The sequence below is a fragment of the Eptatretus burgeri genome, chromosome 12 (genome assembly GCF_056783735.1).
Source record: "Eptatretus burgeri isolate ZD-2024b chromosome 12, Ebu_testis_v1, whole genome shotgun sequence".
NCBI lineage: Eukaryota > Metazoa > Chordata > Myxini > Myxiniformes > Myxinidae > Eptatretus > Eptatretus burgeri.
In genome coordinates this window covers 87,580,821-87,724,999 of record NC_140972.1, presented here as the reverse complement: position 1 = coordinate 87,724,999, position 144,179 = coordinate 87,580,821, and the positions used below count along the sequence as shown (strand labels likewise).

The window sequence follows — 144,179 nt, the reverse complement described above, 5'->3', positions numbered from 1 at the left end:
GTGCCAATTACCAGGCTGCCATTTGGAGAAGATGTCTCGAGAACTGCCCACATGTACTCACTCCACATGGTCATGGCTGGGATGTAGCCGGGAACGAGATCACCATCAAATGGTTAGATGTTTCTCCTGCCCCGACGTCTGTCATGGAATGTGTTAGCTGCCGGTGTCTGTGTTGTGCTGACCGGAGGTGCTCCTGTAGACAGAATCAACTAAGTTGCACCAGAGCATGCAGATGCAAGCCTGACCAGTGTGGGAATTCCAAAGAAACTATCATTGATCCACTGGAATCCGACGATGAGACAGATGACGAATAGGACATTGAACAATTCATATCAATCCAGTTTTTTTATCAGGTAAGTAAGATTTTGCTTAGTCTGTAGGTCTTTTAACCTTATTTTACACGGGGTCTGAAATGACATGGGAACGTGCAGGAAACCTGAAACTTGGCCAGTTGCTACTGCCACATGCTTATTTTATAAAAATGAACTCATTTTAATTTTTGCCTCAACAATGAGCTAATTCTGACGTCCAGAATAATTAATTTTGGCGAAATTCCGTGTTTTTAGTAGGTAAGTTTTAAAGTAAGAACCCCCTCCCCCCTCGACAAATTGCTCCCAAACTTGGTACACGTTTTTAGAAATGACATAGGATAAACGTCACCAAGTTTCAAAGTCATACCTCTAACCGTCGTGATGGTATAGGTAGAAAACAAATATGCCCCCCCCCCCATGTAAAATAGTGTTAATATGTGTATTATTCAGTAATAAACATGTTTTTCAGGTTTTTGATAAACGTCCATGCAGGTTTAGTAAAGCTACAATGCCTCAGCACAATACAAAATGCTTCCTGAAGCCAACAATATTGTCCTATACGAATGCTACAATACTCAATACTGCAAAAAATGTGAGGTTTTGCCAAAACGTATCACTATATGAAATGGCTTGCAATGGGTCATTTGGACACTTTTTAAAAGGGGTAATGTTTTGAAATCAGATGTCTATAGATGATATAACATGTAAAAACCATCAAACCTATGTTGGCAGGGGGGTGCAGCAAAACTCAAAATTTTGGAATCAGCCCCATGACTATAATAGCCTATGCCACGTGATCGTCGGCGATACGTGCAGCGTGCTATGCATAAGTTAGACTATCGTTGGGCATAGGTTGTGAACACCAACAACAGGCTCAGCATTCATTGGTATAAGTTATCTATATGTTATTAAAACGTTCTGTGTATGTTACGAATACATTATGCATCTGTCCAACACGTTATTATACGCCCAAAACTTAAAAAAAACATCAATAGTTCAGCGTACGCCAGCGTTTTACATACATTTTGAGACCTTGCCATACGCTGGCTAAAACATCAAGGTGTGACAGCCCCTTTAGATAAATACCAGGAAACTGTCAACATTACTGTTACATATTATGTTGATATCTAGTCTGCATCTGAGTCTGAATTATCACTCTAAAATGCAGAGAGAGTAAAGGGATTTGAACATGATTTGTCCCCTCCATCCACCAAGGCTTCACAGGTGCATGCTGCTGTGCATGGTTGGTCACTCTCCAAGCAAGAACACTCCACTGCACAGTATCGGGTTGACAGTCACACACAAGGTCATTTAACAACTCTGGTGCAGCTGGCGATTGACTCATCATTTGAGACTGGGGACCAGTGCCACCTGGGCTGTGTTCGAAGCCATATGCTGTTGCATCAGGTAAGGTTGGAGAAGGGTAAGCAGCTTGTCTCCATATTAAGAGCTGATAAGCAGAGCGAAGTAGATGCAGACTGAAAGCGTCTTCTGTTGGTGGTAGTTTCTTTCCCTGGATGTTCCTCTGTCCAGTCTTCTGACACCTCAGGCCATTCAATGACATGCAGTCTGTCTTGCTATACATGTAGCCAAAAAACCTTGTGGCTGCCATTTCTATCTCCTTTGAAATGTTTTGCTCATCAGATCCTAGCAGACCAAGAGGCTGGAATTGGTCGGCTTTCTGCATCATTATCCTAAAGGCAGTGCACTTTCTATGGCGGAAAAAAGAGCTTACCGTATCACAACCAGTCACGCAGTAGACTGACAGAAGAATTGTCTGCTGTTCAGTGGTGAGTGTATCATAGATGGTGTGCACAGGTATATAACAGGTAAGCTGTGTGTGCCTGCCATCACGACCAGTCAAAAAGAAGATCTCTTTGGTCTTGATTGCTTGGCGATGGTGAACGAAGAGGACAAGAACATCAGTATCAGGGCTGCACACCACAATAGTCTGTGCCCCATCATCTGCTGCAGCTACAGCATGGAGGATGATTCTTGTGTCTGCTTCTTCTTGGTTGGAGCACAAGGAACTAACTTCTTTTTCTCCTTCACATGTAATGGAAGATGCTTGATCTTCTTGACCACCACTGACAAAAATGGTTTGTCCTTCCTTCAATAGCTCTGGTGCATTTTCTGTGATATACTGTGTGTAGTACCGTGCCAAGTTTGCCTTGTTCTCTCCATGGGTCAAAAACTGCTTCCAGTTCTGAGGGATGAGTGCATCTCCTTTCACGTGGTAGATGTGACCTTGTCCTTCACCTCTCCTTGCACGGGTTTGAGCTTTGATGCTATCCTTGGTGTATTTGTCAAAAGCAATGTGCACTTGCTGGACTAGGGTATTGCAGGCTGTAATGGTGCTGCTGGTGTGCAGAATATAGGCAAGGAACCTTTGTGGGATGTTCTTGAAAGTCACCTTCTCTACAGTATTTGGAACTCTACAGAACTTCTCTACAGTAAATTTGGAACATGCATCTGGATGGATGCATGTCCATCGAAGATAATAACATCACTCCTCCGTGTTGTTGTAATTTTCTCTCCAGGTACCAGCTCTTCAAGGTTGTGCATGAAGTCTGACTTAGCACAGGTTGTCATGTTGCCATCATCTGTGAAAAGGCTCAGGGGCACTGGAGAGTTCTCGAATGATAAGACTCACTTCAGTGGCACCTTCTTGTTAGCATTGACAGCAAGAAGCCTCAAATACATCACCTCACCATCAATGGTCACATCCTTGTGTTTCACTTTTACTTTCTGGTGCATGTTCGCCATAGTCTTGATTGTTGATCTTGGGATGGTATCATAAAGACTCTTCTTGGGAATATCTTCTCCTTCAGGTACTATGAAGCGCTCAGCAATAAACGCTTTTGCCATTGTTGCTCCCTTGGACAAGGCTTTTGTCATGCTCTCCTGAATCGGTGGTGGTGCAACTGCTCCAGTAGCAAAGTTGACCAAGTATCCTGAAGAGTCTGTAGGCAGCTCAAATGGATCAACGTAAGCCCCATCAAACATATCTGTCATCTTCTTGACATCTGCATTCCACCTCTTTTGGGCAGCATTCCCTGCTGCATGGTGCTGGTGAGGCTGCTTGTTCTTGCTTTTCTGACCCATAAAACGAATGGCTTCCTGGAACTTCATGGAATACTGTGCTGTCACAGGACGAGCAAAAAACCATCTTGCTAGAGCGGGTCCTCGCAGTGTCAGACCAATAATTCCTCCAGTCCCTTTCAGGGATTTATTTTCAGTTGCTTCCAGAGTGTAATCCATCCAGACAGCATTAAACCTTCCCTGGGAAAGCTTTGCAACAAACTCTCCCTGTTCAAATGCTGCCTGCACATCATCAGTAGTGACACAGGGAGGTACCGAGAGTAGTTCGTACGATTTGTTGCAAACAAGAGAGGTAGAAACTCGGCTTTTATGATTTGGTTCTCATGCCAGAGCCCATTTCTGGTTGTACTGAGGAACACCTTAAGTGGGCACATCACTTTCATCAGAAAGTCATCCCAAAACTGGAAAGTTGGGGAGCAAGATCTTCCATACTCCCGAAAGAGCTCAATTAGTTCTCCAAGCCTCCCTGTGATGACTTTTGTGAGCTGTGTTACAACATCAGACATTGGGATGTCTTCTGAATAGGCTGAGAGCACTTCGTTGACTTCATGTGGGAACAGGTAGTCTGGTTATCATGCCTTCATTTTGCTCAGCCTGTGCAGCTTGAAGAACTCAGGTGTACATGTTGGGATGCTCAGGGTCATCTTTCACAGATGACTCTACCATGGACCAAGATAATCGTTGCTTTGAGCTGCAAGGATCACTGCAGATGAAACAGCGAGATTTCCAGTCAAACTTCACAACTGATGCCTTGGATCTTGTAAAGCGGTTGGCACACCCACCACTTGCACCATCACCATTACCACTACTAGAATTACCACCATCATCCAAAACTACATCAGAGTTATCAACTGTTTTAATAGCTCTTCTGATGTGATGTTGGCTTACATATGTTGATCTGCATTGTCTGTGATACCTGAACACCACTGTTCCAGAAATTATATCAGATTCATGGGCCAAAAGTTTCTTACTAACTGAGTCATTCCGTTGTCTGCATGCTGAGAATAAGGACCGTAGTTTGTTAAGAACTGGAGTGACTGGCTGTTCCTTTGATGAAAAGGATTTTGTGCAGAAAAGACACTTATCAATGTCAATGGTATCTTCTCCCTTAGCTTTCTTGGCAATGGGAGTAGTGTCAAATTCTGCATCCATATTGTAATAATAGACTGTTCAGTGCTGTTGAAGTAATATTGAGTACACTAAGACAAATGTGGATCTGCCTGCAAGCGTAAAAAATATTGGTCACCAATAGTTTGGCAGAATAAGTCTATTTAATCCATTAATTGAAAATAATTCAATGTAAATTCATAAGTATTTTAGACCTCGGGATAAACCCTATTCGTAGGAGTTTATTGTTTTAGGGGGGTTATTTTTCACAACACCATGTACCTTACATTAAATGTATGCAGTAATGACTTCCATTTTAGACACATTCTCATGACAGTACCATTTAACCCCAGCTCAACAGCCTGTAGGCAAAACATTCAGTATACCACATGTTTTTCCATCAGAAACTTTGCTACATGGTAATATATCTTCATCACAAGACTATTCATAATAAAAAAAAATAGAAACAAATATTTTCATTCTTACATTTTAACAGAGAAGAGGGTGTCACATAAAACATGCTGCAGTATGTGTAGTCTATCGCATCTGTTCAAGTGTGACTGACCTAATTTCATATACATTGTAAATGCATGGCTGATGAGAGTGCTATTTATAGCAGTGCCACATCTGAGGACCATCTCAGGAATGTGGGGGTCATCTCAGGATTATTGTGGCATATGGGATCATCTTATATAATCCAATATTCTTTGTCAGGGGCATTATTTTAGGGTTGGTTCAGGGTTTAGGGGTGGCCCTTTTTTGTGCATATGTATTTAGTGATATTGAGGAAGGAGGAGGGGGTGTTGGTACATAGGTATTTGTAACCCCCCTCCCCTACCCCTTCCAAAAATTCTGTATCTATCCCTGTGTGTTATTGATATACTCATCAACAATTATAATTCCTTACAACAATATATTATTTCAAAGACATTTCATATGAATTTGTTTTCTTGTTTACCTTGTCGAGGCTCGTATGAGAGCTAACACACAACGCACAGCAAGGGACATGAGACAAGACGGGCGGTAGTGGGAGGGACAAAACAGTGGGGAACAGACACATGGGGAGATCTGTGGAAGGGAGAGGGATGGGACGGGGAACATGGGGAAGAGAAGATGGATATTACAGGGATTTTCAGGAAGGAAAGCAGGGGAATTGAAGGAAGTGGGCTTGGGTGGATTCAAATTATCGGGGGTAGAAAAGATCGAGGATTTGAATGGGGGATGATAAGAGGTGGTGGTGAACAGCTGTTTTGAAAGCCTGGAGGGAAGAATGGGAAAGAATAGAGTGAGGGAGTTTATTCCAAAGGCGGGAAAAAAGAGGAATGAAAGAGTGAAGGTGAACAGTGATTCGTGATTTTGGTAGTTTTACCAGAAGAGGGTTGTTGGCAGACCTTGAGCGCCCTGTGGAAATGTGGTGGGGACAAATCGCAGAGAGAGCAGGGGGGCAAGGCTGGAGAGGAGACGGTAGAAGACAGAACGACCACCGACCAACGTGCGGTGATTGAGTGAGAGGCCCAAAGACTCATCTTCACTGCCGGAGATGATCCTAAATGCCCTGGTTTCGACAGCATGAAGCTGAGAAAGGAGGGAGGCAGGAGCACCATCCCAGAGGGGAGAGCAGTACTCCATCAGGCTATGGACAAAAGCTTTGTAAGTGGTCAGGAGCTCAAGAGGGCCGAGGAAGGACTTTGCACGATGGAGGATTCCCAGTCGGCAACTGGCTTTGGAGGCGATATTGGAAATGTGACTTTCCCAGGAAAGATCATGGCAGACAGTAAGACCCAGAAGCTTGAAAGAAAAGATTTCTTCCAGATGATTGTTGAGAAAGTGGATGGGGGGGGGGGTTTCTAAATGGTCCTTTCGAAGAGACTTTGTGAGAGTGTGAGATTTGTCTGGATTGAAAGACATGTTCCACGTGTTGGACCAGTTTGTGATTTTATCCAGATCTGTAGTGAGCGAAGAAGCTGCTGCTTGCCGGTCTGAGGGATGACAGATGGTACGGCAGAGGGTGGAGTCATCAGCAAAGAGATATAGAGGATTTTCCAGAGAGTCGGAGAGATCATTGCTGAAAACCAGAAAAAGAACAGGGCCCAGAACGCTACCTTGAGGGTCTCCAGCCTGGACAGTAAGAGGGGATGAAAGAACTCCATTTAGGGCCACACATTGACTGCGACAGGAGAGGAAGTCTGCGAGCCATGAGTGGAGCTGGCCTTATATACCATGGGAAGAGTTTGGTGAGTCTGGCAGGGTGCCAGACTGTGTCAAAAGCACGTGATGTGTCCACGGATACGGCTTGGATTTCCTGTCTGGCATTGAGGACCTCTATGCATTGATGGGAGAGCAGAAGCAGCATATCCAGGGTAGAGTGACCTGGTCTGAAACCAAATTGATGATCAAAAATCAAGCCATTCGAGAAGAGGAAGGATTTAATGTCTGAAGCGATGATGGATTCCATAACCTTGCTGATGATTGGGAGAAGGCTGATTGGTCTGTAGTTGCAGGGATCTGTTTTTGCACCTTTTTATGCAGGGTAATGATGCTTGCAGATTTTCAAGCAGATGGCCTTGAGCAAATGAGAGGGTGAATAGAACAGAGAGAGGGTGAGCAAGAACAGAAGAGCAGGCTTTGAGGACATGTGGGCTGATGCCATCTGGACCGGTTGCAGAATCTGAGTAGAGGTTTGACACCAAGCTCTCGACCTTGTCAGGAGAATAGCACACAGAGTCCAGGGACAGTTGGGTGTGACTGGGTAAGGTGGGTAGAGAAAGTGATGGGATTCGGACACAAGAATTAGCTGCAATCACCGAGTTTAGGCATTCAGCTTTTTCACGTGCGGTATCAGCAGTGCGGCGACTTGAGGTAAGGGAGGGGATGGAGGGGGAACATACACTAGAAACAGATTTAATTAAACGCCACCAGGATTTTGAGGAGGGAGAGAGGTTTGAGAGTTCAGACTTAAGATGAGAAAGATCTTGTTTTCTGGCTCTCCAGAGGGTAGATACACACTTGTTCCGAGCTTTGTGGAAGGAACTGAGATTGCCGTCAGTTGGGTTTGCTTTCCATGAGGCAAAGGCAAGTTGTTTCAGGACAACTGCCTCACCACAAGCTTCAGTGAACCAAGGGCGGGAGGAAGGGTAGGACAACTGAACACGAGAGGGGATAAATCTGTGCATGAGGGAGAGCAAGTTTCTTTGAAAGAATTCCCAGGATGAGTTGATGTTTGAGAAAGTAGTGATAGGAGACCAGTCTATAAGTAGGATGGCTGCTTGGAGCCCCTGCCAGTCGGCTTGAGTGAAATGTCAGACTCGACTGCGGTGAGGTGGTTCTCTGATAACAGCCAGAGAGATGTCCACTTTGACAAGGACGTGGTCAGAAGAACCGATTGGAGCGGAGGAAGAGCAGCAGATATTGTCAGGGAAATTTGTCAAAATCAGATCCAGAAGAGATGGAGTACCATTGGTTGAGATCCGGGTCGGGAAGTTGACCGATTGAGTCAGTCCCAATGAGTCGCAGAAATTCTGTCTTTTAAATTCTGTCTTCTTCCAATTCTGTCTTTTACAGCTTTTCGGTTTGATGATGTTGAAAGGGGGAGTAAGAACTTTCCTGCACTTTCTTCCCAGAACTTTCTTGATTTTGCTCTCATCAAGCACCATCCAACAAAGAACTACATCGATAGGTTTAGATCCCAAAGAGTGGTGGCATTTCAAGTCTCCAAAATAAACCCAACTTTCCAAGTCTCCAAGGTATAACCACATTCCTGTTGAGTTTCCAAGATATGTTTCACATTGTGAGTTATCAAGCCAGAACCCACATTTCAAGTCTCCAAAAATATAACCATCTATCCAAGACTCCAAGGTGGAATCACAATTTCCAGAAATATTGTGGGTTTCGGTGATAGATCTCACATAGTATAACTGTGGATCATTAAGGAAAACTCCATTTTTCCAATTTTTATGTTGTTCAGTGATTGAACTCACAGAGTATAACTCTGGATCATCAAGGAAAACTCCATTTTTCCAATTTTTATGGGTTTCAGTGATAGATCTCACATAGTATAACTGTGGCTCATCAAGTAAAACTTCATTTTTCAAAATGCCTGAAATTTGTGAATCTCCAAGGTAAAACTTGTATTCTGGCTCATCAAAGTATAACTTGTTCGTTGGGCATTGTCTTGATAACTCACAATGAGTACTATTGCTGTAAAACTCTTTTTCAGGATTTTGCTGGTCTCCAAGGTATAACTCTGGTTGGACCCTCAAGGTCTAGCTCGTTCTGTGGGTTTAGGAAAAGTGGGCGTGGTTTATGAAAATACCCCATGGTAAGTGGGTGGGGCTTATGAAAAGTGGGCGGGGCTAATGAAAAGTGGCTTAGCAAAAAATAATCTGTGGCTCAGGAGGTGGTCAAACAAGAGCATTAAGAGAAGTTTATCATTTCGTAATGGCACAAAAGGGGTATCTTAAAAAATATAAAGATTCACATGTTTTATTTTTAAATATTTTAGATGGGGATTATTGTGCTAAGAAAATTAAACTGTTGAAGGAATTTGAGAATGAACAAATCTTTATAGGTTCAATGAGTGAGCTAAACAATATGCATTGGTTATTTGAAAAAGTGTCCCGAGGCTTACATGTTTCAGATATTTCTTTAGAATCACCTTTAACAAATCACATTACTACTTTACTACTTGAACAAATCTTTATCTTATTGCATTGGTTAATTGAAAAGAGTGCCCCCAGGTTAAAAGGGGAGACAAATAAATATACCTTGGGATAAAAAGGGGGTTTATTTTTAGGGGAAAAAAAAATGAATCGCTGAAAATCCCCCATTCACTAACATGGGGAAAAGTGAGCCAGAATCAGTATATTCACCCTACTTATCTTTATCTCTATCTCGATCTCTATCTCTCTCGTCTGTCTTTCTCTCTGTATCTCTCTGTTCTGTCTGCTCTCTGGTCTGTCTGTCTGTCTTTACCTCTGCTCTGTCTCTGTATCTCTATGTTCTGCCTGTCTGTCTTTCTCTCTGCTCTGTCTCTGTATCTCCTGTTCTGTTTCTGTATCTGTCTCTGTCTCTCTCTGTCTGTCTCTGTCTCTCTCTGTCTGTCTCTGTCTCTGTCTCTGTCTGTCTGTCTGTCTGTCTCTCTCTCTCTCTCTCTCTCTCTCTCTCTCTCTCTCTCTCTCTCTCTCTCTCTCTCTCTCTCTCTCTCTCTCTCTCTCTCTCTCTCTCTCTCTATCCCCCTGCTGGTTGTTGGTGAGTTGTGCGTGGGTGTGGCATCATGGCGGCTCTGTGAGTGAAGCTGTGAGTACTGTCGTGTTGGTGTTTTTCCTATCCCCTTTTTTGCTCCCCTTGTATCCTTGTTTGTGTGTGTGTGAAGTTTTCCCCTGTGTTTCCTTTCTTTGTAGAGAGAGAGAATGAGAGAACGAGAGAACGAGAGAACGAGAGAACGAGAGCGCACAGTAAGTGTTTCACAGGCCTGTTCAGGTCTTGCTGTGTTTCTCTGTTTCGCCTTTTTCTTTGCTAAAAACTTCGTTCATATTAATATTTTGTTTCCCTCCACTTGCTAGCTTTGCTTGTGGCAGGTTTGCTTTTGGTTTCTTGATCCTTCAATTTACTTTGTATTGTTTTACATTATGGCGAATGTACGTTTGCATCATCGTGTGTATGAGGAACTCACTCCAAAGAACGGGGTCATCGTTTTTCCACCGGACAGAGTCAGTGTTGTTGATGTCATAATGGGTTTCGTTGAGCTCATTGGATTCGAAAACATCCTCGCAGCATCGAGGATGAATCAACATGTTGTGCTATGTTTGTCTGAAGAGCGATACTTTTCTCAGACGGTCGAAACCGGCTTGTCTATCCCGCTGGATCTTTTTGTTTTTGTGAGTCCTTTGGACAAACCTGCTGTTAAAATTATTATATCAAATATTCCACCTTTCTTTCAAAGTGAGGATATTATCTCTGCTTTCAGTTATTTTGGGACGGTTGTGTCGCGGATTTCCATAATCCCATTACGTTTGCATTCTGGCGTTTCGGTTCGACACATTATGTCGTTCCGCCGCCACTGTTACATTGTTTTGAAGAATGGTGCACGGTCATTTAGTACTGCTGTGACTCTTAAATATAAAGATCGTAGCTACCGACTTTATATTGCCACTGACGTGACGACATGCTTTATTTGTGGCGAGCATAGATATTTAAAGAATGCGTGTCCGAAACCTAATATTCCTCGTGGTGAGTCTCAACGTGTGGAACCTAATGAGGACTCTCAATGTCAGGAGCCCAGAACAAGCACTAATGATGTACCTGGAGCTGCAGAACCCAAGCTAAGCACCAGTGGTACATCTAGAGTGGTGGAACGTGCAGACACCTCCCATAATCAGCCCTGGAAAACAAATGCAGAAGTTAAAGAATCTCAAGTAGACGACGAGGGTTTTGTCACCATTCACCCCCGAACGTTTTTTTGAACGTTCACCCCCGAACGTTCACGTTTTGTCACCGTTCACGTCAGGTCAGGTTCGATCTGTGACCTGCTACAGGTACCATGTAAACCTGTACTAACCTGTTCCATGGTCGGGTTGTCTGCGACTAAACCGTCTCCCCCACCAGGTTTTCTGATGAGGAGGGTGTTTGGATATGGACACCCAGCAGGATTAAAAACAAAACCTGTCAAAGGGCGGAGGAGCTCCTTGTGAGCCAATGGCCATCCATATCTAGTGCCCAACTGTGTCTGTGGACGTCCTCCTGCAGTTGGGTTACTTCTTATTAGGAGGTTGGTGGCAGGATTTGCACTCCGGCCACCGTAAAACCCTTCATTCCGCAAAACGCAAAAACGCAAAAAAATTTGAAAACCCACTCCGTGGGAGTACCTCCTGTGCAGCTTCCCTTCGCAGGGCAGCTCACCGGATGACGGGATTGGGGCAAAGCCTTCGGGACCCCCAATCTTTGAAAGGAGGGAAACCACGGGGTAACATCCCTGGGTCAGATTGCGGGAGAGTGTGTCGGAGTGGTGCTGAGGTGTCGTCCACCAGACGGCGGTCTCCTTGGGTTAACCTGAGGCGGTCCCTTCGTGTGGGTGCCTGGAATGTCCTATCCCTAAGAGAGGATGATCACCTGTCTCTGTTATCATCTGAGCTCAAGCGTTTGGACATCGGGATTGCAGCTCTCTCTGAGGTTCGGAGACCGGATTGCGGCGAGATAATGGTGGGTGGTTACACCTACTATTGGTCTGGTCGCTCTGATGGTTACCATACCCAAGGAGTTGCTGTAGCTGTGTCCAATAAGCTGACCCCAATGATAATTGAGGTAACACCGGTCAACGAGCGTATTATGAGATTAAGGATTCGCCACTCCTTGGGTGTCATTTCCCTAGTCTCTATTTATGCTCCGACTGAGGCGAGTGATCTCACCGTGAAGGACACATTCTACGCCACACTCGAGTCTGTGGTTGATCAGTGCCCCAGACGAGATACACTTCTAGTCTTGGGGGATTTCAATGCATCGACTGGAACTGATAGGGATGGTTATGAGGTGTGTGTTGGTCCCCATGGGTCAGGAACTATGAACCAGAATAGCACTAAGTTCCTTGACTTTGCAAGAAGTCATGGACTTAGGGTGGCTGGTTCATGGTTTCAGCGCCCGCAAGCTCATCGCTGGACTTGGTATTCCAACGCTGGCGGTGTGGCAAAGGAGATTGACCATGTCCTCATTGACGGTCGTTGGAGGATGATCCAGAACTGCAGGGTCTACCGGAGTGCTCAGTTCCTCAATACTGACCACAGGCTTGTTGTAGCAACTCTAAAGCTGCACCTTAAATCCTGGAGAATGGTACCATCCCAGCCTAGGCTGGATGTTGCCAAGCTCAGGGATGAGAGAGTAGCTGAGGAGTTTGCGAACAGGCTGAGTGGACACTTGGGGGGTCTGGGTGCTTTGGGGGTCCTGAAGAGTTGTGGAGCACCTTCAAGACCACCGTCCTTGATGTTGCCGGTGGATGCCTTGGAGTTCACCGCAGGGCAAAGAAGAATTTTGTCTCTCAAGGGACACTGGATACCATTGACCAGAGTCGCAGGGCCAGGCTGAATGGCAGAGCTGAGCTGTTCAGGGAGCTGAGGCGTAAAACTGTACGTGCACTGAGGGTGGACAAGGAGGCCTATGTGCGAGGAATCTGTGAGGGGTAGAGCATCACCTGTGGACAGGTGATTCTCGTCCCGCTTACAGGGGAATTCGCACATTACGTTCATCCAAGCCCATCCCTCGGAGCACTGCAGTTCGAGCAGAGAGTGGTAGGCTCTTGACAGAGGAGTCTGAAGTGAAGGCCCGCTGGGCCGGTTACTTTGAGCGGTTGTACCAGGCTGATCCCCCAGCTGTCGAGTTGGACATCAAGGGTGTTACAATCCCTGTTGCTGACCCTCGAATCAACTGTGGTCCACCATCGCTTGTGGAAACACGGGCTGCGGTGAACCAGTTGAAACGGGGCAAAGCTCCAGGGATCTGTGGCATCCATGCTGAACTTCTCAAGGCTGGTGGAAATGCTGCACTCGTGTCGTTGCATGCAGTTTTGTGCTCTGCCTGGAACACAGGCATCATCCCAACTGACTGGAAGAGGGGCCTTGTTGTCCCTCTCTGGAAAGGGAAGGGTGATCGCCAAGACTGCAACAACTACCAAGGGGTGACGCTGCTCTCAGTGCCGGGCAAGGTCTTTGCTCGGATAATTCTAAATAGGGTTCGCCACCATCTGCTTGAGCACCAGCGTCCAGAGCAGTCAGGCTTTACACCAAAGAGGTCAACGATTGACCGTATCCTTGCACTTCGTGTCCTCACCGAACGCAGACGAGAGTTTCGGCAGGGGCTGCTTGCAGCCTATGTTGATCTCTGTAAAGCGTTCGATTCAGTGAATCAGGATGTCCTCTGGAGGATTCTTGGTCTTCGTGGGGTGCCACCGAAACTGATCGATCTGATGTCTGAACTCTACTCTGGTACTGAGAGTGCTGTGAAGTGTGGTGGTGCCATCTCTGACTTATTTTTAGTTGTTACTGGAGTTCGTCAGGGATGTGTACTTGCCCCCACACTTTTCAGCGCTTGTATGGACTGGATTTTTGGGAGGATGTCGGAGCGATCAAGTTGTGGTGCATCGTTTGGCAATGTCAAGATCTCGGACCTTGACTTTGCAGATGATGCAGTCATCTTTGCGGAGACTTTAGACATCCTCTTGGGGGCCCTCAAGGTGCTGAATGAGGAGTCGGAGCCGTTGGGATTACGGATTTCTTGGGTCAAAACTAAGATCCAGGCTTTCGGTGACATCTTGAATGCTGCTGTCTTGTCTGTGTCTGTTTGTGGTGAGGATGTTGAGGTCGTGGATAGATTCACTTACCTTGGCAGTGATATTCATGTCTCTGCAGGTTGTGAGCCGGAGGTCAATAGACGTCTGGGTCGGGCCTGGGGAGTCATGGATTCACTGGATCATGGGGTGTGGCGCTGCCGGTACCTGTGCGGGAGGACGAAAGTCCGAGTCTTCAGGTCCTTGGTACTTCCAGTCTTGCTCTATGGGTGCGAGACTTGGACTTTGACCAAGGATCTGAGACGGAGACTTAATTCCTTTGGTACCAGGTCTCTACGGAGAATCCTTGGCTATCGCTAGTCGGATTTTGTGTCCAACGAGCGGTTGCTGAGAGAGACTCGGATGAGATTTGTTACCTGCATATTCCGTGAGCGTCAGCTGCGGCTGTATGGACATGTGGCTCGTTTTCCTGACGCTGATCCTGCTCACCAGATTCTCTCAGCGAGGGAGTCTCATGAGTGGAGGAGGCCAGTGGGCCGACCACGTGCCTCATGGTTGCAGCAGGTTGACCATCATCTCAAGGAGATGGGGATGGGCCTGGCATCTGCCTGGGGGATGGCCAGACGGAGGCCCCTGGAGTACCGGCGGAAAGTGGACGCAGCGACGCGCTGTTCTGGCACATGCTCCCATACCTGACCTGACCTGACCCCCGAAGAAACAACCGTCCTAACATCAACGGTCATGATGTAATGGTGAGCGTTCCTAAAAAGCTAGCGCCATTGAGCAAACTACACGGCTCTCATGTAGACACAGCCAGCTCGCTCGCTGTTTTGGAAACGGAAAACAAATTTGCTGTTCTAGCTCCGGTGGATGTTGACAGTGCTCCTGATCATGTACAGGATCAGCACGAGTATGAACAAGAGGGCAGTGTTGTGCCCCAAGAGGTAGATGTGGCCACCTCAGTGGTTGCTGATATCATCGACATTGAAAGCGAGCCTATGTTGGTCCCTCTCTCTCTACCAAAAGCGTAATGGCTGAGACATCTGCGTTCCAGACAACTCCGGACGTTACAGATGTGGAGCGTGCGTGTTCTGCTTCGGTCACGGCTTTCTCCCTCCCAGCAGAAATGGAAATGCCTGCTCCACCTGTGGTCCATGGTTCAAGTATGCATCACCAATCAGACTATGATTCTGATGGGGCCTCGTCGATTGCCTCTGGTGATAGTACTGAAGTCTGGAACGATACAGGCTTATTTCAGGAACCGGAGGGTGTTCCGACTGTGCCCCCCCCCCCCAGGAGATCATAAAATTTCTACAGCACATCTTCCATAAGAGACATGTTCAAATTCAAGACTCCTTTCCAGACATGCACAGTTTTATTTCCTCTGCAAAGTGGCTGCTCCTTCAGTCTGAGCAGTTTGGCATGATTGAGCCACAAATGTTTCGTCTGAGGATGTGGGTTTTGAAAGCAAGGAAACTACTGCATCCATAAGCTGGCCAATTGACTGATGTCTTTCTCAAAATTCCACACTATGGCTTTCTCGATCGCTACTTTAAACATTAATGGAGGATGCTTGAACTTATGCAAACCTGAAGCTAAGGAGCTTGTATTGAAGAACCACATTGATTTTTTTACTCTTACAGGAAACCAGATGTAGCTCCACCTGTATGAGCGAATGGGGAGAGAATGATGAAAGGAAGGTGGTTCTTCAGCAGCTTAGAGTGTCCCAGAGCTGGGGTAGCCATCTTTGTACATCCCTCTCTCTGTAATCTCATTGTTGATTTTAATGAAATTATTAAAGGATATTTAATCTCACTCACCTTTACTCTTAATGGTGTTAAACACACAATACTCAATGTCTATGCACCTATAGTGGGGCAACTTAGCTAAATATAGCATGACATTTGTGCATTTTGTGAAGAAAGCACCAAATTTGGCACACTCGTAGCCTATCATATTATGAACAGATTTGGATATTGGGCCATCTCAAATTCAGCCGCTGATGGCTGTGGCAGCCATTTTTTCAAAATGGCCACCAGTGGTTACTGTTATGACACATATCTGCTTTACTGGCGAGGAATGCAGGTTGATAGTGAAAGTTTATTTACTAATAAAGGTCCAATAACGGTCAAAGAAAGTAACAATTTGATTTGGTTGAGAAAAAAAGTTAAAGTGGACTAATTAGTCTTATTTAGACACAGATTCTGAATGAAAACCAATGATAAACATTCATAGCACTATTGGCTTGGCACATGGTAGTAGAAGTGGTGTGCGTGCATATTGACCCTGGAATCGCGCACGGTTGAGTTGCCAGCTTACACTTGTTGACTCCATTCATTGTTATTTTGTTCTGTGCCCATAGAGTTCTCTATGCTATCCCATTGTTAACCATAGTTCATCAAGTTGAGTTGGGTTTGCGGGGTGCAGTTTGGTCATCGGATTATCTGAGTCACGGATTACCGGGTTACGAGGTTCTGCATGTATTTCCGTTCTGCCTTCACGGCGCCAGTTCCAGTTTGCTACTGAGTGAGGAAGTTCTCTCTTCGTACCGGTGTGTTGGCGAGATATCTTTACCATGATAACTCGTTAGTTTTTGGGTTATCTTCGTTCGATTGACGGCAATGCCAAACCATTTGTAAGTAGTTTTCCATTCTAGTTTCCATTTTCATGGCTAAGCTAATTTGTTTTGCTCAGTTTGTTGAGTAACCCTTCCGTTTTCTGAAACTGCGTTTTTATTGACTCTTGCAGTCAATCGCAACACATCTCAGCACATCGGCTCGAAGTAACCTAAATATGGATGTATTCGGTCGTATTGGGAATGAAGCCATGTAACTCAGATGATGGGTCTGAATTGTCTATGTGCCATCACCAGCGGCTGTAGAAGATTTTACAAGTGGCAATAGTATTTATGACTATGGGTTAGGAGAAAACCGGTTTAATTCATAACTAATTTATCCTACATGGTATCATTGTAGATCCTGATGTTGGTGGTTGCTGGTGAACAGAAGATACCTAGTGTAGCATTGAACAACTTGACCATGTCCAAGAGCTTCCAATTGGTTGGCCTTGAGCGTCCTGTCCCATCAACATCAACGCGCCCAACTCAGACTAACTGGACGCTGTGTATCATTTGCCATGAGAACAAAGCAGAGTCTCGGACATGTCCTTCACAGTCCAAGCGAAAAGACTCTGGGAGTGGGTACAGTTCACTCACAGCCAATTTGATCAGATTCAGTGAGCTTGGACAACTTCCAGGAACACTTCAGTTGGAAAGACTCAACGAAGGGTATGGCATTGAAGCGGCCATGGTTGCAAACAATGCTTTGTACCATCAAACATGCAAGCTCAAATATAACAATACAAAATTGCAAAGGGCAGAAAAGCAAACACTCATGACAGAAGGAGATCCATGACGTACCAGATGCGTGCAAACGCACCAGATTTCATTCAAGATCATCCAGTACAGAGAAGGCCCAATAAGCCCAGTGTTTCTTCTGCAGACAACCTGCAGGAACCGATGGTGTTCACGAAGTTGCAACATTTCAAATGGACAGTAAAGTTCGAGACTGGGCAGCCATTATTGAAGACACAGAACTGCTCGGCCGACTCGGTGCCGGAAACATGGTCGCCCAGGATGCCAAGTACCATAAGAAGTGCTTATCAGTGCTGCACAACCGTGTTAGAAAGGCCCAGTCTGAGGGACCCAAGTACAAAGACGAGGAGCGAGAAGTATCACGTATTGTCTTCGCCGAACTGGTCCTCTACATAGAAGAGGCGAGACTAGATGAGGAGACGGCACCGGTGTTCAATTTAGCTAATCTCGTAGAGCTCTATCAGTCCAGAATGGAACAGCTAGGGGTTAAGCTCGACACAAGGGTCCACTCCACACGACTGAAGCAGAGACTCCTTACCCAGTTCTCTGACATGCGTGCACACACAAAGGGGAGAGACGTCCTGCTGGTATTTGAAGAAGACGTTGGGGCTGCTCTCATCAAAGCCTGTGATCTGGACAGTGATGATGATGTGGGCCATTTTGCACGTGCTGCACAGACCGTGCGCCGCCACATGTTTGAAGAAGCTGAGTCCTTCAATGGATTCCCTGAAGGATGCCAACGAGAATCTGTGCCATCACTGCTGCTTGCCCTGGTGAGCATGGTCCTAGAGGATCCAAGCATTAAGCATCAGATGGCAGACACAACCCCTGCAGCACTTGCCATTTCCCAGATGCTGAAGTTGAACTGCATCAAGCACAACCAGGCACATCGCACCACAGGACCCGTAACTGCCAGGCACAGTACTGCACAGGAGACCCCAGTTCCCACATATGTAGGGATGATGTTGCATGCTCACACACGAAAGAGGGAGTTAGTAGACAGGTTGTCACACCTGGGCATGAGCATCTCATATGCCCATGTTCTCGAGCTCTCGGCTCAGATGGGGAACAGTGCCTGCCAACAGTTTCACAGAGAACAAGTGGTCTTCCCCCCAAAGATGCACAGCAATGTCTTCACAACATCAGCCATAGACAATATCAACCACAATCCCAGTTCAATGACAGCGAAAGAGTCCTTCCATGGTACAGCCATCTCCCTCCTCCAGCACCCCTCTTTCACTGGCGAAGGAGTGGACCAAAGCATTGCAATCGTTGGTGGATCTAGAGATGCTAGCTCAAAGATGGTCAGCCACTTGCCACACTACTATACTGATGTGCCCCCAGTCACTACCAGCATGAAAAACCTGTCTGTTCCAGCTACTAGAGTGGTGTCCTTGACCAGAGATTACTTCAAGGAGCAGACTGAGGAGAATACCTGTGGCTAGAGCATGCAAGGCGGCTCCTAGAGGACAACACTGGGACATACAAGAACATATCGTGGTCAGTGTTTCATGCCAGCCGACGTTACCTCGAACCATCAGCCCCACCGCCCTGATTCCACTGTTCCTTGACAGTGCCCACACAGTGGCCATGATCCTGCACTCCATGGATGTGGTGAAGAATGCTGTAGAACATGTGCATCCTGGCCAGACACCTGTCATCACCTTGGACCAGCCACTGTTTGCCTTGGCAAAGCAGATTCAGTGGAAGTGGCCAGAGAAGTATGGTGAAGAAAAGATGGTAGTGTTGTTTGGTGGGCTCCACATCGAGATGGCCAACCTGAAGATGCTGGGCAACTGGCTGCGAGGAAGTGGCTGGATACAAGCCTTGGTGCAAGCTGAGATTGCAACGCCAGGGACAGCCAACTCCTTCCTGCGAGCTGCCCATGTCACCCGCACAAGAAGAGCTCATCAAATCACTGCAGCGGCACTGCACATCCTGCAACACCGTGCGTATGAACGCCACTGTACGACGTATTTTGATCATGCAGAAGACCTGCCTGAGTTCGAAGAATGGTGTCACCAGAGAGCAGAAGACATTCCCAACTTTCAGTACTGGGCAACTGTGCTGGAACTAGAGATGTTGGTACTGGTCTACGTGCGTTCTCTGCAGCAGGCTTCATTCACGATGTACCTTGATGCCGTGATGGAACTTGTCCCATGGTTCCATGCCTTAGACCACACACACTATGCCAGGTGGGTCCCTGTTCACCTGAGGGACATGATTGTACTCCCGATTGAAGCACCCATATGTAGCTAGAGAATTTATGGCTGGCAACTTCACTGTACAGAAAAGGAAGAACGTGTTCTCTTCGATCCCAATCAACCAGGCACATGAACAGAACAACCCATGCATCAAAGGAGATGGTGGAGCAGTCGGCCTCAGTGATAACCCAAGTGCCCTGCAGCATTGGATGATTGCTGGGCCAGAAGTTGCCAGGGCCATAGAAGAGTTCCAAGATGGCCGTCAACACTGGGGGAGGCGAGAGGACACACGTCATCACGACCAGACACCAAGTGTGCAAACCTCTTTCGCCAAGCATGTCCGTGCCCTTCTCAGCGTCATAGAAGAACTTGGCAACCCCTTTGAGGAAGAGAGCATGGATCTAGTTGTCCTTGACACAAAAGAAATTGCGGGTCCTGCTGCAGTTGAGAATGTCAGGAAAGTGAAGAAGATTGGCCAAGAGCAGTTCCAGGCTTTCACCAGAGAATGCCTGGTGGAAAGGACCAAGCCAATTGATGATGCAATTCGTCGGAACAAGCTGAAGTTGTTTAGCACTTCCACCCCGAGAAGTGTGAGCAAAGGGAAACAGCAGCTGTCCTCTCTCAGGAATGACGTGGCACTTTTATCATGGCTCTACATCGGTTGCCAGATGAGGGATGGAAACCTTGAAGAGTTCTTTTGTCATGAGAATCAAGTGTGTCCTCCAGCTCTCTCCGATGGAGAAAATCTCCGTCAAGGTACGAAGAGTGATCTCCTCAAATGCTTTGAAGAGTTCTCCAATGCCCAATCAGAGGCTCCTGATACCACCAGCTTAGTTCTTGATGGGGCAGTCATTGTCCAGATGCTGAAGCCTGCGGTAGCCAAGAACTTTGATGACTATGCCCAGGATGTCTTCATACCGTACCTGTGAACAAAGCCTCAGACTGTGTCACGCCTGGACCTGGTCTGGGACCGCTACGTTGCTGATTCACTGAAAGGCAGTGCAAGATCAAAGCATGGAAAAGGATTGCATAGACGCGTGGTCGGAGCAGCAGTTATACCTGGAAACTGGCAGAACTTCCTCCGAGTGGACACCAACAAGACCGAGCTGTTCAAGTTCCTATCAGAAGCTATCTTAAGGTGGTTTGACCAGGATGACAAGCAGCTTGTTATCACTGATGGAGAGGCAGTCCTGAGCAAGCCACCGCTGCTAGACCTGGCCTTGCTCGCCCCATGCAGCCACGAAGAAGATGACAGTCGAATGTTGTTGCATGCATCCCATGCAGCCAACCATGGTCACCACAAGATACTGATCAAGACAGTTGACACCGATGTTGTGGTGTTGGCTGTCAGTGGCCCAGGGTCTGCAACCAGAAGATAAACTGTGGCTAGCATTTGGCACTGGGAAGAGTTTTCGGTACCTGGCAGCCCACGAAATAGCAGCTGGCCTCGGACCAGAGAAGGCACAGGCACTCCCAATGTTTCACGCTCTGACTCGGTGTGACACTGTATCTAGCTTTGCTGGTATTGGTAAGAAGACTGCTTGGACAATCTGGACCGTTCTGCCAGAACTTACAGATGCACTGCTGAAGCTATCCTCTGCACCAAGTGGCATACCAGACGATGTCATGCACACCATCGAGAGGTTCGTCATATTGCTCTATGACAGAACCATCACGTGCAATGACATTGACAAGGCCCGGAAGAAACTTCGCGAAGAAGAACAACGTGCAGCTGATCCCGCCAACCAAGGCAGCTCTGGAGGAGCATGTGAAGAGGGTGGCCTACCAAGGAGGCGATGTGTGGGGTCAAACACTGCTACCAATGCCAGAGCTGCCTCCTCCATCCAGCTGGGGCTGGGTCAAGAATGACGAGGGGGTGTACGAGCCACACTGGATGAAGCTACCCAAAGCAGACCACACCTGCTATGAGCAAGTATCGTGCAAGTTCAAGAATAGCTGTCTGAAGCGTTGCAGGTGCAAAAAGGCCGCACTTGAATGCACAGGTGTGTGTGTGTGTGTGTGTGTGTGTGTGTGTGTGTGTGTGTGTGTGTGTGTGTGTGTGTGTGTGTGTGTGTGTGTGTGTGTGTGTGTGTGTGTGTGTGTGTGTGTGTGTGTGTGTGTGTGTGTGTGTGTGTGTGAGAGAGTGCTCACAAAATTGAGAGAATATTAACAGAGCAGACTGTGTCACTGATTCAGAACATTTAAATCAGACATCTCTCGATCAATTTCTATGAGTGACATATCTGTATTCATATGAATGAGACGCAGCCCATGATTTGTTTGCCACCATGCTCAACAACCACTGACTTTACATAAGCGATGTTGGTATTCAAATCAATCAGACGCAGCCCGCGATTCGTTTGCAACCATTCTCAACAACCAATTTCTATGAGTGAGATAATCGTCCGGTACAACAAATAATTAGCAGTCATCTTGCAAAATGGCGGCTGTCTTTAAACTTGAGGTGGCTACAGGTTATGTTTTTCTTAATTCAGCTTTTAATAAATGTTCAAACCAATGTTAGAGTGAAATTATAGTAACCACTGGCGGCCATTTTCTAAAATGGCTGCCACAGCCATCAGCGGCTGAATTTGAGATGGCCCAATATCCAAATCTGTTCATAATATGTTGGGGTACTAGTGTGCCAAATTTGGTGCTTTCCTCACAAAATGCACAATTGTTATGCTAAGTTGCCCCACTACTAGTGACAGTACGGATCGAACTTGTTTTTTTTACGCAGTTAGAAACATCCCTCACACACTTAGATTTTAATGGATTTGTTTTTTTAGGAGGGGATTTTAACTGCAAGATGGATTCTTCCATTGATTGCAATGGGAAAGAGCCTCACCCAGGGATCATTAAGCCCCTGGCTCAGACTGTGACAACCTTCTCCCTTATTGACATTTAGAGGACTTGAATTCCATCAACATGACAATATATGCGGTGTCGGTGTTTAGATGGCTGTCTGTCCCTCGCAAGGTTAGACCGTTTTTATATTAATAATGATTTTTTAAACATTGTAACCCACACTGGTATCGTCCCCAGTGGCTTCTCAGACCATCATATGGTCATACTCCGCATTCACCTACCAATTCGTAACCGAGGTGCTGCCTACTGGACTTTTAATGTAAGCCTCCTCGAGGATCATTTGTTCCTTGATGCCTTTCATGTCTTTTGGAGAACCTTACTACAACGTAAACCCTCCTTTCCCCGTCTTGTGCAATGGTGGGACAATGCCAAAGCACAGATAAGATCCTTCTGCTAGTAATACGGAGCTTATCAAAGTCGACATGATTCTGCCCTTCAGCCCTGGTTGCCAGAGAAATATTATCTTTTCAATCCAACCACTCAGCCTCTAATACTGAAAGGACCAACTTTTTGCTTGCAAAGGAAAAAGCCCTTCTTGCTGGACTCTGTGCAAAGCAGGCCAGGGGAGCTCTGATCCGTCTCCGAATGGAAAATCTGTATCAGTTGGATACTTCCTCCAAGTTCTTCTTCAGACTGGAAGTTGGGAAAAAAACAAGTCAGCAGATAACCTCACTAAAGATGAAGGAAGGAAGACTTACGCACTGCCAAAAAGACATCAGAGTTTCACTGAAGGATTATTTCTCTGAACTCTACCAATCCAAGAGCACTGATAATGAGATTGTGGAATCCCTGATTTCTTCCCTACCCACATTATCAGAATCTGCACGTTTACAACCAGACAAGGAAATAACATTGGAGGAACTTCAGACTGCCCTACATACTCTTCCAACAGGCAAAGCCTCTGGACGAGATGGAATGCCTGTAGAACTTTATAAGACCTTCTGGGACCAGAGTTACATGAAGTTCTGAATGACTATCTACAATTGAATCTGTTGCCATTAAGCTGTCGCAGGGCTGTACTTGCCCTTGTTCTAAAAAAGGTGACCTTCAGCAACCGTGCAACTGGCGTCCTATATCATTGCTTTGCACGGATTATAAAATTTTCTCAATGGCTCTTACCAACCGGCACAGACCCGTGATTGGGGAAATTATACACCCTGATCAATCCTATTGTGTTCCAAAAAGAACAATACACGACAGTAATTTTATTGTGTGAGACATGATTGATATCTGCGTTCTTGAGGAAAAAAATGTTGGTTTGGTTTTTCTAGACCAGGAAAAAGCCTTTGACACTGTTGATCACTTTTATCTTTTTTCTGTTTTACGAGGGTTTTGGTTTTGGGGCAACATTTATCTCTTACATTCAGCTCCTGTATAACAACATTTTTTAGTTTACTCAAAGTTAATAATATTTATGTCAGCCTTTCCCAGCGGGTAGAGGCATTCGTCAAGGCTGTCCTTTGTCCGGCCTTCTCTATTCCCTAGTAATCGAGCCTTTGCTCATTCGGTTGTGGGAACATCTTCATGGTTTTCTTCCCCCAACCAATGGCGAACCCAGTTAAATTAATTGCCTATGTGGATGATCTTTGTGCAGCTATCCATTCAGATGAGCATGTCTCTGCATTGGTCCACTGTGTCCATGAATTCAGTTTGGCAAGCTCCACCAAAGTAAACTGGAAAAAGAGCAAAGCTCTCTATCTTGGTCCACAAAACGGCGCCACTCCTCCTACCCTGCCTGAGCAACTTGAATGGGCATGGGATGGAATTTTTTTTTTATCTCGGTGTCTTCCTTGGCACTCAAAATTTCATTTAAAAAAAAAACTGGGAATTTTTAATAAATAAAACTGAGAGGCGGTTACTAAAATGGAAGGAACAACTTAGCCAAATCTCATATCGGGGGCAAACCCTTGTTATTAATAACCTTGCGGCGTCAATGCTTTGGCATATTTTTATGGCACTACAACCCCAGATTTCTATCTTAAACTACAATCCATTTTTATTGACTTATTTGGGGGGGGGGAAGCACTGGCTCTGGCCTGGTGTGCTAAGCCTGCCTATTGCCAAAGGAGGACAGGAGCTGGTTGCCGTTACCAGCAAAGTGATGGCTTTTCACCTCCTTTCATTGCGCGGGTTGTTATACACGGATGTCTCTTGGAAAGCCTTCGCTCACTGCCTGCTTCGGCAGGCAGGGAAACTTGGTTATGATCAGGAACTCTTTCTCATGGACACCAAGAAAATTGACATCACATCAGTGCCCCTGTTCTATTAAAGTATGCAGGAGGCATGGCAGGCAGTCACCATCTGCCATGATGACAGTAGCTACTCTCAAAATGTTTTTAAACGAGTCCATTTTTCTAAACCCTCTTTTTAATGGGGTTTGTGGTGATCGCAATTTTATGCAAAATTTTATTGATGCTGGATACACCAAGCTTAAACATTTTAGAACTCTTTTTCCTTATAAATGGAAGCCAGCTGCTGAGGTCGCTGTGGCCACTGGAATTTGGTCCATTCGAGTTATAGGGAGAATTTTCTCTGTAATTCTACACTTTTTTAAGCAGTCCAAGTTAAAATGGACTCCACAGCTGGACTCCACACCTTCGCTCCAACACCCCTTCCCATCACTTTCACTTCACTTTCATGGTTTTATCCCTTTTAACTCAATGGAAAAACGTACTGTTTATTTTTTGTGTGTTAAAGCCTTTGTTCCCAAGAGACCCGCAGAACCACAAGTGCACTGGAAGAGGATGCTCCGGGTTACTCCATCCACTGCAATCCGATGGCTTGTTATGTACAAGACGCCCATTGCCGAGCGCTCTGGAGACTTACAGTGGCAGCTGGTGCACTACATTTTATCCTCGAATGTTTTGTCTCATCACATATGTTCGAGTAACACAGAATTGTGTCCTTTCTGTGGTGTTACTGAAAATATTTTCCACATTTTTATTGAGTGCCCAAGGCTGGCCCCCCTTTTTATGATCTTATCACATGTTCTCCGAGGGCTTGGCCTTGTCTTTACACATTGAGTTTTTATCTTTGGTTTTAGTATCTCTGACAGATGCAAAAATGAGTCTGAGCAAATTATTTGTTTTCCGAGGCTAAACTCGCTATATACCTGTCAAGGAAACATAGAATACAAAATACCGACAATCCTGATAATGATGGAGTTCATCTTTTTAAAGCCTTTGTCACATCACGTTTGCACTTTGAATTTCAACTCAGTGATTTTACGTTGTTTTCGCAGAAGTGGTGTGTGAAGGAATCATTATGTGAACTAGTTGGTGTCCTTACAGTTAATTCATGATTTCCTTGTGCACAATGATTCCTGTAATAATAATTTAAATCTCTCTCTCCCTCTCTCTCTCTCTCTCTCTCTCTCTCTCTCTCTCTCTCTCTCTCTCTCTCTCTCTCTCTCTCTCTCTCTCTCTCTCTCTCTCTCTCTCTCTCTCTCTCTCTCTCTCTCTCTCTCTCTCTCTCTCTCTCTCTCTCTCTCTCTCTCTCTCTCTCTCTCTCTCTCTCTCTCTCTCTCTCTCTCTCTCTCTCTCTCTCTCTCTCTCTCTCTCTCTCTCTCTCTCTCTCTCTCTCTCTCTCTCTCTCTCTCTCTCTCTCTCTCTCTCTCTCTCTCTCTCTCTCTCTCTCTCTCTCTCTCTCTCTCTCTCTCTCTCTCTTTCTCTCTTTCTCTCTTTCTCTCTTTCTCTCTTTCTCTCTTTCTCTCTTTCTCTCTTTCTCTCTTTCTCTCTTTCTCTCTTTCTCTCTTTCTCTCTTTCTCTCTTTCTCTCTTTCTCTCTTTCTCTCTTTCTCTCTTTCTCTCTTTCTCTCTTTCTCTCTTTCTCTCTTTCTCTCTTTCTCTCTTTCTCTCTTTCTCTCTTTCTCTCTTTCTCTCTTTCTCTCTTTCTCTCTTTCTCTCTTTCTCTCTTTCTCTCTTTCTCTCTTTCTCTCTTTCTCTCTTTCTCTCTTTCTCTCTTTCTCTCTTTCTCTCTTTCTCTCTTTCTCTCTTTCTCTCTTTCTCTCTTTCTCTCTTTCTCTCTTTCTCTCTTTCTCTCTTTCTCTCTTTCTCTCTTTCTCTCTTTCTCTCTTTCTCTCTTTTTTCTCTTTTTCTCTTTTTCTCTTTTTTCTCTCTCTCTTTTTTCTCTCTCTCTTTTTTTTTCTCTCTCTCTTTTTTCTCTCTCTCTTTTTTTTCTCTCTCTCTTTTTTTCTCTCTCTCTTTTTTTCTCTCTCTCTTTTTTTCTCTCTCTCTTTTTTTCTCTCTCTCTTTTTTTTCTCTCTCTCTTTTTTTTCTCTCTCTCTTTTTTTTCTCTCTCTCTTTTTTTTCTCTCTCTCTTTTTTTTCTCTCTCTCTTTTTCATCAAGCCAGACCTCTACCTCACTGTATCCTCATTACAAACGCCGACGATGAAAATCAATATCACCAATGTCCCGCCATTCATCAAGAACGAGGAGCTATGTGCTCAGTTAAGAAGGTTCGGTACAGTAGTATCAAAAATTACCATGGTGCCGCTATACTCGAGCAGTGGAAAGTTTAAGCACATAATGACATTCAAAAGAGTTGTGTACATGATACTGCCTGAAAATGTGAAGCAGTTAAATGTGTTTTTTAGTGCGAAAATTGACGACCATGTTTCTAAAATGTATGCCTCCACGGACGTAATGACGTGTCATATCTGCGGGGCGTACGGGCACATGAAAAATTCCTGTCCCAACGTGGCTACATCATCAGAAAGGCAACAACAGGAGATAAGAGATCCTCCCCCTCCCACCTACTGTAGAACGAGAAATGATCGATCCTTCCCGCCCCCCTCCTGTTGGTGGGTAGGAAGAGAATGACCCCTCTCCCCTATTCTGGGGAATGAGAGGTGGTAGACCCCTCCCCCTGACCTATCGGTGGGAGAGAAAAAGACCCTCCCCCCCCCACCTATGGTTGCATGCGAAGAAGACCCCTCCCCCCCACCTGTGGGGGGGGGGAGAGAAGAAGACTCATTTCCCCATACAGTACAGGACAGTACAGATGAAAACATGGAGGTTTTCGAAACAGTTGCCCGGAAAAAAGGTCAAAAACGTTCATGTCCAGGAGTGACTGAGGGAAAATAATTGCATAATAAGATCCAGGCTGTGTCGGTCTCATCAGACCTTCAGGATGAGTCAAACATAGACAATCTTGTGGTAGCGGAAAGGACACGAGGACCGGTGCTAACAGTGAGTAACCCGTTTGCACCACTCGCTGATATCGACATCGACAGTGAGGTTCGTACAACTCAAGTTGACACGAGTGGATGTATTGACAGGCAGATTCTCTCCAATCAGTTTGCAGAGGGGCATGCCAATAGGAAAGAATCAGATAAGATGGGACCCCCCCTTGGAGGAAACTGCTAATCCGTCCAAGGCTGAACAGATCAAGGGGGAATCTTTCCATGGAAAAGATGCTGAGAGAGATGCTACATGTAAAAATGTAGTCAGAAGTGTCTATAAATAATACAGATCTCGTTGACCCTATTGATATCGATGGGTTTGAATGAAATAATGAACAACAAAGATGAAGAGGTTAGCCCGAACAAAACCTCTTCCACCCCATCAGTCAGCACTTCATGTTCTCAAAATTGTGAAGATGGGGGGAATACCATAGAGGTTTCCCAAGAAGATGTCATTCAGTTCCTTGATGAAACTTTGAGGAAAAGACATGTTAAAATCAAGGATTTTTCCCCAGATTTACATGCTTTTCTTAAAACTGCTAAGGATATGGTCCATGAACCCCAAAAAAATGTCAGAACCCCAATTTCAACGGTAAAAGAAGTGCACCACTAAGGCTGGAAAGGAACTCCTGGAGTAAAAGAAAACTTTGAATAAGCACAGTATGGAGATGAAGGTAGCATCTTTAAACATCAATGGAGGTCGCAGCTGTGTGCGTCGCCTGCAGGTGATTCAACTTTTTGTGAACGGTAAAATTGATGTTTAAATGCTACAAGAAACACATGCCAATCAATCCTCTGAGGCTGAGTGGCGCAGAATATTTAAAGGTTGCCACCTTTTCTCGAGTGCTCTGGAAGAGGCTAAAGCAGGTGTGGCAGTTGTCTTGCATCCTAGACTCCAACCCTTGGAGATTGTTTATAGAGAGGTTTGTTAGGGTTTTTTGATTTCTGTTGACTATATTAGCAGTAATCAAAATATCAGTATAATTAATGTATAGTGCCACAGTGCAAGCTCTGAAAGAACTTCCTTCCTTTACAAGTTGTCAGATTTTCAAGTTCTATTGACTTTACTAGTTTAGTGTTAATGGGAGGAGATTACAACTGTACCCTTAACCCTGGGCTTGACAGAAACACTCCTGAACCCTCCCCCCCCCCAGTGCAAGACCATTGGCACAGCTTATACTGAAATATAAACTTGTAGATATTTGGCGATCACAGAACCCTAATACCCGTCAATATACATGGGTTTGTGCTTCAAAAAATCAAATCACCATGGGCCGTCGAGACAGACTGTATGTGAACCAAGGAATGGTAAATCTCGCTAAGAGAACATGTATAAGTCCATCGGGGTTCTCTGACCATCACATGGTTGTAATGGCTTGTGCATTACCGGTTCACTCTTGTGGAAGTGCATACTGGACTTTTAATGTCAAACTTTTACAAGACGTACTTTTTAAAGATGCTTTTCGATTAGTATGGGGAAAATTAGAAATGGAAAAACATTCATATTTAAACATTAGACAATGGTGGGACTGCAAAAAATCCCAAATTCGGGTTTTTTGTCAGAAATATTGCTTGTACACCACTTGTAATGCATCCGGTTTGATATCTGTGTTAAAATCTGAAATACTTGACCATGAACAAAAAGCTGGAACATCTGTTAAAAATGACCAGCAATTGACAGAAAAAAAGACCCTACTGGCCGAACTGGTGAAAGAGCGTGCAGCCGGAGCACTTGTCCACCTCAGGATGAGCAAAATACGGCTGGACATACCAAACAAGGATTTCTTCAACTTGGAGAAGGCTACCAAAACTTCCCAACAGATCCACAGCCTTCGCTGTCCTGAAGGTGTTCTCATGACTCGCCAGAGTGATATCAAGAACTCACTGCAAAACTTCAACTCAAAACTTTTTTCAACTAGAATGATAGATAAGGCTTTGGCAAACGGAATGATTGACTTTCTTCCATCCCTTTCAGAAGAGCAGCGACACTATCTCGAGGGCGACATCTCTCTTGAGGAACTCAGTGTGGTGCTAAAACAAATTGAGGATGGAAAAGCCCCTGGACTGGATGGGCTACCGGTTGAATTGTATAAAGTTTTCTGGGACATTTTAGGCCCTACTCTACATGAGATTCTCCTTGAATGCCTTGATCATGGTGAACTACCATTAAGCTGCAGGAGAGCAATCTTATGCCTCCTTCCCAAAAAAGGTGACCTGCAGCAAATTACGAATTGGCAGCCTGTATCATTGCTCAATACGGATTATAAGATCATGTCAAAAGTGTTTGCAACTCGTTTAAGACAAGTCATCTCTTTCCTGATTGGCGAAGACCAATCGTATTGTGTCCCTGAGCGTTCCATATATGATAATGTATTCCTGGTGAGAGACTTGATTAGCATGGGGCAAAATACTTCTCATGGTTGGTTAACTACTCCTGGATCAGGAAAAAGCGTTTGATAGTGTAGATCATGATTTTTTGTTTGCAGTTCTCACTTAAGTGGGTTTAGGGGAAAATTTCATTTCTGGTATAAAATTATTGTATAGCAATGCATCATGTTTACTAAAAGTTAACAATAGCTTGTGTCATTCCTTCCCCTTTCAGCGAGGCATCCGTCAGGGCTGTCCACTGTCAGGCATGCTGTATACTCTCTCTGTTGAACCCTTACTGACTCTGCTCCGGGCTTCCATGTCAGGGGTGTCCTTAGCGGACAACTCTAAATTTGTTATTTCAGCTTATGCTGATGACTTGTGTGTTGCAGTTTCAAACCAGCAGGATGTGACTGAAGTATCTCGTTGCTTTTCCAATTTTGAGCTCGCCTCATGCGCGAGGGTAAATTGGAAAAAAAGGGTCGCGCTTAGGTTGTCCTCTAATCCCCTCTCTCAATCACTGTCTTCACCTTCTCCTCTGCCAACACTTCCAAAAGGAATGCAATGGGAAAGAGAAGGGTTCAAATACCTCGGTATTTTTTTGGGAACTAAAAATTATGAAAAGAAAAATTGGGATGGCTTCCTAGTTAATATCAAACAGAAACTGACAAGGTGGAAAGGAATGCTCCATGTCCTGTCATTAAAATCACGGGTGACTATCATAAATAACCTGGTGGTTCCAACTATATGGCACAAAGTTATTGCACTCCAACCTCCTAGAGATTTAGTTGCCAACATTCAGAAAGTTCTGATCAATTTTTTCTGGGGAGGTCATCATTGGCTCAAGCCAGATGTGCTGTGCAAGCCCTGACACGAAGGTGGTCAAAGTGTGGCGCACATCCAAAGTCGAATAATGACTTTTCGACTGATGACAATAAAGTGTCAACTGTATAGTGAGGTTGCACCATGGCATCCTCTCACTAACGCCCTGCTCAGACGAACAGATGGATTGAACTACGACTGGGAACTCTTCCTCAAAAATCGAAAGCAGGTCGAGAGGACTCAGCTCCCCGATTTTCATCAGAGCCTTTTGAATGTGTGGCAATGCCTAGGAGTACAGCGATTGGAGGTCTCATATGATGCTAAAAAGTTTATACATGAGCCACTCTTCCAAAATCCATTGTTCTCTGAAATATCCACCAGCAGGACATTCATGAAAGTCTTTACCAACAGGAAAATTAACAAGGTACGGGACTTAATGGAGCCTTCCCTGAAACAATGGCTACCTGCCAGTTCTGTGTCATCTCTAGTTGGGTTGCGATCAGTTTGAATAGTGAACAAAGTGATAAAAACAGTAATCCAGACGTTTGAAAAACAAAACATTGGATGGAACGGAGTTGATGAGGAAGCAGACCCTCGTCTATTCTTCCCAGAGCTCCTAATCACCTCGGAAAAGCAACTTGGGGTGTTCTCCACAAGCAGTGAAGAAACCGGGGTGTTCCACATAATGGGAAGGAAAACAATTTATCAAACTTGTCTGGAAACAGTTTTACCCAGTTCTAAAGAACCCGTAAAGAATAAATGGAAGGATTGCTTACCTGCAGGAGCCTTCCTCACTCCAGTCTGGAATGCAATGTACAAATTTCCGACAGTCGGTAGAACAGGAGATCTAAACTGGAGACTAGCCCATCAGGCCCTAGCAACACAAACACTGCTTCATAAGTTTAATTCTCTCGTGTTTAATGTATGTCCTTTCTGTAATAATGTAGAAACTATGCACCATGCATTCATTGAATGTAAGAGATTAACACCTCTCTTTCTGTTCCTTCAACAATTTTTTTGCAAATTTGAAGATGTTTTTTCTTTCTCAGTTTTTGTGTATGGCATTGCATGTACCACTGTTGAAAAAACGGGTGATGCTGGTTCTTAATTTCCTACTGGGTATTGCAAAGCTTGCTATTTACAAAACCAGGAAAGGGGAATTAGCAAGTGAAAGCAATGGGAATGTACTTTGTTGCATCAAAGGAATGATTTCTGCACGGATACAACTGGAGCACGCTTTTCATTTGAATATGAGCAGCCTCCATGTATTTGAAGAATTATGGTGCATGGACGGTGTTTGTGTGAATGTAAAGAGAACAAACTGTGCATATACTTATAAATTTAATCTCTTTCATTTGAGTATGGCTTGCGCATGTGCAGCCAGGTACAAATGTAGACAATGTTATATGGACAATGTTATATGGGTTAGGGATTCACATGGTTTGGTGGTGTTTTTCTCGTCTCTCGTCTCTCTCTCTCTCTCTCTCTCTCTCTCTCTCTCTCTCTCTCTCTCTCTCTCTCTCTCTCTCTCTCTCTCTCTCTCTCTCTCTCTCTCTCTCTCTCTCTCTCTCTCTCTCTCTCTCTCTCTCTCTCTCTCTCTCTCTCTCTCTCTCTCTCTCTCTCTCTCTCGACCTCTCTCTACCTCTCTCTACCTCTCTCTACCTCTCGACCTCTCTCTCTCTCTACCTCTCTCTACCTCTCTCTACCTCTCTCTACCTCTCTCTACCTCTCTCTACCTCTCTCTACCTCTCTCTACCTCTCTCTACCTCTCTCTACCTCTCTCTCTCTCTCTCTACCTCTCTCTACCTCTCTCTACCTCTCTCTCTCTCTCTACCTCTCTCTACCTCTCTCTACCTCTCTCTACCTCTCTCTACCTCTCTCTACCTCTCTCTACCTCTCTCTACCTCTCTCTCGACCTCTCTCTCTGTCTCGCCCTCTCTCTCTCTCTCTCGACCTCTCTCTCTCTCTCTCGGCCCCTCTCTCTCACTCGACCTCTCTCTCTCTCTCGACCTCTCTCTCTCTCTCGACCTCTCTCTCTCTCTCCAGACCTCTCTCTCTCTCTCCAGACCTCTCTCTCTCTCTCCAGACCTCTCTCTCTCTCTCCAGACCTCTCTCTCTCTCTCTCCAGACCTCTCTCTCTCTCTCTCCAGACCTCTCTCTCTCTCTCGACCTCTCTCTCTCTCTCGACCTCTCTCTCTCTCTCGACCTCTCTCTCTCTCGACCTCTCTCTCTCTCTCTCCAGATCTCTCTCTCTCTCTCTCTCTCTCTCTCTCTCTCTCTCTCTCTCTCCAGATCTCTCTCGACCTCTCTCTCTCCAGATCTCTCTCTCTCTCTCTCTCGCTCTCTCTCTCTCCAGATCTCTCTCTCGACCTCTCTCTCTCTCTCCAGATCTCTCTCTCGACCTCTCTCTCTCTCTCTCCAGATCTCTCTCTCGACCTCTCTCTCTCTCCAGATCTCTCTCTCGACCTCTCTCTCTCTCTCCAGATCTCTCTCTCGACCTCTCTCTCTCTCCAGATCTCTCTCTCGACCTCTCTCTCTCCAGATCTCTCTCTCTCTCTCTCCAGACCTCTCTCTCTCTCTCTCCAGCCCTCTCTCTCTCTCTCTCTCCAGACCTCTCTCTCTCTCTCTCTCTCCAGACCTCTCTCTCTCTCTCTCTCTCCAGACCTCTCTCTCTCTCTCTCTCTCTCCAGACCTCTCTCTCTCTCTCTCCAGACCTCTCTCTCTATCTCTCTCTCTCTCTCTCGACCTCTCTCTCTCTCTCTCTCTCTCTCTCTCTCCAGACCTCTCTCTCTCTCTCTCTCTCTCTCTCTCTCTCTCTCTCTCTCTCTCTCTCTCAGACCTCTCTCTCTCTCTCTCTCTCTCCAGACCTCTCTCTCTCTCTCTCTCTCTCTCTCTCTCTCCAGACCTCTCTCTCTCCCTCTCTCTCTCTCCAGACCTCTCTCTCTCTCTCTCTCTCTCTCCAGACCTCTCTCTCTCTCTCTCTCCAGACCTCTCTCTCTCTCTCTCTCTCCAGACCTCTCTCTCTCTCTCTCTCTCGACCTCTCTCTCCAGACCTCTCTCTCTCTCTCTCTCTCTCTCTCTCTCTCACTCCAGACCACTCTCTCTCTCTCTCTCTCTCCAGACCTCTCTCTCTCTCTCTCTCTCCAGACCTCTCTCTCTCTCCAGACCCTCTCTCTCTCTCTCCAGACCCTCTCTCTCTCTCTCCAGACCCTCCCTCTCTCTCTCCAGACCCTCTCTACCTCTCTCTTTCTCTCCAGACCTCTCTCTCTCTCGACCTCCAGACCTCTCTCTCTCTCTCTCCAGACCTCTCTCTCTCTCTCTCTCTCCAGACCTCTCTCTCTCTCTCTCTCTCCAGACCTCTCTCTCTCTCTCTCCAGACCTCTCTCTCTCTCTCTCTCTCTCTCTCTCTCTCTCCAGACCTCTCTCTCTCTCTCTCCAGCCCTCTCTCTCTCTCTCTCTCCAGACCTCTCTCTCTCTCTCTCTCCAGACCTCTCTCTCTCTCTCTCTCTCCACACCTCTCTCTCTCTCTCGACCTCCAGACCTCTCTCTCTCTCGACCTCCAGACCTCTCTCTCTCTCGACCTCCAGACCTCTCTCTCTCTCGACCTCCAGACCTCTCTCTCTCTCGACCTCCAGACCTCTCTCTCTCTCGACCTCCAGACCTCTCTCTCTCTCTCTCTCTCTCTCTCTCTCTCTCTCTCTCTCTCTCTCTCAGACCTCTCTCTCTCTCTCTCTCTCTCTCTCTCTCTCTCTCTCTCCCTCTCTCTCTCTCTCTCTCCAGACCCTCTCTCTCTCTCTCCAGACCCTCTCTCTCTCTCTCCAGACCCTCTCTCTCTCTCTCCAGACCCTCTCTCTCTCTCTCTCTCCAGACCCTCTCTCTCTCTCTCCAGACCCTCTCTCTCTCTCTCCAGACCCTCCCTCTCTCTCTCCAGACCCTCTCTACCTCTCTCTTTCTCTCCAGACCTCTCTCTCTCTCTCTCTCTCTCCAGACCTCTCTCCCTCTCTCTCTCTCTCTCTCTCTCTCTCTCTCCAGACCTCTCTCTCTCTCTCTCTCTCTCTCTCTCTCTCTCTCTCTCTCTCTCTCTCTCTCCAGACCTCTCTCTCTCTCTCTCTCTCTCTCTCTCTCTCTCTCTCTCTCTCTCTCCAGACCCTCTCTCTCTCTGTCCAGACCCTCTCTCTCTCTCTCCAGACCTCTCTCTCTCTCTCTCCAGACCTCTCTCTCTCTCTCTCTCCAGACCTCTTGTCTCTCTCTCTCCAGACCCTCTCTCTCTCTCTCTCCAGGCCTCTCTCTCTCTCTCTCTCTCTCGACCTCTCTCTCCAGACCTCTCTCTCTCTCTCTCTCTCTCTCCAGGCCTCTCTCTCTCTCTCTCTCTCGACCTCTCTCTCTCTCTCTCTCCAGACCTCTCTCTCTCTCTCTCTCCAGACCTCTCTCTCTCTCTCTCTCTCTCCAGCCCTCTCTCTCTCTCTCTCTCCCCAGACCTCTCTCTCTCTCTCTCTCTCCAGACCTCTCTCTCTCTCTCTCTCTCTCTCCAGACCTCTCTCTCTCTCGACCTCTCTCTCTCCAGACCTCTCTCTCTCTCTCTCTCTCTCTCTCTCTCCAAACCTCTGTCTCTCTCTCTCTCCAGACCTCTCTCTGTCTCTCTCTCTCTCCAGACCTCTCTGTCTCTCTCTCTGCCCAGACCTCTCTGTCTCTCTCTCTCTCTCTCTCCAGACCTCTCTCTCTCTCTCTCTCTCTCTCTCTCTCTCAGACCTCTCTCTCTCTCTCTCTCTCTCTCTCTCTCTCTCTCTCTCTCTCTCTCCAGACCTCTCTCTCTCTCTCTCTCTCTCCAGACCTCTCTCTCTCTCTCTCTCTCTCTCTCCAGACCTCTCTCTCTCTCTCTCTCTCCAGACCTCTCTCTCTCTCTCTCTCTCTCTCCAGACCTCTCTCTCTCTCTCTCTCTCCAGACCTCTCTCTCTCTCTCTCTCTCTCCAGACCTCTCTCTCTCTCTCTCTCTCCAGACCTCTCTCTCTCTCTCTCTCCAGACCTCTCTCTCTCTCTCTCTCTCTCTCTCTCTCTCTCTCTCTCTCTCTCTCTCTCTCCAGACCTCTCTCTCTCTCTCTCTCTCTCTCTCCAGACCTCTCTCTCTCTCTCTCTCTCTCTCTCCAGACCTCTCTCTCTCTCTCTCCAGACCTCTCTCTCTCTCTCTCTCTCTGCCTCTCTCTCTCTCTCCAGACCTCTCTCTCTCTCTCTCTCTCCAGACCTCTCTCTCTCTCTCTCTCCAGACCTCTCTCTCTCTCTCTCCAGACCTCTCTCTCTCTCTCTCTCAGACTCTCTCTCTCTCTCTCTCTCTCTCTCTCTCCAGACCTCTCTCTCTCTCTCTCTCTCTCTCTCTCTCTCCAGACCTCTCTCTCTCTCTCTCTCTCCAGACCTCTCTCTCTCTCTCTCTCTCTCTCTCTCTCTCTCTCTCTCTCCAGACCTCTCTCTCTCTCTCTCTCTCTCTCTCCAGACCTCTCTCTCTCTCTCTCTCTCTCTCTCTCTCTCTCTCTCTCTCTCTCTCTCTCTCTCTCCAGTCCTCTCTCTCTCTCTCTCTCTCTCTCTCTCTCTCCTGCTCTCTCTCTCTCTCTCTCTCTCTCTCTCTCTCTCCAGTCCTCTCTCTCTCTCTCTCTCTATCTCTCTCTCTCTCTCTCTCTCTTTCTCCAGACCTCTCTCTGTCTCTCTCTCTCTCTCCAGTTCTCTCTCTCTCTCCAGACCTCTCTCTCTCTCTCTCTCCAGACCTCTTTCTCTCTCTCTCTCTCTCTCCAGACCTCTCTCTCTCTCTCTCCAGACCTCTCTCTCTCTCTCTCCAGACCTCTCTCTCTCTCTCCCCAGATCTCTCTCTCTCTCTCTCTCTCTCTCTCTCTCTCTCTCTCTCTCTCTCTCTCTCTCTCTCTCTCTCCAAACCTCTCTCTCTCCAGACCTCTCTCTCTCTCCAGACCTCTCTCTCTCTCTCTCTCCAGACCTCTCTCTCTCTCTCTCTCTCTCTCTCTCTCTCTCTCCAGACCTCTCTCTCTCTCTCTCTCTCTCCTGTCCTCTCTCTCTCTCTCTCTCTCTCTCTCTCTCTCTCTCTCTCTCTCTCTCTCCAGCCCTCTCTCTCTCTCTCTCTCTCCAGACCTCTCTCTCTCTCTCTCTCCAGACCTCTCTCTCTCTCTCTCTCTCCAGACCTCTCTCTCTCTCTCTCCAGACCTCTCTCTCTCTCTCTCTCCAGCCCCCTCTCTCTCTCTCCCTCCAGACCTCTCTCTCTCTCTCTCTCTCTCTCTCTCTCTCTCTCCAGACCTCTCTCTCTCTCTCTCTCTCTCCAGACCTCTCTCTCTCTCTCTCTCTCTCTCTCCAGACCTCTCTCTCTCTCTCTCTCTCTCTCTCTCTCTCTCTCTCTCTCTCTCTCTCTCTCTCTCTCTCTCTCTCTCTCCAGACCTCTCTCTCTCTCTCTCTCTCTCTCTCTCTCTCTCTCTCTCTCTCTCTCTCTCTCTCTCTCTCTCCAGACCTCTCTCTCTCTTCCCTATACATCACTTGGGGTCATGCTAATCCTGGATAGCAAGTATGGATTTAATCTGCCCAGAACTGCAGGAGGAGGAGCGCGGCAAACACACAAACACTCGTCCATGGATTACACTCAGTATTACTATAATCCTATAGTCAGGATTAGAGATCCTCCACGAGGATCCAAGAAAACAAACAAATTATCCTGAGATGTCATATTGTCAGTTTGTGTTAGTCCCACACTGCATCTTATTAAACTGTGAAAATGAAAACAAGTTTAACAACTCTGTGTTTTGATTTTTGCTTCCTACAATTGTTACCAACTCTGATAACAATTGTATTGGTAACAATATAACCCACATAGCACGTGGAACCGGCATTTTTCTGTGCCATGCCCACATAGAGAGTGCGAACGCACTCTCTGATTTAAACAACTTGTGTGACTTATAATGATATTTGGATCAATACTGGTGGCTTTAATGATTTAATGAATGTCGTTTGTATAAATTATTTATTAGTGAAATGGGCGACCTGACGGGTGTTGGAAATGGCTCTTCATGGGGTCAGGAATGAAACCTCCCTTTTCCAGTTGAATAAATTATCTGCACATTTTAGCTCACCTGGACTCTAGTCAGGTGAGCTTATGCGATTGAGCAGTGTCCGTAGGTGAGTAAGTAAGTCAGTCAGTCAATGAGTCTGTAAAAACTGCAATCATCATCGCATGAACTAAACATGTTTTTGATGAAACTTGCCCATAAACTTCAAATCTACATGGTAAGATCCCAACCAAGCCTTCATGGTAAGAAATTTACCTTGGACACATCTTTCATTATGCTGCTATAACTCAATGTCCAATGTCTCTGTTCCCTGCTGTTTTGTCCTTCCCACTTCGCCCCTCTTGTCTCATGCCCCCCTTGTTGTGCGTTGTGTGTGAGCTCTCATACGAGTCTTGACAAGGTACACACACACAAAAAAAAAAATCTGATGTCTCACGAAGGTTTATTGACTGCTTCAAAATCTACCTTTATTAAATGAGCTATGGGGTGGGGTGTGGTTTGATCCCACCAAAAATAGGTATTTGTCCTTTTCTTCATAACTACACACACAATTTCCACGAAACGTTACCTATGACGTACCAAAATTTGTTTACTGCTAAAATAAATGCTCAATGGCAATAAGTTAAATAAGGGATATGCCCAGTGACAATTCAGGGGTGTGGCACAGATATGTGCCCCCAAACAGTCTGATATATAATTACACCCATGGGGTGCAGAACTCATTTTACTTCTTTTCAGATACAGTTACAACCTTCAATTCAAACCAAGCCTTCATGGTAAGAAATTTACCTTGGACACATCTTTCATTATGCTGTTATAACTCCATGTCTAAATGAGCCATGCGCACCTCATAATATGTAACCTGTGCATGCATGCTTAACCAATCTTTATATGGGTGCTTATACATTCTCATGTGCTATTTCAAGGTTAGTACATTTACAGGAAAATAGCAACTGGATGGTTTGAAATCTCAATGCATTTGCTGTTTCTATAGTTCACGAAGTCATGCAAGCAATTAAGAGAGTCTTATTATGCTCTTCGGAAAATGTATGCTGACATTAAAATATTTGTGGTTCTTCGATGCAATTAAATTAGATGCAAATTAAAAAAATACACACAAGAAGTCAGGAAGGTTATATCATAAAAGTCTTGCATCCTGTCTTGATCTCCAAACTGTCGGCCTATTGAATCCAAGGCCAACTCCACTCTTGGTTTATCGACTTCCTCCACTCTCAAAGTCAACATGTGGCTCTTAACAGAACCTTTTTTTTTCTCTCCTTGTCAAGGCTGGAGGACCCCAAGGCAGTCTTCTCGACCCCATATTATTCCTAATCTTCTTCAATAATCTCATTGACTCTCTGGAAAATTTTCTTTACCTCTTTGCTGATCACTGCACTCTCAGGTGTGACACCTCTCAACCAACTGGCAGACACGCAGCAGTCTCTTCCGTCTCCTCAGACCTTGATAAAATCACAAATTGGTCAAACTCTTGTAATATGTCTTTCAATCATGAGAAATCCCCCACATTCATTCTCATTCTCTCATTCTCTCTCTCTCTCTCTCTCTCTCTCTCTCTCTCTCTCTCTCTCTCTCTCTCTCTCTCTCTCTCTCTCTCTCTCTCTCTCTCTCGTTTTTTTTTTTGAAAACTGAAGATATTGCTGCGGTAATCGGCACATGCACCAGGCTCAATTGTAGCATACTCGAAGCTGCCTCCCCAAAGCCACTAGCCATAGATAACTCCGTGGCCCGATGGGCTGTCAAGCAACTGTGGATGTTGACCACATCAAAATCTGTGCTCATTTGCAAGTTGAAATCAGGCCTAAAAAGCTGATTGGTTGTGTGAGGCTATATGCAATTTGATTGGCTCCTGGCAAGATTGAATAATGTATCATGTCGGGCTATTGGCTTACTAAAAGCTTATATTTGAAATCTGATTCCATATTTGACGATCAGAACTCATGGCTTAAATAATTGTTTCGAAATCGGAAAAAAATTATGGAAAGATCGATTTTTTTCAAACTAATTTAATTGAATTATAGCCTCTATATAATAGTCGATCAGATACTATTTAATTTGATAATATCATTTTTGAAACCCAATTTAATGAAATAATTGGGTTGTCAGTGGATCATTGTATCCAGATATTTCAGTCTTTGTCAGCATGTCAGATGAGTGTCATCAGAAGATTTAGTAAATTTCTTAAGACAATAATTTACTTGGCCAAGAAAGGCAAAACACTGATGCCTAAACATACTGCTCTGGCAACTGCAGCTCATCACCTGACAGAGATTTACTCATTCATGTCATTACACTTCATATTTCAATGTCATGAATGTGTGCTGCACTTGTGTCTTTGCCTGATAACTGTATGTGAACATTGCACATGAACATCAGAGAAAAACGAGTCAATCCAGTTTCAAGACAAGACTTGGTATTTTAATATGTAACGACTTTGGCATTCATAGTTTTATTACAATGCAAACCTTCAGAAGCAGTCAGATATAATGCTAATCCTGGGTAGCAAGTTCTGTAACAGAGCAGTTACAAGAATGAGTTCTGTCACCAATTAGATGCAGGTCGGTAAACTTTGGTGGCATATGTTCCAGGTAATTGTGAGCATTGGATCATTTTGCAATTTACCTTTGGATAACTTGATATTCAACACACTGACATAGATCTGCGAGCATTGAGACTGTTACAAATTTACACCTATGGTTATGGTTACCTAAATATTGTTTTGCATTCAGATACTGTATAAGTAGATATTTTGTGAGTTTTTATTTTTTATCTTCTATTTTTTTACGAATTAAGTCACAACTGCAAATTCAAAGAAAAAATAAGTTTATTAGTGACGCGTCTGTGGAAAGCTCCACCGATGCGCTGCCCCAACACATGCTCCCATACTTCACCTGACCTATACGTGGGGAGGAATATGTGAACTACAAATTTTAAAAAACCTGCCAAATATCCCTCCGACTCTAAATCGCAAAAATACAGGTGTGAAAAAATATTGACCCAATTAAAAAAGTCTTAATAATTGAATTTAAAGTCAAACCTATCAATTCGTTTCTCACACTTTATCAAATGAAATGTTTTCTTATTCATCACATTTTCAACAAAAACATGAACTATTTTTGTCACTCTAAATTAATTTGGTTGAATTTTCGCCAGGTTATCTCATAAATAAAGTGCAAAAGTACTTCCAACCACTTACATAGCAATTAAACTCTTCAAATATGACATATTGTAACAAATATGGTTTCCATATAGGACATTCACTACTTGTTGCTTTGTGTTTTCATCAACTGTAGGTTAAACAAGATATCTGCGATCACAAAGCGATCACTAAGGGTAAGCCTCCCCCAGCTTACCCTTGGTGATTGCCTGGGACTTACCCCTGGCCCGTGATCCAATGATTGCCATATTTTTTTTATCGGACCACCACACGACCTTGATCTTCAATATTTATGGAAAAAGTGTAAATTAAGAAAATGTGTCTCCATATGCAATCTATCTGAAAAACTGAACATCATGAAAAGCGAAGAAAAATTGTTCAAGTTTTGATCAAAAATATGTTTTTTGTTAATTAGATCACACTGAAAAAAGTTGGTCAAGGACACAAATCAAATATCAGGTGCACAACTTCAGTGCAGGTAAACTATTATGATGCAAGAACATCTTCGAGGGCAAAGCGGTCTTTGAGATTCCGCATTGGTAAAAAACACATTTATTTTCAGACTGACATTTGACCTTGACTTTTACCCTGGAGGGATATGATGTAAAATTAGTGTAAATGCACATTATATAGCCAAAAGTATATGAACACTTCTCATGAGTGGATTCAGCTATTTCAGCCACACCCATTGTTGACAGGTGTATAAAATCAAGCAAACAGCCATGCAATCTCCATATACAGTGGGGAGAACAAGTATTTGATACATTGCCGATTTTGCAGGTTTTCTTACTTACAAAGCACGTAGAGGTCTGTAATTTTTATCATAGGTACACTTCAACTGTGAAAGACGGAATCTAAAACCAAAATCCTGAAAATCACATTGTATGATTTTTAAATAATTAATTTGCATTTTATTGCATGAAATAAGTATTTGATGCATCAGAAAAACAGAACTTAATATTTGGTACAGAAACTTTTGTTTGCAATTACAGAGATCAGACGTTTCCTATAGTTCTTAACCAGGTTTGTACAGACTGCAGCAGGGATTTTGGCCCACTCCTAAATACAGATCTTCTCCAGATCCTTCAGGTTTCGGGGCTGTCGCTGGGCAACACAGACTTTCAGCTCCCTCCAAAGATTTTCCATTGGGTTCAGGTCTGGAGACTGGCGAGGCCACTCCAGGACCTTGAGATGCTTTTTACGGAGCCACTCCTTAGTTGCCCTGGCTGTGTGTTTCGGGTCGTTGTCATGTGGAAGACCCAGCCACGCCCCATCTTCAATGCTCTTGTTGAGGGAAGGAGGTTGTTGGCCAAGATCTCACGATACATGGCTCCATCCATCCTCCCCTCAATACGGTGCAGTCGTTCTGTTCCCTTTGCAGAAAAGCATCCCCAAAGAATGATGTTTCCACCTCCATGCTTCATGGTTGGGATGGTGTTCTTGGGGTTGTACTCATCATGTAATACCTCTTTCTCGGGATTTTAGAGTGCAAGGAGTCCATTTCTGGAGATATATTTTGGATATGGGCTAAAAGTCAAGGTCAAAATGAAGGTCAAAGGTCAAACTAAGAAACTTTAATGTATTGTAATTGTTCATAAGACATGATGACGGAGCAAGAGACATCTGACGCACAGTACCATGACCTCTATAGAGACATTGAGCACAATATTACCAGCCATCAGTGGTCACAATCCTCTACTACTCTTCATTATATTCATCTATACCGATCTTCCCTTCGTCGTCTTCGATGTCCATCTGCTTGCTGGTGAAACGACTACAGCAGGCGACTCCTCCCTCGCACTTGCAGTAGTCAGTGCATGAAAGGCCTGCGCTGTTGCAGATGCAGCTTGCCCTGCTGCATGCCTTACCCTCTGTGGTGCAGCTGTAGCTCACTACATTCTGGAGCTCTTGGGGAGCAACTGGCCCTGTTGAGATGGCCGGTGTGATGGTGGAGCCTTCGATGCTCCAGTCAAAGTTGGCAATATCTCGAGCTTCTTCAGGTGGGTCACGTTGGTCCGCTGCCTTCCACAGTAGCATCTGAAGGTGAGCTCGGAGCACGTACATTTGCAGGTTGACATCAGTCGGCGGCAGTTTCTTCATTGGCGGAGGCTTCTTACAGCTGCTGTAGAAGTGAGCACATGCGTCATTCATTGTCGTACAGCGATTCTGTCTGTAGAGGGGTAAGAAGAAGCTGTCTGCTGTCACCTTGAGTTGAGCGTGGGTAGCGCCAGGCTGTCCGAGCACTTGATCGAGACATGGGATGTCTATCTCTCGGAGTTTGAGCGCAGACTTCTTTCCTTTTCCACAGGGCTATGACACCGTATCGCAGCCTGACAGTGCGTGGACCCCAAGAAGCTGGCTGCACTTTCTGGGGCCCAACTGCTTGACGGTTTCGTTGACATCCAGGACATCGCCATTTCACTTTTCCTTTTGAATCTTGGCGACGACCCGCATCCTCGATGTCCAATACACCAGGAGTATGAAGACGTTGGTGTCATCACTAAGGATGCGGATGGTCTGGGCACCGTCTGCCGCCGCCTTCAGCATGTAACCGCAGAGGGTCATGTCTGCCTCAGCATGGGTGATGATACAGTCCAGCTTGTTGATAAGCTGGATGTTGTGTGGAAGGGGGAATCCACATAGGATGTTGTTAAGCAGACTATAGTTCGTGGCATTATGAAGAATAGCTTTTCGGCATGGAAGAAGGCTGTTTGGGGTCAGCCGGACTTCCTTGGCTCTTCCTCTTCTTGTCTGCTTGTGGTCCTTTGCGCTAGGAGCTTCTTGGAAATACCTGTCAAACAGAACGATTTTCTTGGAACCAGGAGGGTAGTGGGCCAGTCGAGCACCGAAGCTTGCAGCCAGATCTCCTGCAGTCCCGATGACTGGCCAGACGACGTGGTACAGCAGCTGGTCGGCGTCAATCAGCACCATGTCTGGAGAAGGTGGAGTCGTGACAGAGACACCGAGACATTTGACGAGCACAGCCTTGTTGCCCTTCCTCAAGCAGCCATACTCGATCAGGGCTGGAGGGACTGGACTCAGCTCAAACTGGAAGATGTCAGCTACCTCCATGCTGTGCTGCTGCCCCAGGACCAACAGCTGACTGAACAATGTATCGATGTCGTAGATGGCCTTCTCCTTGACAGTGACTGCCTTCTTGAGCACCTCCATTGATTTGATCTTCTTCTTTATGTTTGTGTGGAAGTTACTGCTTAGCGAAGAGGAGAACTGCTTGCTCTGCTCACCCCTAATGGCCAGTGCATCCCGATTGTTCACTGTGTCAGGTGCCACTTGGCCATTGCAGATGTTATAGACACCTGGATGCTGCTCATTGAGGGGGTGAGTGTACTTCTCCAGCTCCGCCACGATCTTCTTCCGATAAGCTTCGTCCAGTCTCATTCTTCCCTCTCCTTCCTCCTTGTGATTGTTCTTCTCCTCCCCGTCTGTTCCACCATGCGGCTTCTCCTCGTTCCCAGCTTCACTGTACATATCTTCCATGGCGATGTCAAGGTTGGCGCACACACTAACACCGTTGGCCCACAGCCACTTGCTCGGTGCTCGTCGAAATGCCCTTCATACCTTCAGCGCCCTTCCCTCCCTTGATGTACGACTGCTCACCAAACTGATCTGCTGGCACTGCAGTCCCGCGATCCGAGTGCCGACAGACGTGCGTGCCTGCCAGTAGGTCCTCCTTGGCACGCTGGGGAAGGTGCTCCATCTGTCGCACATACCAACTCAGGTAGCGGGCATAATTGTGGTGACCTGCCGCAAATAAATACAGCAGCATCGCCTTGAGACAGTGCTGCTGGAGGAGGAAGTCACCGTTCCACTCTCCACGCAGGAACATCAGCACCAGCAGTGTAGACTTGACGAGGCAGTCCACCCATAGCCTCTTGGTTGGGTGCTCTGGCTGTCTCCATGTAATGGCTCAGCTCCTGGTATGTATTGGCACCGTTCGAGTAGAAGCTCTGCAGCAGCAAGGTGATGATGAAACAGAATGCCCATAGAGCGTTGGTCCAGGCCTTCCCGTTGACGATGCTGGTGATAAGTCTGGGATCCAAGGGCCAAAAATGTGCAAAATAACACTTTGATGGGACACCCTTGCTGTAAAAAATTTTGCACTTGAATCGTGTTTGTGGGAGTGTAGGACACCAGAAAAGTGACTTTGGCAAGTTGGATCGGATTGCGCTACTTCTCCAGGGACGATTTTTTTACTTCAGCTGGCAAATCCCAATATCGAAAAAACTAGGGGTAGGGGAAATGCAAATCCCTGTATCTCTTGAACCCTGCATCTCACAGTAAAAAAGTACTACTCATTCTTTTTGGTAGACTGTCGGGTTTCCAATGATGTATAACAAAATTTGATTGGATGAACTCTGGGGTCAGGGAGGTCAAAAGGTCACAGAAAGTAGGTCATGATGAAAATCTAGGCCTTACATTAAACAAATTGTAATTTTGCTGCTATGAGAATTTTATTATGTAAACCCTTGGCATAATTGTGTCCTATACATGCCTCTGATGTTTTTGAAAAAGGAAGGTTAGGATTAAATAGCATCTTGCCACTCTATTTAGTGCTATTTCTTAAGCTATTTGTGGAAAAAACGGCAACGGAAAACCCAAAATCTTGGTTTTGGATACCATGAGGTTTTTTCACAGTAATTGATAATGTGACCTAAAAGTTTGTACAACACAATATCTAAACATATGAATGCATTGTTAAAACAATGTTACAGTCATTGTCTATTCCATACAACATGAGCCCCAACCAACTTCGGGGGGGGGGTGGAGGGGGGCATGTAAATGTCCAGCAATTACTGTGTTGTAACTGTGATACAGTTGTGGCAGAAGTGTGATTGCTTTTTGCATCCATGTATTCCCTGCAAATTTGTGAGATAGTCATGGACTCCTGACCATAGGGAATAGACACTAACTCTTATACTAACCATTGAATGGATTTTATAAAGTCTGGGCTATAGTAGCTGGAAATTCTGTACGTCATACATGTACTTGCAATGTCTGATTCACTCTCAGCCACGAAAAAGTCCTATGTTATGGAGTACGACACATGGTAAACTGAGGATGTATAGTTTATTCATCACCATCACTGTCTTCACTCATTAACCGTCCACACTTATCTTGGTCCCCATTGCAGGTGCATGCTATGATGCATGGCACACCCGCTTTTTCACATGGGCAGTTCCTCAGGCAGCTCCGCGTTTTCTTGCATTTGCAGAAAGACAATTTTGCAATGGCAGGTTTTGATGACTTTTTCTTCACGATTGGAAGCAACCTGTCATCTTCCACATACCAACCATATTTATCAGGTGGAAGAAGGACTGGGTTGGCAAGTGTGACCTGTTTGCACAGGCTGATCTGGCAAAGAGACCTTGGAATGTGACAGTGAAACGCGTCTTGGAAGCAACCTGTCCTCTTCCACATACCAACCATATTTATCAGGTGGAAGAAGGACTGGGTTGGCAAGTGTGGCCTGTTTGTACAGGTTGATCTGGCAAAGAGACCTTGGAATGTGACAGTGAAACTCGTCTTAGAAGCAACCTGTCCTCTTCCACATACCAACCATATTTATCAGGTGGAAGAAGGACTGGGTTGGCAAGTGTGACCTGTTTGCACAGGCTGATCTGGCAAAGAGACCTTGGAATGTGACAGTGAAACGCGTCTTGGAAGCAACCTGTCCTCTTCCACATACCAACCATATTTATCAGGTGGAAGAAGGACTGGGTTGGCAAGTGTGGCCTGTTTGTACAGGCTGATCTGGCAAAGAGACCTTGGAATGTGACAGTGAAACTCGTCTTAGAAGCAACCTGTCCTCTTCCACATACCAACCATATTTATCAGGTGGAAGAAGGACTGGGTTGGCAAGTGTGACCTGTTTGCACAGGCTGATCTGGCAAAGAGACCTTGGAATGTGACAGTGAAACGCGTCTTGGAAGCAACCTGTCCTCTTCCACATACCAACCATATTTATCAGGTGGAAGAAGGACTGGGTTGGCAAGTGTGGCCTGTTTGTACAGGCTGATCTGGCAAAGAGACCTTGGAATGTGACAGTGAAACTCGTCTTAGAAGCAACCTGTCCTCTTCCACATACCAACCATATTTATCAGGTGGAAGAAGGACTGGGTTGGCAAGTGTGGCCTGTTTGTACAGGCTGATCTGGCAAAGAGACCTTGGAATGTGACAGTGAAACTCGTCTTAGAAGCAACCTGTCCTCTTCCACATACCAACCATATTTATCAGGTGGAAGAAGGACTGGGTTGGCAAGTGTGGCCTGTTTGTACAGGCTGATCTGGCAAAGAGACCTGAGAATGTGACAGTGAAACGTGTCTTCAGTTGGAGGCAGAGATCGTAGATCCCTTTTGCGAGAAGCAAATAAATGAGCACGGAGTTTATCTAAGGACGTATTAGTCTGCTCTGCCATAAAGATCACAAAAAAAAGCTGCGAGCTTCATTGGTCAACTCATCATTCTGGCCTGAATCGGTGAGGACAAAACTCGAAAATGCTGGCATTTTGCCTTACTGTTGTAGTGCAACTGTTGCTGCCCTCTTTTTGCTCTGTCTGAATGGATAGCTGACTGAATCGCAGCCTGACAAGACATAACAAGTAAGCAAGGTGTCAGTTAACTGCAAAGGGTCCTTATCCACAGCTTCACCCAGTGACTTCACCAAGTCATGAACAGGGAGGAAGAGGTCATTTTTTTTCCACCCATAGCTGTTTGATATTCATTAGCCTGGGAAAATGGTACAATGATAGCAGTGTAATGTGCGTGTCAGTCGCCTGAATGATCACAACACTTTCATCTGGACAGTTCGCTATATGTGCAAAAATTCTCGTGTCTGCCTCCTCATGGGAAGGACAGTGCAGCTCACGAATGGCAGTTGCTCCATTCTTTGTGACACGTATCGCATCTGGCGAAATTCCTAGTACCAGACTGAAGCCATCAGGCGAAGAGGCAATTGACCAACATGATGAGATTTGACAGTATATTTGCCTTGTTAGATGGGTTTGACAGGAATCCTTTACATGCAGGAATGGCCAGAGTGTCTGCCGGAACATACTCGGGTGAGCTCACATCCATTTACCGTCTGCGGCGTTCGTCCCCCTTTAGCCTCTGCAGGCCAAAGTCGTACCTATCACCAATGGAGTGTACCTCCTGACAGTTTACAGGTTTCATCCTCATGATTTTACTCTTGTACCTCTCTTGAAGTTACCCGAATGTACTCACACCTAGAGTCTAAAAACGTTGGATGAATGCCATCGCATCAATAAGATGATCTAACTGTGATGAACAACCGATGGGTAATTCCTTCAAAGGCACCCATGAATCAGAAACGTTATCCTGTAGTGGCACTATAAAGTCTGATTTGGTTCCTTTCCGCATGGTATATTCATCCCTGTCTGGTTCAAACAGATGGCGGGTATTCCAGCCATTCATAACTGAACGCATCAATCCTTGCTTCATCACTTAGATCCTGTGTGAAACAAAGGGCCCTTGTAACTCCACTTTCCTCAGATTGTACTTGTTTGACCTTGTCTTGCTTCTTCTTTCCTTTTTTTCTGCTGTGTTGCAAATGTTGTTATCTTGGGCACACTGATTTTGTCAGCATTGGTAGAACTGGCAAGTTTTATTGACTCTACCCCACGTTGCTTTGCTTCTAACAGTTCCGGTGAGCTAAGTGTTTCTCCTGTAGAAATATTGATGAGCTTGTCAGTCCCAACAGCATCTGAAAATGGGTTTCTCATTTTTTTCTGTTTCCGTCAACTTGATTTTCATCATTTTGTCTATGTCATCTTTGGTCATTTTGTCATGATGGTCTGACTGTGGGCAGTCCATGTGGATCATTTCTTTGACATACTCTGATACAGAAGTCAAATATGGCAATGTTTTGATGTACTTCTCACGGGTAGCCTCATCCTGGGTTATTCCTTTGAACAGACTTGTCTTGCCCTCTTTATTGTATGTTTGTTCCAATGCTAAATCAGTCCAAACTCCATTGAAACCTCCCTCTGTTACATGGACACTAAAGTTCCCTGCCTCAAATGCCTGGTGCACTTCTGGCACTGACTGAGGGAGGTTATTCATCTCATTCAAATAAATTGGCAGGCAAGACATGTATTTACTGTGACCTGAGGATACAGTGTATGGCAATATGTTTTGGGCCTCTTGTGAATGCTGCTTCCACAAGCCAACCCTCTCGGCATGGATGTATCGCTTGATTATGAGAACCATTTCGATGTACATGTTCCAAAATCTAGCTGTCATGCCCAGTGTGTGCTCAAAGTCCCTCCAAAGGTTTTCTAGTGTTGCCAGATGTCTCAAGACCTCATCCACAAATTCCGAAACTTTCTGCTTGTCCTTCATATCAAACGCATTTCTCAGATTTTCCAGCGCTGACGACACGACAGAAAGGGCTTCAACATCATTTTCTTTGGCCAGCCATCTCTCAAAGGACTCCCACTTGAGTATGAACATTGCTTCACAGACCCATGAATGGTACCGCACCATCTTGTAATAGTCCTTTCCACCTATTACTTTGTTAGCTGTGCCTCTCCTGCAGGTGTCACTTGAAACCAGTAGGTCTTCGATGCCACTCTCCTTCCTGAAAAAGCCGATGGAGCCCAGGAAGTTTTGTGCAATGTGGAAACCTCCTAAGCGTACTATGACATCCTTGTATTTCTCCGGTTCTTTTACTACCAAGCCCTTTATTATATCATAGATTGCTTGGTCACAAGTGATGACCGTTTTTGGCTGCCCAAGCTTCAGGCTCACTGACATGAAGTAATCCAATGAGGTTTTGACAACATCAGGACTTGTCGGAGTTTTGGGATACAGTGGGCCATAACCAATTGTTGTTTTTGGCGCTTCTTGCCCAGCACTAAGTTCGAAGAAACTGTTCCAAGTTGGAGAAGAAATAGACACGCTATCTTCTACAATGGTCATCATTCGGGTTGGAAACATCCGTAAAAGAAACCAAACGATGTTTTCATCAGCTAGAGTGCCACTTTCTTTGTCATCACCCTGACAGATTTCAATACCATGCGATGATCTGGCTTGTTTTCTGTCCTTCAACGCAAGATTACTGTCCACAGGTACAAACTTTTCTGGTGCATTGATAGTTAATTGCTTTGTTTTTTTTGACTAGAACCATTCCAGCCTGCTCAACGTCAGGTCTTTCTCAGTACTGGTAAATGATATTGGTAGTGGCATCAAGGCTGCCACCATCCTCTGTGTGAGAATGGAAATTTAAGTTGTCTAGTGCAGACTGTGTAAAATCCCCAGGAATAACATTAGTTGGGTTGAATATTCCTTCCCTCTCTTCTGTCTCAGAAATATCATTTGCCATTGTTGTGAGGTATCGCTGAGTGGCGGCATAACTAATGCCATTTCCAAATCTGTTCATCATTGTTATTAGGTTTTTGCTCTGCACTTGTTTAAGAATATGAAGACCAACCCCAATGTGTTTTGGGAGTGGCTGGTTGCTTAATTATCCCATAACATCCTGCGCTAAGTTCAGAACTTTCTCATTTTCGTCTTCAGGAATCTGAACCTTTCCCCCTTCATCTGTAGTTTCATTACAGTTTGTTATCAACCATGCCAAATTATATACAAATCTACAGGAACTTGATTAGATGCTTCTTTGTAAGAAATCTCAATTGCAGTCCCCTGAACTTGAGGCAAACCTTTTTGCAGCCTGTTTTATTTCCATAGCTGCAAGTGCTTTGCAGAGGATATGAACTACCTGATACATTTGTAATAAAATTGTCACCATCATAATCATCATCTGGCAAAAGTTGACATTCGTCAACTTCAGCCTTGAGCCCCACAACCTCATCACAAAGTTCCTTGGTGGTCAAAGAAGAGGAACAAATTAGAGTTCCATTGTTCAAAGTAATGAGCTGAATGTCGGCGCAAAAATTATCCAAAAATCGTTTTGTCAACCTATCAGTTCTATGAGGCCGCTGTGCAGTATTACCATGCTGTTTCGAGATTTCATCATACCGTTTTGAAAGCTGGCGAATGTAATAGACATGCCTGTCAATCATAAGTCCTGATGTAACCTCAGACAGAAGTGTTTGAAACACCTGGTCATGCAAACTTGGGTCTCAACTTTTATTTTCACTTTTGCTACGTTCACTCATAAACTTGTTCATACACCTCACATGATAGTGGAAATCATTTGCAATTAAGTCGAGGCACTGGTCACCAAAACCATCAATTTTGAATCGAATATCCTTGTTAGTAAGTTCCTTTGAGTTTTTATGAATAGATTTCTGTCTCTCTATTGTACTAACTATTATCAATGTTCTGTCCCCTTTTGAATCACGTTCCTTTTCACACAGAAAACACACAGTTTTTAAAGTCTTTTTGAAATCCATGGAACTTGTTCTGTCTCCTTTACTGGCTCCCTCTGAAGTTTCCCCACAACCTTGCTCATCCTTTGCCCGTTTCGCAGAAATTACATCATCGAGGGACCTTTTCTGTGTTGCAAATTGTTGCACTGCGACACTTTACGTGGCACAGGGGATTGTTTGACAGGAAATCATCTGCGTCCTGAAGGTCACCCCACAGTCTTTGATGCACCTCGTCTTTCCTGATTTCAACAGCATTCTTAAATGTTTGCAGACCTCTTTTGGTTAGCTTGTGCAGAGACCCCTTGTCATCACATACTGTTTGGCAGACCAAACATTTTGAATCGTCATTTTCGATCAGAAAAGTCCTTTTTCCTTTACCTTTCACTGTTATTACAGGCTCCATTCTTTAATATGAGGGCTGTACCTGAGTGAAAAAAGGAGAAAACATCATTAGGTTATGGTAGATATAGGGGGAAGCATGAATGATACTAGCATATTAATTTTATGCGAATATAATTAATTAAGAAAATACAGAATTTTATGGATTTCTGAAAAAAATGACCCCCCAAATAAACTCAAAATAAAGAGGCAAAATGTTTCTCAATCCTAACCTTCCTTTCCCAAAAACATCAGGGGGATGTAAAGAACACAGTAATATCAAGGATTGCTTTATCATAGCACTATGAGGCAGAAAAATTACAATTTGTTTAATGTAAGGCCTAGATTTTCAGCATGACCTACTTTCTGTGACCTTTTGACCTCCCTGACCCCAGAGGTCATCCAATCAAATTTTGTTATACATCATTCGAAAGCTGGCATTCTACCAAAAAGAATGAGTAGTACTTTGTTACTGTGAGATGCAGGGTTCAAGAGATACAGGGATTTGCATTTCCCCTACCCCTAGTTTTTTCGATATTGGGATTTGCCGCCTGAAGTGAAAAAATCGTCCCTGGAGAAGTAGCGCAATCCGATCCAACTTGCCAAAGTCACTTTTCTGGTGTCCTACACCCCCACAAACATTATTCAAGTGCCAAAAATTTCACAGCAGGGGTGTCACATCAAAGTTGGATTTATGGGCCTTGGATCCCAGACTGGATGCCACCAAACGCTGTGCTCATGAGAACGTCCATTCCAGATGCCTTCATCAGTGTCCCTATACAGCCCAGGAAACTCATGAGAGTGTGCATCATGCCCGGGTGAAGTATAAGGTTGGTCCAGCGCTGAGGGTCGTTCCATTGGACGATGCATGCAGTCTGATACAGTTGGAGGTCGACTGAGAGGTGGGTGTTGTGCATCCCGAAAGTATTGTCCTTTCGAGATATACAAGCGAAGTCAGAACAGTGTCAGGGTTAGCAGGCGGCGAGTCGATCATCGGTCCGAACACCACCAGTGTCTTGGGCTTCTGGGCAGAGCCCGCTTCCAGGTCTTGCTGAGCATTGAAGCCTGCCCACTCGACCGGCTTGTCGATCTTGTGGACTTGTGACAGCCACACAGCGTCTCGCTGCTGACTGAACCTGACTGCAGCGGACTGAAGCTGCGACTCTTCAGTGCGACTCTTCGTCGGAAGCAGAGGTGGGTTCAGCTTGGAAGGCCCTGTGTAGTGCTCCAGTGTCTAGCCTGGTGGGTGAGTCGCAGAGAGGACGCCTCGTGTTTCTTGGGTCGAGGGATCTTGAGCTGCATCACGCCAATGTTTCCTGTCTCGATGATGCCAGCAGGATGCTAGGTGAGCTCCATGACCATGGCATGGGTGTTCTTCATCCCATTGGGGCTCACGATGTACAAGTCATAGTTGTCAGCCTAGCTGAAGATAGGGCCGAACTCCATGCTCAAGCCAAGTTTCTTGTGGTAATCTGACTGGTTGTCCAACACGAACTTGGTCACTGACTTGCGGAAGCGCAGCACTTCGTCGTAGGTGCTTGTGATGCTGTGCTCATTGAGAGTCTTGATGAGCTCTGAACTGCCATGCTTGTGGTGTAGTTTCACAGCCAGCCCGAGTGTGGTGTGGTTTCTGCCAGCACTGCCAACGTGCTGCTGAATTCACTGAGCCAAGATCAGTGACGGCTTGGTGATGGCGCCCCTGATACGAGGCTAGAGACTTGTGTAAGAAGAGTCACAGTGGTGCTCTTGATGACCTTGTGACAAGCATAGTTACTGAGGTTGTAGTCTCCAGGTCAAGGTGTCGCCGTGACCTCGCTCCGGATCTTCCTCACCAGCTTCTCCAACTCGTCGTCGTCGCCCTTGCTCTTGCTTATCTTGACAATTTTGAAAAACTTTCCGAGGCTGGCTTTAAATCCAACTATGCTGTCGCAGCCCTTGATGTGGAGCATGAGCAGCTCGTCGCCGAAATGGGCCGTGACGCTGGACATGAACTGTCTTCTTGACACAGTGCCCGAGGCAGAGAGGTACATGGAGTACAGCTCCGATGTCGTCCACATCTCTGTTGCGTTCTCAGCCATCATCGAGACTACGGACCTCAGCGCCTCCTCCACAGGTGCCATGATGGAGGGACGGTGCAAGGGAACAACACAGAAATTATTGTAACAGGGGACATGCTTATGTACGCCAGCAGCAAGCAGATCAATGACCCAACTGAGTCTAGATACGACCTTTTTAGCCCACTGGTCCTGTCTCTCATCACACAGGTTCTCTAGCTGTTGCTTGAACATGATAGCACTACCCCTATTTACAGTTGTACACTGTCTGACCACCACCCACCTGTGTGGGTTCTTACTGTCTTTCAGCTTACACTCATTCCCATACAACAGACAGTTTCTGTCTGTTGTATCGGAATGAGTGTAATGATGTTGGGCGTAATACGACGATGTTGGGCGTAATACGACGATGTTTGGCGTATTACACGACCTTCAAGGTCATCAAGATCAAAAGTTGAAAATTGGCCAACATCTAAGATGGGGGTGGCCGCCATCTTGAATTCTGAGAAATGCTCAACATTGCATAAGCAGCAACCAAGCTAATTTGGCTCTCCTAACTATATAGAACACATTTCCATGAAAAAAAAGTTCGCAATAATTAACATTGCAGGGTCTCATAAAGGACATATTGTTGTGCGCCGGGATTCGATGGCGATAAATGACCACTGGGGGGGGGGGGGGGCAGTAGAGTCGTCTCCCACCAAACACCTGGAATTTTGGTCGTGACTCTCGGACAACTCCGAAAGTTCATGGGTCACTTAGAGGACCGTGGTCGCCAATATTTTGACGGCGTGAGGTAGGGTTCACTTGTCTAATTCCAATTTACCTCAGTATTCACGCCGTCCAACTACCGGGGAAACCACACCCTCGGCCAACTTTGTCCGAATCGAGTCGCTATCACCGACTCGGATCCCGCGTAACCGAGGGGAAGTTACCAAAGCCGTGCTGGACCAAATGAACATTTTTACGGCATGAACGGCTTTATTATTTCTCAATACGCACCTTGCTAGGCCAATGAAGGAAAGCACAGAGAACGAGCTGGTACATTTAACAGGGGTTTATTTTACAAAGAATAATCGGGGAGGGGAACACGAAAAGAGCAGAGATATCACGAATAAAATGCAGGCAATGTACAAGCAAACGAAAGCACTTACACAATTTCTACTTGCAGACGGGGCCCACGGACACACACACACACACACACACACACACACACACACACACACACACACACACACACACACACACACACACACACACACACACACACACACACACACACACACACACACACACACAAGAAACTGGACCCCATGGGTTTATTCGGTAGGGCCGGGCTGGGGTACCTGTCCCGCCTCGTGCGGTCACACCGACTCGAACCACCACAGTGGGACTCGAACCCACGACCCGAAGTCCATGGCCCATGACCCTGGCTGCTCGAGCACCACCACACTGTTCGGTCACCACCACCACGGTGAGCCACTGCAAAGGACCGCAGACCGCTCGAACCACAATCCTGCAGAACACCAATCGAGACCAAGACCGCCGACCACTATTGCCACGATCCCTCTCAGCCGAAAAGCTGGTCCAGACAACCACTCTACCCTTCTGAGGTGGGAGGGTCTCTTCCCCTCACCACTTGCCTCCTGATTGGATGAGGGGTTGTCGGACGACTCATGGTCACCTCCCGATTGGCTGGGGCACGTGTGTCATGCTCGCCCTTCACTCATTGGCTGGAGGAAACGGTCCATGCCCTTCCTTGGGGCGGAGCCTCGATCCGAAGGGACGGAGGCTCCACCCATGCCTTCAGCCAAAAACACGTGGGCAATGGCGACCAGGTTAAGTGAGGGTGGTGTCGTTGTTGTTGTTGTTGTTGATGAGGATGTAATAAACCGACTATAAAATAACTCGTAGCGCACACATGTAATTCCTATTAGACAGAAGGAGGGATTCTAACTAATAACACATACTTATCGAAATAACTGAACTGCGGGGACTCTGGCTGTCTGTGTGCACAAGGTTTCCAAATCCGTAACAATATTAGGGTGGCAACTGGACTATAAAGGATTATTCGAAACATTTATTACAGAAATAACTACACTGAAGGACCTACGCACGTGTCGTGAGTGCACATTTGCTATAGCAGTTTTTCAAAACGGCAACAATATTTTGTGGGTTATCCATGCCTATGAGTGGTTCCCTGGTTACCTTATCCAGCCGCAATGAGGTGAGTGCCCAGGGGTATTGCCCCTATGTTTTTTTTTTCAGGTTCTGCTCATCTTGGTTGGTGGCTTAGGGAAAAGTCCCACATGGCAAAGAGAAAAGTCCCACATGTCAAAGAGATAACGAAGTGAGTGAAAGGACAGAACGGAAGATTCAGAAACAAGAGGAGAGAAACGAAAAAAAATAAAAATCACGAGCTGGTCAAACACATGGAATGTCTTTCTATCCTGGCAAATCTCACAATCGGGCAAATCTCTGAAATGATTGTATGGAAAACTCTCCCATCTACTTTCTTAACAATCCTCTTGGAAATGTTCAGTCACTCAAAGTTTTGGGCCTCACTATCAGCTACAATCTTTCTTTAGCAAACTACACTTCAAAGTTGGCCTACAAAACCAGACGTAGAATGGGCACCCTCAACTTAACCAAGTCTTTCCTTGGAAAATCAGAGCTACTCAGAGCCTATAAAGCCTTCATCATTGGTCAATGGTATTGTTCTCTCGACTATGGGCTGGTGCCTTCGCCTCACACATTGGTCAGCTTGATGCCATGGAAACCAATTCCTTCAAGATAATTCGAATCTCTTGCAATGACGCTGAGACTTGGTCGAGAGACAAAATATAAGGAGACTTGGAGAAATAAGGGATATGGATAAGAATTGGGGCGAGGAGAGGATACAGAGGGTGAAAAAGATAGTTACAGCTGCAAACTCTTAGGAGGGAAAAACTGGAAACTAAATGAGGTTGTTTGGGGAGGGTGAACAGGGGTAGAAAAGATGGTTTTTGATGGGGGATGATATGAGATGGTGGTGAACAGCTGCCTTGAAGAATTGAAAGGACGAATGAGATGGAAGAGATTGTGAAAGTTGCTTTCACAGGTGGGGAAAAAAAGAGGAAGGAATGAGTGGAGATGAGCAGTGATTCTGGATTTTGGGTGTTTCACCAGAAAGGGGTTGTGAGAAGATCGGCACTGTACAGAAGCCTGAGGGACAGAATATGGAGAGAATAGAAGGTGTAAAACCAGAAAGGAGACAGTCGATGACCGAAAGACCACCGACATGTCTGTGATGGGACAGTGATAGGCCAAACGACCTTGTTGCTGGTGTGCACCCCCTCCCTCCCTCTTTCTCCTGTCCTTTTGCTCTGTTACATCATGATCCGTTCTATGTTCTAGCTCCTCTCCTTGCCTTGCCTTTGTATATAAAAACATAGGGGCAATACCCGTGGACGCTCACCTGGTAGCGGCTGGATAAGGTAACCAGGGAACCACTTGGTAGGCATGGATGACCGACAAAATATGTAACGGTGAAGAAAGTACATACCTGTGGAATTTTTTTTTAATGCCATTAACAAACTTTGGTGCATCACAGGTGATAAAGGTTGTGGTAAAGTTTCATCGCAATTGTGTATGTAGTTTCAGAGAAGAAGTTGCAAGTATGAGGGCCAGTCAATAGGTAACCTTAAAATGGTGAGATAAATTCGAGAATGTAATGGGTGTAGTTATAGATGACATGTTATATCTATGGGTAAGAGTCATGTTTTGCTTGTTTTACATCTGGCAACATTGAGTGTATGACGTCGGTCAAGCAGTTCCAAAATGGCGGCTCCCTTAGAAGCATACATCAGGAAGGAACAACGTTCTGTCATCCATTTCTTGGGAAGTGAGGGTGTGAATCCCAGTGAAATCCATCACAGAATGAAGATGCAATATGGTGACGCATGTTTATCACTGCAGCAGGTGTATGACTGGGACAGGAAGTTTAAAAGTGGAGTGTTCAGTGTGGCAGACGCTGCTCGCTCGGGCCAGTCTCACACAGCCGACACACCAGAAATTATTACAGGAGTTCAGCGTGTGTTAAGGGAAAACCGTCACATTACGCTGAATGAAGTGGTCTCCAAATTGAACATGAGCCATGGTTCAGCACACCATATCATTCACAATGTGCTGGGGTTCCACAAAGTGTGTGCAAAGTGGGTGCCGAGACAACTCATCAGATCAAAACGTCGTGGACTCCTCACTGCTAGTGTTTTGCTGCAGCATGACAATGCTCAGCCCACACTGCCCGCGCTCCAGCTGCAACAATCGAGAACGGACATTTTGAGTGTCTTCCTCATCCTCCCGACATGTCGGACCTCGCCCCATTCGGATTATCATCTATTTGGGCCACTTTGAAGAGGTGCTTTGTGGAAACACTTTCTGATCCGATGAGGAGGGTCAAGAGGCGGTGCACGAATTCCTACACAAACAGCCAAAATATTTATTTTCTCGAAGACTCCAGGCCTTGGTAAAGCACTGCAAAAAAAATAAATAAATGCATTGAACGCAATGCAGATGATGTTGAAAAATAAGTTGTTACACACGTACATGCAATAAACAATTTGTGAAAAATATTTCAAGGTTACTTATTGACTGGCCCTCGTATTTGCAATTTGACGGATGGACGGACGCACTCACAGTCAGACGATGCACCATTACATCGGCTCCCTGGAACTACGTACCAGGTGAACTAAAAAGAGTAACTGATTTTTCAAGGAAAGACTCAAGTTTGAAATTTTTGGGAATATTCCTATCTGAAAGGTGTCTCCTCTCTGAAAAGCAATTGATAGATACATGGAGGGAAATAGAGGAACTTAGTGAATCACATTAATTTAGTGAGAGACTAGACGACCCGTGAACCCGTTGGGTTCCCGTTGTGACAGAGGTTGATGAAAAAAAACATCATTTCAAGGGAATAAAAAAAAGATAACTCCAGCGAACTGTACCGCTGAGGTTGTTTGAATCGATCAAAAATACTCCCGAAGGGTACTTGACTGAATGGGGAATTGATTTTTTAAATAATTTTTTCTTTGCCCGATTTTAACGAAACTTGATACTGCACACCGCAGGAGAATGGTAAGACGGCCCTAAAATTTTTGCGCTATCGTGTACGGTTTTGGCTGTATTTCGGGAACATACATACATACAAGATGAGAGTTTTAGTAATACATAGATATAGATGATGTCATTGCCACACATCATGTAATAAAATGTGCAATATTGAGCTCATTTTTTTCGTTTGATGCTCTTGTTTTAGATGTCCAAGAATCCAGACAAGTTGGATGTGATGGCCTATCTGGAACGCATAAACTACAAGGGTCGTTGTGAGCCAAATATTGATTGTCTGCATCAGCTACATGCTGCTCACCTGACCTCGGTACCTTTCGAGAACCTGAGCATTCACTGTGGAGAGGATATTGTGCTGGATCTACCCCTGGTTTATGACAAGGTAAAAAGTTATTCAATTCCAAATATTGACCAACATTTCGAATAAGATAGTTTGGTGGCTTAGTGAAATTATCGTTACATGCCGGCTAAAAGTGTCATTTTTTTTCACTGAAGGATCGCGTGCAGCCATAATGTCGGAAAATCCATGGCTGCAAAAAAAAAAAAATTAAAGTATGACGTGAATATGACGTCATAATTACGTCATTTTCACAAATGCATTTCATAAAGCATGCAGTTTAGGTCAAAGGTCGTTATATAGATGGGAAATGTGCCATTTGATAACTGGAAACTCCCACTGGATCATACTTTCAGAAAATATACGCCTCTGGGGAAGAAAACGTACGTTAAACGTCAAAATGACGTCATAACGATATCCTCTTGACGTTATTTTCACATATTCATAAATAAAAGCTGAAAATCTTAAAGGTTACTCCCAACAAATGAACTAATTATTTTTGTGCTGTTCAAATTATATGTTGAGCTGCTGTGTGGTTATTATGTAATCACTGGAATCATGGTAATTACCTAATTTGAGTTGATAATAGTCATTATTATCACGTGTATGTGTTTCTCGACGCTTTATGCTTAGCTCCTGTGTGTTCCCACTGATCAAACGCCACCGTTGATCGGTTCGTTGCATCATCGATCAGACGAAGACTTCTGAAGACCTGCGTTGTCCAATGAAAAATCGTTGAGACGTACATACAAGTGAATTTTTTTGGAGAATGTTGAATAATTCCAAGCTCTTGATTCAGATCCCATGGAATGTGCAAGGGCAAAGAGGCGGAAGAATCGACGGACTGTCTGCATGGTCAACGTGGTGTTCTTATCCAGCGGTGACGTAAGCCTTCTTGCACTTTGCCGAGAACCCCTTTAAGATGATCACTTCCTCGTCACCTCATTTCCTCACCTTGGAAAGATTTACAGTGCTGCTGTATGATAAGACCAGCATCATGGGTTTTGTTAATGAAGCGTGCCGTGAACTGTTCAGCAAGAAAGGAAGAAGTCTGGAGACCATTCCCCCACTCAGGTATCTTTATGTGGAAACAAGACCGACCATCCACGTAAACAAATCTTGTTGTTGCTATGATATGATGTGATTTGATTGTATAATAACTATGTCTTTTCGGTAATCATTGAGTTGCCTTTTCCTTCAGGATGCCCTACTTCAACACACAAAGCGAGTTGTGTATCGGAGTGGTATCTGGATGAAAAGTCAAGCAGCTGTTCAATTTATTCCGAAGCGAGAGGGATGAGGATGGATGAAAGACGTGACGACATGGACACATGTCTGGATGACTATTGATGAAGCAGCTAGGGCTGCAAGCTCAGTGAGCTGATCAATGTGGATGCAAGTCAAAGAGAGGATGCATTAACTGCAAATGCTCGAAGGCAGGACTTCCATGTACAGATCTATGTTCCTGTAAATGTGAAATCTGAAATTCAAACACAATATCAAATCTTAATCCAGGTTGTGTGTAGGAATGTTGTGATCCTGGTTTTTGACTTTTTGACAAACAGTATGGCTTTGACTTTTGCTTCGTTAAGATCACATGCCAGGACAATGAACAAATGATTGATATAGCATTGACGAGAATCTTCTTTGAACACTGATATTTCTAAGCAAGCGATGAATTGGACAGTTACTTTAAGGAGTTGGCTCTTTACGCACGATCAAAATACAATTTGAATTTGGAGACAGAGAGGAGAAATGTTCTCACTGGAATTTAATTGGCTTTTACTGAGAACTAAAGCACCAAAATACTAAATTAATCTCATTGTTTGCCTGTAAGTCACTTTGTTTTACACTGAACATTCTCCATATATCCTGAATTATTTCACTGAATAACTTGGAACATAAATGTACAATCAATGACCAACACATTGCACAATTACAGCCATTACACAAACAATGAGCCAACTCACACTCGGCGTAGATTTGTAAAACAAATGTAACAAGAAGGGCAATCGGTAGAGCACATACCTCCAGCACATAATGCCGAATCCACGAGAACATATCGGGCCCATATCATTTTTGGCCCTGTCTCTCAACGGTGAAGAATCATTTAAAAAATTCTGTTATTTGGATCCAGATCTGGATGTTCACCAAAATCTAATCAGTTCATCCTTGTCACACACCCAACCTGCCCACCAAACTTCATCCGGATCTGTCCCCAACTTTTTGAGATATCCTGCACACAGACAGACAAACAGACAAACAAACAAGAAGACGTAATGCAAAGCACGATACTTGCAAAATCCAAAAAACAAGTTCGACCTCAAAAATAATTGGTGGTTGAATTCAATGACCAAATATGCAACTCCTCTTCAAATTTCAAGTCAATGGGATGAAAATTGAGGATTTTAGAAATCCCACCGAAGTTGCTGACCTTTGGCCTATGTTGACCTTTTGACCTTAAAAACAATAGACTTCTTCCATTTGACAAACTCTACCACGTGGTGAAGTTTCGTGAAGGTCGGTTTAAAAAACGTGACCTGTAGGAAACAGACAGACAGCCAAACAGACAGACAGACAGACAAACAGACAGAATAACAAAATCGACTAACCAATATACTTGAAAAATCTTCGATTTTGCAAGTAACAAGAAAGATGTCATACAAAGGACGATACTTGTGAAATCAACAAGCTCAAATGAGCTAAGATACTCGTCCTCTTAATGATGACGTCATAAAACCGAATATGACGTCATTGTGATGTATCAGGTTTGCGATAAATTATCTGTGCTAATGCCTGGCTTGATTCCCGCAAACAAAATTCAAACAGCTTGCCTAGTTTCGGAGATAATGGTATAGGCGATTTCCATTAGAGGCGATATTATGACGTCAACTTTTTTCTTGGAAGAATTTCCAAAATCGGAGATGGTTACTGCCTGCACGTGGGCTTTCTGCATATACGTGGCAAGTTTCACGAAGATCCGATGAAAACTCTGCGTTGTGAAACAAAAAATATGAATGACGTCATAAAAATTGATATGACGTCATAGTGATGTATCATATGTGTGGTAATTCATCTCTGCTAATGACTGTTCGATTCCCACAAACAGAATTCAAAAAGCTTGCCTAGTTTCAAAGATAATTTTTTAGGCGATTTCCATTAGAGGAGATATTTTGACGTCATAACTTTTTTTCAAGTAGGAATTTTCAAAATCGGAGATGGTTACTGTCTGCGCAGGGTATTTTTACATATATATGCCAAGTTTCAGGAAGTTTCAATGAAAACTGTAGGCTGTGAAACAAAAAAGTCCATAAGAAGAAGATGAAGAACAACAACGTGAGTAAGACTTAGGCCTAAGTCACATTTGCTCTACGGCGAGGATACGGCGGCCATACGCCCTCTGAATTGACAGAAACGTGCGGCGGCCGCAGAGTATCTGAGGTGGCCTCAGCGTGGCCCTACGCCATATTATAACGCGGAGTTATAACTTTTTTCATTTCTACGTTCGCCGTAGCAATTCGACAAGACGAAACAAAAGAAATGGTAAAAAAAAAATAAACATTAACCCATTCGTTACCGTCCATCTGGCCACACGTTCGCCTTAGGGCCCCCTGCGGTCGCCTTGCGGGCACCTTGAGGCTACCTTGCGTCTGCCTTGAAAATTCTATGGCCACCGCAGGGCCCCCTTGAGGTCACCGTGCGACATCAAATCAAAGACCGTACGGCAACCCCACGTTTTCGGTTTCCACAATTTCTAAGACCTAAGGCCTAAGTCACATTTGCTCTACGGCGAGGATACGGCGGCCCTATGCCCTCTGAATTGACAGAAACGTGCGGCGGCCGCAGAGTATCTGAGGTGGCCTCAGCGTGGCCCTACGCCATATGACTATATTTTACAGGCCGTAAGGTCGCCGTGGAATTATAACGCGGAGTTATAACTTTTTTTCATTTCTACGTTCGCCGTAGCAATTCGACAAGCCGAAAAAAAAAAAACTGGTAAAAAAAAAAAAATTACTCATTCGTTACCGTCCGTCTGGCCGCACGTACGTCTTAGGGCCCCCCTGCGGTCGCCGTGCGGGCACCTTGCGTCTGCCTTGAAAATTCTATGGCCGCCGCAGGAATGCCCTAAGGTCACCGTGCGACTTCAAATCAAAGACCATACCGCAACCCCACGTTTTCGGTCTCCACAATTTATAAATACGCCGTGCGGCTCCCGGAAAAATAAAAACATATGTGACTGCTACATTGTGTGACCGTGGAAATACTGCGGCCGCCGTATAATTGCTCATGGCCGTAGATTTTGGAGACCCCACGGCCGCCGTGGAAAATGTGACCTTGACATTAGAGATCCTCCACGAGGATCTAAAAATAAACAATCGTTGCCCTGGAAACAGCAATTTGGTAATTTGGAAAATTTAATCCATCAAGTGTTTTACACGATGGAATGTTGTGCAAAACAAATTTGGTTGATACATTTCATAATTGATGCCTAATCAATGTTTTACATGTTTTGGATGGCATCAACCTTGACCTTTGACTTATTTTGACCACATTCTTGACTCATACACTAAACATACATACAAATAAGCAGGGTAAGTTTCAATCTGATATCTTGAAAACTTCATGATGTTTGGCAATAATAAAATAACAAAAAAAATCTCATTTCATTATAATGGGGTGAAATTGTAGTCATGGACACCATTTTCTCGTTGCCATGTGGGACTTTTCTCTTTGCCAAATGGGGCTTTTCTCGTCGCCATGTGGGACCTTTCTCTTTGCCATGTGGGACTTTTCTCTTCGCCACGTGGGGCTTTTCTCTTCATCACGTGGGACCTTTCTCTTTGCCATGTGGGACTTTTCTCTTTGCCATGTGGGACCTTTCTCTTTGCCATGTGGGACCTTTCTCTTTGCCACGTGGGACCTTTCTCTTTGCCATGTGGGACTTTTCTCTTCGCCATGTGGGACCTTTCTCTTTACCATGTGGGACTTTTCTCTTCGCTACGTGGGACCTTTCTCTTTGCCATGCAGAGTTTTTCTCTTCGCCATGTGGGCGAGGGCAGGACCGGATTTACTTTCTTGTGGGCCTAGGCCAAACCTTATCAGTGCCCCCCCCCAATAATATATATATATATATATATATATATATATATATATATATATATATATATATATATATATATATATATATATATATATATATATATATATATATATATATATATATATATATATATATATATATACTAGCGATACCCGGGCACATGCACGGGATAGCAGTACAACAAAGCTGGATAGCAGTACAACAAAGCTGGTAGCAGACGACAGACCGTACACGGGAAATGACAAAAACACGCATTGTGCAAAATGCATGTGGAACTATGGAACGCCAATACTTCCCAAACATTGTCGGCATGTCCGCTAAGAACCACAGCAATTTCATAGGGATCGTGTGACGGCGAGCCGAGTTTTTAGTGTGCAAGCTTGGTCTTATAATAGGTATATATATATATATATATATATATATATATATATATATATATATATATATATATATATATATATATATATATATATATATATATATCATAATATTGTAATGAAAAAAAAGAATTACAACATAATGTAACACATCAATCATTTTTACTCAAATTAGTTCCATACCAAGTACATCAAAGTAAATCAACTTCCATATCATGTACATCTCACACATAGGAATAATGGGAAATACAATGAAACTGAAGCATAATAAATTACAATGAAATACAATGCATACAATGCATAATAAAAAGTATACAATGAAACCGATCAGAGAACCCACAAGTCCCCGGTGGGGGCCCCCAGTGACTGGTGGGCCCTAGGCCAATGGCCTATGTTGCCTATTGGAAAATCCGGCCCTGGGCGAGGGCGCCACCTTCTACCAGGTAGAGCCTTAAGTTTCGTGAAAATCAGAGTAAAAATGTGACTTGTAGGTGATTGACATTCAGACAAACAGAAAAACAGAAAAACAGAATAACAAACCAGTCCAACCAATATATTTGTTAATCTTTGATTTCGCAAGTAACAACCAAACAAACAGGTGAAAACATAACATCCATCCACCTTGGGTGTCAGAGGAAACCGTCTTCCACCAGATTTGAGGAAAAATGTCCAACCAGCCACACCCAGTTAAAGAAAAACAGTTGTTGTTTCATATATAGCCTTGGGCTGCTGGTTGCATCATTTTCTGGAATCTCAATATTCGTTTGTGCTGTGACTAGCTCTGTCAGTGCGAGCGGCAAATTTGATTGGTTGACATGGTGTAAAATAGTGTCCAAGTACTGCTAAACTGGAGGTTTTTGGAAGTGTCAACAAGGTGATTTGTGATATCAGTGTTCAATTATATAATTCAATCAAAATAAAATAAAGGTTTTAAAGACTGTAGAAAAAAACAACTTTTTTCAGAAGCTTACCCCTATGGACACACCTTCTTTTACACCACCTTATTAAACACATTAAATTTGTTCATCGTGCTTGTTTGTGTCCTTTATGGAATCCCTAGAAACAGTTAGGTTCCTGTTTGGAATGATTTTCAATTCGATTTGATTGCCAGGCAGGCAGACAGAAACAATCACCTTACTTCTCTGTGTGTGTGCACCCTTGGGACAAAATTCCATCCAATTTACCAAATTTGGAGGCAAAGTACTGTTAAACTGCAGGTTCGTGTTCCAATTAATGTTCTGATTTGTGTTCAACAGTATTCAAAACATAACATTAAATTGAAATTAAGTAGTTCCTCAATCATAGACTGACGTATGCAGACAGACAGACAGAGTGAACTAATTGCGTAACCATTGGTCGATGCATTTGGTTGTTCGCTTACGCTTTGTAAGCAGGGTAATTATGACTACAGAAGAGTCTGTGGCCAAGAGCATTAATCGCTGCATAAAAATGGTGAAGGGGGGGAGTTTGTGCATAGCGCAAAGCCAATACTGGTGGGGTCCGCAGCCCTTAGGCAGGCCCAGGAGCACTTTTTGGACGAATGTGCCATTTTTTCTGGAAAATTATTGGATGGCGATGGGGTGGTTGGGGGGGGGGTTTGGGGGTGGGTTGGGGTCAATTTAATTTTGTGTACCATACAGTCCAAAAAATATCGAAATAGGCAAAAAAGGAGTCGGAACAACAGTCAAATGATCTAAAATCAAATTAAGTGAGCTAGTGATGTGAACAGTACCTGCATGTCGAAATCGACACTCCAAGCTGCTAACGTTTTTCCAAGACGGGAAAAAGCCAAATAAAACATCGGAATTCCTCCGGATCTTTTGCAGTCGAGTGAAAGCAACATAATAGACTGAAACTACACATAATTTGAGGTCGCGACGTCAACCAATATGCCTCTGCCCACATGAAATCTTTGCTAACTCTAACTTTGATCTAAAACCTCAAGATCATTTGACCTCAATGTCTAATCTGTACATATGTACAAATCTGTACATATCTGTACATATCTGTACATATCTGTACATATGCTACATGTACTGAGTTTAGTTCAAATCACTACCTCGATAACATTTTTACCTGGCATGACCTCTGACCTTTGACCTCATGATGCGAAAATTTCATCAGTTTATCTTTGCATCATAATATATCCTCGTATCAAGTTTGGTCAAAATCCCATCACTGGTTCACAAGATATCGCGGTAACGGAATTCTTACCGAATTGGATATCTGACGTTTGGTTGAAATTGGAGTTGAAATTGGATACCTTAGGTTGAAAACGACCAAAATGCATCGACCAAAGACTTTTCATAAAATGAATGAAATCAATTGCAAGGAAAGCTGCTTTGTAATCCTTTGTTAGTAGACATAATTTTTTTTTTCAACCAAAAAAGTGTGGGGTGTGGGGGTTGGCGAGAGAGACAATAGATATGTTGTCTCTTCTCCTCCAAAAATTAGTGGGGTCCTTCTCCCCCCCCCCATCCCCCAAGGATCGGCAACCAAGTTTGTGAGTGCAGGATAACCCGTAACGACCTGTTTGCTGTGCCAACAGGTAGTGCGGTGACACCGAGGTGGATTCTGCTACGAGTTGAATAAGCTGTTTGCCTGGCTTCTTGAGCAGCTGGGGTTTAGTGTGATTCTAATATCAGCCAGTGTGTTTCACTTGCGCACACGTCGGTATGCAAACGTCTTTTGACCTCACATCTTCGGTTACTTCATCATGAAGTAATTATAATGTTCCTCTTTTATAAATGTGGGCTGGGTAATAAGATCCCTCATAATGTGCTCCTGTCAGGTATGGCCCACCTGGACACCACATGTTGCTTTTGGTGACCTTATCATCTGGGCGTCGCGTCTTGGTTGATGTTGGAATTGGCTGCGGTTTCCGGCTACCAATATTCCTGGAGAACGGAATAACTGATGCTCAAGTCAATGGGACATTTCGACTTCGTTTAGATTCTGGAAAGTGGGTGATGGAGCAGCTCAACTTCATCGGCCTGGATTCTGACTATGTATGTTCACAATGCTTTCACAAGATGTGAATGGGCAACTATATTTCCACATGGAAATTATATTTTGTGTTAATATTGTAGATCGATTCAAATAAGTGTGTGTGTGTGTGTGTGTGCGTGTGCGTGTGTGTGTGTGTGTGTGTGTGTGTGTGTGTGTGTGTGTGTGTGTGTGTGTGTGTGTGTGTGTGTGTCCTGCAAATGTCCAAAACCATGAAATCTAACAGCCTGAAACTTTGCATGCATACGATGGGAACTCCGAGGGAGCGCAAGAGTGAAAATTGGTGTGTGGATGATTTTAAACACCCCCCCTTTTGAATATAATTAATGGCCTTATTTAAATATCCTTTATCAAGACTCATCCTTGGTCACCTCACTCAAATTTGGTAACATTCTGACTGGTGGGGCAGGAGAAGAAGATTTTTCAAGGAATTTATACGACGGTCATTTTGACACACCTCCGGTCATGTGATTGGCATGACCTCTGCAATTTAACATCCCTACCCAGGCCTAATGTTTTAATCCAAATTTGGTATCATTCTGACTGGTGGGTCTGGAGAAGAAGATTTTTGAAGAAATTTACGGAGCCGGCGATTTTTACATACTTAGCATCACGTGACTGGAATGAGCTTTGCAATCCCTGTCACCAGTAAGGAGCAGAATGTTGTTGCCGAATTCCAGCTGGATCGACCCAGCGGTTTGGCCAGAGAAGTCGAAGGAGGAGCCAGACGGATGGACGATGCATGATGACAATAACTTATCTGGAATTTCAATTCCAGATAAATAAAAAATTGACCCCAGATAAAACCAGATAATTGGCCGTCAGGCCTTGATGAGGTATTGTGCTTATATACTGCCTGGGGTTTTTTTTTCCAGGAAGCGATCGAGTAATATGTATAATGAAGATCGTATGTTGAGGTTGTAGCGATTTGTTGTAAACAACACAAATTTAATTAATATAGTGTTAACACGTGTGCCTGTTGTTAAAAAGAATGTTTGTCAGAGGTTTATAAAACACATCCATGATCAGGCCTTGAGTGAGTACGTTGCTTATACCTGGGTTTTTCCGGGGAGCGATCCACTAACATGTTGCAACGTCCAAGGTTGGTAATTACCAATTATAATTATATAATTGAATTATATAATTGAATTATAATTCACACGAAACCATAAGGCCAACATTACCCAATTTGTCATGCAGGAAATATTTAAATACATATTCCATTGAATTTCCCAGGCAACGTGGGGTTTAAATGAGCCAAGCGTGCATGAATATAATGAGCCATGCTTCAGCTCGTCGATATATAAAATGAGCCATGCATGCATGAACGCATGTGTTTGCATCCATCCCAAGCCGCCATCCTAACCACTAAGCCAACACCAGGCTTGTATATACATTGTATGTGTGTATGTGTATGTGTCGATATATATATATATATATATATATATATATATATATATATATGTATATATATATATATATATATATATATATATATATATATATGTATATATACATATTGTTGTGGGTCGGGGTCCAGTGGCGAGAACGACCGCCAGGTGGGGGAAGTTACGTCGTCTCCTACCAGACTCCCGGAATTGTAGGCCGTCGCTCACGGATAATTCCATGAGGCAGCGGGTCGCTTAACTGAACGTGGATGTCAATACCTCTACCGCGTAGCGTAGGGTCTTTTGCCTAGAACCAATTTACCTAATTAACCACGCGATGTCATCTACCAGGGAACCACGCCCTCGGTACACCTTGCCCGAACTGGATCACTCTTCCAACTACCAACTACCTTTCCGGTTTGGATGCAGCCAAGCCGACCTGACAAGAACGTACTGGCTAGGATCAACAGAATATCGGGTATAAAAACCTGGCTAAACTTGTGGTATAGCCTGCAGGCATGCAGGGCGGGGCATGATGATGGGAGGAGTGGTCGTGGTGGTCATCGTGTCTGCCAGAGGTATAAGGAGTGCGCGCCGCCTGAGGCGTTGTAGGGATGCCGTAGTCGCCCGGCTTGTGAGTGTGCTGAGTACGTAATAAAGGAGAGCCGCGGGCAAAGTACGCCCGCGCTCGCGCTTGTGCAACACAGCCCGGCTCGACTGTTCCCCCACTCGTGTCTGCCTGCTAAGCATCTTCTACACGACACTACAAAACTCAGATCCTAACCATGCTGGACCAATGAAGGAAAAGACGAAAACGAACTGGGAACATTTCTAATAATAATTTATTTACAATAAGCGAGGAAAGTTATGTGGTACAGGTAACAGGTTTATTGCGGATGTTATGCAGGGGAAGATGAGAGAAAGATGTAGTGCGACAATTTTACAGCAACTTATAAAGCAGACACAGAGCAGACTTGTCGTGAGAATAATTCAGGCAAGATTTACAAGGTTCGAATAACTTATACTGTTCTACTTAATGAATGGCGCCACACACTCAGACACACACTCGGACAAAATAAACCCAGTTGAAGGCAAAGGACTTTTGTAGCCAGGGATGGATGGAGTTGAGGTCGCAGTTCTCGGTACCAGCTCGGCCCACAGCCACACGTGTTGAGTTCGTGTGTGTGTGTGGAATCCAAGGCAGCCAGGATCATTGGGTATCTCCCGCGATGAGGCTGTCTTTGGGTCTCTCACTCTCTCACTCTCAACGAATGACCCCAAAAGAACTGCTTGGTTCTTCACAGATGTTTCTTCAAACGATCCTGGTCTGGGACAGGATCCGGGCTTCCAAGCGTCTGTTGCAGTTTCGCTTCCTTTCCAGACCCCCAAAGAACTCAAGACTCCAGCACAGAACGAACTGTCTCAGCACTTCACGAACTCTCCGAACTCCAAGCACACGACCCTGAGGATGGTGTCGTAATTTATCCATCTCCCTCAGCGGGGAGGGGCCTCGGTGAAGCTGACGTCACTGTCCACCTTGATTGGACGGGACTTCCATGGGTCCGCCCGTTCTGGGCAGGGTTTCGGCCAGACCGGGAAGCCCGCCCCCTCCACATGTGCGGACTCGCCAAAAAAGAACTACTGTAAGAGGATTTTGCCTCGGACAGCGAGTCGACGGTTAAGCGAGTAGGTGAACACGCGGTTGTTCAGCCCACACACGAGTAGCAAGCGAGAGGAGGGGCAAGCAGGCAGAGGGTACCATGGGTTGTCGTGGATTTGTCTTTGCAATGAAATGGAGTGGGGATATAAAGATTTATTAATCTAACTAAAAAAAGCAAACATCGCAATGCAACCCTTTAATATCCCACGAAACACAAGGAATGGATCTGTCTACACATAAACTTAATGGAATAACTGACTTGGGACACCTGTATGTTGTATGCATATGGTTCCGAGTATTGTAACAATATATATATATATATATATATATATATATATATATATATATATATATATATATATATATATATATATATATATATATACAGATATAGATATATACTGTATCTCACAAAAGCGAGTACACCCCTCATAAATATGTAAATAATTCAGTGTAACTTTTTAAGCAGCTGTGCTTGAAGCAAAACCTTACAGTTGATGACAGAGTAGACATTCTGCAATATGTCTGCAGGCACAAAACTGCCATTCCATAAAAACAATGTGGCATATTACGAATATTTCCGAAAGAGGAGGCAACAAAAGTGAGTGCACTCCTGCTATTGTCTGCACAAGAAGTAAGTCAAGCATGGTAAAATAGCTTCCATTTTCATCATTTTCTGCATATTTAAGTCAAAGAGTGTTAAAAGTACAAATATGCACCAAACAATACACACAATGTCCATAGAGCTGCAACCTCCCTGGTATGTTAAAAGTGAAGAAGTGTACTCAATGCAGTAATTGTCTATCTGCTGGCTGAAGAAATAATTGCATAGAAAATACTGTACCAATCGCCATTGAGAAAGCAGCATGGCTCCTCATGGTAAAGAGCTCTCGAAAGATGTCAAAGATCGAATCATTGCCCCACATAAAGATGGCCAAGGATTCAAGAAGATCAGTGCTTCTTTGAAAGTAAGCCTCAACACCGTGGCCAAGGTCATCCAGAGGTTCTCCAAGAAGCGTACAACAATGAGTTGCGCTCGCCAGGGCAGACCAGCAAAGATGACTGCATGTACTGTTCGTCAAGGTCAGAATCTAGTCCTCCAAGACAGACGACAAAGTGCCGCCAAGATTGCTGAAGAGATTTCTACAGCTTCTGGCCAGTCTGTTAGTGCGCAAATCTGAAGCAGAGCCACAAGAAAGCTCGCCAACAGTTTGCTGAAGCACATCAATCCAAGCCCCTGAACTACTGGCAACATGTCCTCTGGTCTGATGAAACGAAGATCAATTTGTTTGGATCTGATGGAGTGCAGCGTATCTGGCGGCGACCTGGGGAACAGTACCAAGACAAGTGTGTTATCCCTACTGTCAAGCATGGTGTTGGTAGTGTCATGGTTTGGGGATGCATGAGTGCTGCCGGTACTGGAGAGCTCAAGTTCATCGAGGGAAACATGGATTCTACGATGTACTGTGACATACTGAAGGAGAAGATGTTACCCTCCCTGCGAAAACTTGGTGGAGGAGCTGTATTTCAGCACGATAATGATCGGAAGCATTGTTCCAAGCAGACAACTGCCTTTCTGAAGAAGTCGAAGGTCAATGTGTTGGAGTGGCCAAGCATGTGCTCGAAGTCACCTGATCTAAACCCAACAGAATACCTGTGGGGGCATCCTGAAATGTAAGGTTGAGGGACGAAAGGTGTCCAACATCACGCAACTTCGAGAAGTCATTGTAGAGGAGTGGAACAGGATCCCAGCAAAGACATGTGGAACACTGGCCAACTCCATACCGAGTAGAATAGCTGCTGTGCTCAAAAACAAAGGTGGACAAACAAAATACTGAAAACAATAACGCTTCAATATGAGAAAGTACAGAGGGTGTCCTCACTTTTGTTGCTATAGCTATGTATATATATATATATATATATATATATATATATATATATATATATATATGTATATGTATATATATATATGTATATATATATATATGTATATGTATATGTATATGTATATGTATATGTATATGTATATGTATATATATATATATGTATATGTATATATATATATATATATATATATATATATATATATATGTATATGTATATGTATATATATATGTATATGTATATATATATGTATATATATATGTATATATATATATATATATATATATATATATATATGTATGTATATATATATGTATGTATATATATATATATATATATATATATATATATATATATATATATATATATATATATATATATATATATATATATATATATGTATATATATATATATATATATATATGTATATATATATATATATATATGTATATATATATATATATATATATATATATATATATATATATGTATGTATATATATATATATGTATATATATATATATATATATATATATGTATATATATATATATATATATATATATATGTATATATATATATATATATATATATATATATATATATATATATATATGTATGTATATATATATGTATGTATATATATATATATATATGTATGTATATGTATGTATATATATATATATATATGTATGTATATATATATATATATATATATATATATATATATATATATATATATATATATATATATATATATATATATATACATAGCCATATTTAATATGGCCACAGGTTCCTAGTATATTATGAGGGGGTTAATCCCCGTTTCTCCTCAGAAGAACCGGACCTGGAGCCACTGTTCACAATTCACTTTGTGGTGGGGTGGGTTGCTGAACAACCACAAACGCCAATCAGTGAACCACGAGTTCCAGTGTCCACCATCTAATTTGCCATTTAACTCGAGGTCACGTGGCCTCCTGACCGGGTAACATGCCCTCGGCAATGCACCAATCTTATATTGATTAGATCTTAAGTAATGTGGCCGAGCGATTACCGCTGGTGCATGCCAACTATGACAGGTTAATTAGTTTGGAAATTATAATCTCCCAGTTTATCTTGGTTTGGACAATGCTGGATCAATGAAAAGAAATGACAATCACGGACAGGTTGAAACGTCAACAAGGAATTTATTATTAACACGAAAAATAAATAAAGTGAAGGACTTTATAATTCCTTGTCGATTCAATAGGTGAATTCAAATCAAATGTTCAATCAACAAAATAATCTCAATCAAATATGAATTCAACAAGCATTTATAGAAAATGGACAAGAAGCAGATGCTTATCACTCACTATGCCTTACTTAACAATTGAACACGAGACATGGGTACCCATCAGACCATTCGGGGAAAAATAAATCCGGCCTTGGCTTACCAGAGCAGAAGTCGTCATGGGTCTATTAAAATAACTCAAAATGTGTAAGCGTGGCTTGGTCTACCTCTTTAAATGAACTCTCCACAGCTTGGCTCATTCTGTTGTCCGTGCTTTGCCTCGCCTTGCACCCACCTGCAAACAGATTTTAATACCAGTCGATGTCACGTCGTCATTCCCAGGAACCAGGAATGCCAAGAACCAGGAATGCCAAGAACCAGTTGGACCGAGCAGAACCAGCAGGAACAGTCCAACTGTCACCAACCGCCATTGCTGTTGTCATCAGGATCTCTCACGAACTCTCATCAGAGTGGTCCTGCTGTCTTTTTATAGGAGACCACTGTGGGTGGAGTCTCAAGCACGACTTCAGCCAAATCCAGCTTGCTTATTAGTGCATTCTTGCAGGAGTACTCCCACCCTCCATTCTTGTGCTCATTCTCTCCCGACCATCGAACGAGATGCCATTCCCAATTAACATAAGCCTGGCTTACGACGCTGTGTTCCGAGCACTGGATGAAGACCAGAAAGTGGCCATTTTCCGGAACAAATGAGCGGAAACATGAAGCGCTCACAGAAGGTTAACGAGCAATCATCACCTCTTTGTTTAGCCCAATACGAAGAAGAACCGGTCAGCATCCATGGAGCTGCTGAACGGGGTGTTGATCGCCAATGGAAAAAGGTGGGTTGTTGATCGTTGATGAAAAAAAGGTGGTTGCCTGAGGTAAATGATCTGAGACCACGGCCATGTTTGATCGTCAGAATGAACTGTTCGGGAAAAGCTTGCCGTGTGATTAATGACTGAAAGTCCTCTCTCTCTCTCTCTCTCTCTCTCTCTCTCTCTCTCTCTCTCTCTCTCTCTCTCTCTCTCTCTCTCTCTCTCTCTCTCTCTCTCTCTCTCTCTCTCTCTCTCTCTCTCTCTCTCTCTCTCTCTCTCTCTCTCTCTCTCTCTCTCTCTCTCTCTCTCTCTCTCTCTCTCTGTGTGTCTCTCTCTCTCTCTCTCTCTCTCTCTCTCTCTCTTTCTCTCTCTCTCTCTTTCTCTCTCTCTCTCTCTCTCTCTCTCTCTCTCTCTCTCTCTCTCTCTCTCTCTCTCTCTCTCTCTCTCTCTCTCTCTCTCTCTCTCTCTCTCTTTCTTTCTTTCTCTCTTTCTTTCTTTCTTTCTTTCTTTCTTTCTTTCCCCCCCCCCCCCTGGTTGCATCATTGGTTGGGACGCGGCTATGCCGCAGATGCAGTGTCCCCCTTACCATTATACTGGTGCTCATTTTGCGACCTCAGAAGGATGACAGGCTGAGTCAACCTCCTGGTGTATTTTAATTCAGCGGCCAACAGGGCTTGAACTCAGGACCCTGGGATCCCAAGCCACCACCCTAACCACTAAGCTAACACCAGGCTTGTAAGTCCAATGTGAAAATGAAAATTAAATGTGTAAATATATCATGTATTTCCAAGCCAATGTGTCTTCATGGAAAGGGAATAGAACGAGTATCCGTTGGGTTAACGGCTATCTTATCGCATGCACGAATGGTGACTATCGCTCATGCAGATATTAAAACTGCTGGAAAATCATACAGCATGAACATGTCATAAGGAGGAAAAGGTCATCCCTGAGGAAAGGAAGGGAATCTGTTCTCTACCCTTCTTCAATGCATCAAAGAGATAGAATCCCACCAGACAAGGGGATGGGTCGATTCTGAATATGCATTTCTGGAAATAACTGTCTGAGGACCTGGATATTGTCTGCAGTACTGCATTACTCGGATCCGATTCTGAAATCCACAACTGTATATATATATATATATATGTATATATATATATATATATATATATATATATATATATATATATATATATATATATATATATATATATATATATATATATATATAGTTACGGCCACACATACCAAAACACCAGTTTGTCACCCAAGGGGATTAATCCCTGGTTGTCCTCGGTAGAGCCGGACCTGGGGCCACCGCTCACAATTAACGTTGTGATACGGTGGGTTGTTTTAGAACCACAAACGCCACCCAGTCAACCCCAAGTTCCAGTGTCCACCGTCAAATTATGCCATTTAACTGGAGGTCACCTGGTTTCCTGAACGGGGAGCACGCCCTCGGCAAAGCACCAATCTTCTCTTGACTAGATCTTAATTAGGGCGGCCGAGCGTTTTAACCGCTGGTGCGTGCCAACGATTTTTGGTCAAATCTGTGGTAATTACCTCCCAGTCTATCTAGGTTCAGACAATGCTAGACCAATGGAAGGAAAGGACAAACACGGACAGGATGGAAGTAAACAAATGATTTATTAATAATAAAATAAATAAATAAAAAGAACTTTTTATTTCCTGAGGTAAATAAGTGAATATATTCCAAAGCAATCGAAATGAATAATTTAAATAATTAATCAGGCAAAATCAATCAAAATGACAGGAAAAATACAGAGAGCAGATGCATATCGGGGGTTGACTTACTCACAACTAAACAAAGAGAAGGGTACCCAGCAGATCATTTGGGGGGGGGGTGGGGAAGAGTCGTCTCACTCACCAGAGAGAAGTCATCCATGAAGTGAAAATGTCCTGAAATGGGTGTGTGCGTGTCTTGTCCATCGCCAGCACCCAGCCCTGTCGTGTACCCACTCACGAACAACCTTGAATGCCAGTCGATGTCTGGGGGGGGGGGGGGGCGGGGCGAGATCGTCTGTCACGTGTTTTGACCCTGGTGCTATGACACAGACAGCTCCTCACACTTCACGAAACTGGCAGCGTCCAGCGACCCACATGTCCGTTGGTGATAGACCCGCGCCTCACTCATTGTGACCCACTCGCACCTCACTCGTTGGTGACCGACCCGCTCCTCACTCATTGTGACCCACTCGCACCTCACTCATTGTGACCGACCCCTATCTCACTCGTTGGTGACCAACCCGTGCCTCACTCGTTGGTGACTGAACCGTTCCTCACTAGTTGGTGACTGAACCGTGCCTCATTCGTTGTCGGCGCTGCTCACACCCACATGTGCACCACACACTCGCTTCCTCATTTGCATGCTTCCCAGTTTACTCGCTTGATTCTTCCCTCGCACGCTTGCCCACTTTTTGCTTGCTCGTGCTTCCTTTCTGGCTCGCTTGTCTGCTTCTTGCTCGTTTCTCTCTTCCCGCTCCCATGCTCCCTGTCTGGCTCGCTTCCTCGCTTGCATGCTTGCACGCTGGATCGCTTGCCCGCTTCTTCGCTTGCGTGCTAACACACAAGCAAGTAATCATTTAAAAGCAAGTATTTATAAGCAAGAAAGCAAAAAAGGTGACCGACCCGTGCTCTGAAATGAGCAGATTTAAGCATAACACGTATTCTTCCTCAATCTTACTTACACAAATAACTCGGCCATCATTCACTCAAGGGCGAAGAATAAAGCAAGAAGGACTTGAAAATAAAAGTAATGAATGGAGAAAAGGAAAGCAGTCTTTCCATCTCTCCCTCACCTCACACAAATATACAGGAGAATGTGAAGAAAACTGTATGGGGAAGATGGGCAGTGGTGACGTGAAGCGATGGGGACATGCAGCCACGTCCCTGAGGTGCCCAGACTGAGTAGGTGAGTCCTCTCCAGCTTCCCAGATATGCAACTTGCCTTTCTCTGCCTCTGATTCTTCCTCAGGCCCCAGTTGATGAGGAGCTGCCACTTACGATCCTTGTCCATCGTGCCTGACAGTATCGAGATGGCAGGATGACGCTCGTAGAAGGAGCGTTCTTTTCAAACAGAAGCTCGACACCAACTGCTCGTGAAACCTTCCTTTCTTTACCTCCTCCCACAAGCCTTCTCCCCCTCCCATTCGTCCACAGCCGATGGGAGTGGGTCCACAACGTTACTTGTGGAAATTGCCATGCCATTCTGAGAGAACATTCAACGAAGTCCCCATCCCACCCTCTACTTGCCCAAAGCTGCAACGAGAGCCCCCAGCCCCATCCCCACGTGCGCTAAATGTCCACTCGCACTGCCCTGCACTGGACCACGCCCGCGAGAAATGCTGCACCCTGCAGGCCACGACGAGCACCAAGCACCACGAACATGCAGGTGAGACGCGACATGAACATGCATGCGAGAGCACCCGATGGGTTACCAAGCAATGCGTGGATGGAGGAAACATGGAAAGGAATGCCGCACTGCCGAGGGATGACCGAACGGCCGTGGGATTGAAGGTCAGACCATTGGGGTGAAGGAGGGACTGTTGAAAGGATGTTTGATGGAGGGGAGATTATTGGTGGACCGTTGAAACAAGCCGATGCGGTAATGGAGGGATGATGGAAAGTAACAGAGGGATTGAACAGAATGATGGCGTGAAGGAAGAAAGACTGAAAGTAACAGAGCGGGAGGGTGGAGACATTACACTGGAAAAATACAGCCTCACCAACACGTGTGTGTGTGTGTGTGTGTGTGTGTGTGTGTGTGTGTGTGTGTGTGTGTGTGTGTGTGTGTGTGTGTGTGTGTGTGTGCGCGCGCGCGCGTGTGCGGTTGTTATCTCTATATGCGGGTTTCAGAATGTGGAATGGAGTCCTCCCAGGGTAGGCTCAAAGTATCCACTTCATTTCAGGAAGGGCTCACGATTCATGGACCAAGCTGTAAAGTTTTCTGTTCTGAGAGTTTTGTGCCGAGGGCTCTCTTCAGGATCGTTACTGAGCCCCAGAGAGCTTCCAACTGTAGTTTGTTTGTTATCATATCCCAGGGATGGTTTTTAGCTCACCTGTAAAGTAGTTCTGGTGAGCTTAAGCAATGGTGCATCTTCAGTCTGCCCGTCAGGCCGTCCACAAACAAACACTTCCAACTAATTCTCTGAAAATGCACATACGATTTTGAGGAAAGTTGACTGCAACCTTCATCACCAAATATGTATCAAGGTTTGATCATGGCATGAAAAAAAAATCAGGCCCTAAAGGGGGTCAATAGCGGGGTTTTTTAATATACTTTTTTGTGTACACTGTCGAGGCTTGAATGAGAGCTAACATACAGAAAAGCACAAGGGGAGACAAGAGGGGTGGGAAAGGGAAGGAAAAAACTGTGGCGAACTAAGGCATGAGGAGATCTGTGGAAGGGAGAGGGATAGGGCAGGGTACATAGGGTAAACAAGATGGACACTACGGGGACTTTCAGGTCCTTACACAACAGGGTCTTTCAGAAAGGAAAGCAGGGAATTTGAAGGAGTTGGGTTTGGGGTGGATTAGCGGGATTATAAAAGATCGTAGATTTGGATGGGGGAAGAAAAGAGATGGTGGTGAACAACTGTTTTGAAGACTAGGAAGGAAGAGTGGGATTGAAGAGAGTGTGGGAGTTTGTTCCACAGGTGGGAAAAAAAGAGGAATGAAAGAGTGAAGGTGAGCAGTGATTCTTGATTTTGATAGTTTTACCAGAAGGAGGTGATCTGAGGGATGACAGATGGTACGGCAGAGGGTAGAGCCATCAGCAGAGAGATAAAGACGATTTTCCATAGTCAGAGATATCATTGATGAAAACCAGGAAAAAATTTTTTGGGGTTGCCACCCAAAATATGTATTTGCTTTCTTCTCAAAAACTACACACACAATTTAGATGAAACTTGACCACAACCTTCATCGCCCATGCGATTCCAAAGTTTGTACATGCTATTGTAAAAAATTCGGGGTCTAATTGGGTTTTCAGGGAGGGGGTTGCTCCCCAAAATAGGCATTTGCTCTAACGGTGGTTCATCCCATGTTGTCGTCCTCCTCAGTAGCATTATTCTACCAGGTGAGCAGCCAGGAGTATTGCCCCCATTATTAATATCTCTGTGAGGTTCTTGGTCATCATTCAAGTAGCTCCAACTATCACTGGTACAATTTTGGCATTCTTCAGCTTCCAGGATCTTTTCACTTCATTCTTGAGGTCATTTGGTGATTTTCTTGATTTCTGCAATTTTTAGTCCAAAATCCATTCATCCATTCATTACTCTGTACAGAGCATCTGTACTGTACAGGGACCATACTCTGTACAGAGCATTGGTGCTGCCTGAGCAGTCTCCTTGGCTGTTGGGAACAATCCTGGACGGGTCGCCACTCAGACACAGTATACCAGCAAGCTGGCACTCATTTTGCCAACCTCGGAAGGATGACAGGCAGAGTTAACCCCACCTGGTATCAATTCAACAGCCAAGGGGGATTTGAACTCAGGATCCGAGGTCCAAAATCGCTGGTATTAACGCTTCAATTAGCAATGCTTTCTTCTCTTTTTTTGTATCTAAGTATGATATCTGGTTGCAATGCTTTGTTTTCGATGTTCACTCTCAATGGGATCATTAGGTTGTACATGAGCGGAACTTGCATATTTTCAGTGATTTATTTTGATTCATGTTCCCACAAATTCTCTGGAACTGGGATATCAAAGTTTTTGCAGATGTGTCAGCGGATTACTTCACAAACTCTGTTGTGTCATCGTGTGTATAGCTGTACTGACATGAGTTTCTTTTTTTTGTGTATATTCTGTCATTAAGCATAACATATTGTCGCTGTGGTGACCACCCCAGGTTAACCCACCCGACCCAAATTGTGGTGATGGGCAGTTAACACCGCCAGCCCCCGGATGGTTGAGCGGTATTTTCCTTATTAATAGGAGGCGGACACGTTGATCCTTGGAGATTATCACACATGCTTAAAGGGCATAGGGCGCAATGGCGGACAGGCGAAGGAGTACAGCACGGTGGGGGGGGGGGTGTTGCACCAGGACATCACAAGGGGTTTATACTCCAACCCCAACACAAATACATGGATACTGCTTCTGAAAAGGAATACATTTAATGAAAATAAACAAATATTTATGAAGGACAATAATTCAAAAGGTAATGATAATAATAATGAAATAAATAAATCTTAAATTTGAGGTGCCTCTTCACATGGACTCAAATACAGACAAAGAGAAAATAAAATGAAAGGAAAACCCTTCCTTTCAACTATTCTTGTACTTAGTTTGGCCCAGAGCTAGTCTTGCTGGAACTTGGAATTGAGGCGCTTCAATTCGCACGTGCAGATGTGTGCAAATGGTGCCGTCACTACTCTCATAGCAGGACAAACAAGCTAGGCACTCCGCGAGCGGTACTCAACACCAAAGCTCAGACGGGTAGCTGCTTCATGCGTCGATCGTCCTCACCGACCCGCTGTGATATACATGAGGTTCGGGGTCCATTTATCACGACTCAACCAAGAGCTAAAGGCCAGCGTCTTGCTTCATGCATGCGCTAACCCTGAACTCCCACCTCTGACTCTGCCTCTGCCTCATGCGTGCGCTCTGCCGATCTCTCGTCCGATTTGGTCTTCTGATTATGCCCCACATGCCCTCTCAAAATGCACCCCCTGACCTTTCTCTCGATGACGCCTATATTCTCCGCCTCCGGGACGTAGCCTATTCGCACGAAACCCTGGAAGGCAGGGGTTCTGCCTGCTCAGCTACTTTCTGACGTCACGCCCATCAATCATCCCTCGGGGGTGTGACTTTGCCTGTTGTCGCCCTTTGAAGGCAGGGCTTTCTGCTTGCTTGGCACATTTGCTTTGAGGACGTGTTCTCCACCTTTATTGCTGATCTTGAAATATAAAAACATAGGGAAAAATCACAGAGGGGTGATTACATACTGGGGAAGCTTATTCTTAAACCCTAGCTAATTAACACGACACCACCCCCACGTGTGGTGACATGTAACACTTAAGCTCACAGGCTCCCTACTTAGTTACATCGAGATGTCTCCTACATGTCCACAGACCAAGCAACTCTACACAATGCTATATTCCCGATGAAATTCTTCCATCTACCCCACAACCACAACAATATCATTCTTTTTCCTAATCCCACCTCTCCGTCTCTCTCTCTCTCTCTCTCTCTCTCTCTCTCTCTCTCTCTCTCTCTCTCTCTCTCTCTCTCTCTCTCTCTCTCTCTCTTTCTCTCTCTCTCTCTCTCTCTCTCTCTCTCTCTCTCAGTGCATAGCAACATTTGGTGAGGAATCACTCTCTCAACTTCCCCCTCCCTTCCTTTCTCTTCCCTACTTCCTAGCTTCCCTTCGTCCCCTTCCCTCATTCCCTCCATCCTCTCCCCTCCCCTCCCTTCGAATTACCTTCTGGGACATAAATCCATCTGATCAAATTTCTATGAATCATGGTAGAACAGAGCCATGTCGTACCCCGATGCAACATTTCTTGACAAGTTTAACATCAACTTAGAGTGGATATCATGTACATTATCTGCAGCATGCAGTCATTCCTGATGTAGACATTCCAGTCAAATCTTTAGTTCAACAAGAGCGGTGACCCATCTGGATGGAATGATTGAAAATTTTGGATTTGAACAACGCATCTGATCAACCCATGATGCACATGTACATTGTGTATCAACTACAGGAAACAATATTGGTTCAACCAGTTTACCTGCATGAAACTTGATGTATAACCAGGGCCTGTAACCTGAGGATTGAATGATTGATGAATCATGTTTCACCTGATTTGAACTAACAATTTATTCAAATGCTCTGTTTGAAACATTATGGTCCAAATGCACTTAACTGAGCGTAAAGGCCCAGTCACACCTTGACGTTTTAGCCAGCAATGGCAACGTATCAAAATGTATGTAAAACGCTGGCTTACGCTGAACTTTTGCTGTTGTTTTTTAAAGATTCGGACGTATTCATAACGAGTTGGTCGTATGCATAACATATTAGTAACAGACACAGAACGTTTCGTTGTCTTATAGATAACTTATACCAATGAATGCTTAGCCTGTTGTTGGCGTTCACAACCTATGCCCAATGATAGTCTAACTTATGTATAGCGTGCTGCACGTATCGCCGACGATCACGTGGCGTAACCAATTAAAAGGCTGCCACACAATGATTCAAATCATAACCGCCGGAGAAATGGAAGTGTCAACATCGCAGTCAGACCTTAGCGATCTTGCCAGCGTATGCCGACCTCTGAAAAATGCGTCTAAAACGCTGGCGCACGTCGAATACGGTATGGGTAAGTTTGGTATACGTGAATAGAACGCTAAAGTACGCTATCATACGTCGTAGTAAGTGGAGTACGTCTTGTAATTTTAAACGTGTTAAACATTTTACGACGTACTTGCCGTATTCCTCACACGTTCCGCATGCGATGAGAATAAGTTGTACGCACGATATGCGATCGTTGGCACACGTCGACAAAAGTTACTTCGAAGCTACTCATAAGTTGAAACACATCGAGATAATGTCTAGCGTACCCGAAAGTTATTTCTAACTTATGAGTAACGTGGTTTGAACCAATTCCTTATGTATTTCCAACGCACATTGACATATGTAGACGTATTTGATTGACGTCTTCCGGATGACCAAATAACTAAATGAACGTGTTTCTAACTTACAACTACCGTATAATGGTGTATTGGCAGCGTTTAGGGGAATTGGTATATAAAAATGGGCTTCACAGGAGGAACCCATCAGTGTTCCAGACTCCATGTTTTTTTTTTGTTTGTTTCTTTTTTTTTTCCGGCATGACAGTTATGTTGACACTTCGATTTCTAGTGCGGTTATGATTTAAATCGTTGAGTGGCAGCCTATTAATTATATTATATTATAACCACACTAGAAATCGAAGTGTCAACATCACCGTCATACCGAAAAAAAAAAAAAAACATCGAGTCTGTAACACTGACGCTAAACATTATCTCGACGTGTTTCGACTTATGAGTAACTTACAAGCAAGGAGTGTCGACGTGTGTCAACGATCGCGTAGCGTGTTAACAACATGTCACTCATAGGTTATAAATAAGTTTCAGGTACGCAAAACATTACCCCGATGTCTTTCAGCCTATGAGTAACTTAAAAGTAACATGTGTTGACGTGTGTCAATGATCGCGCAATGTGCCTACAACACGTTACTCAGGTTAGAAATAAGTTTCGGGTACACTAAACATTACCTCGACGTGTTTCGACTTTCGAGTAACTTACAAGTAACATGTGTCAACGTGAGTCAACGATCGCATAACGTACCTACAACTTATGGCCAGCGTTGCGGAACTTGTGAGTCATACGCTGGCATAATTCATAAAATTTCAAGCATGCTAAAATTTGAGGACAACCGCAAAGTACAACGATGAAAGCCAGTGTACTACGACGTATGGCAGTGTTTTTCAGCGTGCTCTCAATGTTTCCAAAACTTACCCATAACGTATTCGAAGTGTGCCAGCGTTTTAGACAATTTTTTCAAAAATCGGCATAAGCTGGCTAAAACGTCAAGGTATGACTGGGCCTTAAGATAGATCAATCTACAAGAATGCATATAATGGATTTATATATAATCCAAACTTTGGATGGACACTCAACTGTGGTCTAACTCCACTGAACCTACATATAACATGGACTAGAGGACAGATGTAATCATGGTAATACAATCTACCTTATCACCCGACCATGTATGATGAACTACAGGATACATCACTAGTACAGCTATATAGAACCCAATTAATGTGGACTCAGGAGGCTAAATATATATATATATATATATATATATATATATATATATATATATATATATATATATATATATATATATATATATATATATATAATACATGATCCACTTGATCATCCAACCATGGATCGTGAACTATTGGATACATCTCTGGTTTAATCTACCTGATCTGCTGACAATGTATCCTGAACTGCAGGATACATCAGTGGTCCAACATGGATTGAACGACAGACATATAAATATAAACCAATGTCACCCGCAGGGTGACCCGTATCTTGCCAAAAGATGACCACGTGTGACTTCTTTAAGGTCACACTGAGGTGAACAGAGCTGCTATCCACCAGGAGCGACTCCTTGAGGAATATCTGCCTACGAGAGAGTCCGATGAGAATCGTTCTACAGAGTAACCATGAAAAATATGCTTTTGCCTCATAACGTCACCAAATGACATCATAATGTCTCAAGCTTGACATATCTAGAAAGCACTCATCGAGGTGTTCAATTTGAGGAACTACACGATATGGTTCGTAAAACTTGAAAATTTGACCTTGGGGTCAAATATGTTTGACCTGAGGCACTAACCATGAAGGTCAAGGCCAATCGCCACCAAAAATTAATCAGCTGAGCGCCAGACCATGAACTATATTCCCATGAAGTTTGAAGACGATCCGATCAAAATTACTCAAAAAATAAGGGTTTCGTCGACTTCCCTGATTTGCGCCAAAGTGACCTTGACCTTTGACCTTGACCTTCAAAATTTTGTGCACTGAAAGGGACCTCTATAGGCCTCTGATATGCGAAGCTACAAAAATTTCCGATGATAACTGTGCTCTGCAGAATTTTTTATACATGATTACAGACAAAGAAACAAACAAACAAACAAAAAAAAAACATACAAGCTGACTAACATATCTTGCAAAAACTTCGTTTTGGCAAGATAATAATACAGTCAACTTGATCACCTGACCATGTATCAGTGTGAACTACTGAATATATAACTGGTCTGACTCCACTGCACCGAACATTGACTGTAGTCACTGTACGATAGATATGTAATACATTAACTTCACCCGACTGTATCCCCAACCACAGGATACATCACTGGTCTAGCTAAACTAAACCTAACATGGAGTGGAAGATAGATTTAGATTTAGATTTAATACCATTTGAAATATAATCAATTGTTCCAATATCTAAACCCGAATGAGAGGATAAAACATTTGTTTATCACCATATAACAGGGCCATATGATAACATGTATAGCATCAGTTTAAAACTGATATGGAATAGGTAAAGTCAGAAGCGAATGTAAGAATAATTCTACATTCGCTTCTATGCTTTGCCTATTCCATATCATATTAAACGCCATAAATTCTTTATTTTAAGTCCAATGTTTACGAGATTTTTGTACAGAAACGACAGAGCATCCTTGCGTTGTTGATCATATGAAGAGCTATCATTTCTATTTTGGATTCTGGATTTCTTCTCTCAACACTCCCTCTTCTCTCTGCCCTTCCTCCTCTGCCCTCCCTCCTCTCTCTCCCCTCTTCCTTTCTTCCTCTCCCCCCCCACCACCCTTCACATCTCCATTAGTGAAGCAACGGGTTGTATTTGCTAGTATACAGTGTATATTTAAATCGTCTCCTCCCATGCGCTTCTCGTTGAAGAAGCTGCATAAAGCAACCATGAAAAGCTATCCAAGGAAAGCCCTTTGCTGTTTCATTTCAAACCCTTCCCAGAGTTCCTCCACAGCTGAAAAGACGTTCACAAATTATACACACATGAGAATCCCAATACTACACACCCCCTCAGCTGCCAGACCAGTTTCATCGCTTGTTTGCGAATCATCAACAGCACAGACAGAAATGCATACCAGCGAGGCTCTCAAGCATGTACCATGTGTAAACGTCAAAAGCAGTCATCAAGTCTCCTTTTCGTGTCCTCTTGACGCAGTCTATGCCTAATACAGATGATATATTGGAAATGCTTCAGTTCATGAGTGAGGATACGCCAGACTGATATTGGTTTGATGCCTAACTCCCGGGAGTGTTGGCGGTGGGACTTTTTGGGACTGTTCCAACAGCACAGAACCCAACAACAACAGCAATGCGAAGTGCTTGTAAACCTGTGATATGTGTCAGGTAAAAATCACAAAACAAACAAATTAGTGGAATGACAAATGAGTATATAATAATATGAATGAATGTGGAGGAGTCGATGTAAAAAGCTAGGTTCATAGTATGGAGACCTCGTGTACGGCATGGTGTATAGCGGCCCTTGAGAGTCACTTGCCCGGTATGGTGTTCAGCAATGCTTGAGAGTCATGCATGTGGCACAGTGTGAAGCCGTGATTGTTGTTTCAGTTGAAGAAGCTGTTGGATCCATGCATCTGTAGCTGCTTTGCTGAACCAAAGTTCTTCAGTGGGGAGGACTGAGCATGGGAGTTGAGGGGGACTGAGCATGGGAGTTGAGAAGCGTATTTGTGCGAACGTGCTGAGGGTCGAACTGAGTGGCTTTTGAACTGAGTGATTTTTGTGAAAAGCATTTACTTGGTGTAACCTGAATAAGCATGACTTTAAGGTATTAAGGAGAGCGGGACATGAGGAGGGTGAGGGTGAGTGGGAGTGGGAAGGGGTGAGGGGGAGGAAGAGAAGAGGAAGTAAGTGGGGTGGAGGTTGAGATGAGTTCCTCGAGGGTGGGGGAGAGGAGTGGAGTGTGGAGGGACAGAGAGGGGTGAGAGGGAGGGATGGGTGGAGAAAGAGGTGAACAAGTGGAGAAAGAGCGGTGTGTGTGCATGCGTGCACACAGGATTATGATAACAGGCTATGGTAGTAGGTCCAGCAGGTCAGCCCGGACAGCGCTACTGATTGATGACCATAGAGTCTCAAACTGATTAAGATGGTACTGGCTCCACCAGGCATGCAGAGGTTCAGAAGTGAGGTCCAGCTCAGTAGTTTGAATGTAGGATCAGTGGAGGGGAGAAGAGTCGAGGTGGTGGAGGTGATGCAGAGGAGATTGAAAGTGTTGTGTGTGCAGGAGACCAGGTGGAAAGGAGACAGGGCAAGGAGGTTTGTAGGAGGATACAAGCTGTTGCATGCGGGTGGGGGTGGAAGGAGCATTGGCATGGAAATAATAGTATTGGAAGAGATCAGCAAGCAGACAGTCAGAGTGGACATACAGTATGGGAGGGGTGGATAGTTATGGCATGGGTGGTGATGCAGAGGTGTATGGTGTGTGTTATGTCAGTATATGGGCCATAAAACAGGAAGGATTGGGGCGGAGAAGCAGGAATTCAGGGATGCACTGGAGAGAATGATGAGAATGGTTGATGCTGTGCATTGTGGGAGACTTTAATGCGCATGCGTGAGTAATGGAGCCGGGTGAAGAAGAATGTGTTGGGAAATTTGGTTGGGGAACGAGGAATAGAGAGGGTCAAGAGCTGGTGGAGCTTGTGGTGAGGTATGGGATGGCCATAGCTGGTCCATGCTTTCAAAAGCAAGAAAGCCATAAGATTACCTAAATGAGTAGACAACATACAGTAAAATTGGATTTGGTGGTGCTAAGGAAGTGACAGTTGTGGAGCATCAAGGATTGTAAGGCAGTAGCAAGACAGCATGTCACCACACAGCACAAGCCTGTGGTGTAAAAAGAAAAGGAGGGAGGTTAAGAGAAGGAGTCAGAAGATTATTTGGTGGGGGAAGTGTGGGCAGAACGCCGTGGAGTACAAGGAGAGGTTGTGGGCTAGGTATGAGCAATTCAGCGAAGAAGAGGAAGGTTTGGAGGAGTGGAAGAAATACGGAGAGGCGTTTAAGGGAACTGCAGAAGTTTTATGTGGAAGGACGTCAGGAAATGGTGCATTTTCTTTCAGACATTTGGAAGAGGATAGAGAAAATCAAGGATAGGAGGAGGCAGCCAGAAGCAGGATTGTTGCACCTGTATGGGCAGAAGAAGAAAGCAGCAAGGAAAGCTGTGGATAAGGTGAGGAATGTTTTGGAAGAGGAGATCTCCAACAAGTTGGAAGAGCATGGTGGGAAGAAGTTGATCTATAAATTGGCTTGTGATAGGGATAAGGAAAGTAATGACATGAAGGGGGGGGCGTAATTTAGAACGGTGGCAGTCGGCTAGTGACAGAGAGGTTTGTAGCATTGAAGGTGTAGGAAGGATATTTCAAGGAGCTGTTGAAACTGAAAGGAAGCAATGGTGAGCTGGAGCTAGCATGTTATGTGGACTCAGTGCCGATCACGAAGCAAGAGGTGCAGACAGCATTGAAGAGGATGAAGAAGGGAAGAGCACTGGGCATTGAGGAGGTGTGTACAGAAATGATCATTGCAGAGGAAGAAGTCAGAGTCAGTTGGCCGAAGAGGCTGTTGAATGTACTGTACGTATGAGAGAGGGTTTAACTCCGGAGGATTGGAGGACAGGGTTAATTGTGTCGACATGGAAGTGGAAGGATGATGTTCAAGATCTGGTGAAGTACAGGGGCATTATTCTCCTAAGTCATGTCATGAAGATGCTGGAGAGGATTCTGGATGGGAAAATAAGGAAGACTGTGGAGATGGAGATTGGAGAAGAGCAAAAGGGGCTCTGAAAGGGTAGGGGGGCAATGTATGGGATGTTTACACTGAGACAGCTGGTGGAGAAGAGGTGGAAGGTGCAAGATGATATGACATTGGGATTTGTGGGCCTGGAGAAGGCCCACGACACTGTCCTGAGAGAGATGGTGATGACGACACTGAGATGGATGTGAGTGCAAGAAGCAGAAGTTATGTTGGTGAAAGGGATGTACAAGGAAACGAACGCAAGCCTTTTGGGTGGTTCTAGGATGTCTGAGGAGTTCAGTGTGAACATTGGTTTGAGGCAGGGAAGAGTTTTCAGCTCACTCATGTTTATCATGTTGATGAAGCTGGTAAGCAGGAAGGTGAACACGAGGGGTATTCTGGGGAGGATGCTGTATGCGGACGATCTGGCTGTTGTGGTGAAGAGTAGGTGGGAGATGCAGGAAGTACTGGGGGAGTGGAAGGAGGCATATGGGAAGCATGGGTTGAAGATGAGTATGGAGAAGACTGAGGTGATGTTGGTTGGGCAGCAGAGAAAAGAAATGAATATCAGGTGAGAGGGGAAGGAGATTAGGCAGAAATGGGTTTGAGTATCTAGGGGGAACAGTGACCGGCGATTGCAAGTCGCAGGCAGAGATGTGGAGGATGATTCAGGTGGATGTGAATGCATAGAGGAGGGTGGATGGAGTAATGGCAGACAGAAAGATATCAAGGAAATGGAAAGGGAAGGTTTTGTTGTCATGTGTAATGCTGGCCTACCTTTACGGTCTGGAGACGGTGGCACTGACGGAGACAACAGAGTCGACAACTTTGTGAGAACAACTTGGTCAAGAGGATTGTGGCAGTGAAGAGGGTGGATAGATGGAGGATGGATGAACCGAGGGAGGAAATTGGTGCACAGATGACCTTGACAGGAAGATTGATGAAATGCCAGCTGAGATAGGCTGGACCCTTGGTGCGGATGGGGGAATGGAGAATGGTAAAAAAAAGAGTGGATGGGTTGAGTGAACAAGGTAGGAGGAAGAGATAGATCAGAGTTGAGATGGGAGAATTGTGTGAGGATGTATATCAGTGAGGTAGGTGTGGTTGGAGAGTGGAGAGAGTTGGCGAAGGACAGAAGGATGTGGAGGAGTTTTGTGGTCAAGGCAGGGCAGATGCTTGGTGTCATTGGACCTCACTCCTTAGAAAGGGAAGAGCAGGCGTAGAAGGAGAAGACGCCTATTAGTTTTATATAATTATTTGTCAAGATAGAATTTTAATGTAGGAGTAAGAAAAAATTGTTGGAAAAAGAAGAGGGGGGAAAAATGAGGGAAGGAGGGAGCGGTGGGACACCAGCAAATACCGACAGACATTACACCATTATCTTGAATTTAACGTACTACAAACACTCATGAGCAGAATAAGATACCTCTCTCTCTCTCTCTCTCTCTCTCTCTCTCTCTCTCTCTCTCTCTCTCTCTCTCTCTCTCTCTCTGTCTCTGTCTCTGTCTCTGTCTCTGTCTCTGTCTCTGTCTCTGTCTCTGTCTCTGTCTCTGTCTCTGTCTCTGTCTCTGTCTCTGTCTGTGTCTGTGTCTGTGTCTCTCTGTGTGTCTCTGTGTGTCTCTCTCTCTCTCTCTATCTCTCTATCTCTCTATCTCTCTATCTCTCTATCTCTCTATCTCTCTCTATCTCTCTATCTCTCTATCTCTCTCTCTCTCTCTCTAACAATAATAATATAAACTTCTGGTTAAATGTGCAGAAGCTGGAAGTCGACTTGAGATTTTAATCGAATGAATTCCAAAATTGTGGTCCAGTAAAAATTAGTTTTCTTTGCAGCATTTATTCTTATTCATTGAAGGTGAAACATACTGGCTTGTCTTGTAGAATAACCACGGACTTTTTTTTTTTTGTATACCTTGTCGAGGCTCGTATGAGAGCTAACACACAACTCGCAGCAAGGGGGCATGAGACAAGAGGGGCGGGAGTGGAAGGGACAAAACAGTGGGGAACAGACACATTAGGTGAACTGTGGAAGGGAGAGGGATGGGGATGGGACGGGGAACATGGCGAAGAGAAGATGGACATTACAGGGACTTTCAGGAAGGAAAGCAGGGGAATTGAAGGAAGTGGGCTTGGGTGGATTATTGGGGGTAGAAAAGATCGAGGATTTGGATTTGGATCGATTTGGATAAGAGGTGGTGGTGAACAGCTGTTTTGAAAGCCTGGAGGGAAGAATGGGAAAGAATAGTGAGGAAGTTTATTCCAAAGGTGGGAAAAAATAGGAATGAAAGAGTGAAGATGAGCAGTGATTCGTGATTTTGGGAGTTTTACCAGAAGGGGGTTGTTGGCGGACCTTGAGCGCCCTGTGGAAATGTGGTGGGGACAAATCGCAGAGAGAGCAGGGGGGGGCAAGGCCGTCCAACCTGCGGTGATTAAGTGAGAGGCCCAAAGACTCAGCTTCATTGCGGGAGATGCCGATGTTCTTAAATGCCCTGGTTTCGACAGTGTGAAGCCGAGAAAGGTGGGAGGCAGGAGCACCAGCCCGGAGGGGAGAGCAGTACTCCATCAGGCTACGGACAAAAGCTTTGTAAGTGGTCAGGAGCTCAAGAGGGCCGAGGAAGGACTTTGCACGACGGAGGATTCCCAGTCGGCGACTGGCTTTTGAGGAGAGGTTGGAAATGTGACTTTCCCAGGAAAGGTCATGGCAGATAGTGAGACCCAGAAGCTTGAAAGAAAGGACTTCTTCCAGAGGATTGTTGAGAAAGTGGATGGGGGGGTTTTCTAAATGGTCCTTTCGAAGAAACATAGTGAGAGTGTGAAATTTGTCTGGATTGAAAGAAATGTCCCACGTGTTGGACCAGTTTGTGATTTTATCCAGATCTGCAGTGAATTAAGAAGCTGCTGCTTGCCGGTCTGAGGGATGACAGATGGTACGGCAGAGGGTGGAGTTGTCGGCAAAGAGAAATAGAGGATTTTCCAAAGAGTCGGAGAGACCATTGATAAAAACCAGAAAAAGAATAGGGCCCAGAACGCTACCTTGAGAAACTCCAGCCTGCACAGGAAGAGGGGATGAAAGAACTCCATTTAGGGCCACACGTTGACTGCGACAGGAGAGGAAGTCTGCGAGCCACGAGTGGAGATGGCCTTGAATACCATGGGAAGACAGTTTGGTGAGTAGGGCAGGGTGGCAGACTGTGTCAAAAGCACGTGATATGTCCAGGGATACGGCTCGGATTTCCTGTCTGGCATTGAGGATCTCCATCCATTGATGGGAGAGCAGAAGCAGCATATCCAGGGTAGAGTGACCAGGTCTGAAACCAAATTGATGATTGGAAATCAAGCCATTGGAGAAGAGGAAGGATTTGATGTCTGAAGCGATGATGGATTCCATAACCTTGCTGATGATTGGGAGATGGCTGATTGGTCTGTAGTTACAGGGATCTGTTTTTGCACCTTTTTTCTTCAGGGAAGTGATGTTAGCAGATTTCCAAGCAGATGGCATATGACCTTGGGCAAATGAGAGGGTGAATAGAACAGAGAGAGGGTGAGCAAGAGCAGAAGAGCAGGCTTTGAGGATACGTGGGCTGATGCCGTCTGGACCGGTTGCAGAATCTGCGTCGAGGTTTGAAAGCAAGCTCTCCACCTTGTTAGGAGAAAAGGACACAGAGTTCAGGGACAGTTGGGTGCGACTGGGTAAAGTAGGTAGAGAAAGTGATGGGTTTAGGACACAAGATTTAGCTGCAAACACCGAGTTGAGACATTCAGCTTTATCACGTGTGGTATCAGCAGTGCGGCCATTTGAGGTAAGGGAAGGGATGGAGGGGGAACATACACCAGAAACAGATTTTATTAAACGCCACCAGGATTTTGAGGAGGGAGAGAGGTTTGAGAGTTCAGACTTGAGATTAGAAAGATGTTGTTTTCTGGCTCTCCTGAGGGTAGATACAGACTTGTTCCGAGCTTTGTGGAAGGAACTGAGATTGCCCTCAGTTGGGTTTGCTTTCCATGAAGCAAAGGCAAGTTGTTTCAGGACAACATCCTCACCATAAGCTTCAGTAAACCAAGGGCGGGAGGAAGGGTAGGACAACTGAACACGAGAGGGGATAAATCTGTGCATGAGGGAGAGCAAGTTTCTTTGAAAGAATTTCCAGGATGAGTTGATGTTTGAGAAAGTAGTGATAGAAGACCAGTCTATAAGTTTGATGGCTGCGCAGAGACCCTGCCAGTCGGCTTGAGTGAAATGCCAGACTCGACGGCGGTGAGGTGGTTCTCTGATAACAGCCAGAGAGATGTCCACTTTGGCAAGGACGTGGTCAGAAGATCCGATTGGAGCAGATGAAGAGCAGCAGATATTGTCAGGGAAATTTGTCAAAATCAGATCCAGAAGAGATGGAGTACCATTGGTTGAGATCCGGGTCGGGAAGTTGACCGATTGAGTCAGTCCTAATGAGTCGCAGAAAGCTTTTCTGAGGTGCCATGGCAGGTGAGAGAGGTACCCACACCTAGCCAACTGGCGTGATGACAATTGAAGTCACCACATAAGAGGAAGAGAGAGTTTGGATGAGAACATAGGAGATGGTCCATGTTTTTGGATAGTGAGGTGTAGATGGAGTCGTCACTGTTCGGTGGACGGTAGAGTACACATATAAACATGAGGTGGGAGTGGAGGGAAGCCGTAGCTTGTGGTAGTTATTCTTGTGGGTGTGGGGGAGTGAGGGCAGTGCATGGAGAGTGAGGAATAGAGTCTTTGATGAAGAGAGCAACACCTCCACCAGGACGAGGCTCAGGTCTGTCATACCGTAAGAGGGAGTAACCGGGGAGAGATACTTGGGAGTCAGACACGTCTTGGGAGAGGAAAGTTTCTGTTAGGCAGATAATGTCTGGTTTCTCAGTCGCAACCTGTATGGAAAGATCTGAAAGGTTTGAGCGAAGGCCCCGGATATTTGAGGTCCACACTTTTAATTAAGAGGTGGGGGAAGAGGCTTTGGGTGCAGGAGGTGGAGGGGGAGGGGGAGGGTAGGACAAGGGACGAGGGGGGGAGGTAAGGAGGGTTGTTGAAAGTGTGGGGTATTACAGAATAGCGAGGGGAGGGGGTCGAATGAGGATGAGAAAAGGCTCTGTGGTGCTGGGGGAGAGGGGGGCCAAGAGACAAGGAAGAAGGCAGTTGGGGATTTGAGGAGGTGGAGTGAAGAGATGGAGGTGAGAGGGCAGTGGAGGGAGGCAGCTTGGTGGATGAGAGGGGGCAACTTTGAGAAGGATGAGTGAGGGGGATGAAAGGTGGGAGAAAGGTGAGGGGGGAATTTTTGAGAGAGGTGAGAGGGAGGCTTGGTGGGAGAAGAGTGGGATGGTTGCTTTGAGAGTGAGAGTGAGGGGTGAGGGGGGTGAGTTGGCACTGAAGTTGGAAAAAAAGAATGGTTGATGGAAAGCGAACATCCATGGCAAACTGTGGTTTTTAAAAGTTTTAGGTCAGAGATGCGATTTAACACGTTTCTTGATGGATGCAATAAAGGCGAATTCAGAGAATGGAGAGAAGAAGCGCTGTAATAGTTGGATTTTTTTCGGCAAGGAATGAAGGAGAGCTCGAAATGAGAGCAGTCTGTTAAAATAGCAGAAGAGTAGTGCATTGTGAAACAGTAAAGAGTACCACATGTGTGAGAGAGGAAGATGAAGCATTATAAGATCGTTTTTGTTGTTAATATTAATGTTTGAGAGAGTTCAACAGATTAGGTCATGGAAGTGTATTAAAGAAGACGACGAGGAAGGTAAGAGGAAGAAAAAGAAGCAGAATCGGGAGAAGGTGAGTGTGTTGTTGTTGTTGTTTTTTTATTTATTTTTTTTTGAGATAAGAAAGAGATTAGTTGGAAGAATGGGGGATGAAATGAATGCGAGGGGAAAAACTTCAGAGTGTAGGCTTTATTCCATTTGATTGGAGCCGCTTCTATGGGCACACCAGGAAATACAGATGCAGCAAGGAGTGCATAAGCAGGAAGGTATACACGCACAACTAATCACCGCAAAATAAATCAGTATTATATAAAAATCAGTATTCTCACCATTCAATGAGCACCAAGTGAATCGCCGACATAAAACGACAATGCCCCTGGGACAATCCCCCCGACCGAGCCGAGCCTCAGCTTTATCTCTTCTGTGCTCGAGCCGGGCAACATGTGATCACACGTCACGACCTTCAATTCACGACATTCTCCCCGTCTTTAAAATGTAACTAGAGGCCCAGCTAACGCACCTTGATTACTTCAGCGCTACAGGAGTATACATTTCAAGAAACGCGAACTATCTAAACTACAGAAGCATACATGCCAAGCAGTGAGGATTATTTTGAGTTGTAGGAGCATGGTAATGAGCATCGATATATTATGTAACGAGCATATAGGAGCATGAGCATCGAGGATGCTGATAATCCCCTTTACAGATTGAGTCGGCGAGGGGGTATTATTCGTTGACCTCTCTGGGAGTAGATGGCGGTTTCACTTGAGGAAGGCTTCCGATCCTCTTGGTGAGCCTCGACTCGTGCCGGAGATGACTCCCCGATCGCTCTCGGGTGGAACGCGGTAGCTCCGTCGTCACCCTTCTCGGGTGGAGTCCCTGGGGGGGGAACACCTGGGGAGGGAATGTCAGAGGGAGGTGTGCCAGATGGTGGTGTACCTGCGAGAGGAGTACCTGAGGGAGCCAAATGGCGAACGGACACAATGGTCTCCCTGCCATCCGGGAGCCTGACATGAGCATACTCTGGATTAGTATCGATGAGTTCGACCTCTTCCACCATGGGTTCATACTTGCTTTGTCGTACCGGGCGTTTCATGAACACTGTTCCGGGATGGGTTAGCCAGTTGGGCACCGATTGGCCATCAACATAACGTCGTTGGTGAGTAAACATTCGTTCGTGAGGAGTTGCATTGGTGGACGTGCAGAGCAAAGAGCGGATGGAATTCAGAGCGTCGGGAAGGGTAACCTCCCACCGCTCGGGGCCCAGTCCTCTCGATTTCAACGCCAGAGTTACGGCTTTCCAAATGACTCCGTTATACCGTTCCACCTGCCCATTACCCTGTGGGTTGTAACCCGTCGTTCGACTAGTTGCTATGCCGTGCTCTAATAGGAATTGTTTTAGCCCGGCCGACATGAAACACGGCCCTCTGTCTGAATGTATGTACGAAGGTTTCCCAAACATAGCGAAGAGGTCAGACAGACATTTCACGACAGTGCCCGAGGTCATATCCGAGCACGGAAACGCGAAAGGGAACCTTGAATACTCATCAACAACAGTGAATATGTATCTGTTGTCTGTCTCGGTCGGCAGGGGCCCTTTGAAGTCAATGTTTAGTCTCTCGAAGGGAGAAGTGGCCTTGATCAATCTGCCAGAAGCCGCACCATAGAATCTGGGTTTTAGTTCAGCACAAACAGGGCATGAAGCATTCATTTGTTTAATATCTTCAATAGAATAGGGAAGGTTCTGTCTGCGCACGAAATGTGCCATTCTGGTTACCCCCGGGTGGCACAGAGACACATGGAGGTCTTGCAAAGCCCGACTGATTGTCGCCGAGCAGTAGACCCGAGAGAAGGTGTCTGCAGCAGGGTTTTCCCTCCCGGGCCGGTAGACTATGTCGTAACTATAGCAAGCGAGGTCTATCCGCCATCTCATAATTTTTTCATTCTTAATTTTCCCGTTATTTTTCCCATCAAACATGAATGCCACGGATCGTTGGTCCGTAACGAGCGTGAAGTGGTTTCCCAGTAAATAATGTCTCCATTTATGCAGCGCTTCGATGATGGCGTACGCCTCCTTCTCTATTGCTGATTGTCTCTGCTCGCTTCCAGAAAGAGTTCTGGAGAAGAACGCGACCGGCCGCCCAGACTGATTAAGCGTAGCAGCTATCGCGTGATCAGAAGCATCTGTTTCCACCACGAAGGGCACCGAGCTATCGATCGATAATACCACGGAATTACTGATATCGTCTTTGAGGTTGTGGAAAGCTGTTACAACAGCGGCATCTGGTGGAAAGTTTTTGCAATGCACTAGGGGATGTATTTTCTCGGAGTATTGCGAAATCCATCTTGCATAGTAAGCGAACATGCCGATCACCCGGGGCATTGTCTGCAGGTCCTGAGGTGGGGGTAGCTCACGAAGTGGGCGCAATCGTTCAGGATCAGGCTTAATCGTGCCGTCGGCTATCGTGTAGCCGAGAAGGTCAATTGACCTTGCCGAGAATACGCATTTCTCAGAGTTGAGAGTCAGATTATATTTTCTAGCAATGCTCAAGAATCTGTCCAGATTCATGTCATGTTCCCCCTGATCCCTACCACACACTGTGACATTGTCCACGTAAACAAAAGTGTCTTTGAGGTTTTCATCTGAGATGATGTCGTCCATAACCCGTTGGAAGCAAGCTACTCCATTCGTGACGCCGAATGGAATCCTCCTGAATTGGAAGAGGAGCCTACCTGCCTGGAATGCGGTGTAAGGTTTGTCTTCCTCTCGGATGGGAATTTGATGATAGGCGCTTCGCAAATCGATGGTGCTGAATATCTTATAATTGGCCACGCGTTCGACCATCTCGTCTATGCGCGGCAGGGGGTAGGCGTCGAGTTGGGTGAAGCGATTGACCGTTTGGGAATAATCGACAACCATTCGTTTCTTCTGGTTCTGGCTGCTAGTCACCAACACCTGTGCGCGCCATGGCGAATCGCTCGGTTCTATAATTCCTTCTTCCAGTAATCGCTTGGTTTCTGAAGTGATGAAATTCATGTCAGCAGTGGTATATCGCCGCGATTTGATCGCTATCGGTTTGCAGACCGGCGACAAGTGAGCGAACAGCTGGGGGGACGTTACCTCTGCGGTGGTCAAAGCATTTAAAATTAGACGAGGTTTGCTTCCTCCAAAGGGTATTTCGACGCTCGTGTGCTGCTGGAGGACATTATGACCCAGAATTACGTCTGCGCATAAATCACGGAGCACCAGTACCCTTACATCCCGATGCGTGTACCCTTTTACGTCCAATTCAACATTGCAGTACCCTCGTACGCGGGACTGCAGTGATGTGGCGGCCATGCATACCGTATTGTCTGTCGGGTGGATCTTCCATTTCCTGCCCTTCACTTGCGAGCTGTTGACGAAACTTTCAGAGCTACAGGTATCAATCAGTGCCTCAGCCATATGCCCGTTAATTCGTACGTTGATGATAGCCTTGGATAGATTCCCCGGGGAGGATGCAGTTAGTTTTTTTGCGAGTAGAGAGCCGCAGAAGTGGGTTTATTTCTCCTTTGAGTAGATTTACATACCCTGGCATAATGCCCTTTCTTGTCACAATTCATGCATGTGGCATCTCTGGCGGGGCATTTGTGGCAGAAGTGTCTTTTGTACCCACAAAAGAAGCATTTACCAACCGGAGCAGTTGCTGAGGAGTTTGACGTGGTCTGGGTATCCGGCTCCTCGGGTTTTTCTCCATCCCCTGTGTCAGGCTGTGTCTGTGTCTGTGGGGTTCCTTGAGTTTCCAGCGTAGCGGCGTTCATTAGCAGCATCGGTGTCCCAAATGACTCAGATTGCTGCTGAGCCGTATCCATCGCTCGAGCCTGATCAACTACCTTTTCAAGAGTGGGTTGCGCTTTCTCTAGTAAGCGTTGCCGTATGTGGGCTGATCTGAGTCCTTGGATAAATGCCTCCCGGGTCGCTTCATTTCGGTGTTCCTCGGCGTTTATGGCCCGGAAGCTGCCGTCTTTTCCCAGCTGTTTCAGAGCTTGCAGGAACTGATCGATTGTCTCCCCAGCTGCTTGCTTGCATGTGTTGAGAAGATGTCGTATGTATACCTCGTTCTTGCCTTCACGTAGAGCGCCTGCAGCATGTCGATCGCTGCTTCATAGGTGTCACACTCCGAGAAGAGCCTGTATACGCCGGGCGAGACATGATTCACGAGGGCAGCCAATTTGTCAGCTCCCTCTTCGATGATGGTCAGATAGTGTGAGAAGGAACGGAACCAATGCGACCATTTCATTTCTGAGTCAGTCGCGTTTGGGTCTGCGTCAAACCTCTCTGGTTTGTAGATCTTGTCTATCGTTGGTTGAGAGAGCCGAGAAAACCAAATGGAATAAATTGAAATGAAGACGAGAGAAGAACCTTCAGAGTGTAGGCTTTATTCCATTTGATTGGAGCCGCTTCTACGGGCACACCAGGAAATACAGACGCAGCAAGGAGTGCATAAGCAGCAAGGTATACACGCGCAACTAATCACCGCAAAATAAATCAGTATTATATAAAAATCAGTATTCTCACCATTCAATGAGCACCAAGTGAATCGCCGACATAAAACGACAATGCCCCTGGGACAATCCCCCCGACCGAGCCGAGCCTCAGCTTTATCTCTTCTGTGCTCGAGCCGGGCAACATGTGATCACACGTCACGACCTTCAATTCACCACAACACGTGCAGTCGATCACCGCAAAATAAATCAGCAATTCGCCAGCATAAGCACGGAGTCCGGTATACTCTCAATTCTCACCATTCAACGAGCACCAAGTGAACCACCGCATAAATGACAATGCCCAGGGACAATCCCACCGACCGCGCGTCATCTCGGTTTTATCTGTCCCGTGTGCGAGCCGCGCGACATGTGATCACGCGTTCCATCCTTCAATCATCACATTCTCCCCGTCTTTAAAATGTAACTCGAGGCTCAACCAACGCACCATGATTACTTCAACGCTAGAGGAGTATACATTTCAAGCAGTGCGAACTATTTAAACTACAGAAGCATACATTCCAAGCAGTGAGGATTATTTTGAGTTATAGGAGCATGGTAAGGTGCCATCGAGGGATGCCGATAATCCCCTTTACAGATCGAGTCGGCGAGGGGGTTTTATCCGTCGACCTCTCCGGGAGTAAATGGTGGTTTCACTTGAGGGAGGCTTCCGATCCTCTTGGGGAGCCTCGACTCGTGCCGGGGATGACTCCTCGATCGCTCTCGGGTGGAATGCGGTAGCTCCGTTGCCACCATTCTCGGGTGGAGTTCCTGGGGGGGAAACACCTGGGGAGGGAATGTCAGAGGGAGGAGTACCAGATGGAGGAATTCCTGCAGGAGGGGTACCTGCGGGAGCCAGATGGCGAACCGACACAGTGGTCTCCCTGCCATCAGGAAGTCTAACATGAGCATACTCAGGATTAGCATCGATGAGTTCGACCTCCTCCACCATTGGTTCATAATTGCTTTGTCGTACCGGGAGCTTCATGAACACTGTTCCGGGATAGGTTAGCCAGTTGGGCACCGATTGGCCGTCAATATAACGTCGTTGGTGAGTAAACATTCGTTCGTGAGGAGTAGCATTGATGGACGTACAGAGCAAAGAGTGTATGGAATTCAGAGTGTCGAGTAGGGTAACCTCCCACCACTCAGGGCCCAGTCCTCTCAATCTCAGCGCCAGGGTTACGGCTTTCCAAATGACTCCATTATACCGTTCCACCTGCCCATTACCTGTGGGTTGTAACCCGTCGTTCGACTAGTTGCTATGCCGTGTTCATATAGGAACTGTTTAGTGTTTGAGCTCGACCGACATGAAACACGGCCCTCTATCTGAATGTATGTACGACGGTTTCCCAAACATGGCAAAGAGGTCAGAGAGACATTTCACGACAGTGCCCGAGGTCATATCCGAGCACGGAAATGCGAAAGGGAACCTTGAGTATTCATCAACAACAGTGAGTATGTATCTGTTGTCTGTCTCAGTCGGCAGGGGCCCTTTGAAGTCGATATTTAGTCTCTCGAAGGGGGAAGTGGCCTTGATCAATCTGCCGGGAGCGGCGCCATAGAATCTGGGTTTTAGTTCAGCACAAACAAGGCAAGAAGCATTCATTTGTTTAATATCTTCGATAGAATAGGGAAGGTTTTGTCTGCGCATGAAATGTGCCATTCTGGTTACTCCTGGGTGGCACATTGACTCATGGAGGTCTTGTAAAGCCCGACCGATTGTCGCCGAACAGTAGACCCGAGAGAAGGTGTCTGCAGCAGGGTTTTCCATCCCGGGCTGATAAACAATGTCGTAACTATAACAAGATAGATCTATCTGCCATCTCATTATTTTCTCGCTCTTAATTTTCCCGTTATTTTTCCCATCAAGCAGAAGGCAACGGATCGCTGGTCCGTGACGAGTGTGAAGTGGTTGCCCAGTAAATAATGTCTCCATTTACGTAGGGCTTCGACAATAGCATACGCTTCCTTCCCTATTGCCGAGTGTCTCTGCTCGCATCCAGAGAGAGTTCTCGAGAAGAACGCGACGGGTCGTCCGGACTGATTGAGCGTCGCAGCGATCGCGTAATCGGAAGCGTCCGTTTCCACCACGAACGGCACCGTGCCGTCGATCGATAATACCACGGAATTACTGATATCATCTTTGAGGCTGTGGAAAGCTTTTACAACAGCAGCATCTGGTGGGAAGTTTTTGCAATGCACCAGGGGATGTATTTTTTCGGAGTATTGGGGGATCCATCTAGCATAGTAAGCGAACATTCCGATCACCCGACGCAATGTCTGCAGGTCATGAGGTGGGGGTAGCTCACGGAGTGGGCGCAATCGTTCAGGATCAGGCTTAATCATGCAGTCGGCTATTGTGTAGCCGAAAAGATCAATTGACCTTGCCGAGAATACGCATTTGTCGTAATTGAGAGTCAGATTATATTTTCTAGCAATGCTCAAGAATCTGTCCAGATTCATATCATGTTCCCCCCGATCCTTACCGCACACCGTGACATTTTCCACGTAAACAAAAGTGTCTTTGAGGTTTTCATCCGAGATGATGTCGTCCATAACTCGTTGGAAGCAAGCTACTCCATTAGTTACACCGAACGGAATCCTCCTAAATTGATAGAGGCGTCGACCTGCCTGAAACGCGGTGTAAGGTTTGTCTTCCTCTCGAATGGGAATTTGATGATAGGCGCTTCACAAATCGATGGTGCTGAATATTTTATAATTGGCCACGCGTTCGACCATCTCGTCTATGCGCGGCAAAGGGTAGGCATCGAGATGGGTGAAGTGATTGACCGTTTGAGAGTAATCGACAACCATTCGTTTCTTATGGTTCTGACTGGTGGTCACCAACACCTGCGCACGCCATGGCGAATCGCTCGGTAATCGGTTCCTTCTTCCAATAATCGCTTGGTCTCGGAAGCGATGAAGTCCATATCAGCGGCGGTGTATCGTCGCGATTTCATCGCTATCGGTTTACAGTCCGGCGACAAGTTAGCAAACAGCAGGGGGGACGATACCTCTGCGGTGGTCAGAGCATTTGGAATTAGACGAGGTTTGCTTCCTCCAAAGGGTATTTCAACGCTCGTGTGCTGCTTGAGGACATTATGACCCAGAATTACATCTGCGCATAAATCACGGAGCACCAGTACCCTTACATCCCGATGCGTGTACCCTTTTACGTCCAACTCAACATTTCAGTACCCTCGTACGCGGGACTGTAGTGATGTGGAGGCCATGCATACCGTATTGTCTGTCGGGTGGATCTTCCATTTCCTGCCCTTCACTAGCGAGCTGTTGACGAAACTTTCAGAGCTACCGGTATCAATCAGTGCCTCAGCCATATTCCCGTTAATTCGTACGTTGATGATAGCCTTGGATAGATTCCCCGGGGAGGCTGCAGTTAGTTTTTTTGCGAGTGGAGAGCCGCAGAAGTGGGTTTATTTCTCCTTAGAGTAGATTTACATACCCTGGCATAATGCCCTTTCTTGTCACAATTCATGCATGTGGCATCTCTGGCGGGGCATTTGTGGCGGAGGTGTCTTTTGTACCCACAAAAGAAGCATTTACCAACCGGAGCAGTTGCTGAGGAGTTTGACGTGGTCTGGGTATCCGGCTCCTCGAGTTTTTCTCCATCCCCTGTATCAGGCTGTGTCTGTGTCTGTGGGGTTCCTTGAGTTTCCAGCGTAGCGGCGTTCATTAGCAGCATCGGTGTCCCAAATGACTCAGATTGCTGCTGAGCCGTATCCATCGCTCGAGCCTGATCGACTACCTTTTCAAGAGTGGGTTGCGCTTTCTCTAGTAAGCGTTGCCGTATGTGGGCTGATCTAAGTCCTTGGATAAATGCCTCCCGGGTCGCTTCATTTCGGTGTTCCTCGGCGTTTATGGCCCGGAAGCTGCCGTCTTTTCCCAGCTGTTTAAGAGCTTGCAGGAACTGATCGATTGTCTCCCCGGCTGCTTGCCTGCGTGTGTTGAGAAGATGTCGTATGTATACCTCGTTCTTGCGCTTCACGTGGAGCGCTTGCAGCACGTCGATCGCTGCGTCGTAGGTGTCACTCCGAGAAGAGCCTGAATACGCTGTGCAAGACATGGTTTACAAGTGTGGCCAGTTTGTCGGCTCCCTCTTCAATGATGGTCAGATAGTGTGAGAAGGAACGGAACTAATGCGACCACTTCATTTCCGAGTCAGTAGCGTTGGGGTCCGCATCGAACCTCTCCGGCTTGTAGATCTTGTCCATAGTCAGTTGAGGGAGCCGAAGGAATCAAGTGAAATAAATTGAAGTGAATGCGAGGGAAAAACCTTCAGAGTGTAGGCTTTATTTCACTTGATTGAAACCGATTCTACAGACACATAAAGGAATACATGTGCAGCGAGGAATACATGTGCAGCAAGGAATACATGTGCAGTCGATCACCGCAAAATAAATCAGCAATTAGCCAGCATAAGCATGGAGTCCGGTATACTCTCAATTCCCACCATTCAACGACCACCAAGTGAACCACCGCCGTAAATGACAATGCCCCAGGGACAATCCCACCGACCGTGCGGCATCACGGTTTTATCTGTCTCGTGTGCGAGCCGCGCGACACGTGATCACGCGTCACATCCTTTAATTCATCACAGGCCTCAAGCCTAGGCCAAGGCCTAGGCCTCAAACACCAGGTAAGAACGTCGACAAAAATACTCACATAATAGCACGATTTTTGAAACAAAACCGAACTAGGAACACACAGTAACATGTAGGTGAGAAAATTAAACAGTTAAAACGGGACAAATAATGACCGGAAACTTAACTTTGAGAACGTCAGCAGGGAGCCCCTAAGGAGACCTCTCGTTGATTCAAACCCGGAACCGGAGATCAATTGTAAATTATAAATATGTAATTGCACAGAGTTAGTCTGTAAGACGTGACTTTTGAAATGACGTGTGAATGGTTAACGAGGCATTTTGCGCATGAGCTGTATGTGCGTTGACGCTGACTCGCTTCTGCTCACGGGGAACTTTTAACCTGCCGAAGCCAGCATGAAATGTGTCATTAAAATGATCTTTTAAACATAATTTTCAGAATTTAAAGGAAAAATCAATATGGCAAACCATAATTGTTGTGCTCTTCAACACAAATCGGACTCACATAAATACAGGAATACGAGAAATATCCTTGATTGAGAGTTGACGGGTTCATAACATTTGCTGTTAGGACATTCCAGCGTCAGCAAGAGATAAACCACACACACACACACACACACACACACACACACACACACACACACACACACACACACACACACACACACACACACACACACACACACACACACACACACACACTTCAACTTTTAGCAATGGATGCAAAAATGTAATATAATTTCTCTTGTGGCCCCACAACCAAACAAACTGTATTTATAGCAGCCATCAAAGCCCCCATTGCTTCCACCCCCACCCTGCCCCCTCCCAGCAAGATTAATAGAACATATCATCGTTTCTAAACTTAACCTTAAATCATTACTTTTAAACACAAACCCTAGATATGTCCTTCCAATCGGTGTTCAGAAAAACCTAATCCAGATACGCAGTCAATTCACAAGTAGTGATCTGTCGGGAGGTTGTGTCACACACGTCCCTCCACTCGGCCCTTCCACCGACCCATCTAGTGCAGTACTTCTGTCACAAATTCATGCAAGTTATGCAACAAGTGTAAAATTTAACACCATGATAGGTTTATATTTAGGTCGCAATGATAGAGATGGAGCGACTTGCAAAAGTGACTGAACATTTTTTTTTGAGGCATCATTCAAAATGGCTACCTCTGCCATTAAGTTATCACTCCAATCGAGTCAGTTTCTCTGTCTTAGAAGCATTCAGTCATTTGAAAATGCCCCAGGAAAAAAAAGGGGTTTTGAAGGCTTCACATCACCTAACCAGTATTCTTGGATTAATGTGCCTGAAGGTTAAGAAGATATTTTGACCCAAACAAAGAAAACACATGAATTTTGTCATCAACCAACATGTGGAGCAGACATGTATGCATTTTGAGCCATGAATACTGTCTAAAACAGATGAACATTGATAATTGGTAATAAATATATTTACTTACTTGTTCATTGCAGAACTCCTACTCTTTTATCCAATGAAGGTATCAATTCCTTATCTCAAAACAGCATTAACGAGAAGGGCACTCGGTAGAGCGCATATCTCTGCCACATAATGCCTGATCTACGAGAACATATCTGGCCCAATACATTTTTTCAAATTTACAGTACTATATAGTTTTTGGCCCAATCTCTCAATGGGGAAGAATCACTTTTAAAATTAAATAACTCTCGTATCCGGATCCGGAATTAGATCTTCACCAAAATCGAATCAATTCTTCCTTTTCACACACACACACACACACACACACACACACACACACACACACACACACACACACACACACACACACACACACACACACACACACACACACACACACACACACACACATATCCACCAAGTTGCTTCCGAATCCTTCCACAAATTTTTGAGATATCCTGCACACAAACAGACAAACAAACAGACAGACAGACACGGGTGAAAACATAACCTCCTTCCACCTTTGGTGGCGAAAACCTGGAGGTGAAGACCTGGAGGGAAGAACGAGATTGAAGAGAATGTGGAAGGTGGTTCCACAGGTGGGAAAAAAGAGGAAGAAATGAGTGAAGGTGAGCTGTGGCTCTGGATTTAGGCAGTTTCACGAGGATAGGTTGCTGGTGGACCACATGCATCCTGTAGATACCTGGGGGTAACAAGTCACAGAGAGGGCAGAGGGTGCAAGACCAGAAATGAGGTGGAAGAATTCAGATACACCACTCCCCTGTCTGTGATGGCAAAGTGATAGGCCAATAGATTCAGCTTCTTTGTGAGAGATTCCAATGAACTTGAACTCCTTGGTATCCACAGCGTTAAGCTGAGCAAGATTTGAGGCAGCCAGAGGAGAGAGAGCAGCACTCCATCAAGCTGCGGATGAAAGCCTTGTCGGTGGATCGGAGCTCAGGTGTGCCAAGGAAAGACTTTGTATGACAGAGGATGACCAATTGGCCTCTGGTTTTGGAGGACAACTTTGAAATGTGGCTTGCCCAAAAGAGATCATGGCTGAGTGTGAGACCCAAGAGTTTGAGTGACTGAACCTTTTTGAGATGGTTGTTGAGAAAGCAGAAGGGAGGGTTTGCAGTATAGTCTTTTCAGAGAGAGAGGGGGAGTGTGTGGGATATCTCAGGACTGAAAGACATATTCCCCGTGTTTGGCTAGTTTGTGATTTTGTCAAGACTTGAAGAGAGGGAGATGCTGCTGCTTGTGTGTCAGAAGGATGGGAGATGTCATGGCCAGGAGTGGAGTCGTCAGTAAAGAGATAGAGGATTTTTCCAGAGGGTTAGCGACATCATTGATGAAGATTCGGCATATGATGGGGCAGAGAACACTGCCTTGGGGTACTCCAGCCTTAACAGGGAGAGGAAAAGAAAAGGTTCTGTCGAGAGCCACACATTGTCTGCAAGAGTGGAGGAAATCAGTAATCCAAGAGTGGAGTTGGCCTTGGATTCTATAGGAAGACAGTTTGCAATGCGGGATGGCAGACTATATCGAAAGCTAGAGACATGTCCAGAGAGATGGCCATCATCTCATGTCCGATATTGAGGGCCTCCATCCATTGTTGGGTGATTTGAAGCAGCATGTTAAAGGTAGAGTGACCAAGTCTGAATCTGGATTGATGATCTGAGATGAAGCTGTTTTAGGAAAGGAATTATTTTATGTCAACTGTAATGATGAATTCCATGACCTTGCTGATGATTGGAAGTAAGCTAATTGGTCTGTCGTTAAGGGGATCCATTTTTGCACCTTTGTAATGTAATGTTGTGATGTTGGCCGATTTTGAAGCAGTTGGAAGATGACCGATGGCAAAGGACTGGATAAACTGGGCAGAGAGAGAGAGAGTGTGAGAGTGTGAGAGAGAGTGTGAGGGAGAGGGAGAGGGAGAGGGAGAGGGAGAGGGAGAGGGAGAGGGAGAGGGAGAGGGAGAGGGAGAGGGAGAGGGAGAGGGAGAGGGAGAGGGAGAGGGAGAGGGAGAGGGAGAGGGAGAGGGAGAGGGAGAGGGAGAGGGAGAGGGAGAGGGAGAGAGAGAGAGAGAGAGAGAGAGAGAGAGAGAGAGAGAGAGAGAGAGAGAGAGAGAGAGAGAGAGAGAGAGAGAGAGAGAGAGAGAGAGAATGTGCGATAGCAACAGCACAGGTTTTTAGGAGACGTGAGTTGATGCCATCTGATACCATTGGCAGAGTTGGTAGCATTTGTTTTCACTGAATAATAGTATAGAATTAATTTAAAAGAAATTTATCATCAAGGACCAATCCCCAAAATAAACATCATGCATGACATTTTGAACAATATAAAATCGATTTTAATTCATTTCCATTTTGGAATATTTGGGCTGAGGGTTAATTTTCACCACTAGTATTCAAAGGGGTAAATACAGACGAATTTTAAATTTGGTGCCTTTAAGTCAGTGCTATGCAATAAATAAACAGTTTCATTACGAATTGTCTTTGTTGTTCAGGTGCCCCAAAATGGAGATGACTGGGTCCCATGCTTCAAGTTCGATCTAACTGAGAAATGCTGGAGAGACTTCAGTGCGATGAGTATCTTCCAGCAGGTTTCTCCTACAACTCTTTGCTGCTGTAAGAGCTATTGCAGCATGCATCTTCCGGATGGTGCAATCACATATATGGGTAGGAGGATTATCTCAACCATCTACGAGAATGGGAAGGCACGGAAGACGACTCGGCAGATACCTGAAGAGGAAATCCCAGTGTTTCTGAAGGACACCTTTGGGTTCACCTTGACGAACAAACTTGTTCCCAAGGATGAACCCGTTCAGCTTCCACCAGCATCAACTCCCGTACTCAGTTAAATACTTTATAGTGCTCGTCTTACCATTGTTTTTGAAGGGAGTTAACTCTGAATTAAAATGTAATTAGATAAATAAAATTTTGTCCAACAGAATGACACAGGGGTAGCCCACTTATCTGTGGGATGTCTACTCTGTAATTATTTATACACCTGACGATAAGCCTAGGTGGAAACCAAATTGTTCCGAATCGTAGAGGACCCTTTACCAATATTCCGGGATCAAGGTTTGAAGGTTGATTTTTAATGATTTGAGGATGCTGAACAAAATAAGTTGGGGACGAAAATCTGGAGACTTCACAAAAATCACTAGATTTTTGCCAGAGGTCCAATCCAAGATGGCTGCCACAAATATATGGCATATCTTCTCTTGTATATGAGCTACATATATGTTCTTGGTGTCTTGATATAGGTTTTTGATGTCAAATAATCCAATTCTGATGACAAACATAGTTATTGTTGAAGAACATATATTCTGGGAATCTCGAGTGATATTTTCTTTAATGGGAAACTGGAAAATCGAAAATAGCCATTTATTTGTTCCTAGTCATAATCAAAATGTATTCATGTATCAAATGACATATTATATTATGTATGATAGTTGGAGATCACACCATGCAATGCGTAATGAAATAAAAGTTTAAGTGAAAGCTTGTGGACACTATGTTGTCAGTTGGGACGACTTGTGAGAACGTGATTGGAATGTTCGGATTAGATGACTCACTTAATAATCATTTATTGCCTAGATTGTATGCCCCCTCGCTTGTATGCCAAGAGACCAAGGCAGTGATTGATGACATTGGATAACAGTCAGTGAAGCCAAGTGTTGGCTTCCTGGTTTGGGTGGCCTGCTTGGGATCTTAGGGTAATGAGTTTGAGCCCTGTTGGCTGCTGAATTAACACCAGGTGAGGTTGACTGAGCCTGTCATCCTTCCAAGGTTTGCAAAATGAATACCAATGTACTGGCATAGGGGCACAGCATCAGCGTCATTGTCATGCCCCAACAAAATGACAACTACCTGGCAGCAAAAGCTGCCATGTGCAAGAAGAAGAAAACAGCAGGTGATTAAGAACTTAATTGTTAAATTAAGAAAACTAATAAAAAAAACAACAATCGTTATTTATACAGCAGTAATCACCAGAACACATAACCAAGATGGTGTTTTTTAATCTATCATTTCACGTGACAGCAGAATTAATTTTGCAATAATTAAGTATATTAACCAATAATATCGATTAGAAGGGCACTTAGTAGAGTCCATACCTCCGCCATGTAATGCCTGATCCACGAGAACATATCAGGCTCAATACATTTTTTTTATTATCATGCTATACAGTACTATATCGTTTTTGGCCCCATCTCTCAATGGTGAAGAATCCCGTAAAGAAATAAATAATTCTCGTATCCAGATCGGGATTCGGATCTTCACCAAAATCGAATCAATTTGTCTTTGCAAAACACGCAACCGGTACACCAAGGTTCGTCTGAATCCGTCCACAACTTTTTGAGATATCGTGCTATATATCAGTTTAGCCCGATCTCTCAATGATGAAGAATCACTTAAAAAATTGTAGTCGTGGGATCCGGATCCGGATCTTCACCAATATCTAATCATTTCTTCCTAGTCACACACCCAACGTGTCCACAAAATTTCATCTGGATCCGTCAACAACTTTTTGAGATATCCGGCACACAGACAGACAAACAAATGACAGCAAGTGGTGAAAATATTACCTCCTTCACCTTCGGTGGCAGTGGTAATTATCCTTTGGAATTACCCTTTAAAACCATTTCGAATTATCCTTTAGAACTTTAGAAGTACCCCTTGGAAACCTTTAGAACTTTAGAATTTACCTTTTGGAACCCTTTCTCTCATGCATAACTTTCACTGCAGAGGTTATGCAGGGTTGCTATTATTTCCGACTGTTTTCTCTTAAAATTATGAGTTAAACAAGCAACTGTGTTGAGTTTCTGTGGAATCAAATTGGTGATAGCTTGATAGGGGAGAAGCCTTAGGGTTGGGGGTGAAGGGTGAAGACTTGGAGTTTGGGTGGGGGGCAAAGATTGCTTTTGGTTCATTGGTTGTTTCTATTAGGTTTCTGGGACTGTTATATTGAGACATTGACAGATGTACCAGTAATTAATAGGTGCCTGAATTCAGCGACCTGATATGCAAATGGACTTCAAATTTCAAGTCAATCAGATGAAAATTGACAATTTTAGAAACAATTGAAAATTTTGCCCAATTTTGGGTTGACCTTATGAGTAGATGATAAATGGGGTTTCTGGGACATCCATTCAAATGAATGAGTGAAAGGGAAAAACTTTCTGACCCAAGACCCAAAATCTCAAAATAGGAGACATTTTCTCCCCACCTATCCTTTCCCTCCCATAGAAGCAAATGTAAAATTGAGACTCATTTAATTTTCTTTTAACATTCATTTCCTTCGAGTATATTCAATATCTCTTCAAGCACGAAAGAAAGGGAGGTTCACTGTCCCTCCTTCGGTTCTGTAAAATTGGGAAGTGCCTTTAAGAGCACAGTCGTGCTGTGAAAATGAGGAAGTATTCTGTGCCCATGTCTCTCATGGTTATATCTTAAATCATCAGAACACTAACAGAACAAAGTTTAGCTAAAAGCAAACAAAAGAAGATATTTAAACATAAGTTTTAAATGAAAGAAAAGATAAAATCTCTATTTCAGCCCTCACAACCGAACCAAGACAAAAAAGCCTGGTCATTTCATATATGAGACACACCCTGAAAATCCATTGTTGTGTAATTTCCCATGATGTCATCAACTCGGACTATTTATTGCCAAACGCAAACTTTGTTTTATCCAGAGATTGGAGTATTTAGAAGAGTACTCCACCCTTGCAGATCAGTCATTTTCACAAGATGAGAGGTAAGATCCTTAAACCAATTCATTATTTGTTGTTTTATACAGAACTAAATCACTACACAACCCATAATTATTGTATGTTTTTTTCTAACAAGTTGTCCCCAAAAAGAACATCGTTGATAACTGATCTGGAAAATGAGACCATTGAATATCATGAGGAATGGCAAAAAATGAATGAATTCCTTAAAGACATTCAATCGTTCAGAAGAGAATTAAATGACATCATTGTTGGCTGGAAAGAAGTCCTCTCACGTCCTCTGACCTTGAATGAATTGAGTCAAATGTGAGAAATTATCTCTCTGTGGGTGTCTGTGTGTGTGTCTGTATGTGTGTGTCTGTATGTGTGTGTCTGTATGTGTGTGTGTCTCTGTGTGTGTCTGTATGTGTGTGTCTCTGTGTGTGTGTCTCTGCGTGTGTGTGTGTCTCTACGTGTGTGTCTCTGTGTGTGTGTGTCTCTGTGTGTGTGTCTGTATGTGTGTCTCTGTGTGTGTGTCTCTGTGTGTGTCTCTGTGTGTGTGTCTCTGTGTGTGTCTCTGTGTGTGTGTCTCTGTGTGTGACTGTGTCTGTGTGTGTGTCTGTGTGTGTGTCTCTCTCTGTCTCTCTATCTCCATGTCTCTGTCTATATCTCTCTTGAGTGTTGACATTGTTATTTTTATTTTTTATTTTTCAGTTTAAACACCTGTCTGGATGAACCAAACACACAACTTAATCTTCTTAAAACACACAACTTAGGTGCACTCCCCAAATGACTCAACACCCCCCTCATCCCTCTCCCCTCCCCTCCCCACGTGTGTGTGTGTGGGGAAGGGTGGGGGGTGGGATGAGGAGGGTGGTGGGTCAAAGGTGGGGGTGCACAGGGGGGTGGGGCTTATGTGGGTGGGGCTTGTGTGGGTGGAGCTTGTGTGGGTGGGTGGGGCTTGTGTGGGTGTGTGGGGCTTGTGTGCATGGGGTTTGTGTAAATGTGGCTTGCGTGGGTGGAGCAATTTGTTTAAATTAAATAAACATGTTGTGTGTGGCAAACTAATAAACTAATCACTAATCATGTAAATATGATGGATGTTTATGTGGCTTATGTGGGTGGGGTTTGTGTGGGTGGGGTTTGCATGGGTGGAGTTTGTGTGGGTGGAGCTTGTGTGGATGTGGCTTTTGTGGGTGGGGTTTGCATGGGTGGGGCTTGTGTGGGCGGAATCAAAAAGGGATGGAGTGTAAAAAGGGGTGGAGTCCAAAAGAAAAATTCCCAATTTATCTTTGTCTTTTGTAATTCCTGTGAATAAAATTAATCTAAAATCTCTTCCCCCTTTAAATCACATAATTTGTAAGTCCAAGGAACTGTACAGATGACATCAACAATTTAAAAAAGTTAATTTGTCCATCGCTTGGAATAACCTTTTTCAAAATGAGATTTCCACCAGTATATTCTTACCATATCACCAACTTTGAACTTAGGCTTTCTGGCATTAATCGCTTTTTCATATTTTAATTTTGTAAATGTATCTGATGGTTTCATTTTCGTTGAGGTATGAATCGTATCATTGTACTTATCTACAATGTCCTGAATTAAAGATAACCATAATTGAGAACCGAGTTGAGTGAATTTTTTATAGTGTCTCATTTAAAGTGCGATTAAAACGCTCAATAACAACGGCCTTCCTTTCATTAAAGGTGCTGTATAATGTAATGTTGTTATTTTTGAGAAAAATCATAAATGTTTTGTGGTAGAACTCTGCACCCTCATCAGACCACAATTTTTTAGGTTTTCTCTTGCTTTTATTGAATATCTGTTGGAAAGCTAACATAAGAGTATTACCAGTTTTGTTTTTCAAAGGGACAACCGACGCATATCTACTCCTCTAACCAATAACGGTTAAAGCATACTTGCACCACTTATCATAATTGAGTTCAATTAAATCAGCGGACCATATATAATCAACTTCCTTGGAATAACCCTTCGTTCTATGAAACTTTGTGATTATTGATTTCTGTAATTCATCAGCTAATTTCTCTTCAATCTCAATGACATCATAAGAGTATTACCTGTTTTATTTTTCAAAGGAACAACCCATGCATATCTACTCCTCAAATCAATAACGGTTAAAGCATACTTGCACCCCTTATCATAATTGAGTTCAATTAAACCAGCGGACCAGATATAATCAACTTCCTTGGAATAAACCTTCCTTCTATGAAACTTTGTGAATATTGGTTTATGTAATTCATCAGCTAATTGCTCTTCAATCTTAATGACATCATTAGAGCCTATAAGTTTTTTGAATTTCCAAGCCCAAGTTTCAATTTAGCACTGATCATCTTCTTCACGATGAACCTATCAACTTTTTCTCTCAAGGTTGGATTTTGTATCAGAGATAAATTATACAGCATTTCTCGAACCGCTTAATGTTTTTCTGCCAACGTCGTGTTATTCCCGTAATCAATACCGTGCCTCATGCACACTTCATCAACTCTATTGATAGGTTTGCTCCACGGTTTAGGATTGTCTGCCTCATCTAATCTTTTATTCAAGTTTGTTCCTGGACCACAGAAAGAATACCCTGGTAGATGTAATTCCCCTGGTGTTCCAGTTGTTGTAAATTTACTTCTTGATAAAAAAAAACTTTTGCATATCTTCCCCTTGTTTGTGTTTGGTGAATTCACTCTTTTTTGAGCCACACACCGAACATGTACCTTTTAGTATAACCCTATTATTTTTACTTTTAACATACGAGATATTTTAACTCTCAGTTTTCTTTTTACATTTGAGACAATAACTCATTTATTTATGAGAAAAATTCCAACAGAGTGTGAAAACCTTTTTAGTTTCCAACATGCACATTTGAATCTTAATTTTTAAAACATAAAGAATCCTGAGAAATGTCTTCATTCTCTCCTCCATTTATTTAAGAAAAAAAAAATGTAAAACTTTAATCAAAGACAATTACACCAACATCAGCAATAATATAGTCTTTTCCTTCTTTCTCTTATTTATCTCCACTTTCGCGTTTAAATCTTCTCCCTGAAATCGATGTTAATAGTCTTGACACATATATTTCTAATGAACTTGCCAATTCTTTGTTTTCCTCTTCGGTGCATTGAGATTGATTTATTTTCTGTAATACCTTTGATCTTTTTATAATCTCACTGGTTTCCATATTTTTATATTTACTTATTCTCTCTCTTTCCTCCCTCTCCTTCTCTATCTTCTCCCTCTCCTCCTTCTCTCTATTCTTCCTCTCCTCCTTCTCTCTATTCTTCCTCTCCTCCTTCTCTCTTGTCTCAGTTTCTTCAACTCCTTCCTCATCCCTTACTATCCTTGAACCACTTTCACCCCATAGAATATCATACATATATTCATCTAGATTCTGCGATACTCTTGAATCAACAATTATTTTTCTCATAATAGGAAACCAATTAGATTTGTTGATGATTTCTAAAAGAGTTTTATATTTCCTTACCTTTAGAAGTTCATTTTTATTTAATATTTTAATCAAGTCTCTTTGTGGGTTTTTTAATATCAGTACAAGGCCAGTTCTTAATTGAAAAATGCCCGTATGTATATTCCAATTCATAAGGAATGTAAAATCTAACACCCTTTTCTTGAAGGTATCCTTGAATGCAAAAATTATAATTTTCTTGAAGTCTTCTTGCTGTCATTTATGTATCAGAAATATATGACAAATTAATATGATAACACATAATACCACCCCATCTTCCTGTTGTTAAATCAGTTTGTATTCCTCGACTTTGTATAATTATCCAATTTCCTTCCTTCTTTGTCATATAAACTATTGCTTCAACATCATATAATTTCCTATTCCCGAAATAGTGCATTTGTTGTTTGCTAATTGTACTTCCACATATCTCCTGATTCTTACCAAGAGGATAATATTCTTCTTTACAAGACTTATAAAAATCATGTAGGTCTTCTAGGTTTAATGAAAAATACCAATTATATCCTAAATCACATATATTATACCTCCATTTCTCTATTCTCATATTAACTATACTTTCTTCTTAATAAAATTCAATACGAAGCAGATAATTGAATTTAATAAGAAAAGGTGCATGGTTTGTTGAACCAGGTATTGTGGTTGTAAATTCTACTCCTTTAACAAAAAGTACCGTTTTATTTAAGGATATATATATATATATATATATATATATATATATATATATATATATATATATATATATATATATATATATATATATATATATATATTATGATAAATCACTTAATCTTACCAAGTCATTCGAATCAATCGGGCTTAGATAATTTATGAATTTATAAACATTTTTCATATTAATATTTTTTGCTATACTATATTTCTGTCGTTCAGCCTGTGCCTTTGTGTAATAATTTGATAAATCCATATCCAGTTCTTGGGATACACCAAAGATAGAACCATCTTTACCAACATGTCATTTATATTAGATTAAAAATAATGTCATAACATTTTTTATTTTTGTTGAGTTGATATAACACAGAGACATAATTGACCACAACACTTGGAATTTAATTCTTGGACTTGAAATGTTTGATAAACACCATTCTGTAAGAATTTTATTACTTCAACAGGTGGTGGAAGACCAAAACTATCAAAAGAATATTTGTCTTGACTATTAAAAATACAAACCCAATGAGAACCGTTCCCATTATTATCTTCCAAGTTCATAATGATATTCTTTGTATGTTGAGACACGTTTGTTAATTCATCTCTCATACAAATAACCACATTATGAATTTTTAATTTCTTACAATATTTGACAAGTTCTAAATTTGATGTATTCTTTCCAAATTCTTTAAACCACTCATCAATGTTCATTTATTTACGAGAAAGATATAATCCATTACCCCTTTTAGTTAATTTTACACCTGCTTATGCGATAGAAGAAAGCATATCTCCAACTAACAATCTCACTTTTACAGGCAGACTTTCAAGTTTTTCAGCAAAATCTACAATTACACCACTTCCAATAATTTGTTTCTCCAACTCTTTGTTATATCTTTCCAATTCTTTTTGAGCATGGAGTTGAGCCTTCCTTTCGTTGGCAGTTTTCACCGCTGCTGAAATACCACCCGTCAATGCTCCAACCGCACTGAAACCAGCAAATAAAGGAATTAGAAATGGGAGAAATCCTCCACTCCTCTCTCTTATTGAATATTTCTTCAACATTGGTTTTGACATTTTAATTTCAAGTGAGCCAGTATCATTCAAGATTTTCACCTGTTCTCTTGTGAGCAAAACATCAATTCTTACTGCTCCTTTTCTCCGAATTGTATTAACGTTGTGGTGGTCATATGGCAGCTTAGCTGCCAGGGTCGCTATCATTTCTTAAAGTGTCACTGTGTCGCTGATGCAGTGCCCCTCTACCAGTAAACACACTGGAACTGGTACTCATTTCGCCAACCTCGGAAGGATGACAGGCTGAGTCAAACCCCTGGTGTATTAATTCAGCGGCCGACAGGGCTTGAACTCAGGACCCTAGGATCCCAAGCCGCCACCCAAACCACTGAGCCAACACCAGGCGATATTAATGTTAATCATACAAGGCTTTTGATTTTGAATACAAGATGATAGTTTATGAAGATAGATTTGATTAGCATATACCCCAGTTGCACTTTACTACTCATTTATTTTTCAAAAAAATTACGTGAGACGAATCATAACACCATTATCTGTATTAATCTGTAATTCTGTTTCTTCCAAAACAAACAATATGTATCAACTTCTTCACTCTCTCTCCTCTTTCAATGTATAGGGAAGTATCGACTCGATTAGACTTTATAGTTTCCTTTTGAGCACTCAAGTCAATCGCATAGATTGTATACAAACTTTTAAATGTTGTCATATCCAAAATAGGTTGTTTATTTCAATTGCATTCACACACCGTTTGGTAAGACTTGTATGCTTCAGCATAATCATTTTTTTCCCAATTAATTTCTAATCTATCTCGTGGATAAAAGGTTCCATCTAGAGAAACGCGAAGTTGTTTCACCTTAGCATTATCACTCAATGCATTATTCTTATCAGTAGCAGTATCACCATCTGTTTTTTTTTTTACAGCGCAGCGACATGGCGCTGTTATACATTTTCCAGAAGACTAGTCTGTCCTGTCTTCTGCCACGTCTTCTGTCACACTTATTGTTGGGTGTGATGTGGGCGGAGATTGCCGGGTGAATTGTGGGCGGGGTTACTGCGGAAGAGCGACGTTTTTTGTGCTGAATCGTTTTCTGTGTGATGCCGGAAGTTGATTTTCTGAGCAGGAAGTGATAATCTTCCTTTTCCATTAGTTGTTGACACGCAGCGTTGTAACTCTCGTTCTTCATTGTTTTTCACCAGAAGTGTTTTTAAAATGTGGTGTGGTGGTGATTTCTTCCTCTTTTTTGGTGACAGAAGTGGTTATTACAGTGCGGCGACATCGTGCTGTTATATAATTGGCTATTCTGTCCTGTGTCTTCTGTCACACTAATGGCCGTGTACGTCCCTTTGATCTGAGGGCTATAAATAGAAATTTGTCCAACATCACAACTCTTCCCATCATGCATGCTAATTCACCGTGTCTACATTTAAATTTTATAAGTGCAAAATTGTTTCATCATTATTAACCTCGACTTTTACTGCCCTCAGCCACACGATACGAAGTATTCACTTCTTATTTTTAATGAGCCACAGATATCGTGGCTTTCCTTCCAGAACATCCAAATTCCATGTAAAAGTGGTTTGGTTCAGTTTAACGTGTTGGCATCTTCTTTCAAGGTATTATACATTGAGTGGTTTCTTTGAGTTAAGCCTTCTATTCAACATCGCTTCTGTTTTAAGATTAGGAGTATATTCACTAATATACCAACTCATTTCATCAATAAAAAATTTATTCTGAGCAGCAAAATCATGAGCCACACCAAAAAGTAATCTATTTTCATTATCATTCCTTTGCAGTTGAAAACTAATTTTAAGTCCATACAGAACTTTATTATGATCACAAAATCCAAATATACCTTTAAGAGGAACTGCAACAGTAAAACTATTATCTGCTTTTGTATCATCATTATACATTCCTTTCCTTTGACTATATCCAGGGTCTGTTTGTCCCGTTGACATATCAGGAATAAAACCTTCGACAGCCCCCTTTCCCATTCTATCACTAAATGAATATAGTGTGAATTTCATCATTTCAGATGTAGCAGAGACATAATCAACCGCTTCAACTTCTTGTGTTCCAATGTACAAACGAACACTACCAAACATTTTCCAGAATAAATAATTTATGAGTGTAGCGTTTGTGTTAGTCGCAGCCTGAGTGAATGTAAATTTACACAACAAGAAACTTTCAGCAAGATTCAAATAAGTTTGTTGATTATTTATTTAAAAAAAAATTTGGTTCCATTTGCATTCCAGTCTGTTCCAGTTATTGCATTTACCTTAAAGTAGTCTTCTTTTTTCATGGAGTTTGAGATGACAATGGTGTCATCCAAATCATAGATACTATCAATTGCTTCCATACTTGTATTTATTTAGGAAAAAAAGATGTTAAAACTTTTGAAACCCTGACCCAAGTATTTGAATTATTTTCTGTCGTTCTTGTGGAGACAACTGAGTTTTGCCTTTCTGAATTTCTGTTATTGCTTGTAATTTATGAGATTCCTTTTGAGCATCTTTTATACTCTTTAAAGCACCCACTACGTTTCCCACAGCAGAAGCAGTTGAACCAATTAGGTCTTTACGTTTAAGAATAGTTGAACCTATACCCATTAGAGTATCAATTATCCCATCTCCATTTTTTCTAAATTGATGTCCGACACCCCTTTTTTCTCTTCGGTTTATAGTATCCTCAACCAAGATACATAACTTCACCCTTGTAGTATGGGGAAAGGAACATCCCATCCCCAGTAATTATTTTTTTATTTTCCCAACTCGTGTTTCCTCACAAGAACCATCGTATTTATTCATTGGAAAACTTCACGGAGGTGAATTCTGATGGATACAATTTCTCCATTAAAATAAATCATGCGATTATCTTGGTCGGTTATCCTAAAATTTACTCTGTATATGGTTTTTCCAGACACAGTTAGATAAACCAGATTTTTGGGTTCCATATTGAATTTATAACCAATTGGGGTTGAGTATGCGTTGAATGAAAATATTGTATTTGTTCTTATTCCATCATTAGAAGCACCATCAATCACATCACAGTGAAATAATACCGAATTTATACCTGAGGATATTTGAATAATATTATCACTGTAAAATGTCCCATTATTTCAATCTTTTTTGAGGAGAAACCCAATAACTCTCAAAATGAATTATCACTTGTGAAATAAACCTTGTAGTTATTTTTAAATTTAATCGTTGATTTTGAAGTGTGTTTTTGAATATCTATAACAATATTTTTTGGTTCATCACGCTGTTCTTTCATAAGACGAGCAATTTCGGAATATATTTGAGAAATCTCGTATTCCCCGGGTGAAACTGTTATCTTTTTGTATCCACTTCCTGGATTATATTTAAACTTGTCATTTTTCTCGGTGATATTAAATAAGGTATTATAAGTTTCCATGGACAATAAAGACGCTCATTTTCTTTTGTTGTGTCAAGTTGTAGTGGGTATGGGAATGAAGATGTGTTGTCGCTTGTTGTGAAATTAAAACTAAGGATTGTTCTTCTCATCTTATTTAATATGAGATAAAATGTCTTTGTGTTGACATTTATTAATTACTTTCATGTTCATCAACTGGTCTAAAATGGCTGATGCTTCATTAAAACAATTGTTATTTCCAGCCTTCTTACTACGTAACAGCAACAACAGTCTATTAACGAATTGTGATGGGTCATTTGGAAGAAAACTAACACCTGAACCAAGGATACTTAAAGCCTGAATAATGTGTTTCTCCTCATTCTTCCTACTTTTACCAGATAGACTAACCCTATAATTAAGAGAGTCCAGCAGATCAATATATACTATATCATCCTTATTTTCCTTATCCAATGGTTGATCAAAATACTTTGATTCATCCCTCACAGTTGAACCTTGTTTTCCATCTTTTGTGAGAAGAAACATTAATCTCAGAGTTAGTTTAACAGGGGGTTGAGCAGAACTCAAGAACCTTAATTCATCATTAAATATCAATACCTTTTCTTGAACAAGATGAAATATTGCTGGTTGTTCTGTTGGAATGAGTCCTGCTTTGGTTTTTGAATCCGCTGAATATTCGTTGTTTTGAAGAGCCTTCACAATATAATCAGGGGGTTGATTAATCTCTTCCAGTTGCTGAAATAATCCTTTATCATCATATTCTAATTCTCCTATATGTCCTAATTCTTCCTCCGTCATTTGACTGAAATCTTTTAACATTTGAAGTTTTTTCTGAGTATATTCTATTGTGGGAACTGTGGAAGCATCTATAATTTTTTCTTGGAAAGTTTTAAAAAGTGGTTTAAAAAATTTGTCTCGTTTTCTTTCAAATGCTTCTTCACCCGTTAGTTTCTGACTGTTTCTTCTTTATGTCTTCCTGTTGTTTTACAACTTTTGAAACTAACTCTTGATGCTTCTTAAATCTTCTTACTCTTTCTTTCGCATCCATTTATTTATTGGAAAATATCATTCACTGAATTATAAAGGTCAACAGGGAAATTTTCCTTTTCTTCATCATTAAAGTAGATGTGTTCAAATAAATCATTTTCTTTAAATATTTCATCGAATTCTTTATTAACATTAATACGAGTTGTAATTTCTTCTTCACAAATACTTGTATCTCTGCTTTTCATACGTTTGTGTTGAGTTTCTTCATCAACATCAAAACCGAATGATAAAATCTTAACCCCATTACCACTCAGATCTTTAATAATTTGTCTCACTCCTTCTGGATTAGTTTCTAATATCCCAAGGCCACCAGATTTTAGTTTCTTTAATCACTCTTACAATGTGAATATTTTGTTGTACCAAGAGAAACCTCCTCAAATATTTGACCTTCATTCCTCAATCGCATATGTTCCTCTACTGAGATATAGTAATAATCTTCACCTTCTACTTCTCCAGGTCTTATTGCTCTAGTTGTTGTTGATACAATACAAATGACATTGTGCTTTCTAAGCAAATTTACAATATTCTCATTTGTACTATACAACTACCTTGATTTATAAAAGTTTATTCCAGAAGCACATTCACCAACAAGATTTCTAATAATAGTTGTCATTTATATATGTAATTGTTTATAAAATAAAAAAATATATCCCTTAATATCTAATCTTGTTTCACAATAAAATATTTATATTTTTCAGTCGTGTGCTTCATATAATCCCCAAATTCCTTTTTACTACATAATGTAGAACAATTGTCTCTCCAAAAATTGTTTATATCTATTGAGTTTAACTTGAATAAAATAAAAGTATTAGCATTGTTTCTTATTGAGCAACAAGGGAGTTGAAAGTATGATTGACTAAGATAAATACAATTACTAAGAATGCCTCCCTCTTGTGTAGTAGCTATCCATTACCATTTGGTTTCTCTCATTAACACAATCATCAAAGATAACGAGGTTCTTTTTTGATTTCTACAAATCTTGTGGAGAAGGTATATCATTCGAATTATCACTACGAATACAAGTTATCGGTTGTGATTTCTTTTTATATCTCTGTGTATCACAAAATAGTTGTATTATATCTTCAATGTTGTAATCATTTAGCTTGTTTTGAAGTTTAAATAAACCGATTATATATTCTTTCTGAAGACCAGCATTGCAACCCTGTGAGATTAGTTGATACTCAGGTTGAAACCTTGACTTTGTGAAAATTATTAAATCATCATGATCCAAAAAGTTGGGAGTACGGAGCATCTTTAGAAGTAAGCAGGTTTTTCCACACCCGCTTGAACCAACTATGGGACATCTTAATGAATTTGGAAGATTTTTGTGGTTGTTAAATTTTATCTTATTTTCCCAAATGGGTAAAAAAATCAATCATTTATATATTTGGAAAACAGGTTATTTAATTTATTATTGGCTTTTTTAGAAACTCTATATTTTATCCTAAGTTCAGGTTTAATTTCAAGATAATCCATTATTTTATTTATACAATATCGTGCATTCAAGTAAGAGATGATGGGGAGCACGAGCTCATTAGGGGGACGTAGTTAGTCGAGCGTCGTTGTGAGTAACAACAAAAAAATGATGAGTGAATGCGGGTCCATGGGCTCAATGCAAATGGAGTGATTGTGGAATGCATGGTGCGAATGAATGAGTGGGGGGGGGGGAGGAGTGAATCCCACCAAGGGAACCCAGGGTATAGTGTAATATTAGTTCGCGGGAGAGTTAAATTAATAAACGAATGTCGTTTTGTGGTTGGTATTGAACAAAGGCACAAAATATTTTGCAGGGTGCAGGAGATGATTAACCAGCTGGGAGTGTGGAGGGCACCCTGGTTAGAGGGCACCCTGGGCACTGAATTAATCAGCCAGAGTAGTCTGTGGGTCCAAGGGACCAAGGAATTAGAGTTGGTAATGGGCAAGGGTACCCAGGAAAAAGGGACCCGGAGAGCCAAAATGCCATGTGGGCATCAAGGGGGAAATGCCAGTAAGGGCATTCCCCATGGTAGTGAGGAGTAGGTCAGCTCGGAGACAGCCTCAGCGACCCGGGAGTGCTGAAGAATGAGTTTGGCAGGTGGGCAGACCTGCCAGTGGAGCCACGCTGCCCAGCCATGAAGTTGTGCGAGAGCATGGAGGAAAATTTGTGGGCCAGTCCCAAATTAATAATGAACACCCACACAGGTGACAGGAATTGTGGTTGCTAGAACCAACAGTTTAAAGAGACAGGCGTGTTCAAATACCCCAGGGATAGTTTAAAGATTATCAAGTGATAGTATAGATAGAATATGTGTATCCCTTTGCACCATCCATCCCTTCACTGTCCGTGGGCCGCTGGACTCATCGTGGAAATGCTGAAACCTGTGTGAGTTATTCTGAGGCTGCATTGGACCTTTGGACAGGTTTACTCGTCTCTTGCTCAATCCTCTTTAAGGGACCTTAGGGATTGTGAATAGATGCTTAGGACAGGTTAGCCAAACACAGCCGATAAGAGGGTGAGGGACACAGGCATTTTGGGAAAAAATGAAATAAATCTAAATCGAATTAGTTTTTTACAACCCAACGAGGGTGGGTATGGACAATGACAGGCATAGGCAAAAGGATGGGGGGATACCATAAGGTAGGACCGAACCCATCTTCGGACCGGCCAATGCCACCACACTTTCTCCACAACTATACGAGACTACAACAAGGCAGGCCAGCTTTGTATGGCAACCTATTGCACCTTAACTGGTCTGCATTTGCCATGCCTTTGCTTTGACTACATTTGCCATACCTTGCCCATACCTTTATTTGCATTGACCTCACGTTCCATGCCTTGCTATATCGCTGAACCTTGCCATGTGCACCAGGACGATCTGTTGTGGAAGTGTTTGCACGGATTGCCATGCAGGTAGCCGCATTTCTGGGGACTGTATTCCATAGCCCAGATGTCTTTGTTGAAAAGGCCAGTTCAAATGGACTGTGAAACGGCGTGTGGCCTGCCGTTTTAGGGTGAGTTGCCTCCAGCAGCCAGGAAAAAAAAAAAATACAAACAAAGGATCATTTAGGGCCCTGAAGACGCCAGGCTGCGTGATCACCTGCTGTTGCAGTCATCCACAAATGTTTTCATTTACTGTGTTTTCTTACCTTCAGTCATAGGTCCTGGGCCATGAGTAATGTAAATATTAAAAATGTATGTAGTCCTAACCTACCTGTTTGTTTAGTTCAATTCCAGAAATGTAGCATAAGGATGTCCGTATGAGTCTGCTAGTTTAGATACGCAATGCACTATGTTTATTATTTTTAGGACATATATTTGAAATATCGCACTCAGGGATCCATAGGTAAAGCATACAAGGGGAACCGGGAAAGTACACCTACATGCCACACGAATGTTCAACGACTCAGGACGAGTCGAGCAAAAGGGAGGGGGTAGTGTTGTGGTTTTGGAAACCGCATGCCTCCAAGGCAATGGCATTCATCATACAGTGGTCCCCAGACAGTTATTTCATTAATATACATACAGTTCGACCTTTCCCTCATGTCTAATGGGTCAAACAGGGTGAAATGCGTTGTGTTGATCTTATAGTTAGGTCTGATTATATCTCTATCTTCATTCCAACTCTTTTCCTCCAATTCTGGAATAAATCAAAGCAGGCACTGCACTCAGACGGCCACCTGTAAAAACTGCAGCCAAACCCTACACTATAAGAATGTATCTTTGCAAAAGCAAACAAACAACCTCATCGCAATCCTCCAGGAGGCACACGGTGTGTTCTTTTCAACCCATTTCTGCATCTAATAATTATACCTATCCTCTTTTCAATCCAAATCTCCATCTAATACTCACATCTATACTGTTTTCAACCCATATCTACATCTAATAATTATATCCCATCCTTTCCTTCAATTCATGACACAGATCAGGGCCGGCACCGCACACACCACCGTCTGTGATAAATAACCGCGAGCACAATAGCAGACATGGGCGCAGCCCCATAATAAATAACGATGTCTACAATAGAAGACCCTGTGAAGTGTGCATTGTACGGGGCATGCATAGTACATCTCTTCATTCGGATCTGCGCTTGGGTTTACAATAACATCTTACCATCGATCTCCGCTTGCCACCGCGGCCACCAGTGTCTCCCACGGACGGTGGAGGTCTTCTCACGCCTCCGCCTCAATGCAGTCGCCACCAAACAGAGGCGTAATGTGTGGCCCGGATTGCTCGGGCCGCGTGGCGTACGACGGAGCAGGCGCATTGACTAGCGCTAACCGTGGATTACTGTGGGTGCCCAAGTGGGAATGCGGGGGTGACGCGCCCCTCGACCGGTCGCCGGGGCATGACCCGGGAGTTTGGTGCAAGGCAATTCATATCACGGGGTTCGGAGAGAGATGATTCCGCAGCTCAGCTATGGCTAGCCGGATGTACAGTGAGGCCACTTCGGATCATGGCGGCCCGGCCGTGCAGTGGCCGCAGCCCAATCAGAGACCTGATTCGGGTGACCACACCACTTCACTGTGGCACCCCGCCCTGAACCGCAGGGTCTATAAAGGATGGGTTGTGAGGCCATCTGGGTTCCTGCTCATCCTGCACTTCCTCTATGTCTGGCCTGGGATCAATCTCTGCATTCGCTTGTTGACTCCACCCTCCTCCACCCACTCGCTGCTGACTCCGCCCTTTTCCACCCACTCGCTGCTGACTCCACCTTTTTCACCGCCTCGTCGCTGGCTCCACCCACCCACTTGATCCTGTCTGCCACTCTGCCCACTCGCTCTCGACTCCGCCTTCTCCACCCACTCACTGCTGGCTCCACCCAAAGTTCCTCCCTCATGCCTGATGGTCTTGTCCTTTCTCTGGATTGGCGCAGATGCTTTGCTGCACTGGAGCCACATAGAGAGACGACGCGCCAACTATCAAGAAGGGATCACTCAGCGGAACATCCCCCCAAAACGTATTGGGTAGCGCGGTCGGTCAATCGTGCAAAGTATTACGAGACCGTTCGCCTCATCTCCTCTCCTTTTTATTCTCATTAACTCCTCTTGATCGGAGTGTGTGTGTGTGTGTGTGTGTGTGTGTGTGTGTGTGTGTGTGTGTGTGTGTGTGTGTGTGTGTGCGCGCGTGCGCATGTGCGTGTGCGTGTCATGGCGCCTGTCTTCACTCAAGTTAAGATTGCAGAAGATATATCGGGATAAGTCTGCTCTGTGTCTGCTTTTGTATGTTGCTTGTTTTATTGTCACACCACACTTTTCTTTCAATCTTTACTTACACACAACAATAAATCCATTCACTGTGCCACATATTTTTTGCTCGCCTGCCTGTAATAAATCGTTATGTGGAAATGTTCCCAGCTCGTTTTTGTCTTTTCTTTCATTGATCCAGCATGGTCTGTATCCTATCCTAGCTGGGACTTTATTCCCAATGATCCGTTCCTTTTAGCCAGTACGTCATTGGCAGTGTCGCTCGGCTGCATCGAATTCGGTAAGGTGATCCAGTTCGGAGAAGGCGTACCGAGGGAGCGTCCCCCGGTAATTAGGTCACGTGATTATTTTTAGGTAACCGATATTAGTCTGAGGACCCTAAGTCACGTGGTTGAGTTATTGGCATTCACGGTCAGTTCGCGACCCGCCGCGTCATGGAGTTATCCATGTGCGACGGCCTGCGATTCCGGGGAGTCTGGTGGGAACCCGAGACAGTTACCCTCCCGAGTGGTTTTCTCACCCAGACCCCGGGCCCACATCAATACTAATTCAGTCCACTGCTTACATGATTTTCCAAGAAACACTCGGTACTCACAGTGTAGCTAAACTACCAAAGGAACACCCCACATCTGTAATGGCTGGACAGACAGGATATGTTTCCAGGATCTGTTTCCCCAAACCAACCTTTTTAAAGGTATCTTGCGAAAATTTGTGGCCACAAGAAAGTGTTTTGGGATAATATAGCTGGCTTAATGGCCATTTTTTTTAATAAAGAAAAAAGAGGTACGATGGAATATTTATCTTTTTTCGCATTCATGACAAATCAGAAGCTAATATTGTATATCAGGTGTGACCTGTACCTCAATCCCAGAACCTTGTTGTTTGTTACTTTTTGATCAGTAATTTGTCATCAGTAATGATGATATTAACACTCCAGGAATGATGACTAAATATAATTGATGATTTTAATTGTAAAACCAAATGCTCTTCACCTCAAAGTTAAAATAAGTAAAAGACAAATCAAGTAAATTCAAAGCTAAAGATAAAAGTACAGCATTATCAAAGGTATTTTGTAAGAATCATTATGAAAATGGAAAAGCAAAAGGAAAACATGTAAATAAATGAAACAGCAATCAGAATATGTTAAAATATATGGATTTGGTGCATAGTTATCCATAAACAAGTCAATCTAGAACATCCCAGATGATTATTTTATGGCTCAAAACAAACAATCAATAATAATAATTCAAACAGGCCATCCAGTTTCCTCACCTCAGCTGGAAATATCACACAAGTAAAGCGTAGGCACAGAGTAATTGCATTTTGGAGTGATGATGTAAATATGTATCATATCCAAAATTAAAGTGGTTAATTAGAAATCATAATCGTTACATTTTACATGAAATTATTTATGAATAACTGATATCCATTCAACAAGAATGAGACAGATTTACAAAAAACAAAACAAGCATTTGTTCACGTTGAGAAACATGCAATCAATTAATTTCTGAAACAGTGCTCTTAATTGGTGTTTTACAGCCTCAAAGTGCTGTATAAAGAAAGAAAGGGTCATCAGACCAAAATAACTTCGAAAAATATGTTGAAAAGATGGGATTTTAGGAAAGGTTTTAAAACTGTAACTGATGGGCTTTTGTGAGTTTTAAAAGACATTCCACAGTTGAGGAGCAAGTATTGAGGAACTCACAGAGATTCCCGATTTAAGAACGTAAAGTTCTTGCAGGCATGTATGGTGTGATTAAAGCAGAAGCATAGCCAAGAGCCAATGTATTTTCACTTAAAAATTTATCAGCAATTTTTATAATCTGCACTTTGGTGTATAGGGAGTCAGTGAAGTATCTTCAGGATGAGTGATGCGAACAGATTTCTGAGCTTTAATTATGAGCTTGGCTGCCATATTATGAATAAGTTGCAAGGGTTTGACAGAAGATGCAACACCGAAGAGACAGATAGGCCTAACAGTGAGTTGCAGGAACCAAGGGGCAACATTTAGTAATATGAAAAAGATCGAATTAGACATTTTTGCAGAAGTGCTGAATGTACTGCAGTAAATGTCAAGGTATGTCCCTTCAAGGGATGTAAAGGGGAATTTTCTTGTGGTATATTTGAAGTCGAACTTACAGAAGGCAAAGACCCATGAACATCAAGATTGAAGTTCTGTTACGAGGGGAGTTTTGTCAGAGTCAACTCCAATGAGTGGACCGACAGACCAGGTGAGACATGCAGATGATCATCACCCTAATGGTCATGAATTAAATGAGCTGGGTTTTTACGAACAATGAAATCATGACGTAGTCGTTCTCCTAAAACCAATTTGACTTCCTGAAACTTAAAGTACAATCAAATGCTACCACTATGTATGAGATTAATTGCATTAAACAATCGATTTATATTAAAGCATTTATAATATATAAAGCACAAGTTAAAGTCAGGGGGAAAAAAGCATTAAGTTTGCAGAATCATCTATGGTAAAAGGTGAGTTAGGATTCCCAAGATGTAAAAAATCTATGGTTGGCAGGAAAACTGAGCGATTGTAAAAGTGTTGTGGTTTCATTTTGTCGCAGTCTCATAAAGCACTGCGTGTAAGTTTCAGAAATGTTCATCCAGATTGCTGAATATACTCTGAATATCCAACTGCGTTAAATGGGCCAAAATAAAGGCAGTCAGAAAATTAAAGAGAAGAATTTCAAGGCTCAGTTGTTCACTTCACTTGACAAGATGATGTGCTGGATTTTTTTTTTTTAAGAATCAGAAAGTTAAAGAAATTTCATAATCCTTCAGTCATCATATCCTCATGAAGGTCCATCAAGCTTTCAACAAGGTCTGAAACACAAAAATTCACACGGTAAACAGTTTCTACACATTCAGAAATTTAAATAAAGAAGCATTTTCTCTTCAGTAAAAATGTTTCGGCTTAAAAAAGTTGCTTGTTGTAACTTATACAGTATAATCCCAGAACAATAAATCGTTATCATTTGTGACATTCAGTGGACATTTACGCTTGAACAAAAAAGTTTCAATTCATTAAAACTAAGTGAAAAACAAAATGCTTTTTTCTTAAAAATCAAAATCAAAATCTTGAGTCATTGCAGGAAAATCAAACTTTTATTATGGGCAGTTTGGCAAATACTTTTTTGGTAAAATGAGAAAGGTAGTTCAAATTACTTAAAGTGATGTTGTCCTCTTTGTCGAATAGCAATTATATAATGTGAAAGAAGAAGAATAATAGTAAAAGTAAATAATAATACAACCTCACAGGTTGCAGTGCATATTTTTAATGTATGTTTGACAAGTTTTTTTATCTTTATCTTGAGTGTTTTTACACTTTGAAACTTTTTATTAGCTTATTTCATCTGTTTGAGCACTTTTTCGACTCTAATATTCAACCATCATGTTTCTTGTTCCTTTTAAAACTTGGTAGCGCTCATTCCATAATTACTACCTCCATCACCAAAGGAGGAAGGAGGTTATGTTTTCTCCCCTGTCTGTTTCTTTGTCTGTTACTTGCAAAATCGAAGATTTTTCAAGTATATTGGTTACTCGATTTTGTTATTCTGTCTGTTTGTCTATCTGTGTGTCTGTTTTCCACCTACAGGTCACAATTGTAAACCGATCTTCAGGAAACGTCACTACACTACATGAGTTTGCATAAGGAAGAAGCCGATTGTTTTTGAGACCAATTGGTCAACAGTGGTGAAAGATCAACAACTTAGGTGAGATTTATAAAATCCTCAATTTTCATCCGATTGACTTGAAATTTGAAGAGGATTTATATTTCAGGTCAGTTAATTCAAGCACCAAATCATTTTTTGAGGTCAACATCGTCCAAAGGTCAACAACTTGGGTGAGATTTCTAAAATTTCAATTTTCATCAAATTGACATGTAATTGGAAGAGGATTCATAATTTGGTCACTGAATTCAAGCAGCCAATTGTTTTTGATGTCAACAATGACCAAAATGTCAACATCGACCAAAGGTTAACAACTAAGTTGTTGATTTCTAAAATCCTCAATTTTCATCCCATTGACTTGAAATTTGAAAATGATTTGCAAATCAGGTTACTGAATGCAACCACCAATTATTTTTGAGGTCAACATAGGCCGAATTTCTGAAATTGTCAATTTTCATCAGAATGACAGGATTTGAAGAGGAGTTTCATATTTGATCACTGAATTCAACCGCCAATTATTTTTTTTTAGGTCAAATTTGTTCAATTAATATTACAAGTCTCATTCTATGCAAGATGTCTTTCTTGTTTGCTTGTTTGTTTTTGTGTAGGATATCTCGAAAAGTTGTGAACAGATTCACAACTGTTGTTAACTGTTAACTGTTAGCTGCTGTGTTAACTGTTGTTTAACTTAAAGCTGACATGTCTAATTCGATTGAGGCCCTTGATTGTTTTTGCATTTGCAGTATAGAAATGCTGACATACCATTCTATGTTTTCAAACATTCTTCACCAGCTATTACCTTTTGGGGAAGCCCGACTCTCTGGTATAATCTATTTTAGCAAAATAAAAAGTGTGGTGGAAGTTTCTCTGGTTCACTGAACATTTACAAGGGTATTTTTTCAGTTATTTTACCACATAGCTGGGTGCTGATCACCTTTACTTACCTTCAGCTTGCATTCCCCCATGGGAAGCCATGGCATGTGAGAAAAGAAAGTTAGGGAATGCTATATCAGGCTGCAAATGGTATTATAAATCCCGAAAAGGCAAGTTGCTTGCTTTGTAACATGTAGTTGCACATTCAATGTCTTTTAGATCCTCAAGTCAATGTTATATACTTGTCTGAAGATGGCTTATTTCATACAGGGTGTTTCATATTATAAAAACACAATCCTATTCAAGTTATGTGAAATTTTTACTTTTTAATACAAATTATTTTCTGTTGCAGGTTTGTATGAATAGGGTTGGGCACACATCGACTTTTTCTCTGTTGTCCCGTTGAAAGGAGTGTTTTTTATGGCCATTTTTCACGCTGATCACGAATCCGTTGAAATTTTGACTTAGGATGATGTCTTAGGTTGGTAAAATGCAAAAATTAAAAATGGCCAAATTTTACTTATTATCAAATTTTATCAAATTTTACCTGAAAAGTGGGTAAATTTGGCGGCCATTTGGAATTTTTGCATTTTACCAACCTAAGACATCATCCTATGTCAAAAAGTTCAACGGATTTGTGATCAGCGTGAAATTTGGCCATAAAAAACACTCCTTTCAAAAAAAGTATGAAGCATCGTTTGGAGGAAAATCTGCAAGCATGAGAGAGTCATCCAATTAATTTTGAAGATGGCATGAGCAATTGAACAAAGGATCTTTATTGTGGAGTCTTACTTTGCCACAAAGTCATTAAAACACTCAAACACAATTCAGAAAGAAGTTTGAAACCAGAATAGCCCTGGCTAAGTCTTTTATTTTTCGATTGATAAAGAGGTTTAAGTCCCAGGGGACTGTAAAAAAATCTTAATTATACAAAGTCTGGTCTGAGGAAAAATTGCGAAGGGATCCAAATTTTCTGAGTAACGTGTGGTTTTCTGACGAGGCACATTTTCTTTTAAGTGGTCATGTTATCTCTAAATACGTGTTTTGGGTTATAGCTTCCCTGTTGAAGTTCGTGAAAAGCTGTTGCATCCCAGAAATGCACTGCATGAGTTGCCATAAGCAAATGTGGTATCATTGGGCCTTTTTGGTTTCAAGATGAAGAAGGAAAATTGATAATTGTAACCACTGAGCAGTACTTAAACGTTATCCAGAAGTCCTGGGTTGCATTCGTGAGGAAGTGCCACATCACCAGGTCTGTGCAATGGTTTCAGCAAGATGGAGCCATACCGCACACTTCCAACAGATCGATACAGTCGCTACAACAGAAATTCAGTGAGCGAATCATCTCTAGAAAGACAGATGTTGAATGGACACCCCATTCTCTGGACCTCAACCACCTGACTTCTACCTTTGGAGTTACCTGAAGGATAGAGTGACTAGACCGGGGAAGACCTCAGACTATTGGCCACCTCAAAATGCAATTGCCACCAACATCAAAGCTATTCCGGTTCAGGAACGCAGCCGAGTTATCGACAACTTCACCAGAAGGATCCATTTGTGCCTGCTGCAGCAAGGCAGCCATTTCAAACATGTTTTGTGAACTGACTTCCGAAATCACGAGCTTCATTTTTGTGTGCTATTTTATTCTACATATTACAAAGATTCTTATGGATAAGTTTCATGTTGTTTCAATGGAAAATTTTTAAAGTATAAAAACAACTTTGGATTGCATTTTTTTATGAAACACCCTATACGATGCAGTTTATCATTTGGTCATATCTTGCATCTTCACTACCTAGATACATTATGCATGCAAACTCAAATAATACTTGTAATCTTCAAATATTAGAGTTGTATTTTTCATGTTGGGTACCTGATGAAAGAAATTAGTTGGTATTATTACATTCGACATTTTTATTGCAAAATTGTGCAAGTTCGGGTTTGCTCCATTGATATGTATCATGCTACAAGGTGAAAGCTACTTGGTTGTTTGAAGAAACTTTATCCATTGCTTAAATGTTTCAGAAAAATAATGATTATTTTTATAATAAACTCATCCCGTTGTTCAGCATTAGAATACTGTTGGACCCTGACATCCGTGGGGGATACATTCTTGAAAAATGCAGTGAATGTTGAATCTACGAATGTCAGGGCATTGTTTCAATGGGAAAAAGGGGGATCGGTTTCCAGCAGGTGGTGATTCACAATGAAAAAAATTAAAAATCCAGTGAAAAACCGCGAAACCCTCCCCCCGAACACGCCAGTGAAAAACCATGAATACACGAAACCCCCCCCCCCCCCAAAAAAAAAAACCGTGACTTCTCGAAGTACAGGGTTGCGAATGTACAAGCAGGTCACATTTTATGAAGCACGAATACGCGAAGCACAGGGCCATGAATATAGAAGCGGGTCACAATTGATGAACCGTGAATTCATGGGGTCCGCAGATAGCGGAACTACGCAAGTCGGGGTCCGACAGTACTGGACAAAGACTTGGATTGATCAAAATTAAAAAAAAACTCAATAACCAACTAAATGATGTTGATGCATTGCTCCTCAGCAGGCCATGCCTGTCCTTCTGAAGTTTAAACTCAATGGATACCTTCTTGTATTTTTACAATCCGATATACAGGTTTTACAAGCAATGGTTGCCTAACTATTTCCCATGTTTTAATTTCACTTGGCAGTAATAATTTGACATTGTCAGCACAAAAAGTTATCTTTGTTTGATCCCCTACTTTTTGCAGAAGGACGTTCGAATGGATCCTTTTTTCGTGCTCCTTTGACAAGACCTTGAAAGTCTCCTGGGCAGTCGGCTGGCATATCTTCCATCTCCTTTTCTTTGAAGGAATCAATGGCTTTGTTGTCCATTTCATCTGACAAAATATGAAGGTTGCATATCTTTGATTCGTGAGTATGAGGGAATCAAATGAGAATGCAAATTAAAACTGTAAAATAATTGCAAACACGAAAGTAGGATACAAATATTTTGCAAACACATTCACATGTGTTGGATGTTGAGGTTCCACAAAGTAACTCACACAAAGCATTCTCAAAACAAAACTTCTTCAATGTCTTCATTGGAATTGTAGTTATCCTTTATTGTTGTAAGCACATTAAATACACCTCGAAATACCCTTTAACCTATTTCATAACCTTGACGTTGCAGTTGGGATTGTTGCATCGTTGATAATCTTTTGAAACTTTTCAGGGCAGTCCTCTGGTATTTTTCCCTTCAACCCTTCAATGATCCAATTGTGGATTGCTTCATCCTTTTTACATGTGAAAATGTCAAGGTTGAAAGGTGATGAAACGGCACAGAACAGCACTAGGTCGAGCACATACCTCCGCCAGGCTAAGAAGTTTACGTATTGCAACCCACCGATAACATGAGCTAATTGGCTTGTTGTTGTCACCTACCCAAATCATCCGACAAGTTTTGTCATAATCTATCCATATCGTTTTGATATATCATGCTATATATCGTTTTTGGCACTATCTTTTAATGGTGAAGAACCATTTTAAAATGATCCTTTCCTCATACGCGTCTTCACCAAAATGTAATAAATTCTTCCTTATCACACAGCTGTCCACCAAGTTTCGCCCATAATTTTGTTGAGGTATCCTGCACACAGAGAAACACAGGCAGACTGACGGACAAACAGGAGTGAAAACCTCCTTCCAGCTTTGGTGGCAGATATAACAAACACGAAAGTGACAAGATATTTTATGTTCACGGTGATGGATGTAGGGATGCCACAAAGGAACTTGCACTGCTGTTCACAGAAAAGCCAACACAACTTGCCTGCACGTGGTTTCTTCCTTGTAGCAATCTCCCACATGACAACCCCAAAGCTAGTTCAGGCCAGACAGAGAAGGGAAAAAAAACCTTTTTTTACAAAATAATAATTATCTATACTAATAAAAGGCAATGCACGCATGTTTGTGTGTGTGTGTGTGTGTGTGTGTGTGTGTGTGTGTGTGTGTGTGTGTGTGTGTGTGTGTGTGTGTGTGTGTGTGTGTGTGTGTGTGTGTGTGTGTGTGTGTCTTCTCTATAAGTCTCAAACTATATAACCTAGCAGCCTGAAACTTTACAGGTGACCACACTTTTGACACACTTTCGGTCAGGTGTTCGGAATGACTTCAGCAATTTAACATCCCTACCCTGGCCTAAAGTTGTAACCCAAATTTGGTAGCATTCTGACTGGTGGATCAGGAGAAGAAGATTTTGGAAGGAATTTGCAGGTACGTGATTTTGTCACACTACCTGTCATGTGATCAGCATGACCTCTGAAATTTAACATCAGGACCCTGTCCTAACGTTGCAACTCAAATTTGGATGGAGGATGAAAGCAGGAGGTGTGGGGAGGGGAGTTGGTGGTGGGGAACTTAAAAAAATAATTAGACTTACCTTTTCGGTTAGAATTACCCTTTAAAATGTTACAATTACCCTTGAGAACATCAGAGATAGCCTTGAAAGCCAATTTGAATGAGAAGGGCACTCGGTAGAGCACATACCTCTGCCACGTAATGCCTGATCCATGAGAACATATCGGGCCCAATACATTTTTAAAATATCATGCTATATATCGTTTTTGGCTCTATCTCTCAATGGTGAAGAATCACTTTACAAATCAAGTAATTCTTGCATCCAGATCCAGAATTGGATCTTCACCAAAATTGAATCAATTCGTCCTTGCCACACACCCAACATGTCCAACAAGTTTCGTCCGAATCCATCCACAACTTTTTGCGATATTGTGCTTTATATTAGTTTAGCCCAATCTCTCAATGGTGAAGAATCAATTAAAAAATTATCGTATCCAGATCCAGATTCGGATCTTCAGGTCAGGTCAGGTGTGGGAGCATGCGCCAGAACAGTGCGTCGCTGCGTCCACTTTCCGCCGGTACTCCAGGGGCCTCCGTCTGCCCTTCCCCCAGGCAGATGCCAGGCCCATCCCCATCTCCTTGAGATGCTGATCAATTGTTGCAACCATGGGGAACGTGGTCGGCCCATTGGCCTCCTCCACTCACGAGACTCCCTCGCTGAGAGAATCTGGTAAGCAGGATCAGCGTCAGGAAAACGAGCCACATGTCCATACAGCCGCAACTGATGCTCACGGACCATGCAGGTAATAAATCTCATTTGAGTCTCTCTAAGCAACTGCTCATTGCCACAAAGTCCGACCAGCGATAGCCAAGGATTCTCCGAAGAGACCTGGTACCAAAGGAATCAAGTCTCCGTCTCAGAGCATTGGTCAGAGTCCAAGTCTCACATCCATAGAGCAAGACTGAAAGCACCAAGGACCTGAAGACTCGTCCTCCCGCACAGGTACCAGCAGCACCACACCCCATGATCCAGTGAATCCATGACTCCCCAGGATCGACGCAGACGTCTGTTGACCTCTGACTTTCAGCCAGCAGAGACATAAATATCACTGCCGAGGTAAGTGAATCTCTCCACGACCTCAACATCCTCACCACAAACTGGCACAGGCAGGACAGCAGCATCCAAGATGTCATTGAAAGCCTGGATCTTAGTTTTGACCTAGGAAACCCGTAATCCCAGCAGCTCCGACTCCTCATTCAGCACCTCGAGGGCCCCCAAGAGGATGTCTAAAGTCTCCGCAACGATGACTGCATCATCTGCGAAATCAAGGTCCGAGATCTTGACATTCCCAAACGATGCACCGCAGCTTGATCTCTCCGACATCCTCCCTAAAATCCAGTCCATACAAGTGCTGAAAAGTGTGGGGGCCAGTACACACCCCTGACGAACTCCAGTAACAACTGGAAATAAGTCAGAGATGGTACCACCACATCTCACAGCACTCTCAGTACCAGGGTAGAGTTCAGACATCAGATCTATCAGTTTTGGTGGCACCCCACGAAGACCAAGAACCCTCCAGAGGGCATCCCAATTCACTGAATCAAACGTTTTACAGAGATCAACATAAGCTGCAAGCAGCCCCTGCCGAAACTCTCGGCTGCGTTCGGTGAGGACCCGAAGAGCAAGGTCACTCGTTGACCTCTTTGGTGTAAAGCAAAACATTTTCACCTTCACAAAAATCTTCACCAAAATCACGGATCTTCACCAAAATTTAATCAGTTCTTTCTGGTCATACACTCAACGTGTCCAACATGTTTCATCTGAATCTGTCCACAACTTTTTGAGACCATGTTATATTATATATCTTTTTTGGCCCTATCTCCAAATGGTGAAGAATCACTTAAAATTCTTATAGTCGGATCCTGATCTGCATCTTCACCAAAATGGAACCAGTTTGTCCATTTCACACACCCAATGTGTCCACAAAATTTCATCCGGATCCATCTACAACTTTTGGAGATATCTTGCACAAAGACAAACAGACAGACAAAAAGGGGTGAAAACATAACCTCCTTCACCTTCGGTGGCAGAGGTAATCACCCTTTAGAACCCAAACCTTAATTAAAACAACTTATAACTAGAAGGGCACTTGGTAGAGCGGATACCTCTGCCATGTCATGCCTGATCGAGAACATATCTGGCCCAATACATTTTTGAACTAGAAAGGTACTCGTTAGAGCGCATACTGCCGCCACGTAATGCCTGATCCACGAGAACATATCGGGCCCAATACGTTTTTGAAATATCGTGCAATCCAGTACTATATCGTTTTTGGCCCTACTCAATGGTGAAGAATCATTTTCAAAATTAAATAAATCTACTATCCAGATCCAGATCTGGATCTTCACCAAAATTGAAGCAGTTTGTCCTTGTGACACACTCAACATGTCCACCAAGTTTCATCCAAATCTGTTCACAACTTTTCGAGATATCATGTTATTTCTCGGTTTAGTCATATCTCTCAATGGTGAAGAATCATGGAAAAAATTATCAGATCCGGATCTTCACCAATATCGAATCAATTCTTCCTTTTCACACACCCAACGTGTCCACATAATTTCATCTGGATCCGTCAACAACCTTTTGAGATATCCGGAACACAGACGGACAAACAAACAAACAGACAGAAAGTGGTGAAAATATAACCTCTTTCACCTTTGGTGGCAGTCTTAATTATCCTTTGGAATTATCTTTTAAAACCATTTAGAATTATTATTTTGAACTTTAGAAGTACCCCTTGGAAACCTTTCGCATTTACCTTTAAGAACTTTAGAATTTACCTTTTGGAACCCTTTCTCTCAAGCTTCACTTTCACTGCAGAGGTTATGCAGGGTTGTTATTATTTCCGACTGTTTTCTCTTAAAATTATCAGTTAAACAAGCGACTGTGTTTGGTTTCTTTGAAATCAAATTGGTGATAGCTTAATAGGGGAGAAGCCTTAGGGTTGGGAGTGAAGGGTGAGGACTTGGAGTTTGGGTGGGGGGCAATGATTGCTTTTGGTTCATTGGTTGTTTCCATTAGTTTTCTGGGACTGCGATATTGACACTTTGGCAGATGCGCCAGTGGATGACTCTTCACACCTTATTGTGCCTTTGGGTGTGCAGCTGTTCTGACATGAGTTATTTACATTCTGAGAGTTCGTGGCTTGTACTTTCTGTTTCTATCTTGCAGACCCTAAACTTGTCCGATTGGCTCAGTCCTGCCATCTTCTTAAAGCCATTGGTACATAATATAGTGTCCCTTGTTTTGGGCATTAATTATGACTAGCCAAAACCCCGTCACAGACGGATTCCATTCCATGAGCCCAATATGACAACCAGTGGCGGCTCTTGTATGAGCCGGATCCCAGTCGATGTACTCCATGGCCTTACCTGATGAGGCCTACAAAACGTCCTTGTACACGACATTTTTGGTGTACACTACTCCTTGTGAAGAAGTCCCCTGATTTGTGCACGTGTCTACTTTGACGTACCCCGTGTCAAAACTTCTCAGGTCACAGTACCGAGAAAAACGTGACGTGACCGCTAGGAGGACAAAATTGGTCCTTCAGTATTAATATATAGATTCGTTCTCCGTCACAGTTGAGCTGACCTCTTATAGCTATTCTAAAGAGCCTTCTTTGTCGACGCCCAATCTGTCCAACTTTTTATATATACCTTCCTGATCTTTTATTGTTTTCCCAATTGTCAGTGTATATCTGGTGCTATTTTGTTTTATATTTTTCTTTCATCTTTTTTCGCAATCATTGGGGCTGTATTTGTTTCTGTTTCATGTGTGACATCTTGCATTCCCATCTGTCTTTGTAAATTTGCTTCAAGGTGTGTTTGGGACACCTTCTCTGGTTTGCTGTCTGTGTTTGCTTACAAATTGAATTTGGTAGTCTGTTGCGCTTTTCACGTATTCAGCCAATCCTACGATTGTCACGAAGCCTGGTGTTGGCTTAGTGGTTCGATGGCTGGCTTGGGATCTTAGAGTCCTGAGTTTGAGCCCCATTGGCACTGAATTAACACCAGGTGGGGTTGACTCATGCTGTTTTCCTTCTGAGGTTGGCAAAATGAGTACCAGTGTAGTGGTAGAGGGGCACAGCATCAGCGGCACTGCTGTGCTTTGAAGAAATGATAACTACCTGGCAGTCAAGCTGCCATATGCTGGAACAAGAGAACAGTTGCCACTCTGTGCACTTGGTTGAGCTCCATCAGGCTGCGAACTCTTCCTTGTCTTGGCAGGTGCATTCTTGGGATGCATTGATTTTTGGAAAACATTTGATGGATGGTGAGGAGTTTCCTTATTTTGATATGTAGTTTCTTGATTTCTGATTGTGGCCAGTTTATTACTCTGCAGGCTGTACTGGAATACTGGTATTGCTCGTTGGTTTATAGCTTTTCTTTTGTTCCTTGGAGAAAGGTGTGTTTCCAGGATCAGCCTCGTTATATGCAGGTATTCTTTGGTAATTGTTTTGTGCATTTGTTTGTGACATATTTGTTGGCACTGTTCCACTCTGAGGTATATTCATGATGCTTCATTGTCTTTATATTACCCCTACCCCTTACTTTTGCGTCCCAAGAAATCCAAGATGGCGGACAAAAAACCGGTTAAACGACCCACATGGGACATTTTTTGGAATGGGAACAAAGGTAATTGCTGTATTGTTTCTTAAATTTTATGTTGTCCGTTTTTGTTGGTCTACCTTGCACAAATATGCACTTGGCACACTTATCTAGTAGTCCATGGGCCCAGGCATATATCGGTACCATCTGGGAAACCAAACTTTATTATTGGTAAGTTATTGGTTATTGGTTACTAAGTTACGAAGGGACTACTATTATTGGGCTACTAAGTTATTGGTAGGGACTATATGATTATTTCAATATGTGATAACCATTCCAGAAGAGCAGCTTAGTGAATGTATTTTGCATTTTTACCATTTTACCATTCTGAGATATTGACGTTTTGGGGGAAAATCACAATTTTGGGGAAATCCACACAATGGACTATTGACACATCCCATGAAGGTAATATCATTCAATAACAGCTCAGGATATACAGATTTGTCTGCCTTCATTATGCGGAGGGTGGGTATATTCCAGAGATGATAACTACCAATAAGCTGCCAGTCTGCAATGGTTATCACATCAAAATATGATATATATATATATATATATATATATATATATATATATATATATATATATATATATATATATATATATATATATACACCAATTCAAAAATCATAACTAGGATTGGTATCCTTAGATGTTACCGACAAGTAGAATTTCTGTTCTGGACCCATGGACTATAGGCCAAATTCCATTTGAATGTTATCAGAGTACCGTTTCACTAGTGTGTGTGTGTGTGTGTGTGTGTGTGTGTGTGTGTGTGTGTGTGTGTGTGTGTGTGTGTGTGTGTGTGTGTGTGTGTGTAACTGTAGGGAGTGAGTGACACAATCACCCAACGGCTAATGTGCCACTGTCCAATGATAGCACGTAACATAGTCAGGAATGTAGCATTACCTGTAGACGTCCGAGCGGGTAGTGCATTTCGCGTTGATGTCGATATTTTCTGGAGCAAGGTACACGAGAGAAGAGTACTCGTCATCATCAGCAGTCTTTCGCTGGATGTAGGTGTATGACCTCGCAAATTCAAAATCTGTCAGCTTTGAGAGGGTGTAACATCAACAGTCATTAACATTACTTCCCATTATTTTATCATTAACATCAAAACATTACATCCTAATATTTACATGCACAAGCTTATGATTGAGAAAAAAACAAGCGCCTTGGTTCTTGCCCTCCTTCAACTGTTGATGTAAGTTCCCTTCGAAGTAAAAACTTGAGGGCTGAAGAAATCTACGTTACCCAGTATTCCTGTGGTTGCTGGAAGCAAGTAAAGAAGGTTTGTGCAGGCAAGGTGCAGCTGAAATGATGCTCAACCACAAATACTCCCAAATGCCATGGCAACATCGTGCCAATGGCCTCTGATCGCATTTTACATTGAAAGAACAAATAGAATAATATCACAGGCTGACAAAGCAGCTCAATTTTGGGAATGATTGAGAGCAACAATCTGATGCTTCATAAAATGTAAAGAACCAACAGTGAGTGCTACATGTAAAAGACCATTGTCATATAAAACTAAGTAAAATTTAATTTGACATTTCTTTGTGCAATCTGCCTTTTCATTGAAACAAGAGCTACCTGTAAAATGTTACACACATTCAGCAGTCTGTGTCATCAGTTATATCACTTCAACCGCTTTGCAAAGCTGAAATGATACTGGTGACTGTAATCCATCAGTTCATGGGTTTTTTGTTTTTAAAAGAAGTAAAATAAAAACAAAACACATTTAACATCAACATAGTGGAGAGATCAACGTGATTATTTGTTAATACACATCAGGTTTATGACGTTGACGTATTACTGAACCTGTTGTGCATGGTCTTTAGAAATGAAACTTTTGATATCTCATTGGTATGTACAATTTAAAGCTGAGATTATATCACATATTGGCGCGATATAGGAGTGCTGCTATCGTGGGGCATCTTAGCTAAATATAGCATAACAATTGTGCATTTTGGGAGGAAAGCACCAAATTTGGCACACTCGTAGCCTATCATATTGTTACAGCTGTGGAAATTCGCAAACCACCATTCAGGGCCCGGAGGTGAAATATCTCTAAGTACATGTGTAGTTAGCCCCAAACCCATTGTATCGAGGGAATTTTGTGATTCATCCCGGCTGCGACGCTTTGAGATAGCCGTTTTTCTGTTCTATCTTTATTTTGAACCAACCACGCTCCAACCCTCGGACAACAACAACAACGCCAATAGCCATGACCTTTACCTTCACAACTCAATCCCACATCATCGCATCACCGCCATTCCCAAACGGCACCAAAACCATCAAACCACCACCGAAAACCCTCCACCACCTTCGCCTCTCTCCTTCTACGGCCATTCCCGCACCACCTGTGAACACTGAGCGTCGGGCTGTCTCGGGCCCGTTCGGCGATTGGTGCCGAACGCACCGAGCCACGAGCGCAAATAGCGGCCTTTCCGAGGGAGAATTCGGATGAAGAACGCTACACACCCACTTTTCCTCCGTCCAATTAGCAAGTGCGGAGTGGCTTGGCCCCGCCTCCAGGCGCGTCTGTGTGAAATCGATATATGCAAATTTTAGGATCAGGAGAGATTCACGCCCCCTTTCCTCCGACCAATGGGCGAGCGTGGCTCCGCCCCCGAGGTCATCCTGATCCGGATATTTGCATAGTAACTGCTCCTGCCGGCCTATAAGAAGGCGAGCGCAAGGCGAATGGAGTCAGTCGAGTTGGGTGGCGAAGTAATCGGTGTGTCTTCGCGTTTGGTTCTGGAGTCGGCTGAGAAGAGTTGTGGGAAGAGGCAAAGGAGCTCGGGGCCGAGGCGAAAAGGATGGCGGTCGGCGACGAGGCCGCGGTGTGGGATCGCTCGTCGTGGGACCCAAGCCAGCCAGCCATCGCCCTCCCCTAGGGAATCAACAATTCCCCCTTTCCCCCGTGCTGAGATAGTACAAAAAGGGGGCCCCGTTTCCACCCCACTCCAAACGTCAATGCCAACAAAACCCGCCAAGGAGCACGGAGTCGGAGCACAGCCACGCGGCCACATCTGCGGCTCGCCCGCCAACGCGTCACAAGGACGTGGGTGGACCCCCCGGTCTAACGGACAATTGGCCTACAGGCCTGTCTGCCCCCTTGTCTGTGAGGGTGGCTTCTCTCCTTTGCTTTTGAGTAAATGTGTGTTGGCGCCGTCTGCGAAGTAGAACTGTATAAGTGTTGCCGTGTGTGCATGTAGTCGGTAGTAACTCTGCATCGTTGTTGCTTTTGTTTTGGTTGCTATACGTATGTGCATTTTGACTGTTTGGCTGTATATATGTGCTTTCTGTGTGCCGGGAAATAAATGTGCTTTGTGTGAACTGTTTTCCCGTTTCGCTTCGTCTTTTCTTTATAGACCCTCCATCCTGCTTCACGTAAAGGGTTCGTAGTGGGCTTAATACGCCTGGTAATTAATCGGAACCGTCGAGGCCGACGATAACACCGCTCGGTTATCACTGTAGCACGGAAGGGACCGCTTAAGCGGTTCGTGTCCGGAGTCGACCTGCGGCGAGGTACGATCGCCCGGTTTACGATCCGCGTGGGTACTTGGGTAGGTCGAGTTTGGCGAACAACCCTATCCTACGCAGTTGGCCGATTGGCACGATTGTGGTGAGGTCGAAAGGCCCACCCGTGACTGGCTCCGTGCGATAGTTCCCAGAGGGTCACGACTGAATTGTCCGTCCGGTGGGCGACGCAGTCGCGATTCGAGTGACGCGGCCATTCGCACGCCGGCGGGCGTGAATTCGCAACAATATTATGAACAGATTTGGATATTGGGCCATCTCAAATTCAGCCGCTGATGGCTGTGGCAGCCATTTTCCACTGCCATCAAAAATTTTGAGATGGCCCAATATCCAAATCTGTTCATAATATGATCGGCTACTAGTGTGCCAAATTTGGTGCTTTCCTCCTAAAATGCACAATTGTTATGCTAAGTTGCCCCACTACTAGGATATTTAGCATTTGATGAAGTAATATACAGTTGTCTATTGGAAAACAGGTCGATTTTTTTTTTCCTGGTGAAGGCAAACTCTTTTTAGTCTTGACCTTGGGCCGTATGTATTGTCATGGCAAATGCTGCTCGATAGGAGAACTGACGACGATGTAGCTGAAATGATATACTGCAGTTGTAATTTTTGGAAATAACTTAATGATGTGTAACTATGCAACAGATGACTCATCAAAATAAACTTAACAAAAATACACTCACCAAATTAGACTGCAGAAAGTATGGTTGAAAGTGATGAATTCAAAAGAAATAGATTTTTAATCAGAATATTTGTCAAAGGTCAGTGCTTAGGCACCTATAGTGAGGAATTTGTTTGCATGTGTAAAAAGAAAAACTCTCCCAGCTCACTGAAAGTTTCTGTGTATCATTTTGCGATATGAATTTGATTAGTAATTACAAGTTTTTATTGTGACGTTAACCTTCGCCGTGTGAAAATAATTTTGCACAGTAAATTTAGGGCAAACACACACACACACACACACACACACACACACACACACACACACACACACACACACACACACACACACACACACACACACACACACACACACACACACACACACACACGTGTGTCCAACCTCTCTAGCTATATGACACAGTGCAAAAGCTATCATTTTTTTATGCCTCCGGTGACGAAGTCGGTTTCGGGTTGTCCGTCCATCAATCCGTCTGTACGTGGTACGTACTGTACATACATACATACATGCGAATTTTCTGAGTTTTCTCTGTAACCGCTCCGATTGACACTAAATTTTCACCATCGATGCGACTACTCATGCAGAATTTTGTTTAATGATAATGA

At 43.6% G+C, this 144,179-nt stretch overlaps 1 protein-coding gene and 2 pseudogenes across 3 annotated transcripts in view; 2 read left to right on the top strand and 1 right to left on the bottom strand.

Annotated features, from left to right (window-relative positions):
* The first annotated feature begins 16,829 nt into the window (after positions 1 to 16,829).
* Positions 16,830 to 23,205, top strand: LOC147016068 (uncharacterized; annotated as a pseudogene).
* Positions 23,206 to 38,313: 15,108 nt separating this feature from the next.
* LOC147016067 (arylamine N-acetyltransferase, pineal gland isozyme NAT-3-like) lies at positions 38,314 to 108,774 on the top strand (annotated as a pseudogene). Its single transcript, XR_015049984.1, has 5 exons — positions 38,314 to 38,435; positions 58,932 to 59,123; positions 67,105 to 67,229; positions 67,348 to 67,564; positions 107,775 to 108,774. The product of XR_015049984.1 is annotated as an arylamine N-acetyltransferase, pineal gland isozyme NAT-3-like (transcript).
* A 17,964-nt stretch (positions 108,775 to 126,738) lies between these two features.
* The window catches only part of LOC147016066 (mixed lineage kinase domain-like protein), a 71,459-nt gene continuing 54,018 nt past the window's right edge, over positions 126,739 to 144,179 (bottom strand). For both annotated transcript variants that reach the window (XM_085848754.1, XM_085848755.1), the window contains 4 exons: positions 140,253 to 140,395; positions 134,155 to 134,204; positions 133,088 to 133,225; positions 126,739 to 128,628 (listed from right to left, as the gene is read on the bottom strand). In XM_085848754.1, coding sequence (XP_085704880.1) covers positions 128,573 to 128,628; positions 133,088 to 133,225; positions 134,155 to 134,204; positions 140,253 to 140,395 — 387 coding nt within the window. In that variant the 3' untranslated portion in view covers positions 126,739 to 128,572. The remainder of the gene's footprint in view (positions 128,629 to 133,087; positions 133,226 to 134,154; positions 134,205 to 140,252; positions 140,396 to 144,179) is intronic.